Here is a 144,179-nt window from a genome sequence, read left to right on the forward strand (position 1 = left end):
GAGATAGTAGAGTCAACTCCGTGGTTCTCTTCTCTCTTTTAGCCAAAATCTCCAAACTCTGACATGTTTTGATGGTCCCGAAGCCCTTATTTACTTATAAAATTTGACAAAACTGGTTATGATAACGATGTTGTGAAGTTAATAATAACTTTTTTGAAAGTTGGGAGCTTTTGGCACCCCCACTATATTTTCAATAGTCTTTTCAGTATTTCTTCTTTGTTCATTCGTCTTTCTCATTGAGCTTATTTCTTTGCTCATTTGCCTTTCTCAGTGAGCGCTTTTCTCTGTGATTTCAATCTAAGTATGGCATCCAAAAGGCACCCGTCTTGTTTAATAAACTCTTGTCTATGGCCAAGGAGTAGACAGAAATTGGAAGCCCAAAACCTTTTGCATAAATGATTTGGTGACCATGTTGCCCTCTTGCAAAGGCTCTCACAAGGTCAAAAGAAGAAAAATAGAGGATATAAAACATTACTGGAAAGGGCGTATCATTGCTTTCAAAATTACGTATGAAGGGTGATTAGTCAAAGTGCAACATGTTTACATGGCCAATGATATGCACTTATCTCCTAATGAACGTGTTTGCCAGCAAACACATTGTAAGTCTTAAGTTGATAACATATATGATTTTTTAAAAATTTAAGCAAGTATTAATATTGAATTCTTCGTTGTAGATATATTTCCATCAACAAGTACTGAATGGCAACCTATGGAGAGTTTGAGTGGAACTTTGAATGCGATTCATAAGGCGTTTGCAGACATTATATATGATGATGAGACCATCAGTTCTTTCAGTGAGAGAAGAATTTTTATATATTACGCACAATATATAGTTCCATCTAAAGAGGATACATATGGACATATCGAGGATTTGCCATTGCCAAGTCTCTCCTCTCTTATTTGGGAGGTTCCTGATAAGGCAACCATGGATAGTTTTAAATTCAAAATATGTCAAGATATTCAAAAGTCCATGACAGCTAGAAGGATCTCAAGAAGAATACGCTTGTCATGGTTTATCCCCTTACATATCTTTGTGGGTTGCTTCAAAATAGCAAACTTATAGAGAACAAAAGTATCTTGGTTAAGTAGAAATTTTGCAAGCGTAGAACTAGATAACATTATAGGGAAGCTTTGGAAATCTAGAGATGTTGACCATAAGGGCGACACCATGAGGTGTATTGTATTCCCCCAATCCTTGTCTCTGTGTTATAATATAGCATGACAAACTCTTGCTTTGGGTTTTGATTATAGGAGATACAAACTTAAACTAGGCATGTGGATTCCCTTGGATTCAGATATAGATTGCATGCCCTTCAATCTTAAGGTGCAAGTTTTAGAAAAGGAGGTAAATATCACTTTCAATTGGAATCTTAAAGATGTAAGGGATACCTTGGAGATGCTAGACTGTACATCCCCAGAATATAAGTTCAAAGTAAATAGTAAAATAGTAGGGAAAAGAGTTGAATGCTCTTTCTCTTGTATGAGTTGCTTGCCTCCTTCAATTGTAAGCTTCGAGCCATAAAATTGAAAACATTACATTGGACAAAAAGCTTTTCATTGAATGAAGAGTTACAAAATTGAAGTGTAGATATACAAAGATCTTGCCATTTGTATCTATTTGTCTTCTTTCATCATTGTAACTTCTTCGTCACTTTTTGAAAAGATAGATCTTGCAGTTGCAGTGGCTTTTTTTTTTGGTTGGTTGAAGAATTTAACTTGAACATGGGCCCTCTTCTCTTGAGGGGGTAGATGAGAAGGCATTTCTGTCTTTTTGGAGCTTGCCTTGTCTTTCCAGATGACTTGCCTTTTGCCTTATTCTTAGTTAAGGATTTAAGAGGAGGAGATTCGGGGTCGACTGGCGTGATTGCCCTGTCCAAAATTAAGTCAATACATCTCTCTCTTATCCACCGTGTGTATGAATCAGGGTAATCTTGGCAGTACAAGGAAAATTGTAATAAGTTGTTAGGGTGGTGATAGTTCGTACTTGTAGGGAGTAAAAACAAAGAAATGGAATGATGATAAAATTTGATAATAATGTTGTTGCTAAAAAAACTAATAACGTTGCTCAAAACAAAATGTGAAAGATACTTACATTAACCCCATCTATCTTGAGAATATTTGAATCTATTGTCCTACAAACATTTGAAATTACTCTCCATCCACAAGAATATGCATCATTTTGTAAGGGCATTTCTTGTAAGAGAAAGCTATATGGTTTTTGAGGATCAGCAATATCCTCATATGTAGTGTCCAAAAAGGTTACCACCAACCTCCCAGCACTGTAAATGGAAACATGTTATAAAAAAAGGATAATAAATAAAATAAACAATAAACCAAAAAGTGAGGATTTGTATTCAATGCACATTTTTGCTTGACCGTGGATACCCCTAAGAGAGTTCACAAGGATAATTTCTCGAGTGAGAATATCAATATATATTAAGCTCCAATGTCCTCTACAAAGTAAAATGTTAGCAAGAAATGCATACTATAAAGAAGTATACATTAAACCCTTTGGAAAATTGCATACTTTTCAACGTAAGGACAAAAAACATGGTAGTTTGTAATTGGATCGAACAATTTGAAAAATAATTCTATGTTTGAACAAGATTTTGAAAACAATTCCATTGATAACAGTGGATCAATGATAAATATAGTTTTAGAGATTTCTTGGCTAAGAGAAGAAATCAACGCCCTAAAACCAATAGCAAAACCAAATGAATGTCAATTGCAATGAACAAAACAACACTATCATTCCATTAAAAAAATTTGAGCAAAAAATCCTTACCTTATGCAAAAAAGACTATTGAATCTGACAATTGAATATATTTCTTAACAAACATTCCTTTGTCCTCGTGGGAAATACTAAGATAGTCTTCTGAAGAAGTGCAAGAGACATTCACAACCATTTGCTCGTATACCTCCCCCATTCTCTTCAGATTGATAGGACCAAGGACATCGATTTTTCTCTTGCAAAATTCATCCTCGGACTCTATAGTCTCTTGTGGTCATTCTTGATGGCCACCTTCTTTAGGTTCTTGATAGGTAGACACTTGTTCGGAGGTGGTCTTTGCAGGGTGTAGATGTGTCACGTCCTCAATCATTGGCTGTTTCACTCTCCTAGACAATTTTTGAGGAACATTAAGGATCTCAAATGCTTTTTTATCAGTAGTGGGCAAGGGCCTCAATACCATGTCGAACCTATACCTGATTCTACTGACTATACTAAAGTCTTTGTTCATCAAAGTCATTCTATGAGTGTGGGCAGCAGCAATGTAAGCATCGTTCATAAAATCAATAACGAAGTCTTCAGTAGCCTCCTGAAGGCAAAGAATGGCTGCAAGATGCCATTTTTTTTGCATGCCAACTTCAGTGGACACCCTTGATAATCTAAAAGAAATATCTTTGATAACTCTGATAAATGTTGTCTTTGGAATCACATGCTGTATAGCTCTTTGTGCCTTCCTTATTTCAGTAAAACATTTCTGAACATAAAAAAATCTAGACTTTCTCTTTCTCTTCGACTTGGAAGGGTATTCTTCTCCATGGGTATAAGAGGGTCTAGGTTGCTCTGTCTGTTGAATAGGGGATCTAAGGGAGGTTGGAAACTTAGCAGTTGTTGTAGGGGACTGTACATGATGAAGCTTACTCTGGGCAGGAGAAGACACTGTCTTTGCACTAGATTGCTTAGATTCCATGGCAGGAGACTGAGGGCAACTAGGGGTAGGTGGGATCTCAGGATGGAATGATTGAGAAGCTGAAAGCCTTGTCTCCTCCTCACTCTCTTTGCTATCTATATACACCTTCCTTGTAGTCTGCTTTGTCCTAGCCATGAACTTGCAGAAAAATGAGACTTGTTAGAACATTTTAAAACCATGAGTAAAAAATGAGACTAGTTAGAATATTTAAAAACCATAAGTAACCCAAACAAAAACAACAAATACGGTGCGATAGGAGAAAAAGCCCGGGTTTGAAATGAAGCTCCTCGTGCTGTATTTGCGGATGATGGATACGGCACGATAGGAGAAAACCGTGGGTCTATAATTTTACTCCTCGCATTGTATTTGTGATAGGACTAAAGCATGGTTTAACTTCTCGAGCCGTAGACTAATACGACGCGTATACAGGGAAGCACAGTTTTAATAAGCAACTTCTCGCGTCGTATTTGTGGTGACTGATACGGCACGAAAATAGTGAAGCGTAGATTTAAAAAGCACCTGCCCGCACCATATTTGTAGTGATTGATACGGCACGAATACAATGAAGTGCATGTTTAAAAAGCACCTGCTTGCGTCGTATTTGCGGTGACTGATATGGCACGAACCTGTTGAAGCACATGTAAAAAAAACAACTGATCGCGCCGTAATTGCGGTGACCGATATAGGGCAAAGTTGATCTCGATGTGACTGTGTATTTATGCTCTAGATTTGAAAAGTGAGCCACGTAAGCTACCATCGATCTTTTATACCTACGGGGTACGCGACATGTGGTAGTGTTTAATTGGCTAGGTTTTGCGTGGGCCATCCACGTGGCTGTCGACACGTGGCTTCGAACATGGCAAATATTTTTCGATCTATATAAACACTGTGGTCAGGCATTTATGAAATTTTTTGCAAATTTACAAGCCTGTTTAGAGCTGAGGTCCACTTTTAGTGTTTCTTATGTGAATTTGCGCCATTTTGTGTGCCCCTTGATACAAAGTGAGGAGATATTGTTCTTGAGGTCGCTTGGCCAATTTCGCATAGTATCGTAGATTAGCAAATATGAAGTGAAAAGGCATCGCTCATGAAGTGGGTGCACACTTTCGTGCCGTATCGTACTTTCCCTCATGTCTGAACCTAAGGATTTTGCAAGCTCCCAAGAGTAGGTAACCCCTTCTAAAAAAAGAAGAAGGTTGTCATTAGGGTTAACAAGAGCTTTTGGTTGTGCTGCCTTCTTCCCTAAAATTTCCACAGCTTCCTCCCCTTGTTTAGCAGCAAGTGTGGGAATGCCTAAGAAGTCTCTTATCAAAGGTAAGTCACCATTGAGGGTTTCTGGATTGTCTTAGATCACATAGCTTTCTCCATCTGAAAGGCTCCTAGACTTTCTTCTTCAGAATGGCATGGAGTTATCTTATTATGGAACCGAAAATGATATTTTCAACCTTGATTGGGATATTGACCATGTATTGAACTCATGTAAGAAGTTTTTCCTGGAGAAGTTTGCTGAGTTTGAAAGTCTTGCATTTTCGGTATTTGAAAAGGAAGCAAAGGAATATGTTCACATACTTATTGGGAGCTCACCTTCAGAGAAGGCTTTGTTTTCAAGAAAGTGTACATCTCATTCTCTTGACCAGTTTTGTACCTCAGATTTGTTTTGTTCTGCTCATTCTAGGAAATGCAGACTTATGTCCAAAACAGCTTCATTCATTACATTTTCTCTTGTTAAATATCATGTGAAATTTGATGAAAAACAAGTAAAAGGTCCAAAATGTTCCAGCTTTTGCCTTTTGGATGGGGTAGCAAACGACAAGGATGCAGAGGGATGTTTGGACCTTGAGCAAGAAGAAAATATTGCTGGCAAACTAGTTGTTGCCCAATTTAAAGCTGAGACCATTATTGAAGAAAACCATGCAAATATAGATCTTGTATCCGACTCTTCTTTTTATATTGTTGTTTCACTTTCAACTTTCCCTATCAAGGACAAGGAATACATACTGCTAGCAGACATTCAAAGGCTCTTTAATCCTAGGGAGGATTATTGTTTAGCCATCATTGAAGAGGCTTTTGATGTTGTAAATGGCATTGTTGACATCGAAAATGAATCGAAAGAAGAGTTACTTAAACTTGACATCGAAATCACAGACGACAAGTTTATTGAAGCAGGGGATGCCCTTTCTCTTTGTTTTCGTAAGGCAAAGAATGCTGAGGAAAAGTATGGGATTACTGAAGAGGAGTTTCACGACCTTCAAGGCCGACTTGGAATTTTCCATTTTGGAAGTGAAGAGTCGCAATATGTTAAAGAATTGGAAGATACCAATGAGGCACAATCAGCAATTAACATATGGAATTCAACTAAGCTAGAAAACGATGAAAATCAATTGGTACTATTATCTCAAATGTTGTAAGATGTATGTACATTAATATGTTTGATTTCAACATTCATTTGACATTTATCTTTTTTTTTTACAGTTGAAGATTGAAGATTTTGATAACTTCTTGGGACGGGGTAAAGGGACAAGAGTTGGTATTAGTTCACTAAAAGATGTTGCACTTGGCCATTACTTAGCAAGGATTGATCCACATGTTTTCTTGGTATTTCATAACATCTTCTCAGAGGTTACAATACAACACACACAAGGTGATGTTGTTGGAGAAGACTGCGGCAATTAGGAATTTTGGTTATGGTCTTGGTTTCTTTGCTTCTAGAGTAGGATACTTTCTGGCCCTCTCATCTTATGCTTTGGCAACAAATTGAACTGATATAAAATCAATAGTTGGCTACAAGAGAAGAAAATTTCTGCGTTATAGAGGAAATATCTTGGAAAGGGAGGATGATGTAAAAGCTCCTGAGAGCTAGCTTTGTACTTTCCTTTCTTCAATTCTCAAGTTGAAGTATTCATTCTTTGAAGTTGTCGTCGAAAAATACTATGAAATCTTAAGTTGAAGTATTCATTCTTTGAAGCTATTGTTGAAAAAACCAATTGAATAGCTCCTCAAGAGCATTGCTTTTTGTAACTCCACCTCCATGTCTTGTGCTTTGAAAAAAACTTGTACGTGCTTGATAGTGAGATTTTTCCATGCCTTGGCTGCTATAAGTTGTGAGGGGGCCTTGCTCCTCCACAAAGTAAGGCCCACGGATATGAAGGATATGCTGCAAATTCATAAGAGTAACAATTATTTTCTGCCAATGGAAATTTTATCGAAGAAAGCTTGGATTAAATATTCTCTCTTACCAAATAAAAAGTGATATCTTTTTCTCCCCATGCCTCCTTTATTGCCTAAACAAAATTTGTAATCGAACATTTGAACTCTTATGGATACATGCACGTTTTTGTTTGTTGCTTGAGGAGCTTTAGGAAGACACCAACGTGTCTCCAAACCTCCATCCTTAGAAATGCAAGTCGTGGTGTGGTTGCAACATTTGTCGCTATCCCACACAGTTCTCTCCAATGCTCCCAAGTAATGCTCACCTATTTTCCTATATGGTTACCTAAAAAAGTCTAGCTTTTGAGCCTCCCATTGAGACATCAGCCAAGACATCTCTTGTTTTCCTTGAAAGTGTTGGATCTTTTCTTAAATGAACTTGACCTCCATGAAAACCCATTTTGGAGAGTAATGCCTCACATTTGTCAATACATTCATTCGATAAAGACAAAGGCTTAATTGAGTATGCATAGTCAAGATGTAACCTAAGAAGTTTATCAATAAGTCTAATCTTTGCATGCAAAGCACACATATGAACATTAGTAAGAGGAATTGAAAGAATTGGATCCCATATATCTTTAAAAAAAAAAAACTTAGATCTATAGAGTCTCTAGTTGGGGCTCTTCTTACAAGGCGCAAGTTGCTCCAATTTTTAGACCCAAAACTTTCCATGCAATAAATACAAGGATATTTTACATTTGCCCCATTACATATTCCAAGGATACATTTGATAATTTTCAAGTCAGCGGCTCATGTGCCATTCCACATTAAAATTACCAACCCCATCAACAACCAACATTTCTCCTTCACTTTGAGACTTAATAATGTTTGGAATACCTGTATGAGTAAAAAACCATTTCAGTGTTTGATGATTCTCAATTGGTACTTGAGCTGCACCAACCCACCAAATCTCCATCTCAGACTGGAACTTATGCACTGGTGCTTGACCCCCACCATTGCTGTATTCCAATGCCCTGGTTTATGATGCAAATGCTGACTCTTTCCATCTTTTGTCATTTTTGAATCTGTGCTTCATCTAACTTCAAGGAAAACTTTAAAACACCGTGACATTCCTCTAAGGTGAGTCTATACATGTGAACCATTTCAATCTGCACTCTTCTTAGATCAACCCATATATTGTTAAATACATTGTATTCAAAACTAGATTTTCTTGTTGTCTTTTCATATGGCATAGATGCTTCAATATGAATGTATTCCCCGAAAACTTGTGGAATCTTATGATTCATGGCAGTCCTTGCAACAGATACTCTTAGGGATCGAGGTAACCGAAATGCAGTTATTCTATTACATTTTAGAATTTTAAACCATAATCTTGAGATAGCCTAATAACCTTTTCGAATAATGCCCACAGTATCACATGTCTCTACAATTTCGTTTGGTTTTATTAGTGCCCTTTAAGTCCTTCACTAATTCTTTGAGAGTTGGGCCTCTCAAATCCATATTTTGAGGTGACCTAAGAATCCTCAAAATATCATTCTTATTCATGATGTCTTTTAAAAAACTGATTCTTTCCTCACTCTCTCGAATATTAATATCCGACATCTTAGAGACACATTTTTTTGCAAGATTCAATCTTCTTTTCTTTGCTCTCTCACACAAGCTAGTTATATTTTTTAATGGTTTCTTTCTCTCTCTTAATCCTATTGGAGTTTTTTTAAAATGTACTAACTTGTCTTGTAATGACTTATTAGCATTTTCCAAAACGTCAATCTTATTTGTAAGCTAAAAAATGCTTGTCTGTGCAATAAGTAATGCTTTTCTCATTTCATTCATTTGAGCCATGTATGTGTAAGATAAAGAGTATAACCTTTTACAATACCCAAGCATCCCATTATAACCTTCCCCAACATATCTCACGTAGTCATGAATATTAAAAAATTTTAGGAGATTTACCTGTTGAAGGATCCTTTGGATAAATATTTCCATCTACCCACAAATCTATATGTTTCTTTCCTTGAGTTCGCAATCTATTGGTCTCCATCTCATCTGTTAGTACTCGATGATGTATACTTCTCCAAGATGAATAAATTGGATCTAGTTGGATAGTAAGTTTGTATTTGCATGTGCCTGCATTTGTATCACTTGTAGAGGTGTTGCTAAACATTTTAGTAGATCAACAATCACAGTGATAAGAAAGTGAGCACAAAGAAGAGAATGTCTAAAGAGAATGGAGAAAGAGCGTGTGAAAAGAAGACGCAGGAGTAGTCAAATCGCGATATAGGTAGACATTTCTCAAAAATACAAATTCTCCCAAGTTCCAAGACAAAAAATGGCCGAAAAGGTGACCCTGACATACATTAAATTTGAGGGACAATTAATGGCTCAACTCTTTGATGAATTCAATATTCTCTCATTAATCACATCTAAGCAACCAAATTTGGCGTTTTTCTTCTTCTAAAATCTCAACTAATTAGCAACTTAATCATTTTCTTACAAGTGCATTTTTTGAAGCGTTTTGGCCCTAATGCGCTATCTGCATTATTGTTGGAGTTGTATAAATGTGACGCCAATAATGATGCCAATAGCAACGATTCTATGGAGATGCTAATACTAACATGTTTAGCAACGATGGGGGTAATTTTTTTGCTGAACATTTTCGTCGCTTTAAATGTTGGTATGAGGTCTATATCTTGTAGTGATTAAAAAAATAGTAATTTGAAAAAATAAAAAAAATCAAAAGAAGAAGAGAGGAGAAATAGCCCCTTGTTTCATGCACGGGTGCGGGCAAAGGTAAAAACATTTGTGATGATAGGAATGGGGAGCGAATGCATGGTAGATGATGGAACAAACGCAACATGTGTGTTGAAGGACGAAAATGAGGGTGCTTGCATGCAAACCCGCGCGACTTCAGGATGCAAAATTAGACAAAAATTAATAGCAAAAAATCCATCCACTGGAATGAAGTGTAGAAAAAGGGAAAAATATCCAAAATGATGTGCCGGACATGCCTATCAAATCAAAACACCATTCCAATAGAGATAGGACATGTTCACATGAAAAAACCATAAAAACATACCCAAAATGGGAAAGAAAAATTAATATGATAAGATTCGACATTCAAAATGCAATGAAGTTAACACAAAAAGTGTATTCAAGAATAGGGCAGATAGGATATATGAGGTCAAACAAGATTTTGAGGAGAGTAAGGTGCGTTTGCATGGAAAAAATAGTAAAAACATAAATAAAAATAGAGTCAAAAAATACGGAGAAATCTATGCATTGAAAGGGAGAGCAACAAAAATGAAAAATGCTAGGGAACGGGAGGGAAACATGTTTATCCATCAAAATGCAATTCCAAGGGCGTTGGGGGGGTTCACATGGAAAAAAAAAGATCATAAAAAAACACAAAAGAACTAATAAAATAAAATTAATAGGCAAAATAGGAGGGAAAAAAAAGCAGCCAGGGGGTAGAGCCAGACAGGGCTATGCAATCAAAATTCAATTCAGATGTAACTAAGACAGGTTTACATGGAAAAGTAGTAAAAAACATACACAAAAATATCCAAATTTACAAAAAACTAATACATGGACAAACCATACATGGGAATGATAGGAAATAAAAGGAAAAATATGCATGGAAAGGTATACGCCAAGTTCAGTGCATCAAAGGGCTGTTTCGATGCGAAAAAGACATGTTCGCATGGAAACACGTGAAATGGATAGAAAAATCTTTGAAAATTAATAACTCAAGATCTGTGGCTCAAAATAGGGGGTTGTAAAAAGAAAAAGTAGCCATGTCAAAGGGAGGAATAGGGCTATTAGGTTGGATGGGGGTTCTGGTGAACCGAGGATAGGTGTACATAGTAAAATATCAAAATAAGGGATAAAGAAAAATGAAAAAGAAACGGCCTCAAGAAGGGGGTAAAGAAGGAAGGGTGGGTGGAAAAGGGACCCCACTAGAGTACAATTAGGTCATGGCATACATGCATGATCATATCATAGTATATGCAAGAAGGTATGCAACCTAGACATACAGGAATGCATCCCCACACTTAAGACCTTATCAGGAAGGGTGAATTGAACGTCAAGGACCTAAGACCACACATCAGACCAACCACCGATGTCCCCACACTTAAAACATGACCATCACGAGAAATATAAGATGTAGGGTTAGAAAAACTTGGCCCATGTTGTCAAGGATTGAGGTTGATTGTCAATGTCACGTGTTGTGTCGCTGTTAGTAGCTGTAGGAGGTTCAAAAGTGTCTTCACAGCACACGTTCAACGTGGCAGAAACCACGCAGCAGCACCCAGGGAGGCAACTCTACTGAGAAAATCACGGGAAATCATCGATGTCAAATGATAGTGTATTCGACTCACAATCACTCATATGGAATGAAAGAAGAGTCGCTCGCCCCACAACAGATATTGCTCAATTGAATAATGATGGAAACCCAGTCTCACACCCGATTTAGAAATCAACAAGGAAGATGGTTCAGGGGGATTATGCCAGTATGCACAATTGATGGTGCGTTAGTGCGTCCCATCCTGTCTGGCATAGGTGCAAGTAGAGAGGCTAGGGAGCCTTGTAGTGTAGTGTATTAAATAGGGTGATGAGTCTTGTGGTGATGGTAGGGACCCATCCCGTATGTATATAGGGAGACGAGAACGTACTTGATGCCAAGTGTCATAACGTTCCTGAATCCGCACCTCTCAATAAGTGTTTGAGGAAACACCAATCATGCCCAACCCCCCTCTGTCTCATGCTCTGTTGATAGATACAGGAGGGCAACCCATTTTTGAAACCCCTTAATGCAATCCTCACTGTCACTTGTGTAGAGGGTGTATGCCTTGTGTACAATGATGGTGCATTGTGTAGTCCCCACTATGTGTTGGCATACTGTGCAAGAAGGAAGGCCAGGGAGCCTTAAAGTGTGGTGCATAGAAACAACTTTGTGCTTTGTGCATTGAGAGGCCCATCCCGTGCTTGCAATGCTCCATTCACACATCTCACCTCTATGTTAGATATAAAGGGCAAGGACTGGTCACTTACCCCAGTCTCTATCTCACAGTTTGTTGATGAATATAGAGGGTAGCCCATAATCACATCCCCATCCAATTAGGATGAAAGCTCACATCGCTCTAGGTTTGTCGATGAAGATTGGCGTTAGCAGGTTGATGTTGTCAATGTGGATTGGTTGATGAAGAGGCATATCAAGGGAGGCAGCCAACAAGTTTGGTGCTTAGATTGCATGTTGGAAACTTAGTCTATTGTTCAAATCAGAAGCACTAATGAGGTTACAGGATTCAGTGCACCAAGGAAGGCGGCTCGAAAACTTATTTTGAGATTTGGCAATCATGGATTGCGGGGTGTTACCACCTTTTCCACAGCGAGCTTCTCGTCCAAGGGTGTGTGGCACCTTTTCTTGGAACAAGGCCTGTTATGACAAGGAATTGCTTTCTTTTCTTGCAATTCCTTTTCTCCCATAACAATTTTATTTTTATGTTTTTTCTTTTCTTTTCTTTTCTTTTTTCCTACTCTCAAGGGTGTTTCTATCTTTTCTCGAAAAATAGGTCGGCATGAAAGGGACCGAAGTCCTTTTCCCACATGACCGATATATTTTTATTATTATTTTCTTTTTTTTCTCTTCTAGATTGTTTTTGAAGCGTAGAATGGTAGAACACCATGTATCAGAACCATCCTTGCCACCTCTATTGCATCAAATAGAAAGGAAGCCAAGGGGGAGGGGAAGTGAAGCTTGAATGAATACATGGCATTTTTTTTTCATCTTTATTAGAAATGTTCGATCTCTAAATGTAGATATTATACATAAATGCATGGAAATGTATAGAAATAGGGAAAGTATATGTATGTAGACAAGCTAGATATGTACATATAGGTGATGATATATTAGATGCAAGGTAAGGACTTACTCCTCCGATGACATTTTCTCATGCCCAAAACATTTATATCTTTGAAGAAGTTAATCATACCTATGGTTAGAACTTACTATCAACTTTAACTTGACCATATATGTCCCTTCTTATGATGTTATACACTACAAGGATTTGAGCTAGTAGCGACGCCGATTAGCGACGGCGGATAGCGGCGTCGCTATTGGCGTCGCTATTAGTGTCGCTAATAGCGGCACTATTTGCGCTTACTATCAACTTTAACTTGACCATATATGTCCCTTCTTATGATGTTATACACTACAAGGATTTGAGCTAGTAGCGACGCCGATTAGCGACGGCGGATAGCGGCGTCGCTATTGGCGTCGCTATTTGCGACGCAAATAGCGACACAAATAGCAACGCTCCATAGGGAAAAAAAGCGGCCGAAACCGAGTGCGGTTTTCATTTCGCGTTTGCGGCTTGTGAGTTTTGAGAGCGAGAGCGAGGGAGAGAGTGACCGTCGTGAGAGAAGGAGAGGAAGAAGACCTGCTACCACTGCCCCCGCTGCCGTTGTTCGCGAAGGAGAGAATGAGCCTTCATCACAAAGAGGAGCCGCCCCACACTCGCCATATCTCATCGGTGAGTCTCCCTCTCTCTTTCTTTTTCTTGTTTAAGGTTTAAATCACTCTCTTTTGCTTGTTTAGGAGAGGAAATGAGAGAGAAAGAGAGGGAGAGGGAGAGAGAGGGAGAGAAAGAGAACGAGAGGGAGAGGGAGAGGAAGAGGGAGGGGGAGGAAATGAGAGAGGGAGAGAAAGAGAAATAGAGGGAGAGGGAGGGAGAGGGAGAGTGCATTCTCTCTCCCTCTTCCTTTTGCTTGTTTAATGTTTAAATCACTTTCTTTTTTGCTTGTTTAGGAGAGGAAATGAGAGAGTAAGAGAGAAAGAGAGGGAGAGGGAGAGGGAGAGAGAGGGAGAGAAAGAGAAAGAGAAAGAGAAAGAGAAAGAGAGGGAGAGGGAGAGGGAGGGGGAGGAAATGAGAGAGGGAGAGAAAGAGAAAGAGAGGGAGAGGGAGGGAGAGTGGATTCTCTCTCTCCCTCTCCCTTTTACTTGTTTAATGTTTAAATCACTTTATTTTTTGCTTGTTTAGGAGAGGAAATGAGAGAGAAAGAGAGGGAGAGAAAGAGAGGGAGAGGGAGAGGGAGGGGAAGGAAATAAGAGAGGGAGAGAAAGAGAAAGAGAGGGAGAGTGCATTGTCTCTCTCCCTCTCCCTTTTGCTTGTTTAATGTTTAAATCACTTTATTTTTTGCTTGTTTAGGGAATGAGAGAGAAATAGAGAAAGAGAGGGAGAGGGAGAGGGAGGGGAAGGAAATGAGAGAGGGAGAGAAAGAGAAAGAGAGGGAGAGGGAGGGAGAGTGCATTCTCTCTCTCACTCTCCCTCTTGCTTGTTTAATGTTTGAATCACTTTCTTTTTTGCTTGTTTAGGAGAGGAAATGAGAGAGAAAGAGAGGGAGAGGGAGAGAGAGGGAGAGAAAGAGAGGGAGAGGGAGGGAAATGAAATTTAAGATAATAGACTTATCGATAATGGTATGCAATGTGCTTTGCCATGGGCCACGTACATTGGTGATTCTTTAAGATGGCTTAAAATTGGTCATGTCCTTCATAATGTCCAAGTAGGGGATCTAATTGCGATATGCATAATTCATTGTTTTTGTATTAACTTTATAGGCATAACAAATTAGAAATCATGCCAACTAGTCAACGGAAGGACTAAAAGAAAATGATACCCTAGCTAATGGTCATTACGGTACTTCATCAAAATGAGCCCAAAAGTATTGTTATAGAAAAAGAATCCCTTAAATTGAGTATAGGATATTTTCTCTCAGGTCTTATGACTATGAGTAGAATTGATTGAAATAAATTTTATTACTATAGTTGATAAATTTCATAGATGGCATTAATTTTAATATGCGATCCTAAGACAAAAAAACCACATTTCTAAGATGCTTTTTGTTGAGACTGATTTATTATTAGACTAAGAGATCCTCAATGATGCTCATAAATGGATTACTTATACTCAAAGCCCTCTAGTGCAGTTTTTTACAATAATGAATAATTATCTACCGGGATAAACAAATCCTTGAGCATGATACAAGGCCGAGATATAACATCAAAAAATCTCTCAACTACTATGTACAATGCAAGATTTATGGTCAACTTGCAACTTGACGTACATCTCCATAAAGCTATCCATTTAAGCCTCGTTTGTTGTAATGTAGATAAGATGGAAAACGAAGAAGGTCTTATTGTTCAAGACCGCGAGACATATCTTAATCAGCGTGTCCCATGTCCGGTTCGCATTTTCTAAAGATGACCAATTGTTGGGGCTAAAATCCCATGATTGACATAAGATATGTTAGGTTTGTGAACAGAATGGATTGTAATTAGCGTGGGCATTTTGCAATTTGAAAAATGGTCATTATTCATAATGCTTTCTCATTTGTGGCAGTTTGTCCTACCGATCGCGATCGCAGGATGCCTTACTCCAGAAATTCGCGGGGCCATTTACAAGTTGTCGACTTTGGTGCAATGGATCTCACAGAAAGAGATTAAGACATCCTCTATTGAATCCGCAAGGTGGGGAGCAGTGGAGACGGTCTGTCTCTTTGAGAAATACATGCCCACTAGCATGCTCACGATACAAGTTCACCTTCTTATGCATCTTGTGGACGAAGTGGAGATTACTGGACCTGTCCATACGCAATGGATGTTCTTCCTAGAGCGCTTCATGAAAACCCTGAAAGGCTTTGTGTGACAACGAGCTCGTCTAGAAGGTAGCATAGCGAAAGGTTGGTTGGTGTCAGAGGCGTTAGTGCATATCTCACAATGGCTACCAATGGTGGAACCAGACAATGAAATGCTATGGACGATGATAGACTGACTGGAGATATGGTGGTTGGAAATGGGGTAGAAAAAAGAATGGATGCCTCAATGGAAGAGAAGGTGAATCGCTTTTGTATGTTGCACCATGCCTCCATGGAGACGTGGCTCACCAAGTACCAGATTGCAAGGCAAGATCGAGAGGAAGCGCGAGCTGAATTTCAACGCAGTATGTGTCATCGACCGATTCGATATTCCGAAGGCATGGAGGAGATGCCGCGGTTTATGTCAACATGATGGTTGCATGGAGCCTTGATCGCAGCATCCAGCGAAGGGACAGAGGTCTCAATGGAGGAGTGGGAGTTCTCGAGGGGATGTAGTCCAAAGGTGATGAGGGGTTTAGAATGTGTCGTATCGAAATTTTATATGCGACATCTAATTTGAGTGTTTCAATGTACAGTACAAAATATATAGTGCAGCGTGGTCGCGTGGACGGCATTTTCGCGTGGAGCGTATTGACAAAATGCGCTCCACAATGGACTGTGGTGTCATGGCAAGGTTTGAGCAAGAGAGCCGACGACGAGCAACGGATCCGAACACGGTTGTGGATGAGATGGAGTATTTTGGGAACTTGCAAAGTATTATTACAGTGGATTATTGTAGCTTCTCCATGATACTATTCGATGTGCAGTGGTTTAAAGTGGTACTTGGAGGAGCTGGAGCAACAGTTCGACGAGGTCCATCTGGATTTCTCGAAATAGATTCCGAAAAAAAATGGACAGATTTGCGCGACACCTTTGTGTTGCCGGTCCATTGTGAACAGGTGCATAGAGTCATTTGCTTGCTAATTGTAATACGACATGGTTTATGTCACAATGGTTGGATCTCGCTTTGTACGTGTTTGTGAACATGTAATCTTCTATCCAAACCCCCGAAAACCTCGATGGTGGTATGTTATACCTTCAACTCCTCGAAGTGCGAGAGTATATGATCAAAGCGATGTTCCGTGCATAGATGAAGAAAATATACAAATAGAGGGGTCGATATTACAAGGGGTGGAGGCCACCGCAAGCTTGGAGCCCGCATCGGCTAACAATGATGGAAATACAGTAGTCCAAGAATTTTTTGAGAACGAGGCAGACTCGTTCTTTTGTGGTGACATGTCTATTGACCTTTCAGTTTATGCAGAGTTGTGTTAGGAGATTAACATGGGACCATAGAATACTTCATTCTTGGAGAATTGTATTACTCAATTCGTTGTTTAGATCTTCCATAAAGGTATATAAGATATACATTTTAAGAGGGATTTTTCAAAAATGATTTATATTACTGTGCTTTGTATAGTTTAAATTGATTATTCTAACACCATTTTTTATTTGTGAAGGTGACATTTTCAGGATGAGTCGAGGGATGAGCGATGAGGAGTTTCAGGACATGATGGCACGCATGTCTCCAGATCAGCTCGCAAGATTCAGAGAGATGGCAGACCAGGAGCTGTCTCGTTCTTCATCAGGGTGCTCTGCTAGATCTGCTTCAACACGATCAGATGCTTGAGCTTCGAGCAGACAATCTCGACACTCGCGACTTGGACCAGAGGGAGGGACTGCATCGGGATCAGGGGGTGCTGCTGTGGAGACACGGATGTGGTGTCTCCATCTCGTTGTTCAGCTGGAGCTGCGTCACCTCCAGGATTTGTCACACCTGTGGGGACGTCTACTCCAGTTACCCCTTTTGGTGGCACCCCTTTGAGTGCCACTCTGAGAGAGGTTACCCCCGTCAGTATACCGGATGTAGAGGGGTCTCCTGGATATGCCCAGGAGCGTGGACGGAGATGGGAGAGGGCCCATCTTAGGCAGACTCCTAGGGGTTATGGATACCTGGTTGATAGTAGGTCAGGAGCCATCATCATGAATGATGAGGGGAGGAGGGTGATGGCTCACATGAGAGAGTTGTGCCAACAAGTTTTTCGGCACAACATCCTGGATCATTGGAAGAACATACTGGAGGGGAGCAAGGACTAGATAGTAGCATCCTTGCACGAGGAGTTTCCGGTGCCAGCCGCAGTAGATAGATTTTCTACGGGCTGGATGATGGATTGCATGCATGTATATATGTCACATAGACGATCCGACGCACGCAAGGCAATCAAGAGTGGGGCTGCAAAGCCTGAGTAGTTAGATGCAGACGACTAGCGCCGACTAAGGGAGGAGGCTATAGATTTGGCAGGACGTTGGAGTCAGCAGCGGGAGGCGGCGAGGGCACGACTCGAGGCCAGAGTGGTCCATCATCTTGGGAGTGGCGGCCACATGACATATTTGGAGGACTTTGTAAGTTTCTCTTTTGTTTTGCTTATTTGTTTTTTTGAAATATTCTTTGTATTGACAATCATGTTTCTAACAGTTAGCATTTTGTTTTCTTTGCAGCACTCCATTACAAATCGCGATCCGCAAGGCCTTGAGACTCGATATGCGCAGAGAGGCACGGTCTCAATGCATTGATCGATCGATTGTATAGACGCGGCGACTCTGTAAGTCACTCATATTTCTTGTCCGTAGTTACCATGAGATATTTGAATGCATTATTGTATGGTGGATTGATATGTTGTTTCTTTTTCTGCAGAATCCGTTTGATGCTCCTTTGCGGTGGGACGAGCTTTTGGGGGATGAGGATTTATAGCTCGCCCTTGGATCCTTGGAGCTCACACACCTTTAGTTTTTAGTCGCCTGATCTATGTAGACATTTTCTATGTATTAGTGATATCCTTTCATGATTGTACCAATCGCATTTTATGCGATCATGTATTTATTTCATGTATCAGTTTTATGATTTCAGTATACATTCTTTTTGTTTGCAAGCGCTTTGTATGCAGTAGTGTAGCTGCCCTGCCACAATTTTTTTTTCCCTATTACCGTCGCTATTTGCGTTGCAAATTTACTGCTTGCATCGCTATTGGCCTCGCTATGCGTGTCGCAAATTCACTGGTTGCGTCGCTATATGCGTATAGCGACGCCAATAGCGCCGTTTCTATGGCGTCGTCAATAACGACACTTTTTGCCACGACAGGGGAAAATTTTGTTGTTTGTATTTTCATCGCTTTAAACGTCGGTATAAGGTCTATATCTTGTAGTGATAGTTTTTTCAAGTGAACCACAATTTTTAAATTGTGTTATAAGTACCAAGCAATTAGGTATTCCTTACCAATGAGCTCAATGCCTTTTGCTACTTCTCATGACCACTAGAGTTGAATGTAGAACACATTGCAAGTTGACATTCAATTGGATAATGACCACCTTGAAATCCATGTGTAAATGGATTGAAATACATATTGAATGTACTCCCAATCACATATCCACCTTACAAGTATATCCTCCATATGCATCCCTTTGAAACCCACATGATCATGTGTACTTATGGAGAATGTACACATCCAATTTAGCAAACTATACTAGGACTTTGAAACTCAACAATGAAGGCTAAGAGCCCCTTGATCATGAAAAAAAAGCCAAACCAAGTCCTTGCTTAATCCTTTCGATGAGGTGGTTCATGTGGTGACATGGATCCATGTGGGATTTTCTATAGAGGTACTTTTGTATTTAGTACAAGGTCTATGACTGATGGAACATTCATATCCCCATTTACTATGAGCTAAGGGAGGCAGTTGTGCTTATCCCATGATTGCTTTCCTTAGCTCATAAAAATGCAAAGTGAGTGTAGCATAGCCTTGTGAGCTTCACAATGCTGCCAACCGTGCCAAGTGTAGTTAGTGGGCCTGGTGTTTGTTAAGCTTCATGCATTAGAAATATATTTTGTAGCATGTAGGCACGTGTCTAATGTGTTCTAGTGTTATGGAGGATATACTTGAGTAATGTTTAATATATTGTAGTGTCAATAACCATGAAATAATAATAAATTTCGTTGCTCATATCAAAATCATTGCTTTGTCATTTTAACATCCATAAATAGAGGTGCACAAATAGTGCTATAATACATACATACATACATACATACATACATACATACATACATACATACATATATATATATATATATATATATATATATATATTTATAGAGAGAGAGAGAGAGAGAGAGAGAGAGAGAGAGAGAGACTTCATACATTCAACATCTCATGAGTGACATTCAATATCTTACAAGTGAATGCACTTTTGCATGTAGACAGACATATGTTCTTGACATTTCACCCATTAGACACGAAGTGCCTCATACTTTGCATGCGAAGCAAGCATGCACATGATTTCTTATTTTGGCAAAAGTGCAAACATAATGAGGCAAAACCTCATAAGCTTTGCAAGGTTGCAAAGTGTGCAAAGCGCCATTAGTGGGTCTAGCTGGCTACGCCTTAGTTAGGACTTCATGGGATCACATATCAAGTCTAATATTCAATAATACAGATCCTTTAGCTGCTAGAGCACTAAACCATTGATTTTCCAGAAAGGAAAATATCAATCTAGTATTCAATAATACAGATCCTTTAGCCGCTAAAACGCTAAATGATTGATTTCCAGAAAGGAAAAATGATATGCACATAAAAGAAGAATCAACAATAACGGTCGTAACTTAGTCTTTTCGTTTTACTTTTATTCAGCTGCGCGATGCAAAAGAACATAAGCTTTGAATATGATGCGAGACCAGACGGTAAAACCTGGCAAGATCATCAACTTGACCTCTTTCGGATCGACTAAGCTTTGAGTATGAACATATTCTGCCTGGACGTCGCACATGTATTGAGGGTTAAAAGGAGTGCCAGGAGGGACGTAAAAGATCTCGGCGAATGGAAGGAAGGAGAAACACAAGAGGTGGAGGACCCAGAGGGATTTAGCGAGACACCGGAAGCTACGGTGGGCAGGCCCAAACAGGATGGCGTGTTCCAGAGAGACACGCAGGATGTCAAGAATGCAATGATCCGGCATGAGCTTCGGAGGCGCGACGTGCAGTACCAAGTGAACCTTCAGGTCAAGGAAGCTGCGGAATTCGGGCGCTTGCGGGCTCAGGAGCTCGACGTCCATGTCGCGTGCCACGCGATAGTTACGGAAGGCGCGCCGCCTCAGGTGTATATTGGGCCCCTGGAATGGTATGGGAGACGTCGGATCAGCAACAAAGTGATAGCTCGGCTGCAGCAGCCCGAATGTTCTGCTCTCGAAGCCGCTGAAGAGGGACTCGGTCAGGTGAGCTTGGATGGCCAGATTCTCCACCTGTGCCGGGAGCTGCAGGCGGTCGAAGCCATAGGCGGCCCTTAGCTCGACAGTGTGTAGATCCGACGCACATTCCGCCAGGGCCTCCTTTACGACGTTGAGAGCGCGAGCCATCTGATCCGGATTCGCAGAGCTGTCACTGTAGGACGACGCCAACGACGGGTCGTAGGGTTCCACCTGAAGGCCGACCTGTCGACGTTCTGTCTCGTCTATGCGGCCGCGGAGGCGCTTCAGCTCCCGCTCCTTGCCCTCCAGAACCTGCCTCAGGTGCGTCTGTTCCTCTCGGCAGCAGCTCAGCTCTTCTTCTGATCGGGCGAAGATGCGACGGATACCTTCCAGAGCGAATTCGAAAGTCGTCGACTGATCACTGATCATCCTCGACGGGCTCTGGACCAGGACGAGCGCAGCCGCTGCTACGTCATTCCCTGCACTGTTCGTATAATCACTCTGGCCAGCCTCTTCTGATGGTGTTGAATGCGATGATCCTCCCGACATTTCGGCACCCACGTCCACGTCGAGAAAACCGGTCTTCTTCTAGGTTCAGCTCCTCCTAAATCTGATCAGGCTATGGCCTTCCCGGCCTCGCCGCTAGGACTTCTCGTACAGCAATTCGCACCGTCGTCTTGCCTTCGACGTCTTCTCTTTACCCTTCTGGACACAATACTATATTTTAGGGCAAGTTATATGAGACATTTGCTTCGAATATAAGATTGTAAATCCGACATAATGTTTGAGACGTTTCTACTAAGCGCTACGTTTAACGCCAGCCTTCTTCTCATAATTAGGAAAACTATAGATGGAGCGTCAAGGCAAGTCTCTAACATAACTAGAAATGAATGTTTTATTGCTTAGGTCACTATTGAAATAGAATGAGTACATGACTCTAGCACAGCACAACATACGGGACTAACATCAATATCCCATTTTTGAAGTGGGAGACATTCCTCTAACATATGTAGGGATACTAAAATTTATAAAATATTTTTAAAATGTGAAAAAACCTCTAATACAAAAAAAAGTGTTTTATGAGAAAATAATTCGAAAATAATCACACAAATAGACGTATTAAAATTTTATAAAGAACTCTAAAGTGTAAGATAATCCTATAACATATTTTAAAAAAAAGTGTTACATGAAAAAATAATTCAAAGAATAGCACACACAAACAAATACTAAAATTTATGAAAACCTCTTTAGTGTGAGGTAAGCCTCTAATACAATAAAATCATAAAAAAACAAGTGCTATATCCAAAAATACTTCCAAAAAAAAAACTTACTCAAAACTCTCATTTGGGTTGAATTGGAGTAATAGCGAAAAGGGCATAAACTTTTAAAAATCTTCAGTGGATTGCATTCTTGTGAGCATTTTTTCGAACCAAAGACTCTCAATCAAAAAATCCTTTGATTGAACTATTTTTTGATCGAAATAGTTTTTGATTGAAAAGTTTTTGTTTGAAAAGGTTTTTGATCCAAATACTTTTTATTCAAACTTTGGTCCGTTATTTGGCGTATTATCCATGTAGAAACCATTATTTAGACTGAATAATGGTATTTAGCTTTATGTCTTCATGAGGGATATCTTGAGATTGTACAGCTTGAGGTTCGAGCAACCATAGCCACTATGAGGTTGGCTTGAAATCCTAGTAAAAAAAAACCAACTACTAGGTCTAAAACCACAATATTCTTGTTTCCTTTCACACTAATGATGTGTCATATATAGTGACATTGTTGTTTGTAGCTTGCTTGTTATATTCTTTATTGCCTTGTTAAGGAGCATCTTACAATCCATCCCTACCCAGTTCTTTGATTGTAGGGATTAGGACAACAAAGTTGGCCTAATACTCTCCTAAACTTTTTCAGATTTGTAGGAGAGAATCCACAAATATTTTTCGGAAAATGTGGAGTTAAATTGTTTGGTATAAAGAATAATAGATCCTAGGGTGATATTAAAATGGTAAAGTAGCAATTGTTACGAGAGGAGTATGCATGGATATAGGACTAGGAACACTACCTGAGCTCCCCTCTAGTCATGGAATATGAGGCCACAAAAGCTAGATTCTTAAATAATAGGATTCAAACGAGGGAGAGTCAGTTGGACTAGGATAGATTCTTGCAAGCAAATAGAGGGACAATGGAAAACTTCCAAATTAAGTTTGAGAGAACTATGAATGAAGGCCAATTAGCTTCAATGGAAAACTTTCCAAGTAAGTTTGAGAGGGACAATGGAAAACTTGCCAACTAAATCTAAGAGAAAAACTATGGATGAAGGCCATTTATCTTCAAGCATACTAAAAACCATGTACTTTGTGAAGTCATGTCAAAGAGAGAACTGACATGTGAGAGAAAGAAGAGAAAATGAGAGAGAAAAGAGTGACGAGGAGAGATAAATACTAGAAAGTTAGGAAAGAAGAGAGACAAATCATAGAAGCTATGAACAAGGAGGGTGAGGTGAGCGACAATAACTGTAATAATTTCCAAAGTTGGGAAAATTTACATGTCTCACCTCTTTTATACATATGTCAATGCCAAATAAGGTATTATTAATAATTCCACACTAAAATATATCTTCTTCTGAGCTTCTTACAATCCATCCCTACCCAAAGGTTTTTTCCTACAAAAACAAACGTTTATTGGCTATAAAGGATGGATGAAACAGAGTATTACTCTGATTTTAGCTATACAAAGTATGGAAAATGAATGAAAAATTGAAAATATATTGACTAGAAGGAAGACTTAAAGATAAGCCTCAATTATATGCATGATCTTTATGTCTTCAAAAGAGTTTGAATCCTTTGAGTCTTCATGCAATAAGCTCAAGAATGAAAATATAGCTTGTTGTAAGAATAGACCCTCTTCTTGGCTGAATAAAATCTGCCGTCTACATGTCCAAATGAAGTGTGCCACATGTCAAAACGTAGCTATTGAAGAGTGCTTTGACCTTATGTAAGTGGTATATTTTTGAAAATTTGGAAAAATAAAAATTGTTCTAAAACAGAATGTTGTGTAAACCTTGTTTGCTGCATAATTGGCTCCACTACAGTTATGCTTCGGCCACCAATGCATCCTATAGGTAAGAAAACTCACATAATATAGTTTTAGGCCTCCAAGAAGCTGCTTCAGGTGGTAAAGCTCTTCATCTAATCAAATATTCAATGATAGAATAAGAGTGAAGCTTCTTCTCACACTGGCTTATGAACTCCTTAGGGATGTAGTGAATAAGACACTCTTCATCTATAGGAGGCAGCTCATCAACTGTATCCATAAGAGTGCCATAGAAGGGCTTGAGCTAACTAACATGGAATACATTATGAATCTTAGTAGAGGAGGTTAGTTTCAAACTATATGCCAAGTTTCCAATGGACTTTAGGATCCTATAGGGTCCATAAAACTTGTGAGCAAGCTTGTTAATGGATCCATCCTTCAAGGTCAAGTAATGAGACTTGGATACTTTCAACAAAAAGTTTTCTTCTTCTTGGAACTCTCAAGGGCACCTTTTCTCATATGCATACATCTTCATTTGCTTTTGAGTATTTCTAAGATTCATCTTACACTTTTCAAAAAGGGTCTACATTCTTTCCAATTATTCTTTTCTATGATGATTGATTTTGTCATTGAAAATGATTGTGGTTAAGGGCACCTTATAACTATACATAGCCTCAAAGGATGAAACTCCAATACTAGCATGAGCAGATTTATCATAAAAAAACTCAATCAAATGCAACCAAGAATCCCATATATTTATCCTTTTTGTTTGACTAGTTGGTCTATGGATAATAGACTATAGAAGGAGCCAATTTAGTACCCATGGAGTTGAATATCACCTACTAAAAGTCACTCATAAACTTTGAATCCTTATCAAACGTACAATCATTTGTGGTAATCCATGTAATTTAAACTTAATTTTCTCTATAAACTTATTAATAAGTTGTGAAGTTATGAACTGTGTCTTGGTAGGAATAAAATAGACTGCCTTGGTGAGTCTATCCACTACCACATAGATACTATTCCATCCCCTTTTAAGAGTAGGTAAGGCAGTAATGAACTCCATGGAAATGTGCATCTACTTACCCTCAAGAATAGGTAGTGATGCAATAAACTGCCTAGCTTATGGGTACTATCCTTATTCTACTAACAAGGCATACACTTCCACTAAAAGGATATGGAGGTATAGCGACGGCGATTTAGACGTAAAATAGCGGCGTTGCTAATAGCGACGGTACTCATACGAAAAAAACACGGGCCGAAACTTGAGCATGTTATTTTGCGCGCATACACAGAAGAGAGAGTGAACGGGAGAGCAAAGATCTTGCATTTGAGAGGGAGAGGGAGAGGGAGAGAAAGAAAGAAAGAGGGAGAAAGAAGGCTTCTCACCCCCGCTGCCGCCGTTCGTGAAGAATAGGAGGAGGTGTATGGAGGGCGAAGAGGAGCCGCCGTCGCGAAGAAGAGCTGCCAAATCCTTCTTCGAGCCTTTACGGTGAGTGAATTGTCTATTCTTGCTTTGCTTTTGTGTTTTCTCTCTCTCTTTTACTTGTTTTTGGTATAATTCGTGTATATTGAGAGAGGGAGAGGAAATGAAAGAAGCGATCAAGACCAAAAATTATGCTGCAATTTTTGGGAATGTTTACTGCTCCCTTACAGCACTTGCCAAGCTTGGTATTCCTCCTATTGAGAATGAATATTTGAAGAAGATTCAAGTGTTCAATGGCTGGAATACACCAAGACTTGAGAGGTAGAAGGGGATCTTGGTTGAGAACTTCATGAAACCTGCTTGAGAATGAAGATTTGAAGAACATTCAAGTGTTCAGCTGGAATAGACCAAGACTTGAGAGGTAGAAGGGGATCTTGGCTGAGAACTCCATGAAACATGTAGGGAAGCTTCAAGAAAGGGAAAAAAGAATCCTCTCTTTGAAAAGTAGCCATAGTTTGTTCTTCTCCTAAGTTACCTTTGAAATAGCCTGTAATGGATGCATGACTTACCATTTTAGCCATGGTTTGGCTAAATCTCTCCAAGATATTTGTTAAAGCTCCAAGATTGGTCTCTGCTCCAAGTAGATCACCTACAAGTATCTACCATGTGGCTCTTGTACATGTTGGTCCAAGATTAATGGTGGAAAATTGGAGAAAATATGCATGAAAATGAGAAAATCAAATAGATTAAAAGCCTAAGCTCTAATACCACTTGTCAAGGAGAGAACTGTGAGGTGAGAGAAATAATAGCAAAGGAGAGAGAAAAGAGTGATGAGGAGAGAGAAATACTAGAAAGTAGGAAAGAAGAGAGAGAAGCCATAAAAGCTATGAACAAGGAGGTGAGGTAAGATACAAAAAATGCATTAATGTCCAAAGATGTAAAAATTTACATATCTCACCCCTTTTATTCCTATGTCAGTGTACAAGGTATTATTGATAATTCCACATTAAAATATATATTCTTCCCAACTTCTTATAAGTCATTGGGAGAAAAGTGGAGAGTAAAAGTAAAATTAAAGAATCTAGAGACCTTTGCAAAAGCACTATAGTTAGCTAAGTACCAAGAGAGAGAGGCTCAAAAGAAAAGAGTGTTAGAATTAACTACTTAAACTATTAAAGAGCTTCCAATGCTACAAAAGAGAACAAGCACAATGAGAGTTGAAAACCAACCATTGTGTATCATGCACACATTCATGCATAGCCCTCATGCATGGTTGCCATAGCCTCCAACAAAAAAAAAGGTTAGGAAAGATCTGTTAACCTCTTAACCACTCAAGGGAATACCCCATTTTAGCACCACATTCATATACTTAGGTAGATCTTAGGGAGTCCATTCATGCTAATCTTGCTATTCCTTTGACCCTTATGTTAGTGTACCCTTGTGCTCATATGTTGGCATCCTATGCCCTAATGCAAGCTACCCATTAACCACTTAACCCTGTCAACATCTTTACATGCCATCTCGTTGTATATTATTGATGTTATGTTTGAGTTATTCTATATATGATGACCACTTAGACCCTTGTCCAAACATTACTCCCCATTCGAGAAGATTTTTCAGCCCCGCATAAAAGTGGAAAATCTTATGTAGAGTACATTAATGTTTTCCTAAGTAGAATGCTTTATAGGTCTATTGTTTGAATAAAATAACACTTGTTTAGGGACTTCATGGAATGAATGATAATCATGAAAATACAATTCTATTCTTACTCATGAAGTCTATGTTGATCTTGATACTTCTTATATCAATGTTGATCTTCTTTAAAATCCAAGAGTTCAACTCTTAGAATATCTAATTTACCTTGGAAAAGTTAATTTACATATTGAACTTTTCCATAGGGGAATTCCATTGTTACTCATGATAAGGGTCGAAATCCATACATAACCACAAATGGCTAAAGCATGTATTCACTTGCTTATAGCGACACAAATAGCGACGCTAATAGTGACACAAATAGTGACATTTTTAGCGACGCATATAATGATACTAATAGCGACGCTAATAGTGATGCCGGTTTGAGAAAAAAGTTTTGAAAACTCGAGCGTGACATTTTTCGAGAAAACATTTGCGAGAAAGAATGAAAGAGAGAGCGAGAGAGCTTAAAGCTTTGAGAGGGAGAGTGAGAGGAAGAGGGAGAGTGAGAGAGAGAGGGAGGCCATCACTATCGTCATTGCTGCCGCCGCTATACATGAAGAAGAAAGAGAAGTGTGCAAGGGAGAAGGGAGGGACGGTGCGAAGAGAAGGCACAAAGGGTTTCATATTGAGGCCTTTGAGGTAGGTACATTGCCTCTTCTTACTTTATTTTTGTGTTCTCTTCTTTTCTTTTTTTATTTTTCTTTGCAAAGAGATACATGGAAAGAGAGGGAAGGAGGAAGGGAGGGAGAAGAATGGAGTGTTGAGATGGCAAGCTCAACACGTGTGGACATTGATGATGAAGGACCGCCTGGCTAGATGAGTCCGCACGTCGACACTTCACATTGGTAGTCATTATCATACTCACAGGCCACTGACTTATCACTTATTATATTTAGTTTGTTACACCTACCTACAGCTGGCAAAGACATAGCACCAATCGATTAGTGTAGTCGGTTATGCACTGTTTGACTTAGTAGGCCACTTTCTTTATGGTGTGTCTTATCTATACTTTTTGTACATTGTATAGAGTGTGGAAGAAGAAGAAAAAACTAGCAAGAAAGCGTTTTGGCCTCCATCTCTCTTCTTGTGTTCTTGAATGAGCTTCCTCTTGTGTATAGAGTGTGTGTTTGGTGCAGTAGCTCAAGCAAGTCCCCCCACCACGCGATTCTTGACATGGTATCAGAGCCGTGCCACTGAGAGAGGCTGATTTTGAAGGCTGAAGTGAAGGAGAAGAAGAAAGGTTTGAGCAAGCAAGCAACGTGTAAGAAGCTCTCCCATTCTTCCACTCTCTCTCTTGTATAGTGCTAGTGGAGGCACTAGAAGCAGGGTCGAGCAAAAATCTCAGATTGCTGTGAGATTTGGTATGCAAGTAGATCACTGTATATTCTACAGATAGGCTCTTTAGGACTTTCTCATAGATATTTTGGGCATCTGAGGCCGTTTTAGGCCCTATTTTAGAGCTGCAAGGTTGCAGACAACAATTTTTGGATACACTGTGATTTCAGCTGTATTGACCGAAAGTGGGTGCATAGGTTACAGATTGCGAATCTGTAAATTTTGAGGTGTTTGCAGGAAGAAAACATAAGGTTTATCTGCAAACAAGTTGCAGATTACATGTACTATTGAGCAATCAGTGAAAAAGGTTGCTTGGTGTTTTGTTGTGTACGTGTTGTGAAAGATTGCAGAAGACTAGCTTGCTGGGTTGTATCTTGTTTGTGATAATGGCAGAGAATAGTGGAAATCCAATTATTGAGAAGCTTGACAAGAACAACTACCCTTCATGGAAGTACCGTGTGATGAACTTCCTTATTGGAAAGGGTCTTTATGAGTTTGTCTCAGGTGAAGAAAAGGAGCCACAGCTGGGTATCCCTCTGACTACAGATGAGTTAAAAGCATGGAAAGAGTAGAATGCGAAAGACAAAAAGCTGATGTACTGGCTATTTGCAGTCATTGATAATACTATGCTGGGACATATCAGGAATGTAGAAACTTCACATGCAGCTTGGACAATTTTTAAGAGCATGTTTTCAGTAAATACAAAGGCACGAAAGATTCAACTCAAGCAAGAGTTGAATGCCTTGAAGAAAGGAAAAATGTATGTCAATGAGTATGTTTTGAAAGTGAGGAGCATTGCAGATGCCTTAGCAGCGATTGATGCAATGCCTAATGATGATGATTTGGTTTCATCCAGTTTGAGTGGCATTAACAATGAGAAGGCATGGAAATCATTTGTTACTTTAGTATATGTACGGAAGCCATTTCTAGATTTTGATGAGCTAATCTCTCTCATGATTACTGAAGAGACTAATATGCAAGGTGACTTGTCTAAAAGAAATGGTGAACAGGTCCAATCATTTTACTCGAGTTCAGGAAGGGGATGTGGAAGACCCTCTTCGAGAGGCCGTAGTATGGGACGTGCTGGGATAACCAGCAAACAGGTTCAATCAACAGTTTGGTGAAATGCACATTTCTGGAGGTAGAGGAAACTGTAGAGGTAGGGGGAGCTCTAGAGGAAGAGGTGGATGATAGAATAGAGGTTCTAAAATTCTGCTATTGTTTGCCATTATTGTGGCAAAACAAGCCATATTGCAGCCCATTGCTATGCAAAGAAGGATGATATTCACAGTGATAAATTGCAGCAAGGAAACTATGTATCGTCTCATGATAGAATGAAGACAAAAATGAGTATTTGTTTGTTATGCAGCATATGATGAATGTAGTTTCAAGAAAGGGGACACATGATGATGTATGGTATGTTGATTCAGGTGCATCTAATCATATGACCAGTCATGTTGAATGGTTTGGAGAGATGCAAGACTTACAAAACCCAGGTTATGTGCAGACGGGTGATGATTCATGCCACCCAATTTCACACATTGGAAAGGTTCCCTTGTCCTTGTATAATGGCCAGACAAAGAGTTTGACAGATGCATTACATGTGCCATCAATTACAAATAATCTAGTATCTATTGGCCAAATGGTAGAGCAAGGGTTGTAAGTCCGATTCAATGCAAAAGGTTGTTTTGTAGAAGACTTTAATGGTAAGTGTAGGTGGGTCACAAAAGGAAGTAGATTTGGTCGAATGTTCACTTTGGATGTTGGAATTCCTACAATGGATGATGCTATGTATGCTAAAGGAAAATGAGTAGTTGCAGATATTGAAATATGGCATAAATGTATTGGACATGCAAATGTGCAAAGACTGAAATTAATGCAGTCCAGAGGATTGGTTACATGGTTGTCTTCTTTTAGAGTTGCAGAATTGCATAAAGTCTGTGAAGCATGCCAGTTTGGTAAGTAGGCAAGACAACCCTTTTCGCATAATAGAGAAATGACTAGAAAAATACTTGATGTAGTGCATACAGATGTTTGGGGGCCTACACAGAATGTATCTCTTGGTAGCAGCAAATACTTTGTCACATTTGTTGATGACTGTTCAAGGAAGTTATGGGTATATTTCATGAAGAAAAAGAGTGATGTGTTTGAGCACTTCAAATCTTTTAAGGCAGCTGTTGAAATAGAAACATGCTTAAAAGTGAAGTGCTTGAGATCATATGGAGGGGGAGAGTACCTCTCTAATGAGTTTAGTGGCTTCTTGAGGACTCATGGGATAAAGAGGCAATTTACTTGCAGGTATACCCCATAGCAAAATGGTGTTGCAGAAAGAAAAATAGACATATTGCAGAAGTTGCACGACATTAATGGGTGAAAAGAATATGCCCAAAAAATTTTGGTCAGAGGTTGTCCATACTGCTTTTTACATTATGAATAGAACTCCCACAGCTGCAGTTCATGGGATGACTCCTGAAGAATGCTTTACTGGCAAGAAGCCTGATGTATTGCAATTGAAGGAATTTGGTTGTGTTGCATATGCTCATGTGCCAAATGAGCTATGGAAGAAGCTTGATCCAAAGGCAAAAAAATGTGTTTTTATTGGATACTCTTTAGAGCAGAAAGGGTATCGCTGTTATAACCCTGTCATTATAGGTGAGTTCAGAGTGAGCAGGGATGTTATCTTTGATGAGATGGGAAGTTGGTATACACCTATTGGTGATGTTTTGGATGATGATAATGATCAGGACAGCTATGTGCAGAAAGATAAACAAGAATCATAAAGTCTTAGTGGACTAGAAACATCATCTGGTACTACACTTACAGTGAGCCCTTGGTCTGGGAGACTAAGGAGTAGCCCCACACCTTCAGGTGGATCTATAAGTGTTGTAGGGAAGGACAAAGGAAAGAAGAAAGTGCTAGATGGTAATGATGCATCTACTAGTCATTTGGGATTTGATGGAGATTCTAGTGGTTTGGAGAGTTTAGATGATGAGATTGGCATTCCTTCAGTTAGGACACGAGGTGTACAGAGAGCTCATAGTAATGTAAAGGCTCCATTGAGTGATCTAGTGGTACGCAGATCTAGCATGGTCAGATACCCTGTTAAAAGATTTGGGTTTGAAGGTTATGCAACTCACCACTATGCTTATATGGTGAAACTAGTTGAGGATGTTGAGCCCACTTGTTTTAAGGATGATGTTGGTTATGCTCATTGGGATGCATCAATAGATGAGGAGATGGCTGCATTAGAAGTCAATAAGACTTGGGATTTGGTACCCTTACCTAATGGTAAGAAAGCTATTGGCTGTAAGTGGGTTTAAAAAGTCAAGCATAATGCACATGATTCAGTTAATAGGTATAAGGCTAGGCTGTTTGCAAAAGGCTATGCTCAAACATATGGCATAGATTATGAAGAGACATTCAGTCCAGTTGCTAGGATGCCAACTGTTAGGTGTGCGATTGCTTTGGCAGTAGCCAAAGGTTGGAGTTTGCAGCAAATGGATGTTAAGAATGCATTCTTGCATGGTGAATTGCAAGAAGAGGTGTATATGGAGCAAACAACAGGTTATAAGGATTTAGAGCATCCCACATATGTGTGCAGGTTAAAGAAGGCACTCTATGGGCTCAAGCAAGCACCTAGAGCATGGTTTGAAAAGATTGGAGAGTATCTTATCAATATTGGATTTTGTATTTTTGATGCTGATCACTCACTTTATGTGAGAAAGGGAGATGTAGGCTTGGTCATCATAGTCATCTATGTGGATGACTTGATTATTACAGGTGACAGTGACAATGGGATTGCTAAAGTTAAGGAATTCTTGAAGAAGAAGTTTGAGATGAAAGAGTTGGGTGAGCTGAGATACTTTCTCGGTATTGAGGTGATCAGATGTGATGATGGTATATGGCTATCCCAAAGGCAGTATGGCTTGGAGATGCTATCCAAGTATGGTATGATAGCATGCAAGCCTCTTTCAGTACCATTGGAGCAAAATGTGAAGTTGAGTGCTGACATTGGGGATGAGATAGAAGACCCTACTATGTTCAGGAGGATAGTAGGGAGTTTTATTTACATGACTATCACAAGGCCAGACTTGAGCTATATGGTTGGCCTTGTCAGTCAGTTTATGCAGATGCCTAGAAAGCCTCATTTGGATGCAGTTAAATGTATATTGAGGTACGTGAAGTCCACTTTACATTATGGACTTTTTTATGAGGCAGGTAAGGATGTACATGTATTTGGATACACAAATGCAGATTGGGCTGGTAGCATGTCAGACAGAAGATCTACAAGTGGATTCATGTTTTCCCTTGGTAGTGTAGCAGTTACATGGAGCAGCAAAAAGCAACCTACAGTTGCCTTATCAAGTATAGAGGCTGAGTACAGAGGTGCTGCTATGGCAGCATGTGAGGTGGTATGGCTGCAAAAGTTATTGAGTGATTTGGATGTGTAGGGAGATGGTCCAATTGTCACTCATTGTGACAACATAAGCAGCATACAGTTAGCTAGGAATCTAATGTTTCATGCTAGGACAAAACACATTGAGGTGCACTACTACTTTGTGAGAGAGAAGGTACTTGCAAGAGAGATTGACTTGGTATATGTTAGCACACAGGATCATATAGCTGACATTTTCACAAAAGCATTGGGTGCAGAGAAGCTTCAAAAGTTCTGAAGCTTACTTGGAGTTGCAGAGATAGAGCTGAGCTTGAGGGGGAGTGTTGAGATGGCAAGCTCAACACGTGCGGACATTGATGATGGACCACCTAGCTAGATGAGTCTGCACGTCGACACTTAGCACATTGGTGGTCATTATGATACTCACATGGCCACTGACTTATCACTTATTATATTTAGTTTGTTATACCTACCTAAAGCTGGCAAAGACATAGTGCCAGTCGATTAGTGTAGTTGGTTATGCACTCTTTGACTTAGTAGGCCACTTTCCTTTGTGTTGTATCTTATCTATACTTTGTGTACATTGTATAGTGTGTGGAAGAAGAAGAAAAAACCAGCAAAAAAAACGTTTTGGCCTCCATCTCTCTTCTTGTGTTCTTGAGTGAGCTTCCTCTTGTGTATATAGTGTGTGTTTGGCTTAGCAGCTCAAGCAAGTCCCCCCACCACACGATTCTTGACAAGGAGAGGAAGAGAGAAAGAGGGAGAGAAAGGAAACAAAGAGAAAGAGGAAGAGAGAAATGAGAGATGAAGGGAGGGAGAGAGGAGGATGAGTGAGAGAAACAACGAGAGAGAGAAGGGGGAGAAACAAAGAGAGAGGAAACAAAGAAAGGGAAATAGAGAGAGAAAGAGAGGGGGAGAGAAATAGAGAGAGGGAGAGGGAAGGAAGAGAGGAGGAGGAGGACCAAGACTGGTGGTGTGGTAGAAGGCAAGGGTAAAGCCCCTCTACACACAATCCCACTAGTCATGGCCATCTCGACAATCACCCCAACTTAAGAAACTACTAAAGGGGTGGTGAATGAAAGCAACATCATAGCTTGGGTGTAGTATTTAGTGAGAAAAGTGTAAGAAATTGTGCCTACTCCTAGAAAAGGATCCCCCCTTGCAGGAATGAAGATATTAGCAGTGTAACCAATGCACACTCATGCCAAGAACTAAAGGTACCCTATTTGGAAGTGTCAACTACTTTGGTACCTTCAGCCATATGCAACAATGAAGATTAAGATGAGTTGGTCAAAGAAATTTAGAGCCAACTTGACAAGAGGAGAAAAAGGTTTTCTTGTAGAGTTAAAAGAAGAGAAGATTGCCTTTGTAGCCTACAAGGTAGAAAGAACAAGGGTAATGACCATCTTAAATAGCGAGACGATTGCACTAAAAGAGGTCTTAAAGGCCAAGCAAGGATAAGAGAGCTTAAAGGATCTGTACAATGAAGAAAGAGACAACTATATAGCCCTAAAAAATATGTGCACTTTCAACTCTAGGGAAAACACGAACCTAGACTTGGAAAACGAGGAGTTGAGGAGACAAAGAGAGAAGGCAATGAAAGAGTTGCATGAAGCAAAGTCTCAAAGAGATGAGGAGACCACGAAGAAGTTGGTAGAGGTGCACAACTAGCTTCAAGTAGGTCTCCATAAACATGCTATACTAAGAGAGCAAGTAGAGCACAGAAACCAAGAGCAACAACAAATACATACATTATGGCACGAATAGGAGCAAGTGATAGCCACTGTAGCCCGATACCGAAATCAAGGGTTAAAGCATATAAAAGAGAAAGAAGAGGAATGTGCAACTAAGAATAAGGGTAGAATCAAAGACTTAGCTTACAAGTTGGCCCATTTTAAGGGTGAATGCCTCTTGGAAGAGAGCAAAGCCATGGCTATCGAGATAGGAATGCTAGAGCAACAATAATATTTTTAAAGCACAATGCTGAATGTCATGCAATCAAGAGAAGAAGAAATGCTAGGGGAAGTAAAAGGAAAATCAGAACTAGCAAGGAGAGCACTGCATCATGGACTCCATGCCAAGGCACCCAAGTCTAGCATCAGCTTGGGAGTAGAGGAGCAATGATTCCATCTAATCTTAGCTAGCTTAACCTCACAAGAACTCAACGTGCTAGGGTTTGGGGAGTTGAAGCGACAAGCACAACCATCTCCATTAGAGCCAATGGAGCCGATCCAAGATGAAGGATCTGATTTTGAACAAGACCAAGAAGAGGAAGAGAAAGTGCATGAATTGAGTTCCCCTCTATAGCCACAAGCACAATTACAAGAGCAAGGGGAGGAAGCTATACCACTTGAAAGGATGGTGGAGCTGAGGCACAAACGTAGAGAATAGGTTGAACTAGGCTGCAGGAATCTCCAAGCTAGCCACTACAAGTTCCACAGATGGCCACCTCTCAAAGTAGGGAGTCCAACCTGATAAACTAGGGCAAGGAAGTTGTAATATGGGATAAGTGGAGGAACCCCAACTTCCCTTTCGAGTTCTCATTCACCTTCCCTCCTACACTAGATAGGGTACTATCTCTAAGGGTGTGGAGGATGTTATAAAGCACTTGGAAAGAATAGGAAGGAGATGGCTAGGGAAAAAAGGAGACACTTCACGAGGTGGTAGAAGGAGCTTGTAGATTACTAGGAAGACAAGATGGTGGAGGTAACCTGGAGAGTGGAAGGATATGAGCCTCAGTACCTAAGTGTCTCATAAATATCTTGGACTCTAACTTAGAGGCATGGATGGCTTCCTATAGCACCTTATTGCATGAAAGGGATGATCATACTTACATGCCCTATCTGAGGAGGATTGGAGTTGACTTCAATCGGGGACTGCATGATGGTAGGTATGACTTCTCTCTTATCTATAATGTAAATGCCTCAAACCCTCAAGAAAGTCTGACCTTTATTGAAACGAACCTTTACACATTAATAGCAGGTTTTCTCAAATACTTCTCCTCATGCCTAGATTCCTGCATTCATCACCACATGTAACTATCTTCATTCATTGTGAATATTATTAAAACAAAAACCTATTGTAGAGGAAGAGCAGTAACCACCCCTCTTTTTTTATATCAACGCCAAAATCAATAACTATGCAATGGTACACCTCATGATAGAAGCCACCCTCATGCAAGCATTTTGTATGAACTTATTAGAATACATGAGTGACAATAGATTCACTACATGTAACAATCCATTTTTGTTATTTGTGCCACTCAATGTAAGAGCTAACTTGAAGGAGTATATGTAGAGCAGGACCTTTCTAAGAAAAGCCCTTAAGCCTCTCCACAGCTTGGCCCCTGCTGTAAAGAGGATGCCACTTAATGTGATCCCTTCATAATTCAAAACAAAAAAGAGAAGAAAAAGAATAAAAAGAAAAGAAAAGATAAGGAAAAGGAAAATCAAAAGAAGGAAAAAGCATAGAAAAGAAAACGGAAAATGAAAAGAAGAGAAAGAAGTGAAAAGAAAAGGAACACAACAATGAAACTAGCCCATATGTACTCTATGAGCATCACAATCATTGCACCTATGGACTACCCTAGCCCTCTCCCATAGCACAACTTAGGGCACATCAAGGGTAGGACATGATTGATAGATCTATCTCCCTAAGTCACTCACAGCACCTCTATTTACAGGAAGTGGATCTTCAAGTGTGGGACAACACCTTAGGCTTGCTGTCTATGGTTCGACCCATCTCCTAGTTCCCCCATCACTTCCATAGTGCACTGCACTGCACGGTAAGGTAAACACAACCCCCTAGGAAGTGCACTCTTTTTCTTTCCATGAACATTGCTCGGTGGAGTGACACACCAACACCTACAAAGGCCTTCTTCAACCAATCATCTATCTTCGCCATTGACAACCTACCAAACTCACTTCATAGAGCATCTTCACTAGGACCCACCTCTCCAATGACACTAAGAACCATTTTTCACGAACTCTCAATAATTTCAGGCTGTACCATCAGGTGCCATGGGATTGGCACCCAGCTCGAAGGGGGGTAATATTACACCCTCAGAATATTAAGATGGAAAAGTCAAAAAATAAATGGAAGATAGTCCTTCCAAGGCAAGTGGAAGACAGAGAATAAAGGCATGCTCAAAAAAATTTGAAGATACAATGTGCAAGAAAAGTATCAAATGTAAAAGGAAGCACACATTAATATATTAGTAAGAAAAGTGCGGAGTGCATTGCAATTCATTTTGATAAAGAGTGCAAGGCTCTCTCTTGTGCAAGTTTTAAAGAATAAGAGGTGCATAAGAAAGTAGAGGATGAACAAAGGTTGTTGGACCAAAACGGGGATCCCTTACAAGTTGTAAAGAATGAGAGGCATGGATTGAGGCCCACAATAATAGGAAGAAGAAGAAAAGAGAGTAGAGGAATGAAGAAAGGATGGACCAAAAAGGGGATGGTTGCCTAAGGAGGGAATAAGGGCATGTATAAAAGTCAAAAAATGAATAAAGAAGCTCATTCTTGTGTGTGGTTAAACTTATTCTCTTCTTGCTTCTTGCTCTTGCTTCTTTCTTGTGCATGAGACATGGAGAGAGGAAGTGAGAGAGAGAGAGTGCATGTGTGAGAGAGTGATAGACCATGGAGAAGATCTTCTTCTCAACTCATCATCATCATCATAATCTTCTCTTCCCCCTTCTTGCACACATGGCTATGGAGGTCGAAGCTTGGAGCTTGGAGATGGAGCTTGTTTGAGAGCACATTTTGAATCGTTGAGCTATCGATGGATTTATGGGAGCAGGTACTCGATTAGATTCAAAGGCAAGATCATGATATTGGTGTGTGTAAGAGTGTGCAAGGCTATATGAGAGGTAATCGTAGCTCTTGGCTTGAAACACTTGAAGTAATAAGTGGTTAATGATTCTTGGGTGGTTTGCTCACAAGAGCAATGATAGTGATGTGGAAACGTGATGCTTAAGTAATGATGTACAACTACTATTACAGAAGCTTGGCATGGACTAAAACAACATTCATGCATGTATTAATGATTGTGTACTATTTCCAAGAGACTTTGAGACTACACAAAGACATGCCCGAAGTGTGGTGCTCATAGGTATTGATAGGACTTGCAAGGACAAACTATCTCTTAGAAGGTTCTTAGACACTTTTCATATGTACCGCATATATGCCACATGTTTCACACGTCAGGCATGGTGAGCTTGATAACGTGGGACACATAAAATAGATCCACAAATGGAGTCCAATGAATATGACAAAATTTATGTGTATGGAGTCACATCGACTCCACCTTTTCAGGATTTACACAAGAGCTAAGGAATATTTAGCTTGGTCTTGCTATGGATGGCATGAATCCATTCGGTCTCCACTCAACTTCTTGCAATGTGTGGCTTGTAGTCCCCTTGTAAATTACAACATCCTGCCATGGCTTTCTACGAAGAAGGGATACATGCTTGCTCATTCCTAGGTGCTATAAAGTCAAGAATATGGACATCTATCTCCATCCATTAGTTGATGAGCTCAAGTTTTTGTGGGAGGAGGAAATTGCTATGGAAGACACGAGCAAGCATGTTGATCGATGGTTTGCTAATATACAAGTCATTCTTATATGGACCATACATGACTTTTTAGGATTCAAGGTGTGCTCAGGTAAATGAGCCTTCGTTCTCATTGTTGATGTCTAACATGGCTCATTTATGCTTGTATTGACTAGATAGGGATATTATGACAGCTTTGGTTACCTTGGGTTATCATGCATATCCACTATGTGGACCACAGTTAGTAGATTCCCAAAGGTCATGGACCATAAAAAATATGGTATATCATAAACATGCTACTTTCTTGCTAGAGGGCCATGAATTAAGGGAAAGCTTTCTTAGATGACCTTTAGCAAGAATGAATGCCCAAAGCTAGTACAAGTGAAAAATGGTCAACAAGGAGTCTCTTCCAAGCAAAATGTGGCAGTTCTCAATTTTCTATGAGTTGCCATATTAGACCCACTTATAGATCAATCATTTGTTGGATTCCATGCACATTTTAAAAAATGTGGGTACCTTATTGTGGGACCATATCACAAGAAAGAGAAATGCTGTAGGGGCACAAAAATTTTTGAAGAAGGTAGGCAAAATGGAGGCGATTTCAAGCTCTGATGGTTGTATGTAGCTATCTCATGCTCTTTGGGTCCTGTCCACTAAAGAAGAGCACATGGTGAAGTAAATTATTAGGTCTATTTGCACCCTAATAGGTATGATACATTCTCTCAAGTCTGATTGTTAAAAAGATAATGAACTAATAGGACTAAATTACCATGATTGGTACAACATATGCCACGTTTGTCCTGGCCTAGCAACAAGTATAATCAATATTTCACTATTTGTGTCAATTTGATGTTTGTAATGCTTTAAATTTCTAGAAGTTTATACTACAAATCATGATTTCAAAGATATGTTTGATGATTTATAAGTTGTTGAATTTAGTGCAATGGATCTCACATAATGAGATCAAGACACTCTCTATTGAATCATGTTGCAAGTATGACGTAGCCTATGGTCCCATGTCAATCTCCTGGCACAACTCCACATACACTGGAAGGTCAATAGACATGTTACCACAAAAGGATGATGCACCTCATTATCAAAGAATTCCTCGTCTCTTGTCTTTTCATCATTGTTACCCGATTCTGCCTCCTCTACATGCAAGCCATTGTCAACCTCCACCCCTTGCAATATCAACCCCTCCACCTACATAGTCTTCTCATCTACACTGCAAACATTGCTTTCATTGTATACTCTTGCACTTTTTCAAGGAGTTGAAGGCACAACATACCACCATCAAGGTTGTTAGGGGTTTGGATAGAAAATTACTTGTTCAAAATTCACATATAAGAGAGATTCAACATTTGTGACATATCTGTGTCATGAAAAAATAAAAATAAACATTTCATGCACTTGTTCACAATGGGCTAGCAAGACAAACGTGTCACGTGCAAATCCATCCATCTTTTCTCCTCGGGTAAGTTACTCATGAATATATGTGTGCATCATGTGGGTTCAAAATAAGGTATTTATATCACATGCAAATCCATCCATCTTTTCTCCTCGGGTAATAAGGATATTTATAAATAAGGATATTAATCACGTGATCTACATCACACACAAATCCATCCATATTTTCTCCTCGGGTAAGTTACTCATGAATATTATTCAGGAAAAATTCATAGATAAGGATATTTATAAATAGGCCTTGAACGCACGTGATGTAGAGGATATACATATAGTAACTTGCCCGAGCTTTTCTCAAAATCTATTTTGAGAAATCCACATGGACTTGGTCAAATGGTTGCCCCAGCTCCTTCCAATATCATTTTGAACCACTACACATCGAATATGATCATGGAGAAGCTATGGTAATCCACTAAGATAACACTTTGCAAGTTTCCAAAATACTCCATCTAATCTATAATGGTGTTTGGATCTGTGGCTCTGCCATCGGCTCTCTTGCTTGAACTTTACCATGACACCACAATCCGTTGTGGAGTACATTTTATCGATACACTAGACACGGAAATGTCGACTATGTGACCACACCACACTGTATATTAAAATAGTTAGATTAGTTATTGCATATAAAATTTAGATAAGATAGCTTATAAATTATTTGGTCACCTTCGATCTACATCCCCTCCAAAATTTCCACTCCTCAATAGAGACCTCCACCCCTTTGAGAGAAGCTATGATCAAAGCTCCATGTGACCATCACATAGACATAAACCATGGCATCTCCTCCATGCCCTCAAGTGTGTCAAAATTCCGATTGTGCTTCTTCCTGATCTTTCCTAGCGTGCTCATACCTAGCGAGCCACATCTCCATGGATGCATGGTTCAACATAAAAAAGTGATTCACTTTCTTCTCCATTGTAGTATCCATTCTTTTTTCTACCCCATTCCCAACCACCACATCTTCAGTCAGTCTATCATCATTCTTCAGCAACCATAGCATACTATTGTCTAAATCTACCATTGGTAGCCATTATGAAATATGCATTCATGCCTCAAACACTAGCCAATCTTCAATCATGCTATGTTTTGGACGAGCTCATTGTCACACAAAGCCTTTCAGGGTTTTCATGAAGTGCTCCAAGAAGAATATCCATTGTGTATGGATGGGTCCCAAAATCTCCACTTTATCTATAAGATGCACTAGGAGGTGGTTTGTATCGTGAGCATACTGGTGGGCAAGTACTTCTCAAAGAGATAGACCATCTCCACTTCTCCCTACCTTGCAAATTCAATAGAGGATGTCTTGATCTCCTTCTGTGAGATCCATTGTACTAAATTTGACATGTTAATTGCCTCGCGTATTTCTCAAGTGAGGCATCCCACAATTGCGATCGATAGTACAAACTACCACAAATGAAGAAGCATTACCAACACCAACTAGACACTAAATAGCAAAATACACATGCCACTTACAATCGAGGCCAGAAGATATGTGACATATCTTATGCCAATCATTGGATTTTAGCCCTGATAGTTGGTTTTCTTTAGAAAAAGTGGATTTGAGAGAACACATCATACCTGTCAGGGTGCAGATAGACCTGATAGTTTACTTCACAATGCACTCTTCTTTAGTGGATAGAACCCAAGGAGCACGAGGTAGTTGCAAGAAACCATAAGCGTGCTCGAAGCACCTTCATCTTGTGTACCTCCTTCAAATCCATTCGTGCCTTGCAGTGCCTCTCTTTCTTATGATGTGGTCCCATAGTAAGCGACCCACATTTTTGAAAATATGCATGTGATCCAATGTCAAGTCGTTGATCTGTAAGTGGGTCCAATATGGCAACTCGTAGAAAGCCGAGAACCATCACATTCAAATGACTCCATGTGGACCATTTTCAACTCGTACAAACTTTAGGTGTTCATTTGTGTTGGAGAAGCCCATGCAATGGATATGCATGATAACATGAGATAACAAGACCTACCCCAACACCTCTATTTAGTCGACAAAAACTTGAACAAGCTATGCTAGATATCACCAACAAGAACAGAAGCCTATTTACCTGAGCACTCCACGAATCTCGGAAAGTCATGCATGGTCCACATGAGAATGGCATATATATTGGTGGATTGTGGACCATCATGCTTGCTTATATCATCCACGATGATCCCCTCCTCCCACAAAATCTTAAGCTCATCAACTAATGGACGAAGATAGATGTCCATATTCTTGACTTTTTAGTGCCTAGGAACAACCAAGCTAAGGTGTCCATTCTTTGTAGAAAGCCATGGCGAGATGTTGTAGTTAACAAGGACTACATGCTACACACTATAAGAAGTTGAGTGGAGACCAAATGGGTTTACGCCATCCATAGCAAGACTGAGCCGAAGATTCCTTGGCTCTTGTGCAAAGTCTAGAAATGTAGAGTCAATGTGGCTCCATGCACATGAATCCATTGATATTCATTGGAATCCATATGTGGATCTATTCTATGCATGCCACATTGTCAAGCTTGCCATGCTTGATGTACGAAACACATGATGTATATGATGTTGCACGGAATTCACATGGGGGTTTATGAAAGTCACTCACTGTAGGGACACTTTGAGATGGGAGAATTCAATGAAATAAAAATTTTTTCAAAAGAATTTTGAATGAGAAGACAAATTCTTGATTGAAAATATAAACAAGTTATAGGTTCATAAGATTTTCAATTTTGTTCATAAGAGTTTCGGAAAAGACAAGATGAATTCTCAATCTAAGAGAGAAGGGAAGAAGGTAGGATGTCAAATTTTATGGAAGAATTTTGAGAAGTACAAAGCTTGACTCAGAAGCCTGATGTCGCATAAAATGTGTTGTTAACCTTCAAAAATAAGCAAAAAGCTTAAGCTCAACTCAAGCCAATCTCCATAGCAACTCACGATGATGGAATCTTTGATGTAGGCAAGGGGTTTAAAGCACATCCTCAAACCTTCTCTCCGAAATTCAATGGCAAGATCGAAGAAGGCAAGGGAAAAAAATTCTCTACCTTAAGCCTATACTCTTGAATTCAAAGTGAGATCTTTGAGAAGATGAGGGAATCAAACTCAACCTCTAGTCTCTCTCTCTTGATTTCATGGCAAGATTGAAGAGGGAGAGGGATACAAGATCTACCTCTTGCCTCTCTTCCTTCAAGTTGATGTATATGAATTCAAGGAAGTAGTGTCTTCCCTTTTATAGCTTTTCTCTTCTACTCTCACACACTATGCTTTTTGGCTATTTTAAAAAAAAAGGTGTTTTAAGCCTTAGATTTTCTCTTCCTACAAAATAAGCTTAAAAACCTTTAAAGCTTTTAGCTTTTCTCAAATCTCTTATTTCGTCAAAAGCTTAATCGTCAAGCATTTTGCCACCTTACTTGTTAAATATTACCACATGCCACCATTTTTCTTGCAACCAGATGATATCACATTGGGTTGTGAGACAATAGGATGCATCCTAGTGACATTGAGAGTCGGCTTATATGCTTGTTTTGCGTGAAGCAGTTATTGCAATACACATGCCCATGATGCAATCTCCGCTACCGCTACTGCTCCCTGTCTTGCTATAGAAATCATGGCTCCTGCTGCACAGAGACCTTTTATCGTGACAATATTCTTGCTGAGATGATTCTCCTTGGCCCCTCTCCAGAGGCTAGTGACCGCATGATTGATACCCTCAAGCACTTTCACACACAGTAGCAACTGGATGAAGATTCCATAAATAATTCCATGGATGTGGATGATGACGGTGATTTAGACGACATTGCCGGTGATGGTGTTGCTGTTGCTGAGCATGATCATGCTAATAGGCTATCCTTAGCTCTTTCCAAGAACGTAATTAACAAGATGGGTTTAGGTGATGGCAATCTTCTTATGCAGCCTGTCTGAATGGTGTGACTAGGACCTCCCATCTCACATCTCAATAGATACCAGGAGAGGCCATTGTCCAAGGTATGTGTAGTTCTGATAAACTTTGTCAATACCGAATGTATCTTTTAACAATGTGGCAAATTGTTTATCATGCGACAACATACTTTTTGTTGAGCTTATTTTATCATCATAGCAAGTCTCCACCATCTTCACAAAGAACGCAACAGTCAGCTATAGCTGTAATATCCCCCGTGCCCCCCCCCCTCGTGTCTCCCCCCATGAGAAAGCCCCCCTTAAAAATTATTAAAATTTATTCAAATTTTTTACTCCCTCCCTCTTTCTCCCTACCGACTGCATGGCATGGAGAGAGAGAGAGAATGAGTAAGTAAGAGAGGGGGGCATGCAGCCCCCCTAGGTGGAGGGTGGCGGCTATGAATAGCCGTCTCCACTCCCCCATACCACCTCCCTCCCCCCCATAAAAGGGAGCCCCTCATGGGGCTGGAGGATAGCACCCTTCCCCCTGGTGGTCGTCAGCCTGCTACCATGCCCCCCCCTCCCCATGGACTGCGCCTTCCCCTCCAATGGAAGCAGCCCCTCTTCCCCCCTCCCCCCTCCCCCCCACGTGATCAATGCTAAGGGAGAGAGAGAGAGAGAGGAAGAGAAAGAAGAGAGGTGAATAGAGAGAGAAGAAGAAGAAGAAGAAAAAGAGGAAGAAGAGGGAGAGAGAGAGAAGGAGAAGAAGAGAAGAGAAGAAGAAGAAGAGGGAGAGAGAGAGAGGAGAGGAAGAGAAGAAGAAGAAGAAGAGGAAGAAGAGGGAGAAAGAGAAGGAGAAGAAGAGAAGAAGAAGAAGAGGGAGAGAGAGAGAGGAGAAGAAGCGAAGAAGAAGAAGAAGAAGAAGAAGAAGAAGAAGAAGAAGAAGAAGAGGGAGAGAGAGAGAGGAGAAGAAGAGAAGAAGAAGACGGAGAGAGAGAAGAAGAAGAAGAGAAGAAGAAGAAGAGGGAGAGAGAGAGAGGAGAAGAAGAAGAAGAGAGAGAGAGAGAGAGAGAGAGAGAGAGAGAGGAGAGAGAGAAGCTTCTAGAAGCTTCTTCACCTCCCCCTCCTTAAAGAGAGGTCACACAACCCTCTCGACATCTCCGAAAATATGCCCCTCCCCCTTCAATGTCTTTCTCCACTCAAGAAGAGGCGGCGAGAATCTTGCATAGGAGAGTGGGAGAACTTTATCACTCGTACATGCGTCTTCAAGTATGGCCCCGAAGCGTAGCTCCACAAAGATGGCCGGAAACCCTGCAAGCGTGGATGGAGGTTCAAAACAAGGTGGCACCACAACCGCGAACAGTTCATCACGCATCAATACCACTGGAATCATGGCATCACTCCAAACCCATGTTGCTCTATTATTAAATCATAGATTATAATTACGTAGTGAAAACCATATTCACATGCATCACATTAATTGCGTAAATTCCTAGGTATGAAATTAGTTGTGATGTATGTGATGAGGAAGATAATTTCCATTATAAGATGACATCATAATAGGTAAAATTGATTAGTTAATTGAATCATAAATTACCAAAAACATATTGCAAGAATTCCTACATAAAGTGCATTGTTCCTTGCACAAGTTCTTGCTTAAAATGCATTTAAGAGGACATTGAAAGAAACAAAGTGTATCTCCATATCACAAGATTGATTCTAAGGTACATGTAATAATTTGCTGAAGAGATTAAAGTGTAGCTTGGCTCATACAATGATCACATAAAGTTGGATCATTCAAGAAGGTCATAGATTGTGTAAATGATTATATAATGGATAATGTTAAGATTGCATACATAGAAAGTACCTTCGCATGTGTGGCACAAAATATTGTATGGATTATATCAAAATTGTAAGCATTGAAATGAAGGCATGGCATTACGTTGCGTGCATTAAAGTTGTTGGGAGAATTAAAAAATTGTTTGTAATTCACCAAATGGGACTGAGATCCATGAATCCCATGTCAAAGTCCTTGGTGACTTCAAGAGGGATAAGTAAAAGCTTAAGCGCCCGTGAGTATTATTAAGAGGGCTTTAGAAGATTATACTTAAGACAGCGTAGGAACTGTTCTAAACATTACCATCTTGACCGACCATGGTCAAGGGGATAGACAATCTTGATCAATTAAGATCAAAGATAAAGGTACATAGGTACTTCAAGGGATCTAGGAGATAACCAGTAAGTTGACCAACCAAGGACAACGGGGTTGTCTATGACCTATTTTACAAGGAGACCTAAGGTAAGGATAATTAGGGTCGGTAGGGTACAAACCCTAACCCGAAGGAAAAGGGGAAACAAGAAACCTAGGTTGCCAAGCCCTTGGAATCTCACCAAGTCACAAACGGTCTAGGATCGAATTCTGGGAGCATTCAAGAAGAAGGAATCACACCTTAGCAGTTGGTCGTACGAACGACCACTGTAATGATCATGATTGTACACTTAGGTACACTGTTTGAACTTCTTTGCTCAAGGAAATAATTCAAGGCAAAAGCACTTAATGCTTTAGGTTAAAAGTGTGGAGGGAGAGGCAGGTTTAGTTACCTCCGACTACCTGCCTGGCCCTATCCAAGGGGGTTGTTAGCTGTGCTGGGTATATGGACTGATAGCAGGAGGATGCTTGGGTGCCAGAGGAGCTCTGGCTGTAAATTCCTTGCCTCCGGATCTCGCATAAGAGGCCGACATGACTCGAGATGGGATCTTGAGGCTAGTGTACTAGTCTACGGGTGGAACTTGGAGCAGCAATCCTGTTGATTGCTGGGATAGCCTTCGGGCATGATACTTGATGTATTCCGGGACTATGATAAATAAAGATCAGATATTTGAAAAAGGAACTTGCTTGACATTGTTTTTGTGTCAGTGCCTAAGTTACGTGAAGGAACCTATGTTTAAATTGACTAATTAAGGAAGCTGATTTTGCATGTCAAACATGATGTGGTAGGTAATTAGATAACTAAGCAAATTGAGGAAAGTGCGGTGGACGTGACTTCGGTCCGTCCTACAGAAATGAGACTATGAAGACCTAGCGTCAATAGAGTTAGGATTGTGATTTATGCTTTTTTAGGAGAACGGAATGGGAGTATGCCTTATGGGTAGAGAGGTTAAGCCCCTCTCGTTTTCCATTCTCCATGAACCAAGTGCAGCATAAATCCGCTTCAACTCTGTTGTTCCTATGCAAAGTGGTTCATCTGGAGCTCGACGCTAGCTACTTCCTAGAGACTTTGCTGATAGGAAGGAAACCCTGATTTCAGGTCGGTCCTAAGTGGGAACGGTCGGATAGTTCCGCTCAGAGTAGACTGGAAAGACCTAGATCGCAAACCCTATGACATTCCTTGCAAGTGCCAGGCGGCGCTTTCTAGACTCTCTTCTCGATGGGCTACTAAGACGTGTCCCACAAGTGGATGAGCGGACATGTTACAGTTGGTATCAGAGTGAACCAATGAGATCTAAGGATTACAAGGAAACTTAATGGAGGAAAATAAAGGGAATAAGGGGATAAACAGGGGAAGGAGAGTAGAACAGAGGCAGTGTTTTCTATTGGAAACATTTCTTTACTCACTTATGGATGCTGGGTTGTAGAGCCACGAAGCATGGGGCAAGTTCTTGGTGTTCCAGGTCATGTTCATGACTGCAATGCATGCTTCGAATTATCGTCAGAGGCTTGGCATAAAGGATATTCTGGACCACATCTATAATCCTTCGCCCTTGTATGCAGAGCGGAGATGGACGGGAGACTCACAAATATGCTATGTAATAGCCCACCGACTCGCGTACCTTTAGACACACTTGAAGAGAATCAAGTGGATGGAGGATTTAAAGATTGTGAAGCTGTTCATCTTTGTCGAAGCTCACGTCAATGCAACTTTGCATGTTAACAGACGACAAGTCAAGCATAACAAGTATGTTTATGAAGAAGTGACCCGGGTGATCTCTACCGATAGAATCAAAGTGTTAGGATGCTATGAGAAGAACGGGTATCAAAGGAAGGGATACCCCAAGCTTCCTATGACTTACAATTTCCTGAAAATCCATGACACCACTCCATATTATTATTCCGTCCTTGTAGCTGATTGTAACACAATCCTATTTTCCCCAAATTGATGTATCAATCAGCCTGTCCTACTTATCCAAAATAAATGTACTCAAAGGGTTATGCCCTCATGAATAAATAAGACTTTTTACAATTATCTATCTTGATCATTAATGTTAACTAAGGTGTTAAGTGATTAAATCACTTGGCTAAAAGCTGTGCTAGTCGTATTAACGTAATATGGCAGCGTATAATAAGATATTAACATAAAGAATCTTATTGTTTAGATGCAACCCCAAGTGCAGGTTCCAAATCCGACTCCTGCACTAAGTCTAGCTGTGGCTCAAGAGAAGAAGTTCCTTCTCAAACAAATTAAGCCACCTGAGTTTGATGGCAAGGGAATGACTGTTCAAGCCGACACTGAGATCTAGATTGAGTCCATGGAGAACTATTTTGAGGCAGCAGGAACTGCACCTGCCAACCAAGCCATGCTCGCTAAACTTAAGCTTACACGCAAAGCGAGACTTTGGTGAGAACAGTGGTGCAGATACCAAGCGATCTCGGAGGGGACAGTCACTTGGGATAAGCTTAAGGAAGCTGTGCAAGGGAGGTATCTGCCACCTGCCTACCATACACAAAATATGAATGAATTCTATGACTTGAAGCAGGTAGGATTATCCATAGAAGTATATTATTCGAAGTTCGTTTCACTCCTAAAGTATGCACCCCCAATGGATATGACACAACAAGTGTCAAAATTTTGTGTTGGGTTGAATCCACCCATGAACACTCGATTGGAATCAATGCGCCCAACGGACCTACAAGACGCACTCATTCGAGCTGCTCCAATAATACAAGAGGTGCATACCAAAAAAAGGTACTATAGGATTTGGCCTTACAAAGATCAGAATAAGGGCATGTCTAAGGCTCAGACTAAGAGAGCAGAGGGTCAGAATCAAGGCCAAAGAAAGAAAGCTAGGGCCAATGCTGTCAACAACTTTGTTCCAACACAAAGCAATGATCGCAACCCACGTTGCTTCCATTGCAATGAGCCCAGACACTTTAAGAGGGAGTGTCCCAAGCTTGGCAGAGGGCATCGCCAAGGGAAATTCCAAGGTCAAAATAGAGCCGCTCATGGCCAAGGAACCACTATTATGGCCAGAGGGAGAACCTCCAGTGTTTCCAACAAGGAGTTGGACAATGAAGAAGATCCATCCATGGATGTGGACATTGAGAGGGCAACGGTGCACGCCACTCTTCATAAGAAGTGTCCGAATCACCAATTCTTGATGATTCAAACTCCATGAGAATATCAAGGTAAAAGCTTCAAAACCGTGATTGACTATGGTAGTACACATTCCTTCATTTCACAAATCTATGCTAAAAGATTAGGGATAGCCACAATAGATGCACCTACTTTACTTGTGGAATTAGCAAATGGTCGTGAGGTTGCTTGTACTAGGCAAACTGCTAAGGTGAAATTCCTACTGGGTGGGAAGCCAACTTCTGTGAGATTCAGGGTAATGAACCTAGGTGTCCATAAATGTTTACTTGGAATGGATTGACTAATACCCAATGATGCCCACATTCATTGTGGGAAGGGCCAAGTCTCCTTCCGAAATTCTGAAAGGAAACTAGTCACGACTCAAGGTGAGGCCGGTAAGCCAAAAATATAGTTGGCCAAAGCAACATAGATAATAAAAGGTGTTCAAAAGGGCCTACTTGTCTATCTGATTAAACTGAATAAGCTAGATCAGAATCAGGAATTTGGAGAAGAACCTTGATGGTTAAAGGAATACACATACATATTCCCTGAAGATCTGACGGAACTTCCTCCCCAAAGGGAAGTCGACCACGAATCAAACTTGTGCCATGAGCTGCACCGGTCGCAAAGAGGCCGTATAAGATATCCATTCCGAAAGCTATAAAACATTCATCCTAGTAGTTCACCATGGGGAGCTCCAGTGTTGTTCCAAAAGAAGAAAGATGGAACGCTTCACCTATGTATTGACTACAGAGGGTTGAATCAAGAAACCATTAAAAAAAAAATCCCATTCCAAGAATAGATGAATTACTTGACCGTCTACAAGGGGTGAAGATCTTCTCAAAGATAGATCTCAGGTATGGATATTATCAGATAAGGATCAAGGAAGAAGATATCCCGAAGACTGCATTCAGTACAAGGTATGGACACTTTGAATTCCTAGTGATGTCATTCGGTTGATGAATGCTCCTATTACCTTCAACAGGTTAATGCAAGATATTTTTAGGCCCTATCTTGATGACTTCCTACTTGTCTTTTTTTACGATACCCTAGTCTACTCAAAATAGGGAAAAGATCATGAACCCCAGCTTCGCATTGTTCTTGAAACAATGAGAGCACACAAGCTTTATGCCAAGAAGAAGAAGCACACATTTTTCAAGCAACAGATTGAATATCTGGGACTCATTGTATCAACAGAAGAAATTTTAGTAGATCCAACTAAGGTTAGAGATGTTCTGGAATGGCCAACACCAAATAAATATGTAGTTTTCTTGGATTGACAGGGTATATAGAATTTTCATCAAAGATTATGCTTTGATTGCAGCACCTCTGACTGATCTACTAAAGAAGCAAGTAGCAATTGTATGGTCACCTGCTGAACAAACCAGCTTTGACAAACTAAAGCAAAGCTTAGTATCAGCACCCATACTAAAACTTCCTGATCTTAGTAAGGAGTTTGAAGTGGTAAGTGATGCTAGCGCACTTGCTTTAGGATGTGTACTTATGCAAGAAGGTAATCCCGTAGCATATTCTTCAAGAAAATTGAAGAGCCATGAAAGGAATTATGCTACCCATGACCTGGAGCTATTGGCTGTCATCCATGCTCTCAAACTTTGGAGACATTACTTGCTAGGTAACAAATTTTCCTTAGTAACTGACCACAAGAGTCTTAAATGGATTTTCACTTGGAATGAGCTCAATATGAGGCAATGTCAATGGATCGAAGTGCTGGAAGAATATGATTTTGAAATCAAATATAGGCCTAGAAAAGAGAATATAGTTGCCGATGCACTCAATCGCAAGGCATTTCTAAATTCTCTCATTTTACAAGATCCATCAACAACAAGGTCTCTAGCCACAAAGGTATCAATACCAAACAACCCAATTCTTGAGCTAGCAAAAGAAGAGGCATATCATGACCTAGTTTATCAGAAAATGCTAAGGGAGATCCCCATCAAGGATCAAGACCCGAAGCTAAAGACGAAGTATCAAGAATTCTCCATCAGTCGTGGGCTTGTCTACTTTAGGACAAGATTATGTATCCCTGCAAGCCAAAATCTCAAGGAGAAGGTACTGTGGGAAGCCCATGACTCCTCCCCTTTCTCAGGACATCCTGGTTATGCCAAGACCCTTAATGCGATCAGAAAGAGCTATTATTGGGAAAGGCTCAAGGGAGACTTACTCAAATATATCACGGAATGTTTGTCTTTTCAACGCATTAAGGTAGAACATGTCAAAATGCTTGGGAAATTGCAACCACTTGACATTCCACAAATGAAATGGGAGTTCATTAGTATGGACTTTATTGTTGGCTTACCCCAAGTTCAGGGAGGATATAACTCTATTATGGTTGCAGTACATATACTCACCAAGGTCGCACATCTCATCCCTGTCAGGACGAACTATAAAGCTTCAGACATCGCAAGATTATTCATCAAGGAAATATTCAAACTTCATGGGTTACCTAGAAGAATCATTAGTGATCGTGACTCTCTCTTCACATCACACTTCTGGAGGGCTATCTTTGAGACTATTGGAACTCAACTCTGTTTCAGTATAGCTTACCATCCCCGAATTGATGGTCAAAGAAAACGAGTCAATCGAGTCATTGAAGATATGCTTAGGGCATACTGTTATCGCGAACCCAAAAAGTGGATTCAATACTTACCCCTGGTTGAGTTTGCCTACAATGCTTCTTACCAACAGAGTATTCAGATGACCCCTTTCCAAGCATTGTATGGGCATGATTGTCGTACCCCTTTGAAATTCTTGGATCCAACTTTGAGGGTAGAGACAGATACTGGAAGACATGGATGATCAAATCAAATCAATAAGACAAGACATTCAAGCTGCCAAGGATAGACAGAAGGCTTACGATGACTTGAAATGGCAAGACAGATCATTCGTTGAAGGTGATATGGTCTTCATCCGTGTATCCTCTAAAAAGAGTTCACTGTCCTTAGGAGAGTACAAGAAGCAAAGTTCGAGGTATTGTGGACCTTATAAGATCACTAAGTGCCTAGGAACTAATGCGTACAGAGTACAGCTGCCTGTAACCCTAAAGATTCATAATGTATTCCACGTTAGCCTATTGAAAAAGTATCTACCTAATCCGAATCATGTACTTGATGATCAGCAAATTGTAATGCCTAGCAAAGGAGTCCTTGAGCTACGGCCTGATAGAGTCCTAGATGTTAGGGAGAGGTATTTGAGATCAAGGACCTTGAGAGAATACCTCATCCACTGGAAAGATTATCCAGAAGAGGATGCCACCTGGATGGACAAAAATACTCTCAACCAACAATACCCCCAGGTTTTCTCAAGATGAGGACATCTCGATTCCTCTAAGGGGGAGAGGATGTAATATCCCCCGTGCCCCCTTGAGCCTCCCCCTTAAAAATTATTAAAATTTATTCAAATTTTTTACTCCCTCCCTCTCTCCCCCTACCGACTGCATGGCAGGGAGAGAGAGAGTGTGTGTGAGTAAGTAAGAGGGGGGGCATGCAGCCCCCCCTCTTACTTACTCACACAGGGGGGCATGCAGCCCCCCAGGTGGAGGGTGGTGGCCGTGAACAGCCGTCTCCCCTCCCCCATACCACCTCCCTCCCCCCCTCTATAAAAGGGAGCCCCTCGTGGGCTAGAGGATAGCGCCCTTCCCCCTGGTGGTCATCAGCCTGCTGTTGCGTTCCCCCTCCCTCGTGGACTGTGCCCTCCCCTCCAACGTAAGCAGCCCCCTCGTCGTCCTCAATAGGCGCTGCCCCCTGGCCGTGATCAGGAAACCCCCCTCCCCCCCGGATCAACATTGAGAGAGAGAGAGAGAGAGAGAGAGAGAGAGAGAGAGAGAGAGAGAGAGAGAGAGAGAGAGAGAGAGAGAGAGAGAGAGAGAGAGAGAGAGAGAGAGAGAGAGAGAGAGAGAAGAAGAGAAGAAGAAGAAGAGGGGAAGAGAGAGAGAGGAGAAGAAGAGAAGAAGAAGAAGAGGAAGAAGAGGGAGAGAGAGATGGAGAAAAAGAGAAGAAGAAGAAGAGGGAGAGAGAGAGAGGAGAAGAAGAAGAAGAAGAAGAAGAAGAAGAAGAAGAAGAAGAAGAGGGAGAGAAGAAGAAGAAGAAGAAGAAGAAGAAGAAGAAGAAGAAGGAGAGAGAGAGAGAGAGGAGAAGAAGAAGAAGAAGAAGAAGAAGAGGGAGAGAGAGAAGGAGAAGAAGAGAAGAAGAAGAAGAAGAAGAGGGAGAGAGAGAAGGAGAAGAAGAGGGAGAGAGAGAGAGAGAGAGAGAGAGAGAGAGAGAGAGAGAGAGAGAGAGAGAGAGAGAAGAAGAAGAAGAAGAAGAAGAAGAAGAAGAAGAAGAAGAGAGAAGAAGAAGAACAAGAAGAACAAGAAGAGAGAGAGATAGAGAGAGAGAGAAGAGAGAGAGAAGCTTCTGGAAGCTTCTTCACCCCCTCCTTAAAGAGAGGTCACACACCCCTCTCGATATCTCTGGAAATAGGCCCCTCCCCCCTTCAATCTCTTTCTCCACTCAAGGAGAGGCGGCGAGAATCTTGCATAGGAGAGTGCAAGAACTCTATCACTCGTACATGTGTCTTCGAGTATGGCCTTGAAGTGTAGTTCCGCAAAGATGGCCGGAAACCCTGCAAGCATGGATGGAGATTCGAAACAAGGTGGCACCGTAACCACGAACGGTTCATTAGGCATTAATACCACTGGAATCACGGCATCACTCCAAACCCAGGTTGCTCTATTATTAAATCATAGATTATAATTATGTAGTGAAAACCATATTCACATGCATAACATTAATTACGTAAATTCCTAGATATGAACTTAGTTGTGATGTATGTAATGAGCAAGATAATTTCTGCTGTAAGATGACATCATAATAGGTGAAATTGATTAGTTAATTGCATCATTAATTACCAAAAACGTCTTGCAAGAATTCCTGCATAAAGTGCATTGTTCCTTGCACAAGTTCTTGCTTAAAATGCATTTCAGAGGACATTGAAAGAAACAAAGTGCATCTCCATATCGCAAGATGGATTCTAAGATACATGTAATAATCTGCTGAAAAGATTAAAGTGCAGCTTGGCTCATACAATGATCACATAAAGTTAGATCATTCAAGAAGGTCGTAGATCGTGTAAATGATTATATAATGGATAATGTTAAGATTGCATGCATGGAAAGTACCTTCTCATGTGTGGCACAAAATATCATATGGATTATATCAAAATTGTAAGCATTGAAATGAAGGTGTGGCATTACGTTGCGTCCATTAAAGTTGTTGGGAGAATTCAAACGTTGTTTGTAATTTACCAAATGGGACTGAGATCTATGAATCCCATGTCAATGTCCTTGGTGACTTCAAGAGGGATAGGTAAAAGCTTAAGCACCTGTGAGTATTATTAAGAGGGATTAAGAAGATTATACGTAAGACGGAGTAGGAGCTGTTCTAAACAAAACCATCTTGACCAACCATGGTCAAGGGGATAGACGATCTTGATCAATTAAGATCAAAGATAAAGGTATATAGGTACTTTAAGGGATCTAGGAGATAACCAACAAGTTGACCAACCAAGGACAATGGGGTTGTTCATGACCTATTTTACAAGGAGACCTAAGGTAAGGATAATTAGGTTTGGTAGGGTACAAACCCTAACCCGAAGGAAAAGGGAAAATAAGCAACCTAGCTTGCCAAGCCCTTGGAATCTTGCCAAGCCACAAACGATCCAGGATCGAATGCTGGGAGCATTCGAGAAGAAGGAATCACACCTTAGCAGTTGGTCATACAAACGACCGCTGTAATGATCGTGATTGTATACTTAGGTACACTGTTTGAACTTCTTTGCTCAAGAAAAAAATTCAAGGCAAAAACACTTAATGCTTCAGTTAAAAGCTTGGAGGAAGAGGCAGGTTCATTTACCTCTGACTACCTGCCTGGCCCTATCTAAGGGGATTGATAGCCGCACCAGGTATATGGACCGAAATCGTTGCAAGAGGTCTCTCTGTGGGTATTGCTTGGAGTGGGAGGATGCTTGGGTTTGGAGAAGAAGATCATAATTTTATTCCAAGCAGTCATTATTCACGAACACATTGGGCTCGTGCTACAACAGAGACAATTGTTAAAGTGGAAGAAAGAGAGATGCCTTGCATAGTTCTCTTGGATCATGGTTCCAAAATCAATGTTATGGCATGGAGCTTATTTGAGAATGGAGGTTGGTCGATTGGTGTAGATTCGAGATGGCGCATGCGAGCAACAAACAATTCATCAAGGGATCTTTATGCGGCTTGTCTAAATGTACTTGTGACTATTGGAGATGTTAGAGATGAATATCATTTTTTTGTGCAGGATTCATATAGTTATCCGGTGATTTTGGGACAGCCCTATATTTCAGAATCAAGATTGGAAATAAAAGCCATGGATGATGGTTCTTCATATGCTCGGCTTTGGAGTAAAGACAATACAAAGGCAATACAATTTCTCACGGTTTGTGTGAATCATCCCCGCAATTGAGATAGGTTGCGGGATAATCCTATATCACCTAATGCACGAGAGTTTAAGGGTTTTTAGACAGCACTGCTGTAAGTGGAGGCCATGGCAGTGCCTCTAGAAAGATAATTATGCCTCCAAGAAAGGGAAAAACTGTGTTTGTGTCTGGATTGCAAGAATGGACAGCATGTAGTCTTGGTAGTTTTGAGAATATTTTAGCCATGTGTAGGGCTGAAAAGAAATATCTAGGATGGGCTGAAAAAGAGCTAAAGACATATGGTTTGATGGCCACAAATGAAGGTATTTCAAGGCTATTTTCAGGGTTGGTTGATGTTGATACTATGGCTGAAATTTTAGCAACAATTAATGCTGAAAATAGGGCAAAAAAAGAAGTTATTTATGTTGACACTTTAGAGATGTATGAAGTCATTCAAGAGTTTGCTGAGCCTAAATATGAGAATATGGGATAAGAGGTAGAAGATGAGACATTGACATGGCAGAAGATACTTCTTCTTACACTGTAGATTCGTAAGATTTTGGCACATGCCAGAGGATGTGCAGGTTAGGAGGGGGTGGATGTCATGCGGTTACGTGCACATTGTATGAAAAACTCTAGAGTCTGACTTTCTTATTGATTTAGAGAGCCAATGCCATATTAGTAATTAATGCTAGTGTCTGTAGTGTGGATGGTTCAAAAATACTAGATTTTTAGACAAGTTTAGCCAATTTTAGATATTTTAGATATTATCTCTTGTAAAAATCCAAGAACTATAGACAGCTTCTAGAATAGGATGAGATGTAAAAGAAAGTAGGTATCTTTCAACCATTTTGAGAGGATTTTATGTAAAAAGACAGATTGGCAAAATTGCATGATACGCAATCACTGTTTTCAAGCAGTGAACAACACTCTGAAGTGAGAGAGGAAGAAGGAGTCATCGTGTAGAATTCTAGTCAGGTGTCCTGGTATTTTATCCTCCTTTCAGAGCTAATGGAAGCATCAAATTGGTAATATGAGCAACATAGAGGAATGTATTATTTTATGCACGTTTTTGTCTACAAGAGATTTATCTTCTCATAATGCACAAATAAATTGATAGGCTTCACCTTTTTGAGTATTCTTCTACATCTTCTATTTCTTTTTGTGAGTATTCTTCAACGTCTTCTATTTCTTCGCACCCCTTCTCTTCCATCTACTCATCTCCTTGAATATCCCTTCACCATGATGTCTCTTACCCCCATGGTAGATTTTTGACCTAAACACTCCAACATCATGAACGCATGATCGACACCCTTAAGCACTTTCAGGCACAGTAGCAATTGGATGAAGATTCCACAATTGCTTTATTGGATATGGATGATGATGGTGATTCAGATGACATTGCTGGCAATTGTGTTGCTACTGAGCATGATGATGCCAGTAGGCCACCCTTAGCTCTGTCCGAGAAAGTACTTAACAAGTTGGCTTTAGGTGATGGCAATCTTCTTGTGTAGCCTATTTGAATGGTGCGACCAAGATCTCTCGTCTCACATCTCAATAGATGCCAAGAGAGGCGATTGTCCAATGTATGTGTAGTCTCGATAAACTTTGTCAATACCGAATATATCTTTTAACAATGTGGAAAATTGTTTATCGTGCAACAACATACTTTTTGTTGAGCTTATTTTATCATCATAGCAAGTCTCCACCATCTTCACAAAGAATGCAAGTGTCAAATGTAGCAATACCCCACTTAAATATCCATGATATGAGTGGATAAATTTTAGCTTTTGTAGGCCGCTAAATGTTGAACCAATTTCACATATGGAGAGACATATTATTTGCATTGGCAACATCTAAAGAGCAAGTCACATGAGGAAAGTCCAAAGCGAATGATTAACATTACAATATTTTAGTCCTTGAGTCTTCAAAATGGAAACATTAGAATCTTTTCCTTTAGTCCTTGAGTCTTCAAAATGGAAACATTCATATGATTTTTTTCTTCCATGCATTGTGCCCTATCAAGAATATGCTTTGGAAGAGAATTTCATGCCCAATCATTCATGCGGTTTGCAAATTGAAATCCATGCTATGCAATCAATCAAGCGATGTTTCCATAAACAAAATTTTAAATGCATTGAAGAAATTGTGCCTAGCCTAACTACAGGTGCTCGTTGTTAGAGGGGGTCTTGTCGAAAGGTCGAATCCATCGGGGATCAGAGGTAGAAGGAAGTAGAGATAGGAGATGGAAGAGAAGAAAAAAATAGACAAGAGGTAAACATGATGAAGAAAAAGAACAATAAATTGAATCAATATGTATTGACAAAACCTGAATTCTTTTGTCTAGCACTACTCAGAAACAATCTCTAAGCATGAGATCTCCTGGAGCTTCTTCGTAGAACAAATACGTTCATCAAAATAACAATTCCTTCTCTGCTACTTGGAACCAAAATCTGATGGCTCCGTTGGCTTTGAAAGGGGGTAAAACTTCACGACACCTGGTCAGGGATCTCCCAGATCACATCCTCTTCTTCTTCCAGTTCAAAGTGCAGTTTTGAGCATGTGAACAGCGATTGCGATGCACGCGATTTCGTCAATCTGTCTTTTTTATGAAAAATCCCATAATTGATTGAAAAAGTAACTTTATTTTTGCATGCCATTCTAAAAAATAGGCTAAAATTATTCAAAAATTTAATATTTTTGGATAATCCATGCCACAGTGTCGCAGCACGTAGGGTTGAAGGTCACCACATGGGTTTGGCAAGAGAAGAATGTATGGGGTTTCAGGAGCTTTTACTCCAAAGATGGTAGAGATAAGAGAAGGATTGAAGGTTTCAAGCCAAGTGCTTGAAGATAAGAGACAACAGGGTGAAGGTAGATTTAGGGAGGGGAGTAGAGGGAAGAGAAGGGGTTCGAAGAGATTGAAGATGTAGAAGAATACTCCAAAAAAGAATTAGAAAACATAGAAGAATACTAAAAGAGATGAAGCCTGTCAGTTTCTTTCAACATTATGAGAAAATATAACTCTAATAGCAAAAAACGTGTACAAAATAATACATTTCTCTATACTACTTAGATCGCCAATCGGATACCTCCATTAGCTCTGAAAGGGAAGTTAAATACCAGGACACCTGGCCAAAATTCAGCCAGATCACTCCTTCTTCATCTCCCACTTCGGAGTTCTGTTTAGTGCTTGAAAACAGCAATCGCGCGTCGCACAATTTTGTCAATCTCTCTTTTTACATAAAATCCTCTCCAATTGGCTGAAAGCTACATGCTTTCTTTTACATGTCATCCTAATCTAGAAGTTGTCTATAGTTTTATTGATTTTTACAAGATATAATATCTAGAATATCAAAAATTGACTAAAAATGTGCCCAAAAAAATCTAATATTTTGAATCATGGACACTAACACTAAATCCTAAAGTGGCATTGGCTCTCTCTAAATCTAAAAGGAACCCACACTCTAGATTTTTTTACATGGTGTGCGCGTAGCGGCACGACATCCACCCCCTCCTAACCAACACATCCTCTGGCATGTGCCAAAGTCTTACGGATTTGCAGTGTCAGAAGATCACGACTATCACACGAGATTTATCTTCTAACAAAAGTATTTTTAGGTGGAGCTTGAGAAGGGCCAGCTCACCTACAAACTTCCTAGGGATCCATTTTAATCTCCATATCTTCTATACTCTTCATTAGTTTTTCAATAATATCATACTTTCTTGAAACAAATTCTTAGGTCACAAGGGAGTAGCAACAAAATTAGAAGTAAGAGGAGTGATAGGAGCAATAGATCCACTATACAATCTGGCTTTCCACACCTTGCCTCTTACCCAACATATAGAAATCACATTCTTAGCATCCCATCAATCCTTTTTAAGCTCCATCACCTTAATTCTATCCTTTAGAAGTTATTATGGTTTTGAAGGGAGTGAGACCTAAGGTGGAAGCACAGAGTGGAAGGAAGAGCTATGGTGGAAGGAGAGAGAGAGAGAGAGAGAGAGAGAGAGAGAGAGAGAGAGAGAGAGAGAGAATGTAACTAATACATGGTGTGGGTACTATCAGTGTAACTAATACATGTGTGGCAAGGCACAGGTGCCTTTACCCCCAACAATCGTCCATTTAAATGTGAATGTGCCCCTAGTGACGAGAGAATAAGAAAAAAAGTGATAAAGTACACATTTACATAAGTACGAGAGGATGAGGAAAGACATCATGTCATCCAACGCCCATCAAGTTACTAAGGAAGAAAAAGCGCTCTGCTGAGAGACTTTTAGTGAGCACATCTGTAGGATTTTGATTATTGAGATCTTGACAAGTTTAACGGACTTGTCCTCAATGACTTCACATATAAAGTGATAATGTACCTCAATGTGCTTCGTCTTTGCATGGAAGATAAGATTCTTGGCCAATTGAATAGCACTCATAGAATTCAAAAGCAGTGTAGGGACCGCATCAGCAATGCCAAGTTTAGACAACCTAACCAGAGAGCCTCCTTGCAAGCCTTAGTAGCTGCAATATACTTTGCCTCTATAGTAGATAGGGTGGTGCATTTTTTCACCTTGGATATCCAAGAAACAACACCTCTTGCAAAGTGAAGACAAAGCCAAAGGTGAAATTCCTACTATCTATATGTCCTATATAATTAGAGTTAGTGTATCCCACAACTCATGTATCCTGGCCATTATAATAGATGCACATACCTGCTACACCTTTCAAGTATTGCAAATGCTATGTTAGGGCGAGTGGCTATCATGGCATACATCAAATTGGCCACTATGAATGCATAAGGGATTTGGGCCATCTCGGCCTTTTGCTCATCAAAATGTGGACAATTGGCCTGATCAACCTTCACATGAGAAGGTAAAGGACAAGCAATAGGTTTCACATCTTGTAGATGAAATTTCTCAAGGACTTTCTGGATGTACTTTTTTGGAGCCCTTGAGAGTGATTACACATAATGTGGGTGCCAATAATATTTAAGCCCTGTCCCATGTTCTTTATCTCAAAGCTCTTCTTGAGCTAACCTTTCAAGGCACTAATCTCATCTCTTGAGCACACTAGCACTCAACATATCATCCATGTAGAGGATCAAAATCATAAGACTGCCATCACGAGCCTTATCGTATGTAAGCATAGATCCATATCACTGCAAGAATATCCTTGTGAATACATAAAAGAATCAAACTTGTGGCACCATTCCCTAGGTGCCTTTAAATCTATCAAGGCTCCTTCTCAATCTACATACTAGGTGATCCTTGCCAGGTTCTACAAAGCCCTTAGGATGCTCCATGTAAATCTCATCATGCAAGTCCCCATGAAGAAAAGTTGTCTTGACATCCATTTAATAAAGATACAAGTCAAGCTAAACAACCAAAGCTAGTACCAAATGTAGGGTAGTCATCTTCACAAAGGAGAGAGAACTTTATTAAAGTCCATACCATGCTCCTTGAAACCCTTAGAAACCAATCTAGACTTGTATGCTAGCTTGGGACATTCAACTTGTACACCTACTTGAATGGCAAAGCACACTTTTCAATAGGCAAAGGAACCAAATCCCACGTATGATTTTTTTTGTAGTGAGTTATACTTTGACTGTATGGCTCTCTCCTAAGAGTAAATATAACCTTTGTGCATGGGCTTATCATAAGTAAGAGGCTCACTAGCATCTGTCACCATAACATAATCCATAGCGGACTCAAACCACATAGGCTATTGTCTATCTCTAGTAGACAACCTCAAAACAAGTTGTGGACCATCAAGGACCTAGGCCATTGGAGCATTCATTGTTGCTGTGGTACGCTGTTGAGCTAGCTGCATAGTAGTAGGAGGCTCCTCCTGACATATAACCTTACGTATCTCAAAAAGACTTAGGATCTAGCTTATTGCATTTGTACTTTGGAACATGGTAGAAAGACTGACAACCAAAGATATGCAAATAAGCATATGAGAGAGGTTTTCTAGACCATGCCTCCTCTATGACCTGATAGTTAAGAGCAACACATGAGGATTGATTTATCAAGTGTATGGTAGCACTAACTACCTTAGCCCAAAAATGCTATGGTAAGCTTGCTTGGCTAAGTATATTGCAAACTTGGTCCTGAATTGTCATATTCATGCACTTAGCTATACCATTCTAGGGTGGGTTATATAGAGCAATCAATTGATGCTTAGTATCCCTCTTGTCACAAAATTTCTCAAAGGCTTTAGAGACATACTTACCCCCATTATCTAACCTTAGGTATTTCAGTGTATACCCAAACTTGGTTCTCAACCAAAGCAAGTAAATGCTGAAATATAGCCAAGACTTTTGATTTCTTCGTAATATGATATACCCAAGCCTTATGCGTATAATAATAAATGAAGATAATGAAATACTTTGCACCATCTAATGACTTGAAGGGCATGGGACCACATACATCTGAATGAACGAGAGCCAATGTCTCTCAACTATGCCCATCATACTAGACTTTTTATGCATATTATGTGTCTTCCTACCATATAACAATGATCATAAGACTCATAACACTTATAGTCAAGGGGCAGAAGATATTGAAAATGGGTAAGCATTTTCATTGACAAAGAGATATGACATCCACTACTTAAACATGGTCAATTGGTCCAAATATAAGCAAGGGGTAGAGAGTATTGGACTTAGCATCACGTGTGATGATAATATTTCCACATGTAATCTTCCATGAGGAATCACCAAAAGAAACTACATAACTTACATCATTCAAAGTACCAGCAGAGATAAGGCTCTTTGTGAGAGCTGAAACATGACGTATATCATAAAGAATAAACATGCAACCTAAATTAAACTGCAATTGGACATCACCAATATCAATTATCTTTAGTGCCAGGGCATTACCCAAACGAACAGATCCAATCAAGATGCAATAGGAGTGGAACCACTCTCTATGAGGGGTCAGATGAAAGGAAGCCCCTGTATCTATCAGCCCATCACTGAGTATACCCTAACAAATCATCAATAAGTTGTAAAGCATCAAAATAAAAATTTGCAAGTATGAAATCATCATCAAAATTAGTCTACACAACATTAATCTCTTTAATATTAACATGTGACAAGCTTGCTAGGGACAATGCTGCGATGATCATTTATATCCTATACTTTACCCTTCCCCTTTTCCTTGCACTTGTCCTAGTGCATTTTATGGCACTGTGGCCGAATATGCCATGGTTTCCCATAGTAATGATAAGTCAATGAGGACTTATGGCCACAAGACTTATTACAAGACTACCCACACGTGACTAAGAATGAGATTACTGAGAGTGTATCCCATGGTGGTTATTACCACTCCTACCATTATTGTCTCTAATTGACAAAGCATGAGAGGTGTAGGATGTATCGATATTCTTTCTATTAACTTCTTCATTAAGAGTGTACCCTCTACACCCTATAGGTCTAGCCCATCAAACGGCGTGTTGACATAGATAATAATGTGAAATGTATCCCATGATTTAGGTAGTGCAACCAAGAGAAACAAAGGGGGGAGATTACCCTTGAATTTAAACCCCTATGAAGAGAAATGGCTGAGAATCAAATGAAACTCATTTAAACGGGCTGATATGGAAGTGACCTCCTTCATGCGAAGGTCCATGAGTTGTTTTAGCTTGAGTCACTTTGCATTCTTTCCACAACCAAATCCTTTATTTTCTTCTCACTTCCATTATCACCAACCTATCTAGTTTCCACATCCTTAGAGACCTTCACAGTCACCTTCCTACTATCTATTGCAATCTCTTTGGGAAAAATGATAAGTTGCTTATACCACATTTAGGGCAATTTCCAAGCAAGTATTCCTTTGCATGATATTCACTATCAGCAAGCTTTAGGCACAATATGGATGCCTGCAAAATACTTATATGTTGAATTAATGCTTGATTTGTAGAACACTAACCTAAGTCACCCCTTGCATAACAAATGGAGCATGCATATAGATGATCCTTTTCTTGATGCCCCAACTTGTTTTGGCACATATGATTGAAAGCCTATTTGAAATATATGGCATGGGGGTCAAATCTATAGGCATATCCCTCTAGCTATATGAAATGGCCAACTAGAAATGAGGAGACGCCATTCTCTATATCAAACAAGGGGTTCCTTTGAGAGTAAGTGGATGGAAACAAATCTACTCTCTAGCCACATAGCCACGGATAGATGACATCCATAAGGTAGAAGGGTTTAATTGGGCCATAATATGTGGGTTTATATGATCTTATACAAAGGCATGTCACATAGTCATTTTTCAATAATTCTATCTAGAATCATTGATGAGAATTGTATTGGTAGCATTGAACATGGGATGCTTCTCTCATATTTTCTTCAACAACTTCAGAAAAATAGGTTTGTTAACATACTTTACTTTTATGTTTTGCATATGATAGAGGCTCTTAGCCCAAACCTTGCAATCATTCTAGGGAAAACATGTTTGCGAATGTAAAGTTAGAGGTTAGTTTATAGGAAAATACATGCACATAGTCCATTATTAAAAGCTAAGTATAACAATATCTAGAAAGAATCCTCTCATTTTCACCAATTGAGGAAAGCACAAATTCATGATCTTGCAAATATTATTTTTTATGCAAGATGACTATAATATCATGTAAGCATTCTTCTTAGCTATAGGATAACTCTTTTGCATTGGGTCTTACAACACAGTAAGCCCATTGAGCACACCCTAAGTTCTAATCCCATTTGGGAATGCCAACTCCCAAAATTTTTTGGATCTTTTCAATAACCCTTTAACAACATACCATTGATGTTAAGTATTATAAGGTGGTCAAAACTAGTGTGCATATATTTGAAGAGAGATGTGTCTGGTGTCATGGGATTTTTGACATAGAGTGTGAATGTTGTCAGAGGGGTTTTGGTCGAAAGGTCGTATCCACCATGGATTAGAGAGAGAGGGAAGTAGAGAATAAGAGATAGAAAATAAGAAAAAGAATAGGTAAGGGATTCAAATTTGCCAAAGCCTTTATACAATATAAAGACAAAGCTCAATGATTTAAAGCGCTATGTATTGATGAACATGAGAAGATAAACAAAATCCTTGCCCGGGACTATCAAAAGTAATCTCCAAGCATTAGATATCCTAGAGCTCTTAGTAGACCAAAAATTGTGCATCAAACTCTAACTTCTTGTCCACTGCTTAGATGAAAAATATGATAGTTCCATTGGCTCTGAAAGGGGGGTAAAATCCTAGAACACATGGTCAGAAATCTCCCTGATCACTCTTTCTTCTTCTTCTTGTCCAAAGTATGGCTTGCTACCTAAAAAGAGAGATTGTGTGCCTCATGAATTCGTAAGCCTCCCTTTCTGCATGAGATATCCCAAACTAGTTGAAAAACGAATTGCTTTTTGCATGTTACCCTATTCTAGAAGTGTTCTACACCTTTTTAGGATATTTACAATAAATAATATCAAAAATATCAAAAATATCAAAAAAGACTAAAATGGTCCAAAAATCTCATATTTTTGAACCATCTATACTATGGACATTGGCACTAATTACTAATATGACATTGACTCTCTATATTAATAAGAAAGCCATAAGTCGCCAATCTTCGTCTAAGTCCCTATAGCAAGCAAAACATGAGCTTCCTAAACCTCTTTAGATGCATTAAGGAAATCTATAGATATAATGATTGACTCTTCCACTATAAGATCTTCTAAGGTATCCGTAGCTGTCTCAATATCATATTGCAACTTATATATTGGCTACTTGCCCTTCTTTTTTCCCTCTTGTTTGCTATATTGTGTTTGTTGTTTCCCAACCTCTTCCATAACATGCTCAGGAGGTGGCTAATTTGTAGCTTTACATTGATCCACACTTCTTCTTGTCACTCTCTTGGATGTCCTTGCATTATCTTCATCTCTCTTTCATTTCTCTTTCACAAGTACATTCGTGTTTTGCACTTTTGCTAAATATTCATCTACTAGTGATTCCCAGCTAGTTATGTCATGAATGTGTTGCCTTGCACGAGACATTTCAATACCAGTAACTTTCCTCTTTTCAGCTACATGCAAAGCATATGTCCATATTGCAATCTTCATATCAACCATCACTTGGCCATGCATTTTATCCAAATGTAGAACAAAAGTAGCAGCATATACAACCACATAAGAATTTTAGATAACCAAGTCTTTTGTATGGATCTTCCTTTCCAAAATTCAAAGCAAGAGGCAATCCCATTTCTTCTGTATGGATCTTGCTATCTTTCCAGTTGAGTTGTCCTGCCAAGGCCTCCTGATAAGCACCACAATCTTTCCTTTCATGCTGCAAACTATTGCACCATATACATATTTTCCCTTGTTTAGGCGCTACTGCCCATTCCCTTTCCTCTTGTCCTTTCTCACCCAATTTTGCAACCTTCAACTAAAGATACCACATGCCCTTAACCAATTCATCTAATACATCTTCCCTAATAGTGGGAACATTAGGTGTAGCCATAGGGTTAGCTATAGAAGCAGGTGGCTTACTGGATACATCAACTATTTGCTTGTAACATTGAGCAAGCTAGATACATGCAATGTTTCTCTTCTTCTATGCTTTTTCACCAGTATAGTAACAACATCCATCAAGCTTCTCTTGAAGCCCAGGATCTACCGCTTGTAGAAATAATTGAACTTTTTAACTTGTAAGAGCTTACTATTTTGCAAGATCTAACTACTCAAACTGACTTTCAAATTCTCTTAATAACTTTGCAATAGCCACAAGACTCTTATTGGGTTGTAAATCCACTCTTGGAAAGTCTTGCGGGCAACTAAACTGGTGTCTTCAATGTAAAATTCTTCCTCGAGTATTTTCTTGAAAGCTATCCAATTAGCATCTTGCATGTATAATTTAGTAACTTGAGCTTTCAATTGATGTACATTGACTATACAAAATAGAGAAAAAATGCTGGCTCCATGCAAGTTGAGCCACCCCAAAGAACTCCATATTTTGAGCATAGGTATGCAAATATACATATACATTCCTACCATTAAACAATTTCATCTCATGCTCTACTGCCTACAGTTCATTCATCACAACAGTTTCTGTTTGAGTAGAAGTTTGCATCACATAGTGTTGTTGTACACGCATAATCATGTTCATATTCTGCACTAATTGGTACAAAACATCACTAAAAATTATATCAGAAGATTTTTCCATCCTGTTTTTTTTTAGGACCTCTCACATCAGGTTCACTTATGCTAGAGCAATTTTAGTCAAAAGGTTGTATCCATTAGGGATCAGAGAGAGAAGAAGTAGAGAATAGGAGATAGAAGAGAAGAAAATAATAGGCAAGGGATTCAAATATGCCAAAGCCTTTATACAATATAAAGAAAAAGCTCAATGATTCAAAGTACTATGTATTCATAGAACTTGAGAAGATAAACAAAATCCTTATTTGAGACTACTCGGAAGCAATCTCCAAGCATTAGATCTCTTGGAGCTCTTTAGTAGACCAAAAACACACACCAAACTCTAGCTTCTTCTCCACTGCTAAGACGAAAAATTTGATTGTTCTATTGGCTTTGAAAGGGGGGTAAAACCCTAGGACACTTGGTCAAAATTCTCCTAGACTGCTCTTTCTTGTTCTTTTCATTTGGAGTATTGTTTGTTGCCTCAAAACTGTGATTGCACGCCTTGCGAATTCAGAAGCCCCTCTTTTTGCATGAGATCTCCCAAACTCGCTGAAAAGAAACTCACTTTTTGCATGTCACTCTATTCTAGAAGTTTTTTACACATTTTTAGGATGTTTACAAGAAAAAATATCCAAAAGATAAAAAATAGACTAAAATTATCTAAAAATCTCATATTTTTGAAACATCCATACTATGGACACTAACACTAATGATTAATATGGCATTGTCTCTCTAGATTAATAAGAAAGATGGATGATGATGCACTACAAGGATTTTCACACTGTATCGGCATGATTGTGGAACACACTTATGATACCAAACATCTCCAAACATGAATGATATGCTTTTCAGCCAAAGTACAAACATGAATGATACCAAACATCTCCAAAGTACAAACATGAATGATATGCTTTTTAGCCTTGTTTTCAATATTAAATATTGCAATAATTTCAACCAATATATAATTAAAATTCAATCTTGTAAATAGCCCCAAAATATAGTCATCTACAACTAAAATACCATATTTCTTCAACTCTTTTCTAGCTTGATATACATAACTCTTTTCAATCCTTGACATGGTTATAATACTCTTGAATCTATCTACATTGCTTATTGACTATTCTTGAAGATTAGCCACAAATATAGTTTTCCCTTTTCTTGGAGGCAAAAAAAAATCCAAGAAATACTGGTATATTCACCATTTATAAGTGTTGTTAAAAAAACCTTGAATTGTCTAGCATTAGATGGAACTATATAATCTCTAAGTGTATCTTGATTATGAATATGTTTGACACATACAATTAAAAATAGGATTTCCCTTCTTCCATCTTTACTTCACAAAATGAGCATAAAAAGAAACATCATCTATCACCTTAGTTTCCATCCTTGATTCCACAATGTATGGCAGCCCCAAGATAATTGGATAATTGCAAGAATATTACACCAAGAAGTGATATTCATCTCAGACATCTCCAATAATCATTGGAATACTTGAGCATGTACCATAGAGATTCCTTGATGAGGTCTTTACAGGCCATATATGTTAGCTAGGATCCATATCTACTGGCCCATCCACCATTCGTATATAGAATGTGTGCCATTTTGTTAATTTTGTACCCATGGTCCAAGATCGCAATACATAGCATCTCTTGCTCACCTATCTTCACAAGAATTTTAGTTGTAGCTCTTGCGTAGTGTGTGTGATAGTAGTGGCTATTAGGAATAAAGTGAGCATCCTCTTTCTCACAGGAACTTGTTGCTGCATAACTCCCTTATGTGTTGTAGTGTCCACCATAACATTTTCAATGATAGCATCATTCTTTCCACCCTTGTACAACCCATTTTCAGCATTAGCCTATTTTATGACAACAATGAAATCATTAATAGATTCCAATCAAATACCATGTGAACCTAAATAACACTATATTAGGGAATTTGGGAATTTCTATACACTTTGGGAACCCCCAATACTTTTATTATTTGACCACATGGTCAAATCTTTTTGTCTTACTTAAAGGTGGAGTCTACCCTAAATGCTTTATAATCTACCTTCTTGAATCCCGCTTTCAAATATGGATTAAGATTTAGTCATGTGGTAAAATATTTACCACTTATTTGAAATTGGGGCTTGGAAAATTCCCAAATTCTCTAATATGGTGTTATGTCTTTTTCAACCTGCAACAATGCTTGAGTAGGTTCTTCTACAAAATGTATTTTTAACTTAATGACATCTATTATCGCATCATGAAATTCACACTTAGTGATGCTAAGAACCTCACAAAGCATAAATTCAACATTGCTTCCAAGAATGTGTTTATTGAGTACTTTCTTTATGTCGAGTGCTATCTCTATGTTGTCATACTATAACTTGTAACTAGGCTGCTTGTCTCTCTTTTTGCCCTCTTGCTTCTATTCATGCGAGACATCGTCCATTTTATTGCTCCATCTTATTTCATGTATTGTGCTCCTCTAGTGGAAGGATGTGTATCCTCATCCCTTCTTCTCCTTCTCTCGACAATAGCATCCATATTATGCACCTTACTAAAATATGCATAGGCAGTAAATGAATCAATGGGAGCATCCCATTCAATTTTATCCCGTTGTCGTAGATTTCGTGTAAGGGCTGCTGAACACGGAGTTCAAGTTGCAACAAGTGAAGAGACTAACAAGAAGATATCGAATTTTTGATGCCAAAGTTCACTATATTCCTTGTCAAGTGAGTTACATGAAGTTCATGTTCAGAAAAATTTGAAGTATCTCATAAACTGTTTACATTCAGGTGTATGATGATAGTTACATTGTACAGAATAATGGGCATTAACTAATAATCCAGTCAAGCATGTCCCTTAGTGCAGAGAACCATCTGTTGTACAACACATCTGATTTCTGATGCTCTCAGAGGTTTCTATCAAATATAGAAAACCAGTAATTTATGGGATCTTAAAGCAGTTTCTTAGCAGTAGGAAGAAAAATGCTCTTCACATCAGCATGTACATTCTGTAACTTGGCAGTCGCCTGATCAGCAGATGATTTCAGAAGATCCAGAGAGCTGAAAGGATCTATGTGCTGGAACCTGCAACCCAACTCCCGTTCTAGAGTTTCAAATGTCCACATCTGGAATTGTGTATGCATAAGAATAGCCATTGCAATTTCATGCTGTCCCCTTGTTCTTTGACCATCATAGTTCTGAAAGATGAGAATGTGGAGGATGATGTTGATTATGAACATCTGTCTAGCTTGAATGATGGCTATAGTGGTTCTGATTTGTCAGAGCTATGCAAGCAGGCTGCTTATTTTCCCATTAGAGATCTGTAGGAGCAGGAGCAAAGTGGACAATTAACCTGCTAGATCCCGAGGCCGCTACAATAGTTAGATTTCAAAAGAGTGTTGTCTAATGCTCAGACATCAAAAGCAGCTGCATTGGAGTATAATGAGCGTAGGAACTAATAACCCGCAGTATGCTTGCCCGCTGTTTCAGATCCGGCATTCCTACTTCAAATGCCTGAGGTAGTCGACGCAAGATTGCTTCATCCAACTCCCATGGCCTATTGGTTGCTGCAAATCACCATCCAGATTGGTTCGCATCTTTTTCATTCGCAAATTGCTCTGTGGATGATGTTGATTATGAACGTCTGTCTAGCTTGAATGATGGCTACAGTGGTTCTGATTTGTCAGAGCTATGCAAGCAGGCTACTTATTTTCCCATCAGAGATCTGTAGGAGCAGGAGCAAAGTGGACAATTAACCTGCCAGATCCCGAGGCCGCTACAACAGTTAGATTTCGAAAGAGTGTTGTCTAATGCTCAGACATCAAAAGAAGCTGCATTGGAGTATAATGAGCCTAGGAACTAATAACCCGCAGTATGCTTGCCCGCTGTTTCAGATCCGGCATTCCTACTTCAAATGCCTGAGGTAGTCGACGCAAGATTGCTTCATCCAACTCCCATGGCCTATTGGTTGCTGCAAATCACCATCCAGATTGGTTTGCATCTTTTTCATCCGCAAATTGCTCTGTTTTTCGCTGTCTTTGATTTCCTTCACTTGCTCCTCAGTTAAGGAAAGACTCAGCTTTTCAGTATCCTTGATTTCCTTCGCTTGTTCCTCGGTCAGGGACAAAACTTGTTTCATATTGCATGATTCTAGAATTGTAAGCAAGGTTACTATGTGTCTACTCAGAAAGTGAAGCTCTGTCATACATATTCCCGAGCCTACGAACTCGCTTCCGTTAGCATCTTCATGAGCAAAATGCGTGAAGCCCCTTGCTTCCTCTTTCACAAGATGGAGCAAGGAGGAAATGCTTGATGACCACAGAAGATGCGCCGGCAGATCTAAATTGATGGTCAAAAGCTCCTTGCCTCAAGTAAGAGCAATGGCCAGTGCATATAATACAAAAGCCACAGAGGCATTTGCACCATCCAAGCCGAGCAGGAAGCCTCTCTCCTTAGATATATCCTTCTCTATTGTGCCATAAGACCTTTGTGCATCTCCTGCAGGATGCCAAAACACACCTCTGCCTTACATTTGTCGAGTAATTCAGTTCAATCCATTGACAGAGAGAACCAAGGGCGCGAGAGACCTTTTTACGCCCTAGCACATCTAGGTGTCCTGCAATATCCTCACGATCTACTTTTTCATTGTTAGACGTACCCTCACAATTAGTCTTCCCTTCTCCTCTTTTAGCTGAGCTTTAAAAAAACTCCTCTTTGACAAGAATAACTCTCATTTCTTTACACCCATAGGAGATCTATGCACCAACTTTGATTTTGACCTTGAGGACTAACGTAGGGTATCTTTGGAGTCATCAATTGCCCCATTAACAGTCAGCTTCGAGATGGGTGATCTGCGCACAAACTTCAACTTCAGCCTTAAGAACTGGATGGCAATAGCCCCGTTGAAGGATTCCTTTACTCACTTAAACAGCTTTTGAAAGACTTCCTTCAACTCTATTTCATTAGATGATTGGCTTCCACAAAGCTTCCTTTGATTCCGTAATTCCATGTACTTTTCTTAGAGATCATCATTGAAATTATCAGCTTGATAATGTCCTTTGGCATCAGTTTTTCATATTTTTCTAACACACACACATCATGCACCCAAACAGAATCACACACACACACAAACAAAATATATACATTGGATGCGGGTTATCGTAATGCATCAATCACACACACAATGAATCACACGCAGAAAATAACACAAATGCACAACAAAAAAAATGGAGGTGTATTCGGCTCGGATGCGCAGTAGCATGACATCCACCCCCTCTAAACATGCGCATCCTCCGGATGAGCCAACTATCCAGGATCATTCAACTCCACAAACAGGTCGAGTCCTTCATCAGTTTCTAGTGGACCTGTTTCTCCATCTGCTTCATCATCCATATTCTCTGCTTCTTCTGTTTGACTTTCTTCTACTTGCTCTTCTTCTGCCAATGCTTTAAGTGAATATTCTTCATCTTCTCTTCTCTTGAAAATCTTGACTCGTTTTCCAGCAATGGGCACCCTCAATACTGTTCCATCTAATTCAGCCAACTCATAGGTACCATTGTCAAAAACATGTTTCACCTCATACGGTCCAAACCATCTTTGAACAATTTTTCTCATGCTACTATGCTGATTCTCTAGACTACTGTCGTAGACTAGAACCCAATCTCCTTCTTTTATGGCTCTAGGCCTCAAGCGATGCCTCAAATCAAACCTGTCCTTGTTTCTGAGTCGGGCTGCCTTCAAATGATCAACTGCTAGCTGCACAACTTCTGTCCTTCTCTCTAGTTGACGAATCCGAAGAGCTAGAAGCTCCTCCCTTGATAAATTCTCATGCCATGGAAGAACACTCCATGTGAGAGCACAGATTTCTGTAGGCATGACAGGTTTTTGCCCATACATCAACTCTGCAGGCATATATCCAGTAGTCACGCTATGTGTAGAGCGGTCTGTCCACAATGCAAAAGGTAATAATCTCGGCCAATCTCCAATCCGACCTCTACAGGCTTTTGCTAATGCTTTAACTATCGGCGGATGTCCTCTTTTGCTCTTCCCATTTCCCTCTGGATTATAGGTAGTAGTAAGAGCCAATTTAATCCCAAGCCGTGAGAAAAATTCTCTAGCTTCATCTGCATCTAGCTCTCCACGATCAGCTATAATCTTGCCTATACATCCATACCTGCAAAATATTTCTTCCAACAAGAATTTACATACTGAAGTGGTGGTCTTCGTCCGCAAAGATCTGCCTTCAACATAATTTGTAAGATCCTCCCTAGCCAAGACAAGATATCTCATCTGCCAAAGTCCCACTGGCAAAGTAACCAAGTCTACCACCCACTTATAATGCATACATAGCGGATAGGTCGGATGCAACTAATCACGATGCTGCACTAAAGAGTAAAGCTGGGAGTCCTTGCAAGTCTCCACAAAGTGAGAAACATCTTTATACATCCCTTTCCACTAGTATCTTTCTTTGATTTTCTCATAAGTAGCCCACACACCTCTATGACCAGCCCATGAGCTCTCATGAAACTCTCGCATAATCTGTATCTGCATCGCTACCTCACGAACTACTCTCAAGGGTAAGCCGCCTCTCTTCTTTGGATGCTTCCAAAGAAAACCATCTTTCAAGAAATACCCATAAGCCTTCCTTCTGATTTTCTTGAATTCATCATCTGTCCAATCAGCTCTTCGAGTCAATGAACTTAGATACTGTCCAATTTGCACCCACTCGTCAACATAAAGTTCTTCAATAAAGGCTTCAACAGTAGATACATGACAATCATGAACAAGGACAGAAGCTGCAAACTCTGTCTCATCATCTTCTGCAAGCATTGACTCCTCATCCTCATATCTTGCTCTAGATAGCATATCAACAAATGGATTATCTTTCCCTGCTATGTGTCAAAATTATGGATTCAATGATTTGATATAGGCAATCCATCGAAGCATCGCTATATCTGGAGTCGAGCAGTTAGTAATCATGCCAAGCAAAGGCAAACAATATATTTCCACAACAACCGAAGCTCCAATAAAATACCCTTTATCACACTTCAGTGCAGTGACTACTCCCCACAACTCTCTTTTAATCTGCGGATATCTCCTCTGCCACTCATTAAGAACTTTAGCTCCAAAGCAGATTGCATATCTATTTCCATCAACATCATCTTGTCCCACTGCCCAACCTATGCCAATAGGGCTAGTATCAACTGTCAACATGATTGGCCGACCACACTGATAATCCACCTTGCGAAGAGTAGGAGCTGACTGCAATAGCTTCTTGAGTTTACGCATGGCTTTCAAATGCTTCTCATCCCAATGAAATTTCTGCCCCTTTCGAAGCAGCTGATAGAGAACATCTTCTATGTGAGAAAAATGAGGAATCCAAATCATGTAAAATACACAAGCTCCTAGAAATCTCTGCACCTCTGAAGTAGTCGAGCAATACTCTGCAATCCTACTTATGGCATCCACCTTTGCAGGTGAAGGCTTCCTGCCATAATATCCAACCATATGCCCAACTATGATGACTTCATTAACACCAAAGACAGATTTCAGCCGTGAAAGAGTCAAGTTTACCTCCTCTAATCGTGTCAATATTTGCTCACAAGCAACCAAGTGTTCAGCCACAAACTGTCTATATCCTCGCAAATCAAGACTTTCATTCTTTTCTTCTTCTTCACAACCCTTAATAGGCACATCATCTAGGAAAGGCATGGTATACTGCGGAATATAGTCTCGTAGAACTCTATGCATAGCATTCATCATATGAGCAACTGAGTTGGTGGCACCTTGAGGCAAGGTACACATCCTCACAAGACCAATAGGTGTACGCATAGTAGTAATATCCCTGCTTTCCAAGGCAAGATGAAACTGATCATAACCTGAATACAAGTCACCTAGAGAATAGATGGCTCATCCTGCAAAAGCCTCAGCAAATTCATCCACAACTGGACCTGTTCCCACATTCCTGATTGTCACTTTGTTCACGGGCTGCATATCCTGAATAAATCTCAAAGTACCATTCTTCTTTGGTACAGCAAACCACCTATTAGAATAGGGCACAGAAGAGGGTTCCAAAATCCCCATCTTAATCTTTTCATTCAGCAACTCTATCAGCTTTGGCAAGTGTGCTTTAGGCACAGGTATAGGACGTATATTCCATGGTACATGAGGGACAGTGAAGATGACCATAGGCGCAACCAATTCGGGACTACTGCAGCCAATTTCATGAGGAAAGAAAGCAAATGCCTTACCATGACGTCCAAGCATCTCTCTAAAACATTCTTTTTCCACTGGAAGCAAGAAATCATCATTTCCAATCTTCAATTCTGCAAGAGTTTCAGCTGTAAATTTATGTCCAATATTTGCAGGATCTCTCAACATAGGCTGCTTCATAGCTTTTTCTATCTGCTCATCACTATCAGGAGGAAGCAGCCCTGCAACCGGCTTAACCTTCTTATCAACTGTTTTATACTTTGTGTCAACCTTGGCATCAGTCAGGCACTCTTTTCTTTGCTGTAATTTCTGCAAATTTTCTCTGTAAACTGATCAAGATCAGCCATAAATTCAGTTTGCTGAGTTTTCTCAGCCTCTAACTTTGTTTTCAGCATAAAATCAGAAATTTCTTGAAACATATCCAAGGTTTGCACAGGTATGATCTTTGAACCCTTACACACATCAGTTTTCAGCATTGTTCCCATCTCAAACAATGTATCTGCACAAGACATCCCTTCATACAATCCATCTACATGCTCTTCTGCTTGCAAAATGCCTGCAATCTTCAACTCTTTCTCCTTACGACCAATGTACTGCCTGGCAACTCTAGGCAAATCTGAAATTTTCTGATAACTCACTGAACTATCTGAAGAAAAACCAACAAAATTAGTGGAGAAAGACTGGCTGCCAGGAGGCGAGATCTCCTCTTTTCTCCGCTCCGTACCACTGGCGTCTCGCAAGACAGCGGTACCTAATGAAAATCTAACTCCTTCACAGGTAGTGGTGCCTCACGCAAGGAGTCCCTGTTTCTCGGATGATTTACCCCAACAGTCATAAACTGAACAGCTCGCATACCATCCTTACTGCGTATCCGTGCATAAGCTGAGCCGTCATCCATCACTTTCGTTTCCATTCTTGCTTTTGTAATGAAAGGCTGTCCAAGAATAATCGGATAAGAGCAAGAATCCTAAACAAAGCAATGATAATCCTCTTCAACATTACCAATACAAATTCTGATACTCGGACAAGCAGCATACATATCACTAGAAGTATTATTGGCGGCTCTCATGCGCCAGCCATGCTCTGCATCCATAGGCCACTTGCTACTCTCATAAACACCTTGAGCAATAAGATTAATCTCGGAACCATGATCGACTAAAGCGACCAAAGGAATCTGTTTCTCTCCAATCCTTACCACTGTCTCAGTGGTTACTCTAGCCCAATGACTATATGAAAAATGGCTGCGAGGAATGAGGATAGGGGTATCATCATCTTCATACTGCATAGGCTGAACTATTTTCTCCAATTGCGGATTGATAGAAGCATTCTCAACCATCACTGCATCATCATGCTCTTCCCCAAGAGCTCCATGCCATAATCCCTGTAAAGCAGGTCCTTCCATCGCATGTCGTTTCCTCCGCAAAAGATCCTCAATCTGATCCTGTATTTCTCTTTTAGTAATCCCAAGAGCTTCTCCAATAGTAAAAGTGACTTCACTATTCAAAAATCTTTCATGAAAAATCTTACTCATATCCGTCTGCATATCAAGGTCTGACAAGAGCTTGAATCCTGGCTCCTTTCTTGGTTGCCTCTTCTCTTTCATTTGCTTGTCTCCCATAGGTTGTTCAGCACTTGATTGAGCTGGAGAACTCGTCATAGGTGGAGCTGTAACAGGTGGTGAAACAAAGTCACCCCCTCTAGTCATTTTGGAGGTGTTGAGACCCTCCTCCTCTCTTCTTCTCTTCTCCTCAACCATGGCATCTAAACCCTGTGTTTTCGCCATATAAGTAAAAATAGAATACCTGTCAACAGGACAATCCCATCCCGTTTCTCCTCGAATGCTAGAGCCCACATAAGTCATAGTAGATGCCTGAACTTTCCCTCTTCTCGCTATCTCCAAGGCAGAGGACCATAAAGCAGAGTCTCCATCTGATTTCTGCTCAAGCTGGACTCCATAAGCTGAAGCATCTCCTCTAACACTCAGATAAGCTGATCGCGCAGCCATATCATCAACGAGCTTCTTCATACCTCCCTTACCAAAGTTCGTGTCAAGAGGAGCACCAGTCTCTGTCAGCCATATCTTCCCATCTTGTCCCCAGAACACTACATTCTTCTTACGCCCTTCCTGAAAAGCATCACAATCTCTGCAGTGTTGGTGCTCTGTACTATCGCACCAAATACATCGTCTCTCTTTTCTTTGACCAGCTGGAAAAGCTGTCGCTGGAGCAGGTGCTACAGCAAGAAACTGACATAAGTTGCTCCTTTAACTTACCAACTTCAGCTTTGACTGCTTCAATCGTCAAATTTGCCAAGCCTTTAATAACATCATCTACAGATAAGGGCACTGGAGCAGCAGGAATTGGTGGATTTACAACAGGAGGAGTAGGCTTAGGCATAGAACTTGCAGCAGGGGTAGAAGAAGAAGTCTCCAAGGATTTTTCAGAAGCAGATCCTGTATTACGATGCAATCGTACTCTCCTACGCTGCTTCTTAACAAGAGCATTCACAGCATCAATGACATGTCTCCACTCGGTCTTTAAACCTAAATCAGTAGCTTGATCTTCCAAAAGATTATCCAACTTTTTCTGTAAATCAGCATCAGCGGCTTGTAAAAATAATTCCACTTTCTACATCTCCAAAGCTTACTGCTCAGTTCCATCCAACTGATCATAGCGGCTCTCAAACTCTCGCAGAAGGGCGGTATAACTGAAAGTCCCTTATTAGGCATAGAAACCCATGCTAAGAAATTCCTGCAGTTCATAAGACCTATATCCTCCAAGAAATATTCATCTTTTAATGCCTTCTTAAACTCTTCCCAACCAGCATGTGTTTCTTGAATTTCTAAAATTTGGACTTCAAGAGCGCGCACCACGATCCACAAGAAGTAGTGGCTCCAAGCATCTTGAGAAACCCCAAAAAACTTCATCTTTTCTTCATACAAATGCAGGTAAGTTGACACTTGTTGGCCGTTAAACTGCTTCATCTCCTGTTGGACAGCTTTCAAGGCATCCATGGCATCACTATCACGTTTCGCGTGAGCTTGCTGCTGCATATAAGTTGTAAATGACTGAAACAGGTTCTTCATGACATTGTCATCAATCATCTCTTCTTGCGAGTCTTCCATCTTGCTGAAAAGTAACGCAGCACTTTCACGTCGCGTTCACCAGAAATGTCGTAGATTTCGTGTAAGGGCTGCTCAACACGGAGTTCAAGTTGCAACAAGTGAAGAGACTAACAAGAAGAAATCAAATTTTTGATGCCAAAGTTCACTATGTTCCTTGTCAAGTGAGTTACATGAAGTTCATGTTCAGAAAAATCTGAAGTATCTCATAAACTGTTTACATTTAGGTGTATGATGACAGTTACATTGTACAGAATAATGGGCATTAACTAATAATCCAATCAAGCATGTCCCTTAGTGCAGAGAACCATCTGTTGTACAACACATCTGATTTTTTATGCTCTCAGAGGTTTCTATCAAATACAGAAAACCAGTAATTTATGGGATCTTAAAGTAGTTTCTTAGCAGTAGGAAGAAAAATGTTCTTCACATCAGCATGTACATTCTGTAACTTGGCAGTCGCCTGATCAGCAGATGATTTCAGAAGATCCAGAGAGCTGAAAGGATCTATGTGCTGGAACCTGCAACCCAACTCCCGTTCTAGAGTTTCAAATGTCCACATCTGGAATTGTGTATGCATAAGAATAGCCATTGCAATTTCATGCTGTCCCCCTGTTCTTTGACCATCATAGTTCTGAAAGATGAGAATGTGGAGGATGATGTTGATTATGAACGTCTGTCTAGCTTGAATGATGGCTACAGTGGTTCTGATTTGTCAGAGCTATGCAAGCAGGCTGCTTATTTTCCCATCAGAGATCTGTAGGAGCAGGAGCAAAGTGGACAATTAACCTGCCAGATCCCGAGGCCGCTACAACAGTTAGATTTCGAAAGAGTGTTGTCTAATGCTCAGACATCAAAAGGAGCTGCATTGGAGTATAATGAGCGTAAGAACTAATAACCCGCAGTATGCTTGCCCGTTGTTTCAGAGCCGGCATTCCTACTTAAAATGCGTGAGGTAGTCGACGCAAGATTGCTTCATCCAACTCCCATGGCCTAGTGGTTGCTGCAAATCACCATCCAGATTGGTTCGCATCTTTTTCATCCGCAAATTGCTCTGTTTTTCGCTGTCTTTGATTTCCTTCACTTGCTCCTCAGTTAAGGAAAGACTCAGCTTTTCAATATCCTTGATTTCCTTTGCTTGTTCCTCGGTTAGGGCTAAACCTTGTTTCATATTGCATGATTCTAGAATTGTAAGCAAGGTTACTATGTGTCTGCTCAGAAAGTGAAGCTCCGTCATACATATTCCCGAGCCTATGAACTTGCTTCCGTTAGCATCTTCATGAGCAAAATGCGTGAAGCCCCTTGCTTCCTCTTTCACAAGATGGAGCAAGGAGGAAATGCTTGATGACCATAGAAGATGCGCCGGCAGATCTAAATTGATGGTCAAAAGCTCCTTGCCTCAAGTAAGAGCAATGGCCAGTGCATATAATACAAAAACCACAGAGGCATTTGCACCATCCAAGCCGAGCAGGAAGCCTCTCCCCTTAGATATGTCCTTCTCTGTTGGTGCCACAAGACCTTTGCTCATCTCCTGCAGGATGCCAAAACACACCTCTGCCTTACATTTGTCGAGTAATTCAGTTCAATCCATTGACAGAGAGAACCAAGGGCGCGAGAGACCTTTTTACGCCCTAGCACATCTAGGTGTCCTGCAATATCCTCACGATCTGCTTTTCCATTGTCTGACGTACCCTCACAATTAGTCTTCCCTTCTCCTCTTTTAGCTGAGCTTTAAAAAAATTCCTCTTTGACAATAATAACTCTCATTTCTTTACACCCATAGGAGATCTATGCACCAACTTTGATTTTGACCTTGAGGACTAACGTAGGGTATCTTTGGAGTCATCAATTGCCCCATTAACAGTCAGCTTCGAGATGGGTGATCTGTGCACAAACCTCAACTTCAGCCTTAAGAACTGGATGGCAATAGCCCCGTTGAAGGATTCCTTTACTCACTTAAACAGCTTTTGAAAGACTTCCTTCAACTCTATTTCATTAGATGATTGGCTTCCACAAAGCTTCCTTTGATTCCGCAATTCCCTACACTTTTCTTAGAGATCATCATTGAAATTATCAGCTTGATAATGTCCTTTGGCATCAGTTTTTCATATTTTTCTAACACACACACATCATGCATCCAAACAGAATCACATACACACACTAACGGAATATATACATTGGATGCGGGTTATCGTAATGCATCAATCAAACACACAATGAATCACACGCAGAAAATAACACAAATGCACAATAAAAAAAATGGAGGTGTATTCGGCTCGGATGCGCAGCAGCACGACACCGTATACTCTAACTAGCACCTCTCAATTTAGCCCTAGCCATCTTCCCCTTCTTTGAAAAAGCCAAATCATGTGACCATATTGTAGATTTTGCATCAAATTTACATGCATGCAAAGAACGATATGATTCCTCAAGTTTCAATCCATATGTAGCAATATATACGATTGGGAACACATTTCTTGCTACAATTCTTCCAACTGCTTCTATGTAGCCAACCCCCTTTGCTAGAGTTTGGCTCAAGAGGCAACCTTGTTTCAATTGCATACAATGTTTGTCTTTCCAAAACACTAAGTTATTTACTTTTGTATCATGATAAGACATACACTCCTACTTTTTATGGTGTAAGTTATCACACCATATAGGTCGTCTCTTAAAACCTTCTCTAATAGGCCTTTAAGCTGCTACCCACTCCTTCTCTTCCACTTTCTCATCCAATTTTACAACTCTTTGAGTGAAGCTTTGCCATATTTGAGCGTAGGTCATGCAAGATTTCACTAATTCATACGTAAGATCTCCTTTTTGGGTCAGACAAGCATGCATAATGGGTTGTTCACCCATAGATACATATGGCTTTGTTGTGTGTATCTATGGGTTGTTCGCGTAACAATCATATTTACAACATCATTGACATGTGCCCATATAGATTTCAGTCCACTTTTTGAGTTTTCATCTTCTAGCCAATCAATCAATTTCTCTTGCAACACAAGTTTAGTAGCTTTCAAGAGTAACTCAAATTTTTTACTTTGCAACGAACATTGGTCATCCACATCCAATTGAGTATAGCAGCTTTCAATTTCACACAATGAGACTATAGCAACAAGACCCTTGTTCGATTTTTCCACCCAATCTATAAATGTCTTTTCTATAACTAATCCTATATCTTCGAGGAAAAACTCCTCTTTGAGAACCTTCTTAAAGGTAATCCAATCAACATCTCTTTGATACAATTTAGCCAATTCTTCTTCAATGTATGCATAGCAAGATGGAAAAAATACTGGCTCCATGCATATTGAGGAACCCCATAAATAGTCATCTTGTTTGCTTGTTCAAAAAAGTCCTTGTTGAACATTGCTAGCTTCGACTAACTTTAGGTGAAGGCAAAGCTTGCTTTTGGTGGAAGAAAGAATTGTAGAGAGAGTTAAATACCCTCTTTCTCATCATGTAGTAGTTTCGAGTGCCTAGTGTTCACAATGCCAACAATAGATTTATGGGTTTGAGATTCTCACAAGACAACACTACTTTCACACTTTTAATCATTGTTGTTATGGGCTTAGAAGCATTCTTCAGAAGCACTAAGGTTTTAAGACTTAAATGGGCACACTCTTTTAGCTTGGATAGCCCACATAAAGTTTATGTTCACTTATTATCTATCTATGAACTGGTTCAACTCTTTAGCTTAGACTCATGTTCACACTGAAATGTCATCCCATGCTCTCGATTGTTTCCTTTTAAGCACTTTTATCATCCTGTAGATCATGATTTCCACAGAAGGGTCTTCAAACACGGAGATTCCAAGGGTTCTTGTCTCTAACACACATAGTTGGCTATAAAATAACACATGTGCACACGAAATGGTAAGTCACCAATACTACATGTAACACATAAATATGGATTGGATTCACTCACATAGTACGAAATATAAACCTAAGCTCTAAGTCACATACAAACATGAAAACACAAAGCAATGATGTTGACAAAGAACGTTGTGAAATCCTATCAAGTGGTGATTCATCTAGGTTTTATGTGCATGGATTTGTAGTGCCACAACACCAATGGTCTACATAGCTATGGTAATAGCCCCTTGGGTATAGTGGGATATGTCTAATTCTTGGAAAATTAATCCAAATAACCAATTTCACCCAATTAATGTTAATTTTAACATTCTTAATGTAAAATGTTAGCGTTAATAACAAGTTATTATTACAAGATCACAAAAATGTAATCACCTCATCATGATCCATGGGAACCATTGTAATCTTCTTAGATTATTTTAGGTGAGATGTTAGGTATGCCTTTTGGAGATTAATATGAGTTTGACATTGATTATCACACACATACAATTACTTTAGATATTAAGGACAAATCATAACCATAAAAGGTCATGTGATTGAGCTTGAAATATTCCCTTTGATTAACCATATTTAGGCCAAAATGACACTTTGAAAATAAAATAAGGCATGCATGATTCATTCATCTAAAGATGGATAGACTTATCCATCCACTCTTAGTACTCATGTACATACATACTTTCTACATTCATACCAACATTGCTTTGCAAAAGACTATCCTTCCACCATGATGAGGAGACTTTCACCATAAAGTAGAATTATTTCTTCTCTCCTCCTCATAACTATCCTTATAGACATAGCCCATTGCACAAAAAGGAAATTCAATGATAAGTCACAAAACTATTGTCCTAATTTGACTTGGTTCATCATCTTTAGGATTAATGTGTTTTTTTGTGTATGTACATTGATTGTATGGCATTGAGTAAAGTGACTATTAGAAGTAAATATCAAATTCCATGAGTAGATGATTTCTCAGATAAACTTAAAAGAGGATTTTTAAAAAGTAAGATTAACCTAAGTTTGTTTATCATCAAATAAGAATGGATTCTATTATTGATATAATTAAGATTGCATTTAGAATGCAATTCCATCATTATGAATTTTTTGTGATACCTTTGGTCTTAGGAATATACTTGCTACTTTTGTAGGAGTCACAAATAATTTTTTTCTTGATTATCAACACTTTATTAATTGTATTTTTTGATAACATTCTAGTATTTAGTAAGTCAAAAAATGAATATAGGAAACATCTTGATATTACTTTTCATTTACTACATGGCAATCACTTGTATGCTAATCTTGTTAATAGTTCTTTCTTTTAGGCTCAAATAGAATATATTGGTCATATTGTTTCAGCCAAAGAAATTATTGTTGGCCCAAAGAAACTTGGCACCATAAATGAATAGCCTAGTCCTAAAAATATTCAAATGAAATTCATTTGTTTCTTGGTTTAGCCAGGCCTTATCCTAAATTCCGTGGAGATACTCACTTATACTTTAGAACCACAACAATGAATGAGATGCATGCTTTCTTAAAGCTATCATGATAGACCTCCATGGCTACTCGCATAATCTTTTTTTGGTTACATTGTTTAAGAACTTAAAATCCAAGAAAGATCACATCTCTACTTTCCAATCCAAAAAGCAATGCCTAAATTGAGGCAGCTAATAACAGTGACACGACAACATGTCTATTACAAAGAATATTGGAGCATTAAAAAAACTCAAGCTAATACAAAGTGAAAATCTATAACATCTAATGAAGATGATTTGGCATCACTATGCATTGAAAAGAAAATATTGAAATCTATTGAATGAAACCCAAAAATGAAATTATCACAAGGTATTATCAGGCTTTTTGAGTCATTCACAAGATCAGTGATTATGCATTTCATGTATATATTTCACCACATTAGGGAGTAAATAACTCTTCATATTAGTTTGTTGAAGTCCTTGAAAGAAAATCCACTTACTTTACTATTGGTCAATGATCCTCAATTTTGTAAGGAGAATGTATAAAACAAATTACTCTTGACTATGACAAATCATGTACTTGGATTGGCCATGAGAATCATATACACTTGGTTAAATATAAAAATCACTCTATTGAAGAATCCTAGGAGATTCAAAAGAAATATATTTTTGTGATGTATGCCTAGCTAAGAGTAGAATTTAAATGTCGAGGACATGCCCAAAAGGAGTGGAATGATGCAAATTTTACGTGGAATTTAAAGCCCAACGGAAGTGGAAGACACAGATTCGATGATTTTAAGTGACTGTGGAAGACATGAATACAAATTTTGACCTTTGCGGTGGTTGTGGATTTTCCATAATTTTTTTGAGTATGAGATTAGAGTAAGGTGACTTCATGGTCATTTAGGACCTCAAGCCAGACGTGTAGGATTTTTTGGATCACAAATTGAGTGCTGGACATGGAAGATGCAGCAAGTTGAGTACCTAGAAGACCAAAGAATATCCAAAATTAAGTGGGCATGACCCTTAGGGGGCCTTAGGCCCAAAATTAATCACTAGGGGGGGGGGGGGGGGGGGTGTTTTTTGTGGTGTCATTGATCAGGAACGGCATCCTCTTTCATGGCATCGATTTTTGGAGGTGTGGGGCTAAGAACAAGGCATCGCATCGATCATTGGAATGAATTACTTAAATTTTTTGCACTCAATCACATGATTTCTTGCGTGAAATGGCTGCTCGGATGGAGATATCCCAATTCAGTCTTTCTCTCTCCTCTCTCTCTCTCTCCTCTCTTGATGCATGTTTCTATGTCTTAATCTATGAGAGAAGGGGGTGGGCTGATATGAGAGATTTCACTTGGGTGATGATGCTGAGACATGATGGAGCATAGATTAATGTTTGGAGGAGCATTAACAGCCGTTAATGAGTGTCAGTGGCCTTCCAAATATGAGATACATGTGAGATAAAGCACGATTTTATGAGTAAGTGATAAATTTCATCGTTTTATGATAGATCTTGATTGCAAATAGTTGGAAATGGTTGCTCTTGATTGTCAATGATCTTTTTTATGAGAAAAATCAAGAAAATCAGCAAGATCATCCATCTATTAATTTTTCCATAAATACGTAAAATCCATAAAATTACAGTTTTAAGGTAAATCATGGATTTTGGGAGTTTTTATGTGTTAATGGTGTTCTCATGGGATAAATGAGAGATAAAACTAATTCTCAACAAGTCTAATCAAATCACATAAAAAAGTCAAGAAACATCGGTATTTATTGATAAATAAATAGGAGAAAATAAATAAAAATAGATTTTTACGCTAAAAAATAGAAAAAAATAATATATGTATTTGTCAATATATGGTAGGTCTGAAGCATGAGGTTTAGCCTTAGTTTAGCCCCATCTTTATGTTAAAGAGAGTATTTATCACTCTTTATGAAGAAAAGCACATTGAAACACACTCTAAACCTACTATCGAATGCACAACCTTAAACGCAAGGGAGATGAGGGGATAACAAGTCCTGATTACATGTTGTATTTGATTTTTTTAAATGCACTTTTCATATATGATATGTGTGGTTTGAGAATTAAAGGTTTTACTATAGCACAAACATGCTCGATGTTGACCCTATGCAACGCAACAATTATATTTAGAATGAAAGCATAAAAAGAAATGGTTTCACACTATCACAATGCTACTTTAAGTGAATAAAAATGGTTGAGCACTATGAATCATTTATGGTTGCATTGCATTCAATACATGGTATATTTCTGGATGCATGGCAATTGTTTTCATAAATATTGACCCATGTTTAGAGTGAGGTATTCCAAGCCATAGGGCTAGCGATCGCTTTGGGGAGTGTGCAGAGGATTATATTTTATCTCCTAGAATAATTGATTAAAAGAGAGGATTATGCATCGTACGTGCTTTATATGTTCATGGCGCATCTTGGGCCATGGTAATTAGCTAGTTGAGGGGTGCTCCCTATGTCTATTTTTATGTGGTGTATAACACTAATATATATAGGGCCTCCATGTGAGGAGTTTTGAAAGGGTTATCCATTGGACTATGACCCATACAAACACTTATTTGGTTAGATAAGTGTGTAGCCTCGAGATGCTTTTGACCATGAGGCCATGGGGTATTTTGGTGTAGAGGACCGTCGCCTAGAGCCTTAGAGCCAATGTGTCGAGCTTGTTTTAGGTCCGGACAATACCATTCACTAGTTCATCAAAATCTATGTCAAATATAAATATACCACATGAGGTGATGTTTGGGATAAAAAATATATGGACACTTACTTTCATGATCATAATGCAAATTCACCCCTTGAGACAACACATATTCATTATTTTTTATATATTTTTTCTATTAGGGTTTATAAAAATTTTAATTCCTAGTTTATTAGTGCACATGAGGTATTCATGTGTAATATATTACACATGCTATTTCATTTAATATATTACACATGCTATTTCATTTTCTTTTAATCAATTACTTTCTTACCCTCCAATAATGCTATGATAATTAATTTATCTTTATTTTTATTGAAAGTAAGTATAATTAATTATTGTATTCATTTTATTTATTTGCCTCATAATAGCAACCTATGGCATGTACAAAAATGTAGCACCAATTGCATTGTACCTAGCAAATGACAAATAATTTATTATATTTTGTATCTTTGGGGTGAGGAGATCATCAATGTGGTAAGAGTGACAAGGATTTCATGAATTTGATATTTTTCAAGGGAGCGCTTTGGTGCATGCAAATAATATTTTTAGATACTCTTGTTGTGTGATGTGTTTTCTATTAGTGTGCTTATACACAAGAAGTTTTGATGTTTTTGTAACCTTCTTTTGATAGCCTTATTAGCATGATTGCATTATTGATAAATTTTATTGTTAAATGCTATATTTTAAATATAAGTAACCCTTGCATTAATATCAGTCTTTACTCTCTATTGACCCAATGTCTTAAACATGAAAAGATTAAACCTTTTACACTAAAATATTTAACAATATGCATTTAGCAAAGTGAATCCACATTAGATATGTACTATGATACGCATCTGTCTTGACATTTTACTCCTCTGGTTTAACTTTATGGATATAATTTTCTATTATTTAAGAGTATTTTAGGACTTATATAACCAACATAATTCAACTGCATTTAAATGTCAGGCCATGCTAATATATTTGCTTTAGTAATGTGCAAATCACTATTTTATAATTGGATTGTTTGCATCAACTTTAGTAATGGAAAATATAAATGTGGTGATTTATTAATGCATGTAAAATGGCACCTTAATAAGAGTTTTTGACTCTCTATTGTATTCACTAATTAGTTTTAAAAAATTATGTAAGTTAAAAATTTTAGTTATGGCAATGGTAGAATGCATTTTTGTTAGTTCACTCAAGTTTCAAAAGTACTCTAAATGTACTTACGTATTTAAAATATTATTTAAGTAATACTTAAATGATGATGGTTTTTTTTCTATCACTTATATGGTAAATTGATTCAAGAGTATGTGTTTTAAAGAAATTGTCTATGTTGTCATGGGATTTTTGGGCCAAGCTTTGAAAGTGGATGATTACCTGCACATTGCAAAGTTCTATGCATTGCATTTATTAGGACATAAATAGACATGCTTATGGGAGATTTTCTTAGTGTACTAACTCAATCGATACGATGAAAACATTCTTCTAGCTCATTTCTTCTAGTCCTTGCCTCTCGAGTCTTCCACTCATAATATATGGGTAGTTGATGTACCCTAGAGGAGTCCACATGTAAAATTTCATGTCAATCGGATCACTCGTCATATTTTTCCAAATCTTGGATACATTAATTCAGGTTTAAGGGTTTTTTGAAAGTTTTGCTATAATTTTAAAGTTTCACCTCATTTTACACATTTCACTTTTGAGTTTTGAGTTTTCTCTCCTAGAAGACATGGCACGCACCAAGCAAGCGGCTCAGAGACACCCCCTAGGAATTCTATGTAGAGGCCGCCTCCCCTAGCTCCACTACCACCACCACCACCACCACCACCACCACCACCACCACCACCACCACCACCACGCCAACATCGCAAGTGTTGATGGAAGCTAGGCACATCGGCTCTTCATCATGAACATACATGTACATCTGTATGCAAGGTAGGCCTAGATCTTTTGTACTTATGAATGACTTGTTGCCCTTAGGGATGTTAATTATGATATCTACTTAACTTAGTTGCTGCTGTAGAATTGTGAATCCTACCTTGTTGAGTAGGAGACAAATAAAGTTGAAGTGACCAAAGTTCAACTTTGAGCCAGGTGGGAATTGGATGGTGACGTCCCATCTTCCTTCTACTTCAACTCATTGAAGGAGAAAAGACAAAGGGAGATGGTTGACTTCATTAAGGATGATAATGCCATTACTCATATTGAGAAGAATGAGATTGTAGCCTTATTCCAAAGTCACATGGCAACCATTGTGGGACAACCTAAGGTGTCAAAATTTTTTGAGGATTAGAATCCAATCATAAGCAAGGAGGAGGCAAATATTTTTAGTAGAGCATTCACAAAAGATGAATTGCATTATGCTTTAATAAGGATGAAAAATGGTAAGTCACCTGGCATTAATGGGCTTCTTACATAGATGTTTAAGTGCACTTGGGATGAATGTGGAGAAGATTATACTTTATTTGTCAATACATCCTTAAATTTGAAGTGCTTACTAGTGATGGTCAACAATGGATTAATTAAAGTCATACCAAAAGGTGGATCAATGATTAAAGTATCCCAATGGAGACATTTGATGATGCTTAATATTTCCTACAAATTAATAGCTAAGGCATTAGTGTTGAGGATCAAGACCTTACTGGCCCATGTTATTCACCTCAGGCAATATGGATTTGTACATGGTCAATGCATATATGATGCCATTCTAAATATTGTAGCTACGATAGATTGGGAAATGGCAAGTGGTCATGAGTCCATCTTGGTTAATATGGAATTTGAGAAAGCATATGATCATATCTCATGGGAATTTATTTTATTGACTTTCTCTAAGATGGGTTTTTGGTTCAAGTTTATTTCAATAATTGAGGTTCTATTTACCAATGCTAAAGCCCAAGTCTACATCAATGGCGTGCTCTCCAAGTCTTTCACTTTGTGAAGGTTGATTTGTAAGGGCTACCCCCTTTACTTTTTGCTATTAATATAGACCCCTCTTCAGGAGAATAGATTTGCTCATCTTAAGAGAGAGTCTAAAAGGATTCATTCTACTTGACAGTCGAAGCTTAGTTTCTTAGTGCTTTGCTGATGAGAACTCAAAATATTGTTAGGGATAGCTCTAGGAGGACTTGGAAGAGCTTCTAGGTGCATATCAGTTACTCTGCAACCTTTTGAGTTCGGTGGTAAGTGAAACAAAGTCTAAGACTCTACACTTAGGGTGAGGAGAGTAGCCAACCTTTGTTGATAATTGTGGATCTAAATATATCAAGAAAGGTGCGGTTTTCAGATATTTGGGATGCTCGAGGATCACCAATTAGTAGAGTTTCCCATGGTTTGAGAGCAAGCTTTAGGCAAAGGTCCACAAGTGGAGTAAGGAAATAGCTTCATTTGGTAGGAGTATAGTAATATTACAATCCATGCTGATAGCAATAGTCAGCTTTGTGGTTGGTATTTTTATGCTCAACAAATTAGTCTAGTTTAAGCTTGAGAAGACTTTCACAGATTTTTAATGGCATAAAGAGGAGGGTGAACTTGGCATTCAATCTTGTGGCAAGTTGTCATTATTGACCACAAAGAGGGGGGGGGGGGGGGGGTGTCTCAGTCTTGAATCTCTTCAAGATAGAGCATGCACGCTTGCTCTAAAGCTACTAGACAGAATGTACATAGATCAACCTTGGAAAATTATAAACAAACATCAGTCAAGTTTCCATCCTGGGAGGAATGTGGCTTGATTTAGGATGGGAATATATTCTACTAAGTAATGTTGTTACAATAAGAATTAAAAATTATGAAGTAATCAAGGGCCTTGTTATTGCTTGAAAATCAATGATCAATCTTGCTAATTGGAATCCCAATCTTGGTGTGAGAGGTGACTTCCACCAAGATTTGTGATAAGGCCTTTGAGTATTAGTTTGCTCCAATTCATGAAAATGAAAGAACGACAAAGCTTTTATTCTTGAAAGGTGTGAAATGCTAGATAGATGTGTGACATCTTGAGCAATGGAGATGTTTAGGTGAAGGATAGGTCTCTAGTAAATGGTTGTTCACTAATAGTGAGAAGGATTGGTTGATATCAATCATTGGGCCGAAAGAAAGATGGTTGGCCAACCTCCTGTATTTATAGCCTTCCACCCATTCTTTGCAGTCGAACAAGTAAGACTGGCAAAATGTCTTAATGAATGTAAGAAGAGGTCTAACTTGAGAAGTTTTCAATGTTGGATTCTTATGAAAGTGATGGAGTATTGGTGTGAGAAGTTCCCTAGAACCAAACTCCAAACTTGAAAGTGTAAACTTAGAAGGCTATTGCAGCTCATGCCTTTCATCACACTCACTATAGTCCTTTGGAAATTCTTGACAAACAAATTGCCCAACAAGGAGAGGCTACCCAAGATGGGAATATCTTCATGCATTTGCCCACTATGTGAAGTCCAACAAGAATTTGCATGTCATGTAATATGGGATTTTAGAGAAGTAAAGAAGATTTGGAGAAGAATGAGTGATTGGATTGAAGCGTTGGGCTTTCATGCTAAGCTTGACATGATGACCCCATTGTTTGGGAAATCTAGATATCTATTGAAACAGCTCTTAGAGTTTGCAATGTTTTGAGGGTTGTTACCATCAAATTCCTATGGAATCATAGAAATAAGGTAGTGTTTTATAGTACATCTAGGTGTACTCCCTTGGATTTTGAGATTTGTAAGCGGCAATTTATTGGCAACACGTAGAGGACTTGGGAGGAAGGACCCCTTGTTCAAGGCTGTAGCTAATCATCTTAAGGGGAAATAGCTAGTTTAGCTACGTCGTGTTCCCCTCTTTAAGGGTTGACATACATAATATCCTTTTAATAGGTGCATCGATACATTACTTTTTAATTATCATTATGATTATTATTTTTAGATTCTCCCTAGCATGCAAATTAAAAATCGTTTTTACATGCGTCCTTACACGCTTCGATTCGCACACTTCTTCCATCACACAATCGACGTCCCACTACATGCTCCGATTCACACGCGCCTGCATCACCCAGTCGAACTGCCAATCGAAGTCCCGTCATCTCCTCCGTCAGCTGTTGACCGTCATTTATCTTTTTGAAAGATTTTTAAAAAGTTAAAGAAGATTTTTCTAAAATGCAACGCAACAACGTAAAGCTTTTTAATCATCTGCGCCAAGTAGTTGAGCTGCTAGTTGAAGTCCTGCTACAAGCTTCGATTTGCACAATCCTGCATCACCCAGTCGGAGTCTCGCTACATGCTCCGATGTCCTGCTAGCTCCTCTGTTAATCGTTGATCTCCGTTTAGCTTTTTCAAAAATATTTTTAAAAAGTTCAAGAAGATTTTTCTAAAATGCAATGCAAAGCTTTTTAATCATATATTTAAAACTAGCACCATTGTTATTTTATTATCTTTCTTGTTCTTTTTCACAATTCTAGTTTTGCACTTAAGCCTTAAGATTGGTGCCAATCCACAACCCAAGTTGATGCTTTGAGCCCTGCATTTTGCATCCAACACAAGGCTTTGAGTCTTTAATTTTTCATCCAAGGCAAGACTTTGAGCCTTTACTTTTTCCAAAATGCTAAGGCTTTGAGCCTTTGTACCAGAATTGTCAATATAAGGCACCTTAAAGCCTTAGCCTATGATGTCCAAGTAACAAGGGTGCTTGAGTTCAAGGGGCTGTATGAAGCCACTGAAGGTCACCCCCATGATCCAAGAAGTATATTATCTCTATTAAGTGGGAGAAGAGTTTTACATCACCTTTAGCAACTAGTGCTACCATTTCACGTTGTCATGGGATTCTTTGTCCATGGTCTAAACATAAAACTTTTATCTTTTACATATATCACTTAGTCACTTGTAATCTAGACATGCCACATAGAGACTTGTCTAGTGCAATAAATCATAAAAACCTAAGTCCACCAGCATATGGCATGGTGCAATAAAGATGGGGGTTGTCTACCTTAAAATACAATAAATTTATCATGGGTCCTTGACAAGATGAATGATTTTGGTTAATTACTTTGAACTTTCCTTGCACTGCTAACATGAAGTTGCTACAAGTTTTGTAAGTCATGGAACATTAAATAAGAAGAAATATGGACGTGAGTAGTTAACTTGGTAGGTTCCCTTGGGTTACATTTCCCAGGAGCCAATGATGTGGTTATGCACTTATGATATTCAAAAGTTTTAAGTGTATTCACAAGCCAAGTCACAAGGAAGACGGAGTTATCTAAGCTGACTAAGTATAGGACATTGTATACATCTAGTACCTTGCTTATGTGACTAATAAAATAGTCAAAAAAGAAAAGAAGAGGAAAGCGTGATCAGCACCGCATTTTTTGGGCAGATCTCAGATTGGAACGGGGCGCCATGGATGAAGGAGAGAAAGAGGTGTCCAAGCCACCACACAAAGGGGAAGCTCATGCCATGCAACCACAAGTAACTTCAGAAGACTTAACTCGAACTGTAAGTACCTCTCCTTCCCATACATTTAAAAAAATGGAAGGCCACACTTGGCTGAGTAAAATAGGGTAAATATGTATAAAAAGGAGGGCAATAGCCCATTCAAGGATCATTCATGCTGAAGGAAGAAGAAAGAAGGAAGCTTTGAACATTGGTTGTGTCTATATCTATGGAGAAGCAACTCTCTCCTTTCAATTGAGCCTCTTAATCCGTTTCTTGGTCTTTATTATCAAGACTTGTGGGCTGAACTAATAGGCCCAAGAATGCTCTTTAATGGACTGAATTTCTATTTTATAAAGCATCTTTTGCATGGTGCAAGAGATACATGCACTTGTGAAGAAACAAGAGAAGGAGACTGTCTTATGCATCTACCTCTTGAATGTTGAGATGGCAAGCTCAACATGTGCGGACATTGATGATGGATCGCCTGGCTAGATGAGTCCGCACGTCTACACTTAGCATGTTGGTAGTCATTATGATACTCACATGGCCACTAACTTATCACTTATTATATTTAGTTTGTTACACCTACCTACAGCTGGCAAAGATATAGCACCAGTCGATTAGTGTAGTCGGTTATGCACTGTTTGACTTAGTAGACCACTTTCCTTTATGTTGTATCTTATCTATACTGTATGTGCATTGTATAGTGTGTGAAAGAAGAAGAAAAAATCAGCAAAAAAACGTTTTGGCCTCCATCCCTCTTCTTGTGTTCTTGAGTGAGCTTCCTCTTGTGTATATAGTGTGTGTTTGGCGCAGCAGCTCAAGCAAGTCTCCCCACCACGCGATTCTTGGCATGGTATCAGATCCGCACCACTGAGAGAGGCTGATTTTGAAGGCTGAAGTGAAGGAGAAGAAGCAAGCTTCGAGCAAGCAAGCAACGTGTAAGAAGCTCTCCCATTCTTCCACTCTCTCTTGGATAGTGCCTGTGGAGGCATCAGAAGTAGGGTCAAGTAAAAATCTCAAATTGCTGTGAGATTTGGTATGCGAGCAGTGTCAAGATTGTGGGAGAGAAAGAAGGAGTCTCACTTGAAGCTTTCTTGCTTGCACAATGGGGGAATACACACAAGGGTGGAGGCTGAAAACAGTTTTCCTCTTCTTAATTGTGTAAGCCAAAAGAACACAGATACAAAGAAATAGAAGAACCCTATATATGGGTCTCAAACCAAACTCAACTAACTAAGGTGGCATACTAACTGAGCCACGAACTAGAGTAGATAAGGGTAGCTCTCATCTAGCTATTATTCATGAGCGGTGTACCAACCGCATCTACAACTGACAAGTCGGTGACATAAGTACACAACGGTCACCCTGGCGTATCATGAGTGGAGCTCGATATCTCAACACTCCCCCTCGAGCTCAATCCCAATTCCTGCACACCAAGCAGGTCTCTGAACTTGCGCTGATCTCTGCGCCCAATGCCTTTGTGAATATGTCAGCTACCTGATCCTCTGTGCTGACATAAACTAGATCAATAAGACCTAGTAAAACCCTCTCCCGCACATAGTGATAATGCACCTCAATGTGCTTTGTTCTAGCATGATAGACTGGGTTATTTGCCAAGTGTATACTACTCATGTTGTCACAATAAATGACAATTGGTCCATCTGTAGGCTGATGCATATCATAAAGTAGCTTATGCAACCAAGCTACCTCACATGCAGCCATTGTTGCACCCCTGTACTCAGCCTCTGTGCTCGACAAGGCAACTGTAGGTTGTTTCTTGCTGCTCCAAGTGACTGCAGCACTCCCAAAAGAGAATACATATCCACTGGTAGATCTTCTATCAGAAATACTACCAACCCAATCAGCATCAGTGTATCCATGCAGCTATATCTGAACCCCAGTCTCATAAAATGGTCCATACTGCAATGTGGACTTCACATACCTGAGTATGCGTCTAGCCGCATCCAAATGCGGTTTCCTTGGAGCCTACATAAACTGACTTACCAATCCAACAGCATAGCTCAAATTTGGCCTGGTAATAGTCATATAAATCAAACTTCCTACTATGCGTCTATACATAGTAGGGTCTTCTAGAAGCTCACCTGCATCTGTGCTCAGCTTCACATTTTGCTTCAAAGGAACTGAAATAGGCTTACAGCCTGTCATCCCATATTTGGACAGCATGTCCAATCCATACTGCCTCTGCAAGAGCTGTATCCCACTTGGTGATCTAATCACCTCAATGCCCAAGAAATAACGCAGCTCTCCCAAATCCTTCATCTCAAACTTCTGCTTCAATAGCATTTTCACATGAAGGATATCTTCATCACTGTCACCTGTCATAATCAAATCATCGACATAAATGACAAGTAGCATAATACCTTTCTCTATTTTTCTCACATAAAGTGAGAAATCTGCCTTGGAAATCTAAAAGCCAATAGTGACAAGATACTGTCCTATCTTGTCAGACCATGCTCTAGGTGCTTGCTTCAAGCCATACAAGGCTTTCTTCAACCTGCAAACAAACTCAGGATAACCAGCATGCATATAACCTGGCGGCTACTCCATATAGACCTCTTCTTGCAAATCACCATGCAAGAAGGCATTCTTTACATCCATTTGATGTAAAGACCATCCCTTTGATGCAACCATAGCAATGACTGCTCTTACGGTTGCCATCCTTGCAACCGGACTGAATGTTTCTTCATAGTCAATGCCATATGTTTGTGCATACCCCTTGACTACTAATCTTGCCTTGTATCTGTTCACAGAACCATCTGCATTGTGCTTCACCTTATAAACCCACTTACAGCCAATTGCATTTTTACCTTTAGGCAAAGGTACCAATTCCCATGTAGCATTTGCTTCCAAGGCATCCATTTCTTCATCCATGGCTTTCTCCCATTTTTCTTTTCCCATGGCTTCCTCAAAAGAAGTGGGTTCTGGTTCCTGTATCACTTTAACCATATATGCATAATGAATGGCTGTAAATCCATCATATTTCAGCCTATCCACAGGATACCTAGCTCTGGTAGACCTGCGCAAAGTAGGTTCACTCCGAGGTGCTCTCAAAACATCCCTAGTCTTCCTTACTCCAGGTGCAACAATAGAAGGAATACCCAACTCATCATCAATGCTCTGTTCTGAGCCACTGGATTCACCATCCACATAAGAGTGACCCGCATTCACATCAAACATGGGATGATCAACCTTCTCTTTTCCTTTTCGTGATACCTGTATACCACTATCTGCATTGCTTTGAGAAGATTCTCCTGATCTCAATTTGCCTGTCCATGGCGAAGAATGTGAACCAATGCTAGAGGACGCTCCAGATCCAGTAATATTTTGTGACTGTTGTTGTGAATTCTGTGCAGCATTACCATTTTGTGCATCTACATCATCAATCACATTTACTGGTTTATACCAGCTACTCATCTCATCAAAAACAACATCTCTGCTCACTGTAAACTTACGAGTAGAAGGGTTATAGCATCTATACCCTTTTTGCTACAGAGAGTAACCAATAAAGATGCACTTCTCAGCTTTTGGATCCAACTTGGATCTCAGCTCATCTAGCACATGTACATAGGCAATGCAACCAAAAATTTTCAAATGAGAAATATCTGGTTTTCTACTAGTATACCTCTCCTCTGGAGTCATCCCATGTATTGCTGCAGTGGGAGTCCTGTTCATTATATAGATTGCTGTAGCAATTGCTTCAGCCCAATAAAAATCTAGCAAGTCTTTTTCATTGAGCATGGCACGAGATACCTCTCCAATATGCCTGTTTTTCCTTTCTGCAATTCCATTTTGTTGTGGGGTATGACTGCATGAATATTGCTGCTTTATGCCATGCTCCTGCAAGAACTTTGCAAACTCATTTGAGAGGTACTCTTCCCCTCCATCTGACCTTAGGCATTTTATTTACAGGTCTGTTTCTTTTTCAACCATAGCTTTAAGGGTTTTGAAATGCCCAAAAACTTCACTTTTCTTTTTCATAAAATACACCCAAATTTTTCTGCTATAGTCATCAATAAAAGTGACAAAATAATGACAGCCTCCAAGAGATGCAACTTTAGTAGTCCACACATCAGAGTGGATTAATTCCAATGGCTTCTCACTCTCTTGAACATGTCTAGGAAATGGTTTCCTTGCCTGTTTTCCAAATTGATAGGCTTCACATACCTTATGCATTTCTGCAACCTTGAATTTAGACAAACCTGCAACAATATTTTGGGCCTGCATTGATTTAAGTCGCTGTACATTAACATGGCCAATGCATTTATGCCAGATATCAATATCTGCAACTACACCGGTCCCATGTGCAAACATTGCTGCACTCAATTCAGGCATGTTTGCATCCGATGTAAACATTCTGCCCTTCTTCTTTCCTTTTGCTATCAAGCGACCTTTATTTTTCATATCCTCAACAAAGCATCCATGAGGATTAAATCTGACCTGCAAGCCCTGCTCAACCATTTGACCAACAGAAACCAGATTCTTGGTGATATTCGGGACATGAAATACATCGGACAGGTATTTCTTTTTCCCATCCTACATAGACAAATGAATTTTTCCAATCTGCACAATAGGATGTGCAGTATCATCACCAGTCTCCACAAATCCTGGTTTTTCCATTTTCCTTGCATCCTCCATCCATTCTGCATGACCTGTCATGTGGTTTGATGCACCTGAGTCAACATACCGTACATCATTGCTTTCTTATGCACTTGTCACAGAATTTTTCATGTGCTGCACCATAAACAGATGCTCATTTCTGTCATCACCCTGTCTACTAGAAGATGCATAATTCCCTTGTTGCAGTTTTCCATTCATGATGTCATTCTGCTTTTTATAGCAGTCTTTAGCCATATGACCCATTTTACCACAGTAGTAGCATTCAATATTACTGTTTGCATTTTGGCCTCTTTGCCATCCACCACGACCTCTTTGGCTCCCCCTGCCTCTAGAATTACCACGTCCTCCTCCATAGGACTGGTTTTCTTGAGTTTGCTACATATTCTGATTTTTGCCACGGCCTACAAATCGGCCTCCTCTACCTCTGCCTCTACCTTTTCTAGCATTTGAGTAGAAGACAGCTTCTTTTGAAGTTCCTCCTGAAGAAGATGCACCACCATTTCTCTGCTCCTCAGAAATTAGAAGAGCAATCAACTCCTCAAAATCAGGAAATCTTTCATGGACGGAAATGGATGTTCGGAACTGTGCATAATCCTTTCCTAGACCATTCAAGGTCACTGAGACTAAATCATCATCTTCCACTGGCGACCCAATGGAAGCAAGTGCATCTGCAATCTTCTTCACCTTCATGTGGTAGTCATTGATGCTCATACTTTCTCTTTGCACATTGTGCAACTCTTGCTTGAGCTACATTTTCCTGGCTTGCGTATTTGTGCTATACATTTTTGACAAAGTATCCCATGCCTCCTTTGGCGTACTTGCATCCTGAATATGCACAATCATAGAGTCTGAAATGCTGATAGATAGCCAGTACATAACTTTCCTGGCTCTCTCATGCCATGCTTTAAATGCCTGCATTTGTTGTTGATTGGGAACATCAGGAAGAACTGGTTCTTCTTCATTTCCTGCAACAAATTCCCAATATCCTTTTCCCATAAGGAAATTCGTTATTCTAAACTTCCATGCTTGGAAGTTGTTCTTGTCAAGCTTTTCAGTGACAATCTGTGAAAGAGAATCAGATGCCATTACAGAACACTGCAAAAAATTCTGTCACTGCAAAAAACACAGCTTCACCCTCACAAGGGAAAATCTGCAAAACTAGCGAAAGTGGTATTTGACCACACAGTCACTTCCTAGTGACGATTTTGCATCAACAGGCAACAGGGATGATTCTGTAACTCCCAATGTCTCTGCGCACAAGCATACGATGCAATTTCTATAGTAACTTTTCACTGACCTGTAGAACAGTGGCTGCACAGCATAAAACTGGGCCTTTTCCTGAGTGCGTGTAGAAAACTTCCGCTTCCAAAACAGGCCCTGAAATGGCCTCAAATAAAAAAAACCAGGTCGCCAAGGGCTAAAGCCCTTTCCCGCAGCATATACTTCCCTCTAGCTTCACCGCGAAGGGCGTCTCAACCTAAGACAATGCACTCTTGCAATTTTCGACTGTGCTGCCTGTAGAGATCTGCTCCCAAAACAGAAAATGAAAGCAACACTGCTCCTCTTACCAGAACACCGCGAGCTTGGCTTGCTTTCTTGAGCTCCTTACCACGAACAAGGCTATGATACCATGTCAAGATTGTGGGAGAGAAAGAAGGAGTCTCACTTGAAGCTTTCTTGCTTGCACAATGGGGGAATACACACAAGGGTGGAGGCTGAAAACAGTTTTCCTCTTCTTAGTTGTGTAAGCCAAAAGAACACACATATAAAGAAATAGAAGAACCCTATATATGGGTCTCAAACCAAACTCAACTAACTAAGGTGGCATACTAACTAAGCCACGAACTAGAGTAGATAAGGATAGCTATCATCTAGCTATTATTCATGAGTGGTGTACCAACCGCATGTACAACTAACAAGTCGGTGACATAAGTACACAACGGTCACCCTGGCGTATCACGAGTGGAGCTCCATATCTCAATAAGCAGATCACTGTACATTCTGTAGATACATTCTTTAGGGCTTTTCCGCTATTATTTTTGGCGTCTGAGGCCGTTTCAGGCCTCGTTTTAGAGCCGCAAGGTTGCGGACAACAGTTTTGAGGTACACTGTGATTTCAGCTGTATTGATCGAAAGTGGGTGCGCAGGTTACAGATTGCGAATTTATAATTTTTTAGATGTTTGCAGGAAGCAAACATAAGGTTTATCTGCAAACAGGTTACAGATTACATGTACTATTGAGCAATCAGTGAAAAATGTTGCTTGGTATATTACTGTGCATGTGTTATGGAAGATTGCTATTGCTGCCCTTTCTATGTAGAATACATAAAAGAACAGAGAATACTTCATGAAGAAAATACCTAATCTCATGCCCAGAAATCATAGAAACTCAGAACTAACCATATGGAAGCATAGATACACTATATTCAACACTACTAATTAGAAAAAAACAGAGAATAGATCACACAAGACATGCTACAAACGTGATCAAGACTCCAGCCATGGTGGCACCAATTGCCAAATCCTCTTGATAATTAGGTAGAAATATCATACATCAGGCATAATCATCATAAGTGATCAGATAGACAAGAAGAACACACAAAATGCCTCATCAGGTCACGTTTTTGCAACTGCCCCCAAAACTGCACTTCATGAGGCAGTGAACTTCATAAGACATATAAAGGCTGCTTCACATAGGAAATAGTAATAACTAAGGTAATACACCATTCTAAGGGTAAATATAGTGTCAAGCCAACGGCTAACACCTAGCACAGCTCGGTGGATGGCTGGCACAGCCATGACTCAAACACTTGAATGATCCATAAAGTCAAAATACCTTATCCAAAACCCGACACATCTAATGAAAAAGATTATGCCTTACCCACAGCCTTTCACCGTGAAGTAAGCCACATAGAGTAACCATAAGTAGAGCCTCTCCAGTAGGATACTTATAGCCCTCTACTGCAGTTGCATAAGCTCCTCAAGAGACAGTCAAAACAAAACATAAAGGCATAATCCTAGAGACATACATATCAAGTATGATGTAAGTATGATGAACAAAAAGAGAATCAGATTTGACAGTTCTACACCAAAAGAACTTATGAACTATGAGGCTCATGAGCATCATTGCAATCCGTAACAGATTGCTCCTGGACATGATGCTCCTGAAATCCAAAAGATGCAATATCATGAACTGTTGTATCAACCATATGATCTTAAATCTTAACCTGCTAATTTATATCCTGCAAAACATTATTAATATCAGCTTTGACCATATCTAGTGCATCCACAGACGGATTTTTAGAACCTTGAATTTGCTTAACATTCTGCAACCCAGACACCATATCCATCATCCTATGATAGTCAGCCTGCATAACATCCAATTTTTCCTTTAACATATCTTTCTCATGAATCAATATCTCCATGTTTTCAAACACAAATGTTTGCTGCAAAACTGCATATAGCCAAGAAATAACCTGAGACATTCTAGCAACTATACCAACCCACTGATCATGCATAAAGGAAGTCAATGTAGCTCTCATTGATGTCAAATCTTGCTGCATAAAAATAGAGCCATCAAGATCAACCTCCATATCTCTCAAGATTTGTTGTTCCACTTTTAGAAGAGGTTGTAAATGGGCATCCAATAATACTCTTTTAGCCTTCAACTTAGCGTTTTCTTTAGCCAACAAATCCAATTCACCAGCAAACTTATCCTGCATATTAGCTGGCCATTCTTTAAATGCAACATAAGACAATTTACATTTAACCAACATATCGGCATAGTCATCAATTTGCCTTTTCAAAGCACCAATCTTATTCTCATGTAATTCCTTCATTTTTTCCATTTCAACATGCATAGAATCTCTTTTAGTTTTCATGGACTCTAACTGTTCCTGCAAAGATTGCACCACATTTAACTTAACTGCACCATTAGCATGCATATCCTTCATGAACTGATGTAACCCTGCAACCAAAGAGCAAGCTTCACCAAGACTTTGAGGAACATATCCATTATGAACCAATTCCATGTCATAAGCCAAACCCACATGCTGCTGCATAGCATCACTGTGCTTTGGTATAGGCATAGTTTGCATCTTCAACTTGGAGAATCTAACCTTCTTCTTAACCCCTGTAATGAGCACATCTTCACAAACATTGTCATTCTTAACATCATCATTTAACCATGCTAATATATCTAAAGGCACAGTACATCCTAAAGTACTAGCATGTGAAGCTTCATGAGATGAAAAAGTCATAAACAAAGGATCCACAAACTCCTTTGACTTGACATTCTCAAGATCACCCAATGCATGATCATGAGACAAATCTTTATCATAGCAGTCAACCATTATCCCATCCACTAATTTCTACCTTTTAAATGTAGTAACCTTTTCCATACTTAGAGATTCCCAAAGAGACAGATGCAATGTTGGACATACAACCTACAGATGAGCATATAAACTAGCCAACATAGGTCCAAGTCTACTTTTGCTTGTGAATTGTTGGCACATGAACTTCTTGCATCAATTTGTCATATAAAGTTCTTGAACAATTTGGGATCCCAACATTTTCTGCATACCATAAAATACCAAAGGTGTCCTTTGTTATTACATCAGCCTTTATGAACAATAAGAACCGTTGCATGAACCATTTGATGAACAACGTCCTCTTTGCATCTGCATGCCTTAACACATACTGATTTCTAACACTTGTAGGAAGCCCAAACTCTTGCTACATAGCTTCATATGTGCACCACCAATGCTTTGGCCGATCATTAAGCTTAAGAGAGAAAACATGTGCTAGTAGAGTAGGAGTAAGCTCCAATTTTCCACCAACTTTGCCACTTTCTCTAATCATAAGTAACTGCTACTGAGCATGTGTATTATTTCCCCAAGCCTCCCAAGGTAGCTCCGCAAAATCAAGCAACCCAATTTGCCTTAACTAGCCCCTAGTATTGGGTTCTTTGGTATCCATGAGTATAGAGCAATCAAGCATAGGAGTAGCCAACTCATCGTCATATTCACTTGACATAATAGAAGGCGTTTTTGGTGTGGAGTCCTTGACTTTCGATGGCGTTGCGTTAGGTGGGCTATCACTAGAGTCTTCATCATGCTCTTGGACTACTCTCGGCTGCTGTCGTGCCCTCTTAATAGGGAGTTTCGAAATCTTCCTTTGCCTTGTCTTCACCATATCTGCATCACCGACGACCTGTTGCGGATTAGGAATGAAGAGAGATGGAGAAAATGATGAAGATTGATGGCATGAAATCACAAAGAGACGCTGCTGAATTTGCGCAGGTGACAACACACGACTCTTCTTAGCCATAGTTTGCCCTTTTTCCACTTGCCTTACTTGACTATGAGTTAAACTCCTTGAAAAAAGAGATATGGTAACATATTGATTGCCACTTGTACTCCCTATAAATTGAACATGAGAATCTTGTCGCTTCAAACCCACCTCATGCAACTAAAACTTTATAAGTTCACACAATGAAAATACCAACAAAATTGGAGTTAAAGATAGTTGATCTTCTAAACCATCACATAAACATCCCAAGTTGAAGGGTAAATATATTTTCAAAGAACAATCTTTTATGGCCATGATACCACTTTGCCCAATCATGATTGCAGGACAAAAAACTTTAAAAAGATAATCCTCACAAAGTAAATTCCAAGAGCCAACTTTGAATATCATATATTGCCACCACTTCATGTAGCACCATTGAATAGCTTGCACTTCATAGATCACTACTGAATTCTGCATAACTTCTTCATGTACACCGCAAGTGATATACAAGATAAAATTATCTGCTAATAGCTCACAATAAAAGAGTGGTTCTTTTTGCCAAAAATCAAGCCAAGAAACCCTAAAAACAATAATGAGACTCATAGAATCATAAAGTGCTCCATGCGGTAAAATGCCACAGGTTACTCCATGAGGCAACAGTGCTAGAATTCGAACCAAATTTAGTGCAACTGTAGGTTCCTGTTCAACTTCATAGAGTACCTTATCATAATCCGGTTGAACTAACCTTCTTAATCTAAATCCATTCACTGCAGGCGTAATAATTTCACCCTGTAAAGTAGTCAACACAAAAGTGCCTTGACCAACATCTTTCAAAACTTCATAAGGACTGGTGTACCTTAACTTTAACTTCCCTGGATGCTTCCCAAGCCGCGAATTATACACCATAACCAAATCCCCTTCTTGGATTATCTTCTTTTTCATATGCCTATTAACCCATGCCTGTCTTCTTGACTGCACCACCCCTTGAAGGTAGTGAGCTATAATCCGATCTTCCTCTAATTGCAACAACTTTTGCAGCCTATCATGAAGTGATTCCTCTGGACACAACCTATAAGCAACGGCTATCCTCAAACTAGGCACCAAGAACTCCATGGGGACAACTGCCTCAAGTCCATAAACCAACTTAAAAGGAGTCAAGCATGTTGGCACCTTATATGCTGTACGAAAGGACCATAATACCGAATCTAACTTTATATCCCAATCCTTACGGTTATCAACAACAGTTTTCTTAAGAATTCGGAGTAAAATCTTATTTGAACTTTTAGCTTGTCCATTTTCCTGAGGGTGATAAGGTGTAGACTTATTATGAAGGATCATATGCTTACCAATAAGCTCTTTGATTACTTCATTCAGAAAATGTTTACCTCGATCACTTACCAACTCTATGGGGCATCCAAAACAGGTCATGATATTAGAGTACAAAAACTGAGCTACACTTGCCGCTTTATTATTCTGTAATGCTTTGGCTTCAACCCACTTAGTATAATAATCGGTACATACCAAAATATATTGATTCTTACTCTGATGAGGAGCTGGCTTGATGGGGCCCACAAAATCAATACCCCACTTTTGAAATGGACCAAAGGTAAAACTAGATGATCTTGCATTCGATCCCGAGATTGAGGTTGACCCTCCTTAATACAAGTAATGCATTCTTTAGCATATTGATGAGCATCTTTGAGTACAGTTGGCCACCACAATCCCGCTTGAAGAACCTTTCTAGCTATAATCTGACTAGAGAAATTCCCTCTAGTGATTCGCGCATGTGCTTCATGAAGAACTGCAGGCTGCTCTTGAACAGTTACACACCTTCTTAGCACATTATCAATGCCTCTAAAGAACTCCCAAAATAACTTGATAACTCTTGCTTTGTAATGCCAATCTTCTACGGTGGTCTCTAGACAAATCTACAGGCATCACTCCATGAAGCAAAAACTGTAACATTTGATCATAGAAGGAATTGAAATGACTTACTTGAACATTGAATAATTCTCCATCAGGCAACTTATCATTCACCCCCAATACAGGGTCCACTGACTCAATTCTACTCAGAAAATCAGTCATTGCATGCTCTTTACCTTGTGTATGTATTATTTTGTAATCAAACTCTTGCAATAATAACATCCACCTTTCCAATCTTCCTGTAAGCTGTGGCTTGTTAATAAGATACAACAAAGCCTGATGATCCACATGAAAAATAACTTGGCTCCCCAACAAGTAATGCCTAAATTTTTGCAATGCAAAGATCATCCCCAAAGCTTCCCGTTCAGCAACAATATAATTCTTCTCAGCTGTTGTAAGCCATCTGCTTGCATAATAGACAGGTCTGAACCAACCAACAACCCTTTCTTGCATCAAGACTGCACCTACTGCAATATCAGATGCATCTACAAATACATGAAACGGAATATCCCATTGTGGCGGTTGAAAAATTGGTGCTACAACTAGCATCTTTTTCAATATAGCAAAAGCTTTATCCTGATCATGCCTCCACACAGACTGAACCCCTTTCTTGGTTAGCAATGTTAGTGGAGCACAAATATGATCTAGATACCTCAAATACCTGTTGTGCCATTTGACCTGCCCCACAAAGCGCATCACTTCTTGAACTGTTGTAGGTACTACAACCTTCTGAACTGCTTGAATCTTCCTTAAATCAATAGCCATACCCTCTTCTAAAATTATATGCCCCAACAGAATTCCTCTTTTAGCAGCAAAAATAGATTTGAAAGGGCTAAGGAACATGTCAAATTGATGGCATCTTTCAAAACAAAGTCTAAGATGCTGCAAATGATCCACTTTCTTACCAAATACACAAAAATCATCTATGAAGACCCTCATAAAAGATGTAAGATAAGGATCAAAGGTTTTATGAGCTGCATCATGAAATTCTAGGGGTCCATTCTTCAAACCAAAATTCATGACAATGCTCACAAAAACACCCCATTTGGTTATGAAAGCTGTCTTATTCATATCTTTCGGATGCATGTGAATCTGATTATAGCCAGAGAAACCATCCAAAAAACTATAAATCTCATGGCCCGCCACATCATCCAATAAAGAATCCGTGAATGGAAGAGGGAATGGGTCAGTAATAGTTGCTACATTCAACTTTCTATAATCTACACAAACCCATATTTTTCCATTCTTTTTAGGCACCACCACAATTGGTGACAACCAAGTCACTTCATTAACAGGGCGGATAAAACCCACTCGAATAAGTTTGTCGATCTCTTCCTTCACCTGTTTAGCATAATTAGGATTCATACAATACCGTTTCTGCATAACCGGCTTTGCATCTGCCTTTAAATTATTTCTATGCTGACACACCTTTGGATCAAAGCCCTTCATATCCGTATATTCCCAAGCAAAAATATCCTGAAAGTCCTTACACAACTTAATTAATTGCTGTTTGAAGTCTTCCTCAACAAAAATACTCACCTTTATTGGCTTAGAGCCTATTTCAGCTTCCAAATACACTTCTTGGACATCATTCTCAAAGGCTCTAGCTGACTTGTGCATGGTATGCTTATATTTTAGCTCTGCATCTATAATAGCTTGCTGACTCGCTTTGTCTAAATCCTCCTCTACATCCAAAGAAGGCTTCTTTTGGTCTTTAAGTGTTCCCAAATCAGTGTTTTTACTTCCCTCAGAAGTAACATTACTTTCCACCACCAAATTACTATTCTGCTGCATGAAATCAATACTCTGCTCCATGAAGTCACTGTCCTGCTTCATGGGGCAAACAGTTTGCTGCATCAAATTACTCTGCTGATGCATGGGGTAACTCTTCTGCTCTGAAGATAAAACCACTTCTGATGATAATACCACTGGAAATACCCTATACCGAGCCAAAATTTTCTGAACATCCACTTCAAAAACTGGCACAACTGTGGGGTTAGCTTGCATAAAAAGTTCCTCCTCATCATCTTCAATCTCAGGTGCAACATTAATTGTCTGAGCAACTAACGGATGGTACTTAGGTTCCAAAATTACCCGATCACTTATGGAAAACTTGACCTCCTTACTTCCATGAGGAATAGTCATTGTATCTGAGCCCCAATCCTGCTTCAACTTTGCTAATCTAATCCACGGTCTTCCCAATAGCATATTATATGAATCCCCTAAACCTTCCATATGAAGAGCAACAAAACTAACCTTGAACTTCAGCCTGGCTATCTGAATAAGCTGATTTTTTAATGTTCCCAATGGTTGAATTCTTCTTTGATCTGCCATTTTAACCTGAAATGGTGCTGCCACAAGTCCTTGCAACTTATGTGCCAAATACATCTCTTTAGGAAAAATATTAACTCCAGAACCTCCATCTAGAAGAACATCATCAAACTTGCTACCCAAATAGTCAACTTGAATAGTCCGAACCTTATAGTCTACCACCTCCATCTGTGTGGGAATCACCACTTGACAATCTGAGGTCTGTTCTCGATCCATAGCATAATGCTTAAACACTTCATCCTGATTCGACATAATCTTAGCTAAAAGCTTTTCTTTAAACCCTAGAATTAAATCAAGGATTTGTTCCAAAGTCAACTGTAATGAAGATTTGGTTAGTGTAGCAAACAACTCATGAGAACCATGCAATGCCTCATAAGGCTTCAAACTTTGTGACTGTTCGCTGAACTGCATTCTTGACACAAGCATATCCTTCTGATTTTCCTCATGAAGCAGCTGACTATCTTGAACTTCATAAGGCAATTCTGCAACTTTAAGCTGTTTTGAATACTGTTTTTTCTGCAACTTCATAACTTCATTGGAAGCCACTTCCATAGCCTTTTCTTGATCTTCCCAATTAATCTTCTGCTTAGCTTTTTCTCTGGTAATAGCCAAAATTGCTATCTTGTCTGGACAATCTTCCACAACTATGCAATTTGAACAATCACAGCTCACCTCGGCTCTAAACCATGCTTAGTAACATTTAACACACCCTTACATAGCACTTCTTTCTATAAAGCTTCATGAACTTGCTGGTTCTTTTGATGACTTACTGCCTCGCTTTCCCGGACTTCTGCAGGTAACTCTACTAGGACTATTCCGGCGGGTGTTGGTGGTTGCTCTCCATGGGGTAGTCCTACCGGTTTCATTTCTTGTTGCTCCCTGGTCTGCATTCCCCTTTCAGTCCTATGGCATACCCATAACTCACAGTTGGGTCCAGACATGTGTCCCTGCCTGCCACAGTAATAGCAAGGTCCTCGCTGCCTCTGTTGAATATTATTCCACTGCCTTGGCTGGTCATTACCCCATTGCTTAGGTGGTTGACCCTTCCTACCAAAGCCTCTAAATCCTCTTTGTTGTGCCAATTGAGGTGCAATTTGGTTAACTGGTGCCGCTGGAGATGTTGTTTGCTGCCTTGCATTTCGTACAACTGGATTATACCAGCATTCTCTAGCCTCATGGCCCACTTTCTGGCAAATAGTACATGACTTTACACTTCTGGAAGTTGTCAATACTCCCATCTCCAACAGTTGCTTCTTAATTTTCTTTTCCAACCTTTTTTCCAAGGCCATTTTTCCCTCTTTCTCTTTCCCCTTCTTGGTATCCTTAGAAGAGGTTTTATCTTTCTTGGATTTCTTTTTGTATCTCTTCTGTCTATGCTTACTTCGATCATCATCTGAGTCACTTGATTCGGTTTCAGACTTAGAGCCTGATGAAGTATCTTCCTCCTCACTACTATCCTATGAATCAGAACCATTAGAGTCAGAGTCAGAAGAGTCATGTTTACTCTTCTTCTTGGATCTACTCTTACCAAGTCTCTTTTCCACCCGCTGGGCTACTTCAACCAGCCGATCTATACTATTATTGTTTCCAATTTCTGCATTAGCAATTGCCACTGCAATTGCTTTGTTCAATTCCTTAACAAAATAAGAGTATTGTAGCTCCATAGAAGGTCTATCTTCCTGATTCAACTTGTTTAATATATTTTTAAATTTCTTTGCATCATCCTGCACTAACATTGTCTTCTTCTTGATCTACTTCAACCTTTTCAACACATCTGTAGCCATCTTATGCTTTCTAAACCTACTTAAGAAAGCAGTTTTAAGGTCACCATATGTGGTAAAGTATCCAACATCATAAGTACTATACCAATCCATAGCCTTACCCTTGAAAGTTGACGCAAACTGCTGTAATTTGACTTGATCCCCAAACATATTGTTGAAGCCACTGGTCACCCACCTTGTCTCAAACTGAGTGACATGACAATCCGGGTCTTCTTTGTTCTCCCCTGAGAATTTAGATGCCCTAACCTTAGGGTTAAGTGGTGGATTGGGATTCATAGTTTGGAACTTCTTCTTCTTTAATGGGGGCAAGGGCTCAAAAGTTAAAGACTTCCTAACAGTACCCACTGGTCTCCTCAACAAGACTACATTTCCTAACACCAAATGCTGTAATCGCTATGCTGCATGATCTGGAGGAGTTGAAAGATCTTGCAATTTAGGTACTCCTTTTGCTTCATCAGGAGAGCTTGAGGGAGATTCAGTGGATGACGTAGGGGAATGATACACAGTAGTGGTACCAGCAGAGATACCAACATCCTGGAACTCCTCTCCAAAAGATGGAAATTTCTCCTCATCCAGGGTGTCAATTCCTCGTGCCTCCCAGCTGTCATTCTGCAATAACTCCCTCTATTGTCCTGCCAATAACTCCCGTAATTCTCTGGATTTGCTTCGGGTTAGAATAACATTTGATCGATATGGGTAATTCGCTGACATATATGCAGAAATGCAAAGTTAAACTTTTAATATGCATCATGCTGCTTGAAGCAATATACCATTGCCCCAAGAAGCAACTAGATTTTCATATATATATCATCAAAGAAAAGTATTTCGACTATGGTTCAGCATCCAAAAATAGAAAACCACATAAAAAGAGTTGAATTGTCTTGATTCTGGTTGTTCGTCTTCATGTAGAAAACTTCTACTTCACACAAAAAACTGTTGCTTCATGTAGCAACTTCGAACATCTGGGCTTAACCTTCATCATTTTGAATAATATTTTGACATAGAGGTTCCAAGAAGGCAATGGCAGGATCGCCAAAGTGTTGCTGCCCTTTCTATACAGAATACATAAAAGAACATAAAATACTTCATGAAGAAAATACCTAATCTCACACCCAGAAATCATAGAAACTCAGAACTAACCATATGGAAGCATAGATACACTATATTTAGCACTACTAATCAGAAAAAAATAGAGAATAGATCACACAAGACATGCTACAAATGAGATCAAGGCTCCAGCCATGATGGTGCCAACTGCCAAATCCTCTTGATAATTAGGTAGAAACATCATACATCAGGCGTAATCATCATAAGTGATCAGATAGACAAGAAGAACACACAAACTGCCTCATCAAGTCACGTTTTTGCAACTGCCCCCAAAACTGCACTTCATGAGGCAGTGAACTTCATAAGACATATAAAGGCTGCTGCTTATAGGAAATAGTAATAACTAAGGTAATACACCATTATAAGGGTAAATGTAGTGTCAAGCCAATGACTAACAATTGCAGAAGACTAGCTTGCTGTGTTATATCCTTGTTTGTGATAATGGCAGAGAACAGTCAAAATCCCATTATTGAGAAGCTTGACAAGAACAACTACCCTTCATGGAAGTTCCGTGTGACAAACTTCCTCATTGGAAAGGGCCTTTATGAGTTTGTCTCAGGTGACAAAAGGAGCCAGAGTTGGGTATTCCTCCAACTGTAGATGAGTTAAAAGCATGGAAAGAGTGGAATGCGAAAGACAAAAAGGTGATGTACTGGCTATCTGTAGTAATTGATAATACTATGCTGGGACATATCAGGAATGCAGAAACTTCACATGCAGCTTGGAAAATTTTTGAGAGCATGTTTTCAGTAAATAAAAAGGCATGAAAGATTCAACTCAAGCAAGAGTTGAATGCCTTGAAGAAAGGGAAAATGTCTATCAATGAGTATGTGTTGAAGGTGAGGAGCATTGCAAATGCTTTAGCAACGATTAATGCAATGTTCGATGATGATGATTTGGTTTCATCCACCTTGAGTGGCCTTAACAATGAGAAGGCATAGAAATCATTTGTTACTTTAGTATATGTACGGAAGCCATTTTCAGATTTTGATGAGTTGCTCTCTCTCATGATTACTAAAGAGATCAATATGCAGGGTGATTCGTCTGAAAGAAATGGTGAACAGATCCAAGCATTTTACTCAAGTTCAGGAAGGGGACGTGGTAGATCCTCTTCGAGAGGCTGTGGTATGGGATGTGCTGGCGATAACCAGCAAAAGAGGTTCAATCAATAGTTTGGTGAATTGCAGGTTTCTGGAGGTAGAGGAAACTTTAGAGGTAGGGGGAGCTCTAGAGGAAGAGGTCGATGGAAGAATAGAGGTTCTGGAAATTCTACTATTGTTTTCCATTATTGTGGCAAAACAGGCCATATTGCAGCCCATTGCTATGCAAAGAAAGATGATATTTGCAGTGGTAAATTGCAGCAAGGAAACTATGCATCGTCTTCACGACAGAATGAAGACAAAAATGAGCATCTGTTTGTTATGCAGCATATGATGAATGCAGTTACGGGAAAGGGGACACATGATGATGTAAAGTATGTCGATTCAGGTGCATATAATCATATGACTAGTCATGTTGAATGGTTTGGAGAGATGTAGGACTTACAAAACCTAGGTTATGTGCAGACGGGTGATGATTCATGTCACCCAATTTCACACATTGGAAAGGTTCCCTTGTCCTTGTATGATGGCCAGACAAAGAGTTTAACAGACTTATTACATGTGCCATCAATTACAAAGAATCTAGTATCTATTGGCCAAATGGTAGAGCAGGGGTTGCAGGTCCGATTCAATGCAAAAGGTTATTTTGTAGAAGACTTTAATGATAAGTATAGGTTGGTCGCAAAAGGAAGTAGAGTTGGCTGAATGTTCACTTTAAATTTCTGGAATTCCTGCAATGGATGGTGTTACGTACGCTAAAGGAAAAGGAGTAGTTGCAAATATTGATATATAGCATAAACGTATTGGACATGCAAATGTGCAAAGGCTGAAATTAATGCAGTCCAGAGGATTGGTTATAGGGTTTCCTTCTTTTAGAGTTGCAGAATTGCATAAAGTCTGTGAAGCATGCCAATTTGGTAAGTAGGCAAGTCAACCCTTCTCGCACGATAGAGAAGTGAGCAAAAATATACTTGATGTAGTACATACAGATGTTTGGGGGCCTATACAGAATGTATCTCTTGGTGGCAGCAAATACTTTGTCACATTTATTAATGATTGTTCAAGGAAGTTATGGGTATACTTCATGAAGGAAAAAAGTGATGTGTTTGAGCACTTCAAATCTTTTAAGGCACCTGTTGAAACAGAAAACAAGCTTAAAAGTAAAGTGCTTGAGATTAGATGGAGGGGGAGAGTACCTCTCTAATGAGTTCAGTGGCTTCTTGAGGACTCATGGGATAAAGAGGCAATTTACTTGTAGGTATACCCCACAGCAAAATGGTGTTGCATAAAGAAAAAATAGGCATATTGCAGAAGTTGCACGGGCATTAATGGCTGAAAAGGATGAGAAGTTGCACGGGCATTAATGGCTGAAAAGAATATGCCCAAACATTTTTGGTCTGAGGCTATCCATACTGCTGTTTACATTATGAATAGAACTCACACAGCTGTAGTTCATGGGATGACTCCAGAAGAATGCTTTACTGGCAAGAAGCCTGATGTATCACACTTGAAGGTATTTGGCTGTGTTGCATACGTTCATGTGCCAGATGAGCTACGGAAAAAGCTTGATCCAAAGGCAGAAAAATGTGTTTTTATTGGATACTCTTTAGAGCAGAAAGGGTATCACTGTTATAACCCTGTCACAAGTGAGTTTAGAGTGAGCATGGATATTATCTTTGATGAGATGGAAAGTTGGTATACATGTGTTGGTGATGTTTTGGATAATGATAATGATCAGGACAGCTATGTGGTATACACATACTGGTGATGTTTTGGATAATGATAATGATCAGGACAGCTATGTGCAGAAAGATAAACAAGAATCACAGAGTCTTAGTGGACTAGAAACATCATCTGGTACTATACCTAGAGTGAGCCCTTGGTCTGAGAGACTAAGAAGTAGCTCCACGTCTTCAAGTGGATCTATAAGTGCTGCAGGGAAGGACAAAGGAAAGAAGAAAGTACTGGATGGTAATGATGCATCTACTAGTCATTTGGGATTGGATGGAGATTCTAGTGGTTCGGAGAGCTTGGATGATGAGCTTGTTATTCCTTTAGTCAGGACACCAGGTGTACAGAGAGCTCATAGTAATGTAAAGGCTCCATTAAGTGATCCGGTGGTACGAAGATCTAGCAGGATCAGATACCCTGTTAAAATATTTGGTTTTGAAGGTTATGCAACTCACCATTATGCTTATATGGTGAAACTAGTTGAGGATGTTGAGCCCACTTGTTTTGAGGATGCTATTGGTCATGCAGCAAGAGGCGATGGCTGCATTAGAAGCCAATAAGACTTGGGATTTGGTAGCCTTACCTAAGGATAGGAAAGCTATTGGCTGTAAGTGGGTTTACAAAGTCAAGCATAATGCAAACGGTTTAGTTAGCAGGTATACGGCTAGGTTGGTTGCAAAAGGCTATGCTCAAACATATGGCATAGATTATGAAGAGACATTCAGTCTACTTGCTAGGATGGCAACTGTTAGGTGTGTGAATGCCTTGGCAGCAGCCAAAGGTTGGATTTTGCACCAAGTGGATGTTAAGAATGCCTTCTTGCATGGTGAATTGCAAGAAGAAGTGTATATGGAGTAGCCAACAGGTTATGAGGATTTAGAGCATCCCACATATGTGTGCAGGTTAAAGAAGGCGCTCTATGGGTTGAAGCAAGCACCTAGAGCATGGTCTGACAAGATTGGAGAGTATCTTGTCAATATTAGATTTTGTATTTCTGATGCTGATCACTCACTTTATGTGAGAAAGGAAGATGCAGGTTTGGTCATCATAGTCATCTATGTCGATGACTTGATTATTACAGATGATAGTGACACTAGGATTGCTAAAGTTAAGGACTTCTTGAAGAAGAAGTTTGAGATGAAAGATTTGGGTGAGCTGAGATACTTTCTTGGTATTGAGGTAATCAGATGTGATGATGGTATATGGTTATCCCAAAGGCAGTATGGCTTGGATATGTTATCCAAGTATGGTATGACAGCATGTAAGCCTCTTTCAGTACCATTGGAGCAAAATGTGAAGCTGAGTGCTGATGCTGGGGATAAGATAGAAGACCCTACTATGTTTAGGAGGATAGTAGGGAGTTTGATTTACATAACTATCACAAGGCCAGACTTGAGCTATGCTGTTGGCCTTGTCAGTCAGTTTATTCAGATACCTAGAAAGCCTCATTTGGATGCAGTTAGACATATATTGAGGTACGTGAAGTCCACTTTACATTATGGACTTTTCTATGAGGCAGGTAAGGATGTACAGATCTTTGGATACACAGATGCAGATTGGGCTAGTATCATGTCAGATAGAAGATTTACAAGTGGATTCATGTTTTCCCTTGATAGTGCAGCAGTTACATGGAGCAACAAAAAGCAACCTACAGTTACTTTATCGAGTACAGAGGCTGAGTACAGAGGTGCTGCTATGGCAGCATGTGAGGTGGTAAGGTTGCAAAAGTTATTAGGTGACTTGGATGTGCAGGGAGATGATCCAATTGTCATTCATTGTGACAACATGAGCAGCATACAGCTAGCTAGGAATCCAGTGTTCCATGCTAGAAAAAACACATTGAGGTGCACTACCACTTCGTGAGAGAGAAGGTACTTGCAGGAGAGATTGACTTGGTATATGTCAGCACACAGGATCAGGTAGCTGACATTTTCACAAAGGCATTGGATGTAGAGAAGCTTCAAAAGTTTCGAAGCTTACTTAGAGTTGCAGAGATAGAGTTGAGCTTGAGGGGGAGTGTTGAGATGGCAAGCTCAACACATGTGGACATTGATGATGGACCGCCTGGCTAGATGAGTCCGCACATCTACACTTAGCACATTGGTGGTCATTATGATACATACATGGCCACTAACTTATCACTTATTATATTTAGTTTGTTACACCTACCTACTGCTGGGAAAGACATAGCATCAATCCATTAGTGTAGTCGGTTATGCACTGTTTGACTTAGTAAGCTACTTTCCTTTATGTTGTATCTTATCTATACTTTGTGCGCATTGTATAGTGTGTGAAAGAAGAAAAAAAATCAGCAAGAAAACGTTTTGGGCTCCATCCCTCTTCTTGTATTCTTGAGTGAGCTTCCTCTTGTGTATACAGTGTGTGTTTGGTGCCGCAGCTCAAGCAAGTCTCCCCACCACGCGATTCTTGACATTGAAGTCAACTCTCTTCTCTATCAAGATGAGTTCTTGGAAAACATAAAGCTTTGATTTGGACTATTGTATGCAACCCATTACTTTCTTTGTGGGCTGAATCTTTATTTTGCAAAGCACCTCTTGTACGGTTCATGAGATACATGTATTTGTGTAGATGGAAAGAAGGACAATTCCTTATGTACCTACTGCTTGATGTAGACTCTCTTCTCTACCAAGAAGAGATCTTTGGGAGACATTAAACTTTGATTTTGGACTCTCATATTTAGCCCATCACATTCTTTGGGCTGATTCTTGTTGATGTTCCATTTTACTCTTATGGTTTATAAAGAGATCATGCTCTACTTTCACTTGAAATTGCTGTATCTAAACACTCTTACCTTGAAAGGGCGTTGAAGAAACTCTTTGGTAGATCATTTGTGTCATCTTGGATTATTTGCAGCTGCCCAAAATAGGGAATTTATGGGCTGAAGCTTTATTTGTGAACCACTTCCTTGATCTTGGTAGAATAGGGGTTGTTCTTGGTTCATATGAATGACTACAAGCTTTACTCTTTGTAAGTAAGTTTCAAGGTCTTCATTTGACATTGATAAGAGAAAATTTTGATCTCTTCTTCTCAGTCTAAACCAAGGTATTCATGGGAAGAAACCTGTAAACAAAAGTTCCACTTCATCTCCAATCAATGCAAGTAAAAACTAGACTTGTAAATCTCTCTACATAGTATCTTTCTTCCTCTTCATTCAAGGGTGGTTTTAAAGAAGTATTTTGGTGATTTCTTGCCATAATTTGGAATTATTCTTGGCAGTCCATTATAGTAAGCTGAAGCCTTTATGTAGCTGCTTAATTCAAGTTTCGTTGTTCTAAGTCATGATACTCATGGACTTTCCATGAAAACCCAACAACAGTGATGCTAGTTCAATAACCTTGATTCATTCAAAGGCTGATATAGGCAGTATTCTTCTCGTTCCTCTTTCTTCCTTGTACTAATCAATTGAAAAGAGAACATGTCTTAAAGATCTTCGTCATGCCTAGGTTGAAATAGGAAGCTGTATTCATAGGCAAGGAAGGGAAAGACTATTCTTGTATCAATTGAAGTTGTACTCTTGTTTATAATTCATCCATCTTTGTGAACTTAAGCTTTAAGCTCTTAACCCATTTATTTAACCGTCTTATGTATAAACCTTTCTTTTCAAGATAAGCTAAAGTATATGAGAAACTGAAGGTTGTGAAGTTCCTCTTGAACCCATAAACATTCATTTGTATCTACCTATCTCTTGAAGACACTTCTCCATCTATCTTGTCCATTTTTCTTGCCAAACCCCTATGGTGACCTCAACCCTACGCAGTGGATATTGGTGAACTCGGTGTGAAAGTCAGTGTGAGAGAACTCCAAGATGGAGGATACTTTAGGAGATACTCTACAACACTTGGTGCACATACTACAGTAGACTCAGCAACAACAAATCCAAATGTTACAACAACAACAACAAAGGAAAGACGAAGAGAAGATTGATTCTACAGCTATCAAGGCCCTAGAAGAAGTTAGGTGGGAATTAAAACAATTTAATGGTCAAAATGCCTCTATTTTCATTCACTTATATGTTGAGAAAATACTCTTATTTGGTGTACCACAACATGTATGGAGTCACTATTTTACCAGACTAGGAAAGCACGGTCTTCAAGAGAGAATCCATGGTCTTTTATGGCAAGATGCGGATCGGGCTGTATTCAAAAAAGTCCTACACGAAGAATTCTTCTTAGAAGACTCTGGCCTTATGACAAAGAAAAGTTTCACTCATTGGGTTGAGAAACCCAACAAAGGTTTAGCTCCAACAGCCTTATACCATGATTTTGAAAGTAAAGTTGGGCAACTTGATGCTGAAGACCATCAAAGTATGGAAGGTTAGAAGATTGAATTATTCCTTAAGACTACAGATCCCATCCTACAAGAGAAGCTTGCTGACTGCCTAAACAATGCTACCTCCTTCGAAACAGGAGTCAAGGCTGCATGGATAGATGTAATTAATGTAGTTAACATTGATCCGGGTTTTTTACAACCTGGATTACTACCACAAAATTTAGCCAAAACCCCTATCAAGAGCTTACCATATCACTTTGGGTTTACTCTTCAAGCACTAGGTATGCTACATTGCTTCTCGATTATGATAACTCTAGTAAATGGGGGGAACAAGTTCTTAGGAGGCATGTCAATGTAAAGGGTAAGAGGGATGGTTATCTTAGTGAAGATGGAAATGGATTACACCTAGGAGTTGAGTGAGTGCATAGATTTTTCAAAGGATTAGCCTCCAACTACACATGGGCTCCGCCTGCATCACTAAGATTTGGAATCTATCACCATCATTAGAGGACACCTCACCCTAGCACACAAGTCAATATCCACATCATGGTGTCACTTGGATCTTTCACAAAAGCTTACAAGCATGGACCCCTTTTGTCACATGCTTATATGTATTTATATATATATGGGGGACTAAAGTCAAAGCAGCTTTTGGAAGCCGTTTTTTATAATCTCAATAACTCCCAAGAAAAAGCAAATTTCAAGAAAATTCCCACAAGGCCCAATCGGTTTCGACCTGGTCCACAAAGTTGCAGAAGAAATTTTTTTCAGATTCTTCATGGATTTGAAGTTACGAAGGCACAGACTGCTAGCTACATGCAATTTGCTTCTCTCTTTCACCACACTAACTTTCCATTCTATCATTCTTGTAAATATATTATAATAATGTACTTTGGGCACCCACCTCTTGTAATCTAGCTCCATTTCTCTATTTTGTCTACCGCCACCCTTGGCTTCTTGCATGATGACCAAGGTGGGGACCTATCCCATCCACTATTCTCCATATTTTCAAAGATGCCATACATCATCTAGGATTATGTTAATCAAGAAGATTAGCTTAATCTAATCCCTCATGGAGGCTATATAAAGAGCCCATGGAGAATGAGGGGGGAAGAAGGGGACAATGACAAGCCCATGAGAGCACTCTAGAATACCCTCATCTCTGTGAGGTGAGCTATGAGTGAGTTCTTTTATTATATAGCATAATGGAAAGCTTCCTCTACCTATTCTCCTATTATCTCCCTCTCTTCTCATCTTCTCATTCCATGTAGCATAATGGCAAACTTCCTCTACCTCTTCTCCTCTTGTCTCCCTCTCCTCTCATCTCTCTCTCTCATATTCCAATATGGTGTCTAGTACATATATTCTCTCTTGTAAATTTGTGTCTTGGTTCTCTTGATTCTCTTTGAGAAAAGGGATGTCCTAGCCCATCCTCCCTTTGGCTAGGTGGTGCCCCTCTTTAGTTCTCTTAGTGAGGATTGGAGGTTGGATGGGTAAGAGGCAACCCGTTCATCATTTCAGCCCTCAACATGATTGCTCGAAGAGAGCGGATGTGACTAAGATTGGGCTCAACTTCAACTTCAACAACTCCTTAAACATGATTGTTCGAAGAGAGTGGATGTGACTAAGATTGGGCTCAACTTCAACTTCAACAACTCCTTAAATGGAGTTTGCTCCACCTCTAAAAACCCTTAACTCTTTCTTTTTCTATTCCTTCTAAAAATGATGTCATGGATGAACTCATTAAAAGAATGCGAGATCTTCATTTGAATCTTACCAAAATTAGTTCAAAAATAGAGAAGTTGGATGTTAAAGTTGAAGAACGAGGACGATTATCAACTCAAAGACCAATGAGAGAAGGCTATAAGAGGCGTTGTATTTGGGTGTGACATCCAACAATATGACAAGAGGGAATGTATTGCCTTCTGCGAGGCTAAAGCATAGAAGCTCGTCTTTTGGGAAGATGGAAAAATTCATGCACCTGAAACTAGTCTTCCACTGGAGTCAAATTTTGGCAATGGTGGAATGAAGAAAAAATTAGAAGATTTAGTTGTAAAGGATGCCTAGGCAGCAATTGATGCAGCTACCTATGGGCTGTAAAATGAGCCAACCAAATCTAATTTGAAAGCATGCAGAGCTGATGTGCAATCTAAAGTATAGATGAAGGCATTAGATCAAATAGAACACAGCAAAGTAGTTGAGGATGATTTGACTAACACCAGTTAGTGCATTCGAGGAATAACTAGTTGGAAAGAACCAATAGATTCTTATTTTGCCTTTGCACATTTGGCTGAAGTCAATCTCAAAGAAGTCTTAGTTGAAGAAAAGAGAAGAAGAGAGAATGAACCTGGCTCTTCCCCTTTTGGGCCCCCAAAATGGGTAACTAGAAGAACACTTGAACTACCAAAGCCTTCTAAAAATACAACCCCGGATCAAGCGATGGAAGATGCACCACAAACTAAGAATACCGAAGCGAAAAAGAGAAGCAAGCAGCCAGGCTATAAGTTGTAGTCTGACATAGAAACTGCAACCGATCTCAAACAAGTCCTAGAAGAACAAATTTTGGGAAGTAAAATTGAATTTACCTTAGGCAAAATTCTTGGGATTTCCAAACGTGAATTTCATGATGTAATTACTAATGTAATCAAAAGAAAAAGACAATATGTTGGTGATGATGATGATGAAACATTGCATGATTTTACAAGCTCTTCAAGTTTTTGTGCAGGATGAAGAGAAGTTGACTGCACAAGGAATTCAGCTTGAAGCAATTAAAGAATTAATTGTAGCAACATAAGCTAAAGATAAAGAAAGCATGGATGCAAAAATAAAAGAAGTAAAGGCCGAAAAGTAATGGTCGGCTGGTCCAAACCAGTTGGGCAGCTCACCTCTCAAAAAGAAAGTTGTCTATAGCACATGCATGATGAGGAAGAAGCTCAATTCATTCCAAACAGTCACTACTCCCATACGCATTGGGCAAGAGCAACAATGGAGAGATTTGTCAAAATTGGAGAAAAAGAAACACCATGTATTGCACTCTTAGACCATGGTTTTGAGACAAACGTCATGGCAATGAATCTCTATGAAAGCAGCGAATGGCCCATACATGTTGATCCAGGCTAGCAAATGAGAGCTGCAAACAACTCTTCTAGAGAGTTATATAATGTATGTCCTAATGTGTAGGTAACTATTGGAGACATAAAATACAATTTTCACTTCTTTGTTCAAGACTCTTGTAGTTATCCTATCATTCTTAGGCAACCTTACATTTCTGAAGCCGATTGGAAACAAAAGCTCTTGATGATGGTTCTTCCTATGCTCAAATTCGAAGCAAGGATAATGAACGAGCTGTCCAATTTCTTATTGTGTGTGTTAATCATCATCGAAATAGAGATCGATTGCGGGATTATCTTGTCCCTCCTAATGCCCAAGAATTCGAGGGTTTTGGTCTACACTGCTATAAAAGGAGGCTATGGCAGTGCTTCATGTAAAAAGATTATACCTCCTCATGCTTCAGAAGTTGTGTCTCTAGCAAATCTACATGTATGCATAGCCAATAATATGGATTGTTATAAGTCTCTTTCAACCATGACTAAAGCTGAAAGAAAATATTTATGTCATGTAAAAAGGGAGTTGAAAACTTATGACATGATGGTTGAAAATGAATATATTTCAGGTATTTTTTTAGGATGATTACTACTAACACATTGGTTGAAATATGTGCAGCTGCTCATGCAGAAAATCGGGCTAAAAATCAGCCCATAGAAGTATGTACATTGGATTTTTATCAAACAATTCAAGATTTTGTTGAATAGAAAGGTATTGGTTTACTCAACAAGGTTGAGGCACAAGTGGAGAAAAAATACAAGATGGTGGATAAGAAAATCAAGCTTGTGGCAGTCCCATTGAGGCACAAGTGGAGAAAAAATACAAGATGGTGGATAAGAAAATCAAGCTTATGGCAATCCCATTGCCTCCTAAAAGTGAAGGGCTGGCTAATAGGGTAGCAAATCAGCCAAGTCTTCGAGATCCTTCCAACATTGGACACAAGTTTACATCTGAAAGTATAAAAGAGCTCAAAATAGGTGATAATTCTTTCCTTTTACCGGATGAAAAATACTATTTTATGAAAATGCTAATGAAACATGGCAAAGCTTTTGCATTTCGACCAAGTGAAATAGGCTGTGTGGATCCAAATATTGTGGATGCTATGGTCATTTTTACGGTTCCACATGTGCCTTGGAACCTCAAGCCTATTCCTATTCCAAGGACGCATCTGTCCAAATTACTAGAACTTCTGAATGAAAAGATCAGAATGAAGATTTTAGAACCTTCTTCAGCACCTTACTCAAATCGATGGTTTATCGTGCCCAAGAAAAATGGTTCTTTATGATTCATTCAAGATCTATAGCCTGTTAATCATGTCGCAATACGAAATGTTGGTTCATGTCCAATTGTTGATGAGTTTGCTGAAGCTTTTGGGAGAGAAAATTATTCCATGGGTGACCTATATTCAGGATATGATCAATTTGATATTTCATTAGAGAGCGGATACATTACTACAATTAAGACATCTCTTGGATTGGTTTGCATGTGTACTCTACCGCAAGGTGCAACAAATTCTGTGGCCCATGTGATGAATGCCATGCACAAAGTCTTAAGGGACTTTATTTCACAACTTACTCTTTCTTTTCTTGATGATGTACCAATCAAGGGATGTGAAGTCTATGAAAAGGATGAGGAGCTTAACAAACACGACTGCATGACATTTGTAGTTAACCATATTCATGATTGTGACAGGATTTTGACAAGGCTAGAGGAGGTTCATCTTACCCTTTCTAGAGCTAAGTTCTATTTTTGGGGTTGAAGAAGTTCTAGTCGTCGGACATTGTGTGGCCCCTATGGACATAAATTTTCACCAAAATCAAGATAGATGACATCAGCAGAATGCAAGAAAAATGCACAAATATTTCAGAGGTGAGAAGATTTCTTGGCATGTGTGTATTCTATCTCATATGGATACCACATTTTTCTCATGTAGCTGAAAATCTTTATCAATTATTAAGAAAAAGACAAAGATTCTCTTGGGGAAAAGAGTACACTCTCACTGTACGCAAATTAAAGAAGCTATTAATTTCAGTCCCCCACTCTTAAAAGGGCTGATTATTCAAATGGTCAGCCCATCATCCTTACTATGGATACAAGTCCCATTGGGATAGGATGGGTTGTTAGCCAAGAAGATCTTGAAGGTAACAGGTATGTAGTTCGTTTTGGAGCAAAGGTTCTCAATGAACATCAAAGAAGGTATGCACAAGTCAAAAGAAAATTGTGGGGAGTTGTAATAGCATTAAAGTGTGATTGTGAATACTTTATAGGTGCTTCCATAGTGGTAGAAACCGATTGTCTTCCACTCTTGGGCATGATTGCCAACTGCTCTACACTCAACATTGCTATGCTAAGATGGATTGCATATATTAAATCTCTCAACCCCAACACTACAAGGATTTGGGCTAGTAGCAACGCCAATTAGCCATGGCGGATAGCGGCGTCGCTATTTGTGTCGCTAATAGCATCGCTATTTGTGTTGCTATTTGCGTCGCAAATAGCGACGCAAATAGCGACGGGTCGCAGGGAAAAAACGCGGTCGAAACCGAGCGCGGTTTTCATTTCTTGTTTGCTCCATTGAGAGTTTTGATAGCGAGAGCAAGGGAGAGAGCGACCGTCGTGAGAGAAGGAGAGGAAGAAGACTTGCCGCCGCCGCCGTTGTTCGCGAGGAGAGGAGGAGCCTTCATCGCAAAGAGAAGCCTCCCCACACTTGCCATATCTCATCGGTGAGTCTCCCTCTCTCTTTATTTTGCTTGTTCAAGGTTTAAATCACTCTCTTTTGCTTCTTTAGGAGAGGAAATGAAAAAGAAAGAGAGGGAGAGGGAGAGAGAGAGAGAGAAAGAGAGGGAGAGGGAGAGGGAGAGGGAGAGGGAAAGGGAGAGGGAGAGGGAGAGAAAGAGAAAGAGAGGGAGAGGGAGAGGGAAAGGGAGAGGGAGAGGGAGAGGGAGAGAAAGAGAGAAAGAGAAAGAGAAAGAGAGGGAGAGGGAGAGAGAGAGGGAGAGGGAGAGGGAGAAAGAGAAAGAGAAAGAGAGGGAGAGGGAGAGGGAGAGGGAGAGGGAGGAAATGAGAGAGGGAGAGAAAGAGAGGGAGAGGGAGGGAGAGTGCATTCTCTCTCTCCCTCTTCCTTTTGCTTGTTTAATGTTTAAATCACTTTATTTTTTGCTTGTTTAGGAGAGGAAATGAGAGAGAAAGAGAGGGAGAGAAAGAGAGGGAGAGGGAGAGGGAGAGGGAGGAAAAGGAAATGAGAGAGGGAGAGAAAGAGAAAGAGAGGGAGAGTGCATTGTCTCTCTCCCTCTCCCTTTTGCTTGTTTAATATTTAAATCACTTTATTTTTTGCTTGTTTAGGAAATGAGAGAGAAAGAGAGATAGAGAGGGAGAGAAAGAGAGGGAGAGGGAGAGGGAGAGGGAGAGGGAGAGGGAGAGAAAGAGAAAGAGAGGGAGAGTGCATTGTCTCTCTCCCTCTCCCTTTTGCTTGTTTAATGTTTAAATCACTTTATTTTTTGCTTGTTTAGGAAATGAGAGAGAAAGAGAGAAAGAGAGGGAGAGGGAGGGGAAGGAAATGAGAGAGGGAGAGAAAGAGAAAGAGAGGGAGAGGGAGAGGGAGAGGGTGAGAGAGAGAGTGTGTATTCTCTCTCTCACTCTCCCTCTTGCTTGTTTAATGTTTGAATCACTTTCTTTTTTGCTTGTTTAGGAGAGGAAATGAGAGAGAAAGAGAGAAAGAGAGAAAGAGAGGGAGAGGGAGAGAGAGGGAGAGAAAGAGAGGGAGAGGGAGGGGAAGGAAATTTAAGATAATAGACTTATCGATAATGGTATGCAATGTGCTTTGCCATGGGCCACGTACATTGGTGACTCTTTAAGATGGCTTAAAATTGGTCATGTCCTTCATAATGTCCAAGTAGGGGATCTAATTGTGATATGCATAATTCATTGTTTTTGTGTTAACTTTATAGGCATAACAAATTAGAAATCATGCCAACTAGTCAACGGAAGGACTAAAAGAAAATGATACCCTAGCTAATGGTCATTACGGTACTTCATCAAAATGAACCCAAAAGTATTGTTATAGAAGAAGAATCCCTTAAATTGAGTATATGATATTTTCTCTCAGGTCTTATGACTATGAGTAGAATTGATTGAAATAAATTTTATTACTATAGTTGATAAATTTCATAGATGGCATTAATTTTAATATGCGATCCTAGGACAAAAAAACCACATTTCTAAGATGCTTTTTGTTGAGACTGATTTATTATTAGACTAAGAGATCCTCAATGATGCTCAAAATGGATTTACTTATACTCAAAGCCCTCTAGTGCAGTTTTTTACAATAACAAATAATTATCTACCGGGACAAACAAATCCTTGAGCATGATAAAGGCCGAGATATAACATCGGAAAATCTCTCAACTACTATGTACAATGCAAGATTTATGGTCAACTTGCAACTTGACGTACATCTCCATAAAGCTATCCATTTAAGCCTCGTTTGCTGTAATGTAGATAAGATGGAAAACGAAGAAGGTCATTTTGTTCAAGACCGCGAGACGTATCTTAATCAGCGTGTCCCATGTCCTTGCTCTCAATGCAAGTTGGCAGTTAGACAAAAACGCCGATTGTCTATAGAACGCGTATGACGATTTGGCAAGTTTCAATCTAAGATCATTGATCAGGCGATTGTGGATTTTCAGCAAACGGTAATTTGAAGTTAATATTAATCATGCATTGTACTCGCAAGCTAATTGAAAACCATACACAATAAGATTGGGTCTTGTTGGCAAATTTTCTATCCAGGGGAGTGATGTCTCAACCCAAGGGGGAGTGCACCCTTTGCGGCCAATTAGAAGATTTCGTGGACGTGCGATGGATGGATTGCAGGAGCCAATCCACCACTCGCAAGGCCCATCTATACCGTCAATGCTAGAGGAGACAGACAACCTTTTCGACCTACCTACAATCTTGGAGCCTGATATGGAGGCAATGATCGATGCATTGATTCCCATGGATGTTGAGACATTTGACCCACTTAGAGAGGAAGCATCCATACCATTATATGATGGGTGCCGAGTATCTCGGTTGAAGACATTGCTTGCACTCTTAAGTGTGCAAGAAAAATACGATTGGAGTGATACGAGTGTGACTGATTTATTCAGGTACCTTGCACATAGGCTTCATTGATTATTATTTTTACAGTATTATTACAAACATTTGTGCTTTTTCAAGGTGTTTTATAAAAATTTTCAGGTTATTGAAATATCATATATTACCACCTGCAAATACCATGCCTGAGTCTCATGATGATGCACGACATGTTTTACGAAAGCTTTGCATGGACTACAATAACATCCATGCATGTATCAACGACTGCATATTGTTTCGAGATGAATACAAGACTATGGAGACATGTCCAAAGTGTGGTGCTCACAGGTATCGACAGGACTTGTAAGGGCAAATCATCCCTCAAAAAGTTCTTAGACACTTTCCGCTCATCCCCTGCATAAACCACATGTTTTGCATGTCTGGCATGGCAAGCTTGATAACGTGGCATGTGCAAAATAGGTCCATGGATGGAGTTCAATGAATATCAGCGGATTCACGCGCATGGAGCCACATTGACTCTACCTTCCTAGGCTTTGCACGAGAGCCAAGGAATCTTCGGCTCGGTCTCGCCATGGATGGTGTGAACCCATTCGGTCTGTGCTTGACTTCTTACAGTGTGTGGCCTATAATGCTTGTCAACTACGACATCCCTCCATGGCTTTCTACGAAGAAAGGACATCTCATCCTTAGCTTGCTCGTCCCGGGCCGTTACAAAGTAAAAAATATGGACGTGTATCTTTGTCCATTAGTCGATGAGCTTAAGATTTTGTGGGAGGAGGGGGTCACTGTGCAAGATATGAGCAGGCGCAATGGTCGGCGGTCAGCCAACATTCGAGCCATTCTCATGTGGACGATGCATGACTTTCCGGGATTGGGAGAGTGCTCAGGTGAGCAGACCTCCGTTCTTGCTGGTAATATCTATATTTTATTTCATTCAATCAAGTATTCACTAGGTCGTGGCTCGCCTTACAGGTCTGGTTACCTCAGGTTATCATGCATGTCCATTGTGTGGGCCACAGTTAGACTCCCGAAGGTCACGAACCATGAAGAAGATGGTATATCAAGGACACGCCGCTTTCTTGCAGGAGGATCATGAACTCAGGGAAGGTTTTCTTGGACGACCTCTAGCACGTATGAACACTGCAAGCTGGTATGAGCTGAAAATGGTAAACCCGGAATCACATCCAAATGGAATGCGACGGTTCTCATTTTTCTATGAGTTGCCATATTGGACCCACTTAGCAAGGATTCCAGGTTCTTTCAATAAATATTGAATCAATTCATTGTGTTTTGTCTTTGTCGTGTTTACCTCTTGTCTATTCTCTTTCTTCTCTTCCATCTCCTATCTCTACTTCCTTATACCTCTGATCCCCGGTGGATTCGACCTTTTGACAAAAACCCCTCCGAAAACGTATTGGTATTTTGAATTGGTAGTGGACCATGGTGGATAGGCTACATAGCCTAGTTGCAACTTGGGGAAGTTACTATATATATATCCTCTACATCACGTGCATTCTAGTCCTATTTATAAATATTTTTATGTATGAATTTTTTTAAATAAAAGATAACCCTTTTCTATTAAATATGTAAATAACCCCTTTATATTATATCATTTTGTATGTAAAAATTGTATAAAAATGATATTTTAAAAATATCTTATTTTGAACCTACATGATGCAAGCATATATTCATTAGTAACTTACTCGAGAGTTGCAACTGCTCCTATGCTTACTGTCAATAGTACACTCTTATTTCTAGCAATGAGGTTGTAACTAAAGTAACGTATGAGGAAGTTTTTTCCATTGCTTGGTATGCCACTAACAATGTGTAGGCTATATATCGCATTGATGAGATTGTTGTAGATAGCTTGTTGTTCTATTGTCAGAGTGTTGTCAAGAATTATTCGGAGCTCTTTCTTGAGCTGTAACATCTTTATCCTTATTGATGCGATGCTACTTTCACATTAAGAAGTTGTTAGGGATACTCTGAATGTCTATGGGTTATCTTTGATGAAAGGAATTTTTCGAATGATCATGTTCATTAGCTAGTGGGTTTAGTTCGAGGCAAGTAAGTTTCTTTGCATGTAGTCTATGATGAATATTTTGAGGTCTTCCTCGTTGGCCATGAGACCACAGAGTTGGCACTCGATGTAGTATGATTGTGTTAAGTACTTAGTTCTTATTAGTTCACTCTCTATCCTGAAGGTTATTCGTTGCAGTGATGTGTTGAAGAAGAAACCTTCAATTTGGTGTCTTGGGTGAAAATCAATAAAACGTACCAATCTTGTATGTTGCGTCACTGTATTGCCATAAGCATCACGAAGAGTGAGTTCATGATCATATGCAGTGGTGGTTTTAGTGATGCTATAGTTTTTGTGGTAGTGATAGAAGTTAAATGCTATAAGCTTGATGACTAGGCATAATAAAGATTTACAAGGTGCATGATGATTTTCCCTATCCTTGTCAGCTTTCATTATCGTATTTGTGCAGGGGAGCTGTCAATGTACTCGACAGACTCACTTTGTGTGACTATCGAGATCTATAAGCAATTCAACACTACTTCTGTGGATGAAACTCTCTTGTACAATATTGCGACGGAAACTAATTTTTGCTTGTTTGAGTCCAAGTTCTACAATCCAAGTCTATTGGCATCTTCTATTTAGATGTTTATGTTTTCAATCAGCTCTGCCTTCATAGCGTCCTAAAGGATGCCTTGTGACTTTATTTCTTCATAGCGTCCTTGATGCTAATGAGCAAAACAATATGTTTTTATTATAAAATTGGACTACACTTGTTCACAAAAAAAGCATGCTGTGCTTTGTAATTAATCTTTTTAAGATAGTTTATTTTTTGACATGCAAAGATGATGTTTTTTGTTCTTCTTAATGGTAATTCTAATATATAAATAAAATCAATTAATAGTAATAATACTTCAAAAACTTTTAAAAAATAAACCAAATGAGAAAACATGTTATATAGTGTGCCAAAGAGTTGACACAGATCTCTTCGCAATTAAATAATTATGGAAAAGGGTGACATCCCTCATCTATTCAAATATTACAATTTCTTGAAGTTTTATGTTTCAGTTTTTTGTCGTATGTTTGAAATATCATTACACTTTTATTTTTGCCATATGTTCAAAAGATTGTTTTCTTTCATTTTCATTTCACTAGTATTTAGCTATTAACTAACATAAGTCTATCTACTAATACTGTAACTATTAATTACGTATTAACTATTACAAATACTACTGGTATTACAAAAGTGTAACTTATTTACTAATTATACTAGAAATATTAATATTAATATTAATTCTAACTAATTAAGTACTATTAATATTACTAATAAGTATGATTACTAATGTTAGAACTACTAATAAATTATTAACTAATACAAATACTACTAATACTATATAAGTCTATCTAACTAACTATTACTAATACTGCATAACTCAAACCAATTAACTAATAATAGTAGAATCTCTCTCTCTCATTCTAGTAATTAGAGCAAGCCTTTTCAATTAACCCTACTGAGTTCCCAGTGCTTTCAACTAGACATATGGCAATTTTCCATGACATGGCTTAAGTGCTTTGACTTGAAATGGTACCACTAGTTGCAACTTAAGTAGCCTCATTACTCTGACAGTATATGCTAGCCATGTTCTCCCACTTACTACAAATAATATACTTCTTGTATTATGGGGTGACCTTCAAGTGGCTTTGTAGATCCCCTTGTCAACTCAAGTGGTCTCATTATTCAGACGGAATATGCTAAGGCTTTAAGGTCCCTCATATTGACAATCCTAGCACAAAGGCTCCAGGCCTTAGCACCTTGGATGAAAAAGTAAAGGCTCAAAGCCTTAGCATCTTGCATGAAAAAGTAAAAGCTCAAAGCCTGAGCACCTTTAAGGTGCGTCATATTGACAATCCTAGCACAAAGGCCCAAAGCATTAGTGCCTTGGATGAAAAAGTAAAGGCTCAAAGACTTGCATTGGATGAAAAAGTAAAGGGACAAAGCCCTACCTTGAATGTAAAATGCAAGGCTCAAAGCATCAACTCAGGATGTTGATTGGTTGCAATCTTAAGGGTTAATGCCTTGGCAATTGGGACAACATGCGCCTTGGCAATTCAAACAGAATTAATTATAAGGTTTAATCTGTTTGTCAATGGTCACTCAAATGGCTCATCAACATTATGCTTCATGGGACATCATCAAAGGCTTCATGTCTTCATCAACTCAAATGAAATTGAAAAGACAGGTTTATACATAAGACGGTTAAATAACTGGGTTAAGAGCTTGTATCTTAAGTTCACAAAGATGGATGAATTATAAACAAGAGCATAAATTCAATTGATACAAGAATAGTCTTGCCCTTCCTTGCCTATGAATATGGCTACCTATTTCGGCCTAGGCATGGTGAAGATCTTCAAGACACATTCTCTTTTCAACTGATTAGTACAAAGAAGAAAGAGGAACAAGAAGAAGACTGCCTATATCAGCCTTTGAATGAATCAAGGTTATTGAACTAGCATCACTGTTGTTGGGTTTTCATGGAAAGTCCATGAGTATCATGACTTAGAACAACGAAACTTGAATTAAGTAGCTACATAAAAGCTTCAGCTTACAATAATGGACTACCAAGAATAATTCCAAATTATGGCAAGAAATCACCAAAATACTTCTTTAAAACCACCCTTGAATGAAGAGGAAGAAAGATACTATGTAGAGAGATTTACAAGTCTAGTTTGTACTTGCATTGATTGGAGATGAAGTAGAACTTTTGTTTACAGGTTTCTTCCCATGAATACCTTGGTTTAGACTGAGAAGAAGAGATCAAAATTTTCTCTTATCAGTGTCAAATGAAGACCTTGAAACTTACTTACAAAGAGTAAAGCTTGTAGTCATTCATACGAACCAAGAACAACCCCTGTTCTACCTAGATCAAGGAAGCGGTTCACAAATAAAGCTTCAACCCATAAATTCCCTATTTTGGGCAGTTGCGAATAATCCAAGATGACACAAATGATCTACCAGAGAGTTTCTTCAATGCCCTTTCAAGGCAAGAGTGTTTAGATACAGCAATTGCAAGTGAAAGTAGATCATGATCTCTTTATAAACCATAAGAGTAAAATGGAACATCAACAAGAATCAGCCCAAAGAATGTGATGGGCTGAATATGAGAGTCCAAAATCAAAGTTTAATGTCTCCCAAAGATCTCTTCTTGGTAGAGAATAGAGTCTACATCAAGCAATAGGTACATAAGGAATTGTCCTTCTTTCCATCTACACAAACACATGTATCTCATGAATCGTACAAGAGGTGCTTTACAAAACAAAGATTCAGCCCACAAAGAAAGTAATGGGCTGCATACAACAGTCCAAATCAAAGCTTTATGTTTTCCAAGAACTCATCTTAATAGAGAAGAGAGTTGACTTCAAGAGGTAGATGCATAAGACACTCTCCTTCTCTTGTTTCTTCACAAGTGCATGTATCTCTTGCACCATGAAAAATATGCTTTATAAAATAGAAATTCAGTCCATTAAAGAGCATTCTTGGGCCTATCAGTTCAGCCCACAAGTCTTGATAATAAAGATCAAGAAATGGATTAAGAGGCTCAATTGAAAGGAGAGAGTTGCTTCTCCGTAGATATAGACACAACCAATGTTCAAAGCTTCCTTATTTCTTCTTCCTTCAGTATGAATGATCCTTGAATGGGCTACTGCCCTCCTTTTTATACATATTTACCCTATTTTACTCAGCCAAGAATGGCCTTCCATTTTCATTAATGCATGGGAAAGAGAGGTACTTACAGTTTGAGTTAAGTCTTCTGAAGTTATTTGTGGTTGCATGGCATGAGCTTCCCCTTTGTGTGGTGGCTTGGACACCTCTTTCTCTCCTTCATCCTTGGTGCCCTGTTCCAGTCTGAGATCTACCAAAAAAATGCAGTATTGATCACGCTTCCCTCTTCTTTTCTTTCTTGACTATTTTATTAGTCACATAAGCAAGGTACAAGACGTATACAATGTCCTATGCTTAGTCAACTTAGATAACTCCATATTCCTTATGACTTCGCTTGTGAATACACTTAAAAATTTTGAATATCATAAGTACATAACCACATCATTGGCTCTTGGGAAATGTAACCCAAGGAAATCTACCAAGTCAACTGCTCACGTCCATATTTCTTCTTGTTTAATGCTCCATGACTTACAGAACTTGTAGCAATTTCATGTAAGAAATGCAAGGAAAGTTAAAGCAAGTAACCAAAATCATTCATCTTGTCAAGGACCCATGATAAATTTACTCTATTTTAAGGCAGAGAACCCCCATCTTTATTGCACCATGCCATATGCTGATGGACTTAGGTTTTTATGATTTACTACACTAGGAAAGTCTCTATGTAGCATGTCTAGATTACAAATCTCTAAGTAATATATGTAAAAGATAAAAGTTTTATGTTTAGACCATGGACAAAGAATCCCATGACATTCATCCCCTCTAAACCTACACATCCTTTGGCATGTGCCATTTCTTTGGATTTGCAGTGTCAAGAGAGATCCTCTTTTGTCATGTCTTCATCTTCATCTTCTAATCCTTCTTCTTCTTCTATGTCTTCATGCTCTTGGATTGTCTTCTAACTCATATGTTGAACTTTCTCTTCATTTGAAGAGCTTGATTCTTTTTTGATGCCAGGAGGCATATTCCACGGTGGATTCGGTGCCACGGTGGATTCCGTGAGGTTTTACGGTGGATTCTGTAAACTTTGATGACCGGGGCTCATACACAAAGTGGATTCTTTGTGTGAGAAGTTGATAGGGACGCCTGTCCTTTTCGGGCATTTCATTAATTTAGTGTGTACATGGGTGATTCCATAGCGGGTGATTCCGCAAAATACATATTAAATTAATAAACGTTTATGAGTTTTGAGTGTGCACTCGTAATAAATTAAGGTTAGGATTTATTTCTAACCAGTTGATTTATTTATGTAGTTGAAGACTACTAGGTATTCACTTTTGTTGGTTTAATTGTATTATTTTACTAATGATTGTGAATGCTTCAGTTGATGTGTAGAGATAGCAGCAGTGGCGGAGGAAAGCATTGGAGTTTAGCGAGTACTCGACCTATGGATTATATTTTGATAGGCGCCACGCCTATATTTTGTCATGTCTATTGAGGCATCGATTATTTATCATTATTTTGTATGCGCCTATGCGCACGGATATGTTATTTCTATTTGGACATTGTGTTGGGCGTGCCAGACTCTATGGGCACCGTCCATTAGCTTTATTTCTATTTTTGTAAAAGCAAACTCAAAAGCTAAAAGCTTGTCATATTTTTGTAAATTGGGCTATTATTGAGCATGAAGATGGAAATATACATAAAATACATGCTTTGTGAAGCGCTCACATAAGGCATGGGGGGAGATTGAACCCAATTGGTCTCTTGCTTTTGTCGTTCATGCTTTTTACATTGTAATTTGTGCAAAAAGGTAGAGTTCATTGTTCTTGGGGACCTTCCGGGACTCACTACGTGAGCATACAACGACCGATATGTGCACCAAAGGTATCAGAGCTGAGCTGAGATCAAGAGCTTCCAATTGCTACCCATCTCATGCGAAGGCGGAGCTCTTGGAACGATCGGGCTCTACGGTCAATCTCATCGCAAACCATCGATATAGGTAGACTTCTGGCGATCAAGAACCCCTGTTTCTGTCATCAGATTGCGAAGGACCAGGCAAAACAGGTGGAGGACCACTCCCTCATCTCCATCAACAAGTCGTGGGCAAACTGTGAGAAATTCCATATCTTGTTTCTTCCAAAGTTTAATCTTCAAGCTTATAAGCTTGGTGAGAAGCTTTAAGCTTCACAAATTGAATCATCTGGTATTGGAGTATCTCCGATTTTTCCACGTGGCGGAAAAAACGCCCCCCCCCACGACTGCGCCGTTTTCTTCAATTAAGCCCTCCCCCCCCCCCCACTAAGCTGAATTCATTAAGCTTACTCAAATCAAGTCAGATTACTCAAATCAAGTGAGATAAGTTACCTCCCAATTGTGCAAGTCAGCAACTCCAGGTCCCGCACCTCAGAGATCAAGTTCTGCAAGTCATCTGTGATCAAGTTCTGCAAGTTCACTAAGTCGGCTAAGTTCTGCAAGTCTGTATCTCTGCAAGTCACATAAGTCTGCAACTCTGCAAGTCAGACTAGTCAACTGGAGTCAGAACTGACTTGTGCTCAAAACTCCTAGAAGGGCTATTCCTGTGTAGAAACTCCGAACTGCAAAGTTGTTCGTTGAAAGGTATTCTACCCATACACAGGTTTGCTGAAGCATTTTCAGCATACAAAGAAGGAAAAATTGCAGATTTTCTAAAGATTGAGAAAGAAATACCCAAAAACACATAAGCCTTGTATCCCCGAACTTGAGCTACGCTCATCCCGCTAACCTGATTTTGAGTGAGAAAGGTCTTTTGAGTTTTACAAGATGACGGAACCACATATGGATGATCTTATGGCTGAAGACGACCTACCTGAGCCTACGATGGAGCAAAAGCTGGACTTAATCATGATGCAATTGGAAGAAGAACGAAGGGCTAGGCAAGCATTGCAAGCGCAATTGGCAAAATTACAAAGAGCGTCTACCGACAAAGAACCTTAAGCTGAAGATTTGATTCGATGTACCATCAACGCCACTCTTGAAGCTCAAACCATTCGCAAGGAATCAAGGATAAGTAAACGAAGTTTCAAATTTCGTACTTTCAATGGCATACGAGAAGGAAAGACTGTTCTAGCGTTCATTAGTCAGTTTGATGACTATTTCCATGAGGAAACTTATCCAGAAAAAGATAAAATCAAGTGTGTTACTAATCATTTGGTAGACAGAGCATCGCTTTGGTGGACTACAGTACGCAAGAGCAGAGAATGTCCTGCTACTTGGGAAGATTTCAAGAAGAAGTTCATGCAGAATTTCCTTCCACCGCAATTTCATGAGAAGGCTATCAAGCAATGGGATTTACTCCAACAACGGGATCGTGAGCCTATACCTCAGTATAGAGAGCGTTTTTGGAATGCACTCCTACAGCTACGCATGCTTGAAGACGTACCAGAGACGACACATAAGCAGAAGTATATGTCTGGACTTCTTGGACATTACTACGCTGAAGTTAACATGTTCAAGCCTGCTACCCTTGAAGATGCCATTTCACTAGCTCACGACACTGAAGATAAGCTACACGGTAGAGACAGACAACCACAGCAATTCCAAGCCAATGGTAATTATGGATCTAAACAATTCAATTCCAATTTTAGAAGATTTAATCTAGGTCGTTTCTCTTCATCATCTTTCTGCAAGAATTGGGCTAAACCACCTGCATTACCATCCAATGTCAATCCAAATCCTAAGCCTATTCCACAGCCAAATCCAAATGTACCTAGACTTCTTGCCATTGCAAATAATGTAACCAAAGCCAAGCCAATAGTATGCTATAAATGCCACCAGCCTGGACATCTAGTAGCAAATTGTCATTCAAAGAAGCCACCAGCTCATATCAACTATCTTGGAGCCATGGACGAAGACGAACATGAGGATATGCCTGATTTCACTGAAGATGAGGACGACACTACTACTACTTCCGATACTTTATCAAGTATGCCTAGTGACTATGAAATGTTTGGTGCATGGAAAGGAAAAGAGTATTTTGCATGATGACGGTAGTACTCATGATTTTATTTCAGCAAAATTGGTAAAGGAATTGAAATTACAGACTGTACCTATGCATTATCGCATAAAAGCTGCATTTTTAGGCACTAGGTATAATGGTACACAAGAAGTGCAAGATTTAGAGATTCAAATTGGTTCATACACTGAAAGAAGAAATTTCTTAGTTGTTCCATTATAGTCGAGTGACATTATTTTAGGTATGCCTTGGTGACACCAGCATAATCCAGATATAGGTTATTCCACACACACAATGAATATTAATTTTCAAAGAAAATCTATTATATTATATGGTATGCATGCATCTAATGTCTTTCCACTGCTTTCGCATACTCAAGCTAAACGTGCATTATGCAAGAGTAGTAAATCCTATCTCATTTGGGTAAATGAATTGCAAGTAAAGGAAAATCATATGCACCCTAGGCATAAGGAATTTCTTGCATATTTTAAGGATTTTTTTGCAGAAGACCTACCACCAGGTTTACCTCCTTCACGTCCAGAAGACCATAAGATAGATTTGATCCCTGGCACACAACCAACTTGCAAAGCACCATAAAGGCACAACCAGATAGAGCAAAAAGAAATCCAGAGTCAAGTTGAGGAATTACTAAATAGAGGTTTGATTAGACCTAGTAGTTCTCCATTCGGTGCACCTGTATTGTTAGTCAAGAAAAAGAATAATACCTATCGTATGTGTATTGGCTATCGAGCTTTAAATAAGATCACTGTAAAGAATAGGTATCCTATTCCTAGAGTTGATGACCTTATGGACAAACTGCAAGGATCTTCTATATTTAGTAAAATTGACCTTAAGTCTGGTTATCATCAAGTGAGGCTAGATAAATCTGACATATTTAAGACTGCATTCAGAACACAGTTTGGTCATTATGAATTTTTAGTCATGCCATTCGGATTGACTAATACACCTGCTACCTTTAGTAGAATGATGAACCGTATATTTTTGAAATATCAGTATTGTGTAATTGTTTTCTTTGATGATATTTTGGTGTTTAGTCAAAATGAGAAAGAACATTATGAGCATTTGTCATTGGTTTTTCAGTTATTGAAAGACAATCAACTGTATGCAAATCCTGAAAAGAGTGAATTCTTTAAGACAGAAATTGAGTATTTAGGTCATATTGTATCATCTGATGGAATTAAAGTTGATCCTAAGAAAATTGATGCAATATTGAATTGTCTTGTTCCTAAAAACGTGCATGAGTTACGCTCATTCCTTAGTCTTGCTAGTTTCTATAGGAAGTTTGTACGTAATTTTTCATTACTTGCTTTACCATTAACCAAACTTCTCAAGAAAAGAATTGTTTATCAATGGACCGAAAATCAACAGAAATCCTTTGACTTACTGAAACATGCATTAACCAATGCCCTGTTCTACAGTTGCCTGACTTTAATAGACCATTCTTTCTAGTAGTAACCGATGCTAGTGGATCAGGAATATGAGCCGTACTTATGCAAGACAATCATCCTATAGCATATTCTAGTTGTAAGCTGAAATCTTCTGAGCTGAAATATTCCACATATGACAAAGAACTATTAGCAGTTGCACAAGCATTAAGACAGTGGAAACACTACTTAATGGGTTCAAAATTTATGATAAAGACCGATCAGCAAAGTATTAGACATTTACTTAGCCAACCCCAAATCTCTGACCGTCATATCAAATGGGCTTCCTTTATTCAAAGTTTTCATCCTATCATTCAATACCAACCTGGAAAAGAAAATGTAGTGGTTGATGCATTGAGTAGAAGACCTGCCATTTATAATATTTCTGTCATATCTTTTGATTCTTTGATTGCTATGAAATATACACATCACCAGGATATTACTTTTCATTCTGATTGGAATAAATTAGTTCAAAATAATTTCATTCTTGTTGATTCATTTTCATATAATGATGGATTTATGTTTTATGAAAAGAAACTGTGTGTTACTATTCCATTCCGATCTTTTGTTTTGAATGAAATTCATTGTCCCCCTATCAAGTTCATAGAGGTATCATATCTACCTTATGTATGTTAACTGAAGATTTTTATTGGCCACATATGGATATAGATGTATCTAATTTCGTTTCTGAATGTTTGATTTGTCAAAGAGTTAAGAGACATCATGGTAAACAGTATGGATTACTTATGCCTTTGTCTATTGCAACTAAACCTTGGGAACAAATCTCTATGGATTTCATTACTGGTTTACCAAATACTAAATCTAACCATGATATGATTTGGACAGTTGTAGATAGATTTAGTAAACAAGCATATTTCATTCCATGTAAGAAAACTTTAACAGCATCACAAGCAGCACAATTGTTTTTGAAAACTGTTTTAACTAACCATGGATTGCCAAAAGTTATCATTTTAGATCGTGATTCTAGATTTTGTAACAATTTTTTGATTACCCTGTTTGCTAATCTAGGCACAAAGATTGATTTTTCCTCTGCATTTCATCCAGAAACTAATGGACAAACAGAAGCCACAAACAGCACTATTCTAGATCTTTTACGTGCATATACTATCTCTAAACCTCAGACATGGGACACTCATTTGCATTTATTACAGTTTGCATATAACAATACGCCACACACATCTACAAAGAAAGCACCGTTTGAAGTCATTTATGGATATAGATTATCTACACCTGTTGCATCTTTGTCTAATAGAATTCAAAGTGTTGATGATATTGCTAGTATGCATAACAGTATTTTTGATGAGGTTAAAGATATGATTGCTAAAGCCCAATAATCATATACCAAACAAGCCAACAAGAAAAGACAAGCCATAAATTTTAAAGTTGACGATTATGTTTGGCTGAGAATAGAAAAACGTAGACTGCAAAGTGTAGATAGACATCTAGTTGTCAAACTAGCTCCTAGATTCTATGGACCATTTAGAATCATTCATAAAATTAATGATAATGCATTCAAGTTAGAATTACCATCTCATTGGAAGATTCACAATACATTTCACATTAGTTTATTGAGACCATTTAGAGGCCAATTACCTGTCCAACCGGTTTATGAAAACCCACCTTTATTAGAGGAAGAGACTGAAATACTTGAACCAGAAGCTATCATAGACACTGACTTTATGACCACTAGAACTAGCCAAAGGTATTCTAGATATCTAGTTAAATTTAAGAACCATCATGTAGAGGAAACACAATGGATGCACGTTAGAGACTTAAATATTTTCCCCACTCTGTTAGCTCCACATTGAGCTAATAGCAATTGAGGTCAATTACTATCCCACCTCAAGGATATGATGCTAGGAGGTATATTCCACGGTGGATTCAGTGCCACAGTGGATTCCGTGAGGTTTTACGGTGGATTCTGTAAACTTTGATGACCGGGGCTCATACACAAAGTGGATTCTTTGTGCGAGAAGTTGATAGGGACGCCTGTCCTTTTCGGGCATTTCATTAATTTAGTGTGTACATGGGTGATTCCATAGCGGGTGATTCCGCAAAATACATATTAAATTAATAAACGTTTATGAGTTTTGAGTGCGCACTCGTAATAAATTAAGGTTAGGATTTATTTCTAACCAGTTGATTTATTTATGTAGCTGAAGACTACTAGGTATTCACTTTTGTTGGTTTAATTGTATTATTTCACTAACGATTGTAAATGCTTCAGTTGATGTGTAGAGATAGCAGCAGTGGCGGAGGAAAGCATTGGAGTTTAGCGAGTACTCGACCTATGGATTATATTTTGATAGGCGCCACGCCTATATTTTGTCATGTCTATTGAGGCATCGATTATTTATGATTATTTTGTATGCGCTTATGCGCACGGATATGTTATTTCTATTTGGACATTGTGTTGGGCGTGGTAGACTCTATGGGCACCGTCCATTAGCTTTATTTCTATTTTTGTAAAAGCAAACTCAAAAGCTAAAAGCTTGTCATATTTTTGTAAATTGGGCTATTATTGAGCATGAAGATGGAAATATACATAAAATACATGCTTTGTGAAGCGCTCACACAAGGCATGGAGGGAGATTGAACCCAATTGGTCTCTTGCTTTTGTCGTTCATGCTTTTTACATTGTAATTTGTGCAAAAAGATAGAGTTCATTGTTCTTGGGGACCTTCCGGGATTCACTACGTGAGCATACAGCGACCGATCTGTGCTCCATTTTTTGAGCTATGGGTATCTTTATGCTTGTCCCATCCAATTCAACCAATGAATATGTGGCATTGTCATGAATGAACTTTACCACATACGGCCCAAACCATGCTTTACCATCTTCATAGAAGCACTGTATTGATTAACTAGGCTATTGTTATAGATAAGGACCCAATCATTTTCTTGAATAGCTCTTGGTCAAAGTCAATGTTGCATATCAAATCTTATTTTGTTCCTTAGTCTTGTTGTTTTCAACTTCTCAATAGCTGCTTGAACATATTTAGCCTTCTTTCTAGCTGCCATATGCATAAAGTTAGCAACTCTTCTCTACTGATGCCTTCCTCCCAAGGTAGAAGACTCCATGTGAGAATAGATTCTTCAATTGGCATAATTGACTATTTTCCATGCATAAGTTTAGTTGACATATAGGTAGTTACATTACTATGAGTAGTCCACTCAGCCCATAATGTGAAAGGTATCTTTTTAGGCCATTCTTTGACCTTTCCTCTACAATACTTTGCTAGAGCTTTGAGAATAGGCTAATTCCCTCTCTCACTTTTTCCATTGCCTTCAAGATTGTAGGCTGATGTCAAAGCCAACTTAATACCCAATTCAGAAAAGAAGTTGTCTGCCTCATCGGCATCCAACTTTCGTCTATCCGCAGTTACTTTGCTGACATAACCATATTTGCAAAATACTTCTTCAAGCAAAAAGTGACAAACAACTTGAGTGGTCTTGCTTTACCTTCAACTTGATTGGTTAGATCTTCCCTTGCAAGCACTAAATACTGCGTATTCCATATCCCTGTAGGCATGGTTACAAGATCAATAACCCATCTATAATGTATACATAAGGGATAAGTCAGTTGTAACCCATCTCAATGCTTGATCATAGAATACATCTGACACACATAACAGGTTTTAACAAAATGCTCTATATCTCGATACATGTTTTGCCACCAATTAGCAACAACTGGATTCTCCATTCCTACAATATGCTTTAATTTGCACTACAAGATATAGACCTTATACCAACGTTTAAAGCGACGAAAATACAAACAACAAAATTTGCCTCCGTCATCGCAAAAAGCGTCGTTATTGACGACGCCATAGAAACATCGCAATACGCGTCGCTATCACAATACACGTCGCTAAATTTGCGACGCTCATAGTGAGGCCAATAGCGACGCGAGCAGTAAATTTGCGACACAAATAGTGACGGTAACAGGGGAAAAAAATTTGTGGCAGGGCAGCTGTGTGCTGTATGAGAGCCATACAAAATAGTTTCTGCACTACTGCATACAAAGCGCTTGCAAACAAAAAGAATGTATACTGAAATCATAAAACTGATACATGAAATAAATACATGATCGCATAAAATGCGATTGGTACAATCATAAAAGGATATCACTAATACATAGAAAATGTCTACATAGATCAGGCGACTAAAAATTAAAGGTGTGTGAGCTCCAAGGATCCAAGGGCAAGCTACAAATCCTCGTCCCCCGAAAGCTCGTCCTGCCGCAAAGGAGCATCAAACGGATTCTGTAGAAAAAAAAACAACATATCAATCCACCATACAATAATGTATTAAAATATCTCATGGTAACTACGGACAAGAAAGATGAGTGACTTACAGGGCCGCCGTGTCTATACAATCAGTTGATCAATACATTGAGACCGTGCCTCTCTGCATATCGAGTCTCAAGGCCTTGTGGATCGCGATTTGTAATGGAGTGCTGCAAAGAAAACAAAATGCTAACTGTTAGAAACATGATTGTCAGTACAAAGAATATTTCAAAAAAACAAATAAGCAAAAGAAAAGAGAAACTTACAAACTCCTCCAAATATGTCCTGTGGCCACCACTCCCAAGATGATGCACCAGTCCGGCCTCGAGTCATGCCCTCGCCGCCTCCCGCTGACTCCAATGTCCTGGCAAATCTGTAGCCTCCTCCCTCAGTCGGCGCCAATCGTTTGCATCTAACCACTTGGGCTTTGCAGCCCCACTCTTGATTGCCTTGCGTGCGTCGAATTGTCTATGTGACATGTATGCACACATACAATCCATCATCCAACCCATAGAGAATCTATCTACTGCGGCTGGCACCGGAAACTCCTCGTGCAAGGATGCTACTATGTAGTCCTTACTCCCCTCCGGTATGTTCTTCCAATGATCCAGGACGTTGTGGCGAAAAACTTATTGGCACAACTTCCTCATGTGAGCCATCACCATCCTCCCCTCATCATTCATGATAACCGCTCCTGACCTACTATCAACTAGGTATCCATAACCCCTAGGAGTCTGCCTAAGATGGGTCCTCTCCCATCTCCGTCCACGCTCCTGGGCATATCCAAGAGACCCCTATACATCCGGTGTACCGACGGGGGTACCCTCTCTCCGAGTGCCACTCAAAGGGGTGCCACCAAATGGGGTGCCACCAAAAGGGGTGCCACCTGCTGACGGCTATGCAAAAGCTAGAGTAACTGGAGTAGATGTCCCCACAGGTGTGACAAATCCTGGAGGTGCTCTATCTTGATCCTCGATTTAACCATCTTCTCTTATGCTCTCCCATCTTGAATCTATTTTACCTTCCTAATCTCTTGAGTCTACTTGTGGACGATGGCCTCCAAGTGAAGAATGTCACGTGTATATGACAATCCTACAACCAGCAATAAAGCTTCGGGCAAAGGCATCACTGTCAATCCAATTGTGGTACCGGTAGTACGTAATGTATTTTCAAATTGATAGATGCTTGTTTTAATGCTCACAAGAGATAAATTAGGCTCCGTACCTTGTGGTGCTAGAATAGGTAATTGAAAAGGATAAATCGCATCTCAAATATTCAAAGATGAAGTTTGTGAAGTGCTTGTATCAAAGGGAGTTAAATTGCACCTAGTTGCTATGTGATGAACCCATGCATAGCATAAGCAACATATGGGACACTAAAGTATTGAGCATCGATGAGTCTTTGATTAATCTTACTGAGGATAATATTGTTTAAACTTTGCAAATACATATGATACACGGTACATACATGGGAGAGATTATGTAAACTTTACATTGATGACATGCGACTCCTTGCCTTAGGAGAAAGGAAGCTAAAGCGAAGAAAAAAAATGTTGCATAGTAGGAAAATGCTAAAAGATAATTGTCACTTAGAGAAGAGGTATAAATGCTATTGCTAGATTGATTAATTTGCATTGGAATGATAGGACTTATGTCATGTATAGTATTGAAACCTTTAGCATATGCCTTAGGCTAAAGGAGAGAATATTAAGTAAATTCTACTCATTGGCCCCAAGGGGAAAAGTGAATATGCGATGGAATTATTATTGTATCTATTATTGTATTGTTTGGGAAAAATACAATTAGTTTTGTTGGTTGATTGAACAACACCCTAAATGTTTTTCTTTCAATCAAGGGATCGTTGCATTGTGATTTGGATAAATATTTCAAGGCTTGTGTTGATGGCAAATGCATGGCAGGGGTCTGTAATGACAAGTTGCAATGGAAATAAAAGAATGTTTTTCTAGAATATGATATTATGACCGATTGCTTTGATTGTGCTTGAATTTTAATTAGATTAATTAAGGAAGGATATTTTGCACGCGTGGATCATCTCCAAGATCACATCACAGATTATCCCAAGAGGGCACTACTCGATTCACATGCTAATGGTCGAGTGGTGAAAAGGCCAACCATGGAAATGGCATCTCACTCCTAGACCGCTTGTGGGTCAGGTGGAGCTCTGGACACCCCTTGCCTGTCCAGAGTGGAGTTGGAGATCCCCGTGAGTCCAACGTCTGGGATGTTGGAAGATCCTATTCTAGATAAAGGATGGAAATTTCGGTGCCATGAGATTTGAACCTGCTACTTCTATTGGACAGAGGGGATACATAATTCTTCTGTATGGATAGGAGACAAAGATTAACTTAAAGATAAGTTAAGGAACTTGTTTGATAAAAGGACTGCTTGTTTTGTTTTTGTGTATGTGTTGTAAATTACCTGAATGGACTCTGTGCCTTAAAAGGCTTAATTAATGAAGTTGATTTTAAATGTCGAACATAAATGTGGTAGGACCTAATTAGACAACTAAAGCTATCAAGAAAAGTGCAGTGGACGTGACTTGGGTCCGTCCTGCGGAAGGGTGGTCCCAATTAGCTGGGAACTTTTCTCAAAAGATGTAATAACGAAACTGTGAAGACCTAGCATCAATAGAGTTAGAATACCGATTTATGGTGTTTTAGCGAAGCAGAATGGGACTATGCCTTATGGGCAGAGAGGTTGAGCTTCTCATCCCTCTCGTTTTCCATTCTGCATGAACCAAGTGCAGCATAAATCCACTTTGACTCTATTGTTTCTACACAAAGTTGTTTATCTAGAGCTCGATGCTAGCTACTTCCTAGAGACTTAGCTGATAGGAAAGAAACCCTGACTTCAGGTCAGTCCTAAGTGGGAACGGTCGGATACTTCCGCTTCGGGGCAGACTTAGGAAGATGTAGATCGCAAACCCTGTGACATTCCTTGCGAATGCCAGGTCGCACTTTGTAGACTCCCTCCCGATGGGCTGCTAAGATGTGTCCTACAAGTGGACAAGCGGGCACGTTACAGTTGGTATCAGAGGGAAACTTCATGATGATACATGATTGATTAATGTTCGGTTCATAGATATATCCTAAAGAGAAATAACCTGATTGGTATGGCATAATTGTCAGGCACCTTATGCACCCACGAATGCTGACATGCAAGAGAAGAAATTTCTTCTCAAGCAAATTAAGGCACCCAAGTTTGATGGAGAAGGGTTAGACGTCGCAGCAGAAGCAGAGATATGGATTGAGACGATGGATGACCATTTCTCTGATTCGGGAACCTATCTAACCTTGAAGATGAATGAATTATTCAAGCTCAAGTAGTTGGAATTAACCTTGGAAGCTTACTACTCAAAGTTTGTAATCCTACTAAAATATGTGCCACCTATGGATATTACACAACAAGTATCCAAGTTTTTCCATGGCCTGAACACTCCTCTGAACCACTGTCTTGAAGCAATGTGTCCAATGGACTTGCAAGACGCATTACTCCAAGCGAATCCAATCATCCAAGAACTTAAATCGGGCAATTGTAGCAAAGATGATTATGGAGATCAGGGTAAGAGATGCCATAAGTGTGGAGAGATAGGGCACATCCATAGGAGATGTCCATACTGTCAATGCTTTCATTGTAATGAGCTAGGATACATCCAAGCAGACTACCCTGATCTAGGTTTAGAAGATATTGAGCCTCCAAGAAAACGAAGCTACACATGTGCAATCTATGGATATATAGACGAATCAGATGAAGAGGAAGATCTAGAGCCCACTAAACCTTATTAGGAGGACTAAAATTCCTAGAAGCTTAATCGACATGTAACACAATTGAGAATAAATCCTACTCTTGTACCTATGGTTAATTCGAATAATATGAGTGCACTATTTCAAACATTAAGAGTAGCACATCGGATGCATGGTGGGTCTTAACCCACAGGTCATAAGCCCCATTAGTGCTTGTCTTCCCCAGTTTCTCTTGAGATGAGGACATCTAGATCTCTCTAAGGGGGGGGGGAGGATGTAATATTTCCACGCAATAAAAGTTAGTTGGTTAGTTCAAA

Source organism: Lygodium microphyllum, chromosome 14, assembly GCF_053477565.2.
Source record: "Lygodium microphyllum isolate KBCC chromosome 14, Lygodium_microphyllum_v1.1.10, whole genome shotgun sequence".
In the NCBI taxonomy this organism is placed as follows: Eukaryota; Viridiplantae; Streptophyta; class Polypodiopsida; order Schizaeales; family Lygodiaceae; genus Lygodium; species Lygodium microphyllum.